Source organism: Sphaeramia orbicularis, chromosome 8 (genome assembly GCF_902148855.1).
Source record: "Sphaeramia orbicularis chromosome 8, fSphaOr1.1, whole genome shotgun sequence".
In the NCBI taxonomy this organism is placed as follows: Eukaryota; Metazoa; Chordata; class Actinopteri; order Kurtiformes; family Apogonidae; genus Sphaeramia; species Sphaeramia orbicularis.
The window spans coordinates 7126962-7248857 of NC_043964.1; the positions used below are offsets into that span (position 1 = coordinate 7126962).

Genomic DNA, 121896 nt, shown 5'->3' on the forward strand with positions numbered 1-121896 from the left:
TTTGTTAGCTTAACTCTGCTATCTTAACTCTGCTAGCTTAATTCTGTTAGCTTCACTCTGCCAGTTTAGCTCTGTTAGCTTAACTCTGCTAGCTTAGTTCTGTTATCTTAGCTCTGTTAGCTTTGCTCTGTTAGCTTTGCTCTGATAGCTTAGTTCTGTTGTCTCAGCTCTGCTAGCTTAGCTCTGCTAGCTTAGCTCTGTTAGCTTAACTCCCCTGGCTTAGTTCTGTTAGCTTAGCTCTGTTAGCTTGGGTCTGATAGCTAAGCTCAGTTAAAACCTTTACTCACTTAGATGAGTTTAGTCTGAACCGTGGATCAACAAACGGCACCTTAGGAAAGATAAGAGCGTCCCACAATAACTTTATTCCTTCATCAGCCTTAGAATCCAACTCACCTGTGTTGCGACATCATGAGGTCATAGGTCATAAATGTGAGCTGGAGTCAAAGTCGGCGGCTCCGCCCACACAGAGATAAAACACACCAACAGGAAAACACCGAGTACACGCCTGTGTCTGTAATAAATACTGTAGAACGGAAGAAAAACGTACGATAAACTCCACCTGAGGACCACCTAACATATATTCAAAGTACAAATACCTGTGAACTAGTATTTGTTCGTCCTTTTCATCCTCATCTTTTATCCAGTTTTTGTATTTGTTCATTTGTTTGGTCCTCAGGCTAAAATGCCGTCCAACAAATCGGTGTCAGACGCTCCCATCACTCAGTTCATCAACTGTCGCATCCTCAGAGACCACCATCTGCAGAGGTAAGACCACCAGGGTCCGGTCTGAAGGACCAGGTCCAGGTCTGGGACTGGGTCTGGGTCGAGGTCCTGGTTCATGCAGTGTTGTGTTTGCGTTCACAGGGAAGATCTGTGGGTTCGTGAAGGACGGATTTTAGATCCAGAGAAGCTGTTTTTTGATGAGAAGGGATACGCAGATGAACGAGTGGACTGTGAAGGCAGCATCATCGCCCCCGGGTTTATAGACGTCCAGATCAATGGTACCCACAACAAGTACTAATACTGCAGTACTGGACCCCCACAACAAGTACTAATACTGCAGTTTCTGGACCCCCACAACAAGTACTAATACTGCAGTTTCTGGACCCCCACAACAAGTACTAATACTGCAGTTTCTGGACCCCCACAACAAGTACTAATACTGCAGTACTGGACCCCCACAACATAACCAGTACTAGTACTGCAGTACTGGACCCCCACAACACAAGTACTAATACTACAGTACTGGACCCCCAGAACATAACCAGTACTAATACTGCACTACTGGACCCCCAGAACACATCCAGTACTAATACTAATACTGCAGTACTGGACCCCCCCAGTGACTCCCTACTCCCTCTAGTGGTCAGATTAATCCTGTCAGTGGAAATACATTTACTTCTTATCTTTATAATCCAGTCCATCGACATGTTCAGCAGAACTTCACAGAACTTTAAACACTACGATGTGAATTTTGGCTCATTTTTCTGTATAATTAACCGCAGAAATAGAACATGTTGATCCTTTAATAAACGCGGTTTCCTTCAGGTGGGTATGGGATCGACTTCTCTCAACCGTCTAATGACGTCAGCAGTGGAATCTCACTGGTGGCTCAGAAGATTCTGGAACACGGCGTGACGTCCTTCTGTCCGACGCTGGTCACCTCCCCCCCGTCCGTCTATCACAAGGTCACATGACTCCGCCCACTTTACAGTCCGCCTATGACATTTAAAGGGAATATTCATGACTAACACAGCCTCATCATCCTTAAAATAGATTAGATTAAAGTAGAATTAGATTAGATTAGATTAGATTAAAGTAGAATTAGATTAGATTAGATTCAAGTAGAACTTGATTAGATTAGATTAAAGTAGAATTAGATTAGATTAGACCAGATTAGAAAAGAATAAATTAGATTAAAGTAGAACTGAATTAGATTAAACTACATTGAAGTAGAATTAGATTAGATTGAAGTAGAATTAGATTAGATTAAATTACATTAAAGTAAAATTAGATTAGACTAGATTAGATCAGAGCAGAATAGAGTAGACTAAAGTAAGAACAGATTAGATTAGACTAGATTAGATTAGATTACAATAGAATTTGGTTAGATTAAAGTAGAATTATATTAGATTAGATTAAAGTAGAATTAGATTATATTAAATTACATAAAAGTAGAATTAGACTAGACTAGATCAGAGCAGATTAGAGTAGACTAAAGTAAGAATAGATTAGATTAGGTTAGATTAGATTAAAGTAGAATTAGATTAAAGTAAAATTAGATTAGATTAAAGTAGAATTAGATCAGATTAGAATAGAATTAGATTAGACTAAAGTAGAATTACATTAGATTAGATTAAAGTAGAATTAGATTAGATTAGAATAGATTAGACTTTATTGATGGGGACATTCACTGGTCAAAGCAGTAACAGGGTAAAGTGCAGTAAATGTGCATCTATTATGGGATGGATGTACAATAGTCTGTTTATTGTCAAAATAGTAAAACTGACATGTGCACAGACTGTTAAAGTTCAAACACCTCATGTCTTCTGTTCATATGTGTGATGTAGAACTTCCTGTGTGCTTCAGGTTCTGCCTCAGGTCAAAGTTCACGGCGGAGGTCGTCATGGAGCTGGAGTTCTGGGTAAGACGCAGTTTTCAGAACAGACCGAACCGTCAGTGTTTTAGTTCAACCTGTGCCCAGTGTCTTTCCGTCTCCGTCCACAGGTTTCCATCTGGAGGGTCCGTTCATCAGTCTGGAGAAGAAAGGAGCTCATCCTGAACAGTATCTGCGAACCTTCAGCTCCGGAGGAAAGGACGACCTGATGGAGACCTACGGCGGCCTGGACAACGTCGCCATGGTAACGCTGGCTCCGGAGCTGCCTAACAGCCAATCAGCAGTGAGAGAGCTGTGCCAGAGAGGCATCACTGTGTCACTAGGTGGGTCTGGGTTCTCATCAACGGAACCAGCATTTGGGTATGAATATAACAGAGAAAAACTAGAACTACTGTACCTCTGAATAGAAATAATGCTACTCTCAAAAACAAATAACAGGTTAAAAACTACATTGAATGGAATAAATTTGCAGAGAACTGGATTTATGTTCCCCGTTAATGGACTTTTTCATTGAGTAGATAAATAAACGGTGGTTCTTGTTCAGGTCACTCAGTGGCGAATCTGTCGCAGGCAGAGGAGGCGGTCCAAGCCGGAGCGTCCTTCATCACCCACCTGTTCAACGCCATGCTTCCTGTGAGTCCCGTCACTGTAACATCCATATTAAGGTCTGATCTGAGTCCAGGTCCAGACACTGTTGTGTTTGTGTCCCAGTTCCACCACCGGGACCCGGGCATCGTGGGTCTGCTGACCAGCGACCAGATCCCCCCGGGTCGGATGGTGTACTACGGCATGATCGCTGACGGCATCCACACCAACCCCGCCGCCCTGCGCATCGCCCATAGAGCACACCCTTCAGGTCAGTGTGGACCCTTCAGGTCAGTGTGGGCCTCCATGAAGGACCTCCAGGTCCATGTCTCCACTGTGGATCATCTCTTGTTCTTTAACGCCTGGACCTGAGGAGACCAGATGATGGCGCAAAGTCATGGTCATGGTCAGGCCCCCCAGTATATTACCGACTTGTTGTGGCCCTACTCCTCAGGATGCACCCTTAGGTCTTCAGGCCAGAACTTCCTGAAGGTCCCACAGACTCATTTTAAAGCCCTTGTAGACCTGTCCTTTCAGGCTGTAGCCCCCCCCCCCCCCTCCAGACTGTGGACTGACCTGCCCCTGTCCCTGGACTCTTTTTAAAAAAAAACAGCTCAAGACATTTTTATTTTGGAAAGCTTTTGGTTGATGGATTTATCCTTTTTATTTATTTTATGAAATTATTCTTATGTTATTTTATTGCGCTCATTGTATTTTACAGTACTTTGTGATTTTTATCTGTGAAAAGCGCTTTATAACCTTCTGAGACCCAAGAAACATCAGCAAAGTACTAGTTTTTTTTTGTTTTTTTATTTAATAAGTGCCTATATTGGAAACATCATGATGCAACAGTTTTTTCAGATGCAGTTTTTAAAATTTTTATAGAATGTCCTTTGTGGTGGACAGTTTTCTTTTCTTTTTTTTTTGGTATGATGTTGTGAAACTCTTGTCCACAAATGTGGACAGAAAACCCATAGCTGGGTCTGAGGAGGATAAATAAACTTTACTTACTTACTTTAGAGGAATGTTGTCCCGTTCTGGTCTGGTCCAATCCTGGGTCTGATCCATCATCACAGTCTTTGTCCAAACAAAAATAGTAAATGTCCAATTATCTCCAACTCTGACCATACAGTTCCTGTTTTTTTTAGTCCAACAAACACATGTTGGTTCCAGAGATGAACATGTGACCAATATCAGTGGGTCCATGAGCCTGTTTCCATTGGACATCTGAGAATATTCAAGTCTAAACTGTCCAAACTGATCCAAAACACAAACATGTGTGTCCATGTGTCTTTTCCAGTCCAGTCCTTGTCCATTGTCCAAACCTAAACTCTTTGTCTAGTCTAGTGCCAGATCACCATGGCAACAGATTGTTTGGTGTCCGTCCTTAAAATGAGTCCAGGGTGCTCCAACCATCAAACATTAGTTCCACCTGATACATGTTATGACCTGAAGAACAAAAAAAACACCCAGGACTGATCCCATGACCCTCCTGGCAAGACTCCAACCCCCCCCCCCCACTCCCCCCAAACACTGCAATAGGGAATCAGACATTGTGCTGTTACCCATAATGCACTGCTCTGTGGTTTTGTGTGTTGTCAGGGTTGGTGCTGGTGACGGATGCCATCACGGCCATGGGCCTGCCTCCAGGTCGACACACTCTGGGACAACAGGTGGTGGAGATCCAGGGCCTTCACGCCTACGTGGCAGGTCTGAGTTCATTCAGGATCAGAACCGTCATGATTGGACCAAATATGGAAAAGATTAAACAAAGAAGGAAGTTTTAGCTCCACTTTAATCCTGAAACCTCATGGACAAGAAGATATTATATAAGATATTATAGATGACAGTAAAGAAACACATTTGGCAAACTTTGTCTGTGTTGGTTCTTATTGGCCCAGGTCGCCAGTCTTCTTTGTAGTTCTTCTCGATTCAAACTGAGAAAAACTACCAAGAAACATTTGTCAAACTTCATTGATTTGACAAAGTCTAATTCTGTCCATTATGTAAAATAAGAAATTGAGTCACACAGATTAACAAATATGTTCACAAAAAACCTTCATATGTTTATTATGTAAAGTTACTGTACATGTTTAAGCAGTAAAACCAGTAACATTTCCACAATAAGAATGTTGTCATTTAGTGCATTTATCCACAGAAGATTACAGCTGATCGAAAATACGATATATATATATATATATATATATATAGATAGATAGATATATAGATATAGATATAGATATATGTGTGTGTGTGTGTGAACAAGTTAATGAGTTTGTATTAATTTTAATGACATTATGACAATATTTTAATTAAAGTTGGTTAAATCCAACTGTATCCAATGGTTTATTAAAATTTCAGATTAAGTCATTCTATCATCCCTGTAAGGAAATCCAGTAACTGTATTTTACCCAAAATGCACACAGCACCTAGCATTATAATTAGCATTAGCATTAAAAGTCAACTAAAGGGTAAAGGTTAATTTGCTTCATTGTCCATGTAAGGAAGTTACCCATAATGCACACAGCAGCTAGCATTATTAACATTATCAATTAGCATTGGCATTAAAGGTCAACTAAAGGTTAATTCGCTTTATTGTCCATATAAGGAAATTATCCATAATGCACACAGCACCTAGCATTACAATTAGTATTATCAATTACCATTTGCATTAAAGGTCAACTAAAGGGTAAATGTTAATTTGCTTTATTGTCCATATAAGGAAATGACCTATAATGCACACAGCACCTAGCATTATTAGCATTATTAATTAGCATTAAAGGTAAATTAAAGATTAATGGTTAATTCACTTTATTGTCCATATAAGGGAATTCAGTCTCTGTATTTTACCCATAATACGCACAACACCTAGCATTATCAATTAGCATTAGCATTAAAGGTAAATTAAGGGTTAAAGGTTAATTCGCTTTATTGTCCATATAAGGAAGTTACCCATAATCCACACAGCACCTAGCATTATAATTAGCATTATCAATTAGCATTAGCATTAAAGGTAAGTTAAAGGTTAAACGTTAATTCGCTTTATTGTCCATATAAGGAAATTCTGTCTCTGTATTTCACCCACAATACACACAGCACCTAGCATTAGCATTAGCACATTGGTAGAAGTGAGCTGCTGTTGAAGGCACTCGGGAACCGTCCGTCCCTCTTCAGTCCTTAGTTTTCGGTGGGTTCTGGTCTGGACTGGTGGACTCGGCGTCCGTTCGAACCCGTCATGTGTCTTTACTGACGAACGACATGTGTTTGAATCCAAAATGAGCTGATGTTTTTTTGGTTTTAGGGACGACGACGCTCTGCGGCAGCATCGCCACCATGGACATGTGTGTGAGACACTTCAAACAGGCATCAGGTGATAGTTTACGCATGAACATCTACACATACTTACGCCAGGGCTGGCAAACATACGGCCCGTGGCCCAGAACCAGCCGCCAAAGGGTCCAACTCAGGCCAATGGGATGAATTATGCTGAAGACGTGAACTGTCAAAGTCCAGAACTGGACCAAAATTCTACTTGTTAATAAATGTTCTGTGTGTGTGGAACCACTGTGATCTGTATGGTACAATGAACGAGGCATAATTTTAAGAACAAAATTTACCAAAATAATGAACAAACTGAACAATAAAGAAAAATAATAAATAAAATTTACTACAGAATTTACTAAAATAATGAACAAACTTTATCAAACTTTATCAATGAAATCAACAAATCAAGTCAACAAAAGAAAATCAACGAAATGAACCAAATTTACCAAAACAAACTGAACAATAAATAAATGAAATTGTTAATAATGAACTGAGACGTGATATTGTTAAAATCACACTGATTTTTCTTGATAAAGTTCAGTTTATTCACATTTTTTGTGACAAGATAGTTTACGAATGTAAACATTTTCATGTAATTTTACTTTTTAAAAAAAATAATAAAACAGACAAAAGTTTGTCATTATTTATGGGTTATTCTGTTGTTATTTGACTGGTTCTGATCCACTTTAGATCATTTGGTCTGAATGTGGAACCTGAACTGAACTGACTTTGGCTCTGTTCACATAGCAGGTCTTAATGCACAGTTCAGATTTTTTTGGTGAAATCAGATTTCTTTGTGTTGGTTCATATTCTACATTAAATGTGACTTCTATCAGTGTTGAGTCGGAACTGAATGTGACCCTGAAGTGACCCACATGCACTAAAGAGGTCCTGATGAAATACTCCTGTACCTCCTCCTGGGACACAGAACTGTGATGTTTGTCGCATTTCAGTGACGTAAAGGTCGGATAAATGCGACCTGGCCATTCAGACTGAAGTCACATTCGAAAATATCAGATCTGTATCAGATTTAGGACCACATATGAAAGTGGTCCGGGTCAGATTTAGGACCACATATGAAAGTGGTCGGGGTCAGATTTAGGACCACATATGAAAGTGGTCCGGGTCGGATGTAGGACCACATATGAAAGTGGTCTGGTTCGGATTTAGGACCACATATGAAAGGGGTCCGGGTCAGATTTAGGACCACATATGAAGTGGTCCGGGTCAGATTTAGGACTACATATGAAAGGGGTCCGGGTCAGGTCAAATGTAGGACCACATATGAAAGTGGTCTGGGTCAGATTAGTGCTGTTCAGATCAGATCCAGGTCACATATGGGTCTTATTTACCTTCAGTCTGATGGTGACCTTTGACCTCTGCTCGTATCTGTCCTGTTGGTGTAAACAGTTGTACTTTTGTCGCTTGTGTTTTAATTCCACGGTCATTCTCTTCTGTTTGGTCCTCCTCCGTCCACAGGCTGTAGTGTAGAAGAAGCCCTGGAAGGCGCCTCACTGCATCCGGCTCAACTCCTGGGAATCAGCCACAAGAAGGGAAACCTGGACTATGGATCAGACGCAGGTCGGTGGTCTACAGGGGACTCAGACCCTCAGGATGGACTGGACCTTCTGTTACACACTGACCCCATTTACATCCACATCAATACTCTGATCAGAATATTACTGATCATAAAAATCTGTATTTGATTATATTGATAAAGGGGTCCCTCAGGGCACCGTCGTAGACCCCATCATTTATCTGTTTCCATTCATGTATTTTCAGATGTAGGTCTACAGATGGACCCTGATGACACTGACCCCATTTACATAAATAGTCTGATCAGCATCTGATTATTATTGATCATGTAAACAGTCTAATCTGTTTGATCAGATAACAGCAGTAATCTAATTACAATCAGATTAACACACCTGGATTTGTCCCAGTCCTTCCATGTCTTCATGCATGTAAACAGGTTCATCTGGTTTATTTAGTTCAGTTACATCTGAACATGTGGAAAAACTATTAAATCGTAAAAAAAACAGAAGTGGCGTAGACGACAAGAACAGGAAGTTGGATTCTACGTAAACGCATGACGTCTGAATATACCAGTCGTCAGATGTTTGTGGTCATATAAACAGACTCACTGACTCCTGTCACACATTTACAGACCTGGTGCTGCTCGATGATGCTCTCAACGTCAAGGCCACCTACATATCTGGAGAAGAGGTTTGGAGAAGAGGAGCATAGAAGAGGAAGAGGAGAAGGAGGAGCAGGCATGGCGTTCCCTCAGTGCCTTCAGTAGAACCTGTTCTGGTGAATGTTTTAATTCATCAGACCGTCATCAAAGTGTCTGTTCAGTTCTTCCTCATCCTGGTTCAACACTTTATCAGGATGAATTAATGTTAAATGTATGAAGAACATGAATCGTTCTGATGTTGGACCTTTTCATGAAGCACCAGCAGATCATTAATGACCTGGAAAACAACACCAACAGTCACACTGACACTGTCGACATCTGATCACTGTTTCCATGACGACTGGATGAATGAAGAGTTCAACACGTAAAGATCGAAGTCAGTGAAGTTCAGGTTCTACGTTCACACCAAGATGATCTAAAGTGGATCAGAACCAGGAAAATAACAGAATATCCAATAAATAATGAAAAATTCAAACTTTTGTCTGTGTTTTAGTTTGATGAAGTAAAATTATATCATAAAAATGTTTATATGTACAAAAAACTGTTCTTAAAAAGATGTGAATAACATGAAAAAACTGAAAAATAAGTACAATATTAACAATATTCTGCTGTAACGTGTGCATTATGGATCAGATCTACAAAGGAACAAAACATTTCATAACAGAATATTGGTAAAATTCTACTGAATTTTCTTTACACTTTTCAGGTTCTTATTTGTTCAGGTTATTCACATTTTAATGTTAAAGGATAGTTTATAAATGTAATTATTTTCATAATGTAACAATATTTTTTGTTTGGAGTTGTCATTATTTCTCAGCATAATGTAATTTTTTTTTTTCACATTAAAGTAAGAAGAACATTTGGAGTCATTATTATTTATAGGTTATGTTTTATTTTACATCAGTTGGGCTGAATGTGGAACCTGAACTAAATTCAGTTCAACACCCGTAACTGTTACACTGGAAAAAATCTAACTGACCAAGTGTATTTGTCTCATTTCTAGTCCAAATATCTCATCACACTTAAAATCAGACAGAATCACCTAAAGAGGAACTTTTCAGTGAGGTGTAAGCACTGACTTATAGACAATAGATGTGGAAAATCTGATTTCAACAAATCTGACCAAGATCATTTTCACTTGTGCCATTGGCAGATTTTTTTGCTTGAATTAAGCAAAAAAAAATCTTGAATTAAGACAAAAAAAAAGTCTGGAATTAAGCAATAAATCTTGAATTAAGGAAAAAAAAGTCTTGAATTAAGCAAAAAAAAAAAAAAAAAAAAATTGTCATAATAACCAGCTCGTTAACCCGTGTGGACCCACAGCTTCTACATGTGGTCGTTTTTCTGCTGTTGCGTATTCGTACATGCAGTACCACATTTGTCCAGCAGGTGCCGCCAAAGTATTCTGGATATAGCAACGTGATTATAAGACTATTGTATTAAAAATGACTAATATCTGACAAAATATTGGTCCGATCAACTGATTGTTTTCACTAGTCTTTTATAATGTAGATAACAACAACAACGATAATAATAATAATAATAATAATAATAATAATAATAATAATAATAATAAGAAGAAGAAGAAGAAGAAGAAGAAGAAGAAGAAGAAGAAGAAGAAGAAGAAGAAGAAAAGGGGAAAAACAACTAACTTGATCGGAAATGTAGTGTCTGTTGTTTGGTTATTGTATTGAAAATGACTAATATCTGACAAAATATTGATCCGATCAACTTACTGTTTTCACTAGTCTTTTATAATGCAGATAATAATGATAACAACAACAACAACAACAACAATAATAGTAATAATAATAATAATAATAATAATAATAATAATAATATTAGTAATAATAATAGTAATAATAGTAATGGGGGAAACAACTAACTTGACCGGAAATGTAGTGTCTGTTGTTTTGTTAAATTCTCTTTATTATTATTATTATGATGATGATGATGATGATGATGATTATTATCAATAATAATACTAATTATAAACAACTAACTTTCTCCTAAATGTAGTAATATTGTTTATTTCACAGACCACCATTATATTATTTGTATTTGTTTGTTAAATTCAGATCGGCTTTCTTCGGCTTTCTCCGTATTGTCTCTGGTTTTGACTGTTTTGTGGGTGAACCCTGGTTCTGGTTCCATCATCCATCCTCCTCTGAACCACATCCAGCGGGTCCAGGTCCAGATGTCTAACCCGGTCCAGTCCAGACCTGAACGGGTTAACGGCTTTTACTTTGGATGCGGAGACCGGAAGAGTGCGGTGAACGGTGCGCGTGGACGGCGTCGCGAGCCGGTGGTGACTGTGCACATCGGAGCTCCAACCGGAGGATGCATGGAGGTCTGCGTCCGCCTGCAGGACTCCTCAGACCCGGTCCGTCCACCAGTCCGGTCCGGTCCGGTCCGCGGCCCGGTGAGTCCCGAGCTTCCGTCCTGATGCGGGTTCTTTGTCCTCCAGGGTGTCAGTCAGATCCACTGCAGGTGATCCGGGTCACCTGAAGTCCACGAGAACTTCAGGACAAGGACGCATCTGCAGTGACACACACCTGCACGAGCACCAGACATGCGCATCACGTGCACATGTTCAGAGGATCAGGTGTTTGATGGAGCTCAGCTGATGAACGGATGTGAAGGGGTTCGATGGGGGGTGGACGGGACGGGACCCAGGTCCGGGATCCGGGATCTGGGATCTGGGTGAAGATCTCAGACCTAGTGTTGGTTCAGAATCTGGATCTGACGATGATCAGGAAGGTCAAGGACAAAAGAGAGGAGGAGGAGGATGAAGGTCTGAGGCACAGAGATGAGCACCGAGAGGGTCCTGGTCCAGAGGGTCCTGGTCCAGAGTCTAAGGCCCTGGTCAAGAGTCTTGGGCCCTGGTCCAGAGTTTAAGGTCCTGGTCCATAGTTTCAGGTCCTGGTTTAGTCTAAGATTATTTAGATTTTAGTTGTTTTTGTGTTTTTTAATTGTAATTTGATGCATTTTTTTTTTACTTCACCATATTTATTTATTTGTTTAATTTTTAATTGTATTTTGTAGTTTTCATTTGTTTAATTCTTTTTAGTTTTTTCTTAACTGTCTTGATAATAATAAAAATAACATAGGGAAAAAACAACTAACTTTACAGGAAATCTACTGTGTTTTGTTAAATTCAGGTTTTAATTGTACTTTTGTTTTTTTGTGTTTGTTTTTTTTTGTCATTTTCATTCTGATTTAATTCTGTTTTTCTTCTTAAGTGCATTTTAGTGAATATCAGGTGTGTGTTTTGTGTATTTTAGTGTATATTTTTGCATGTTCTTTGTGCGTCTCTGTGTCTAATATCTCCAGTTTTCTATGTGGACGTAAAGTCTTAAAACCGTCTCCGTCCTTGTGGACCCTCATCAGACCTGTAGATACCATGTGGTCTCACCTGTGGTCCTTCCTGGATCTGACGGTCCACATGGTCCATATGGTGGTCTACAGTCCCAGTCAGGGATCTAATAAACCAGGTTCATCATGTATCTGGTCCAAGCTGATCCAGTCCAAAGTGGTTTTAACAGTGACAGAACCATGACCTGGACTGGACCTCAAATGTTCTGAAGGTTCTCCTACAACAACGGAACCACAACTCAAACATCAACAGTCCAATCAGAACTGTTTGTATTTGATAAGGTGAACCAGAACCAGAAACTGGACCAGAACCTGAATCCAACCACTGAGTCAGTAGGCGTCACCTCTATCTCCTCGTCCTGCAGGGACCTTCCTCCTGAGCCAGAGGCATCATGGGAAGTTCCAGCTCCTCTCTCGTTGAGGAGGCCGAGGGCGACGCCCCCGCCACCCGAGGCTCCGCCCTCCCCCCCTCCCCCATCATGGGATGTTTGAGGAGCAGCCAGAGCACCTTCATCCCCCGGCAGCTCCCCCGACCCGGCAGGCACCGAGAGCGCAGGTAGGACGGACCCCAGAAACTGGACCGGTGGACTGCCAGACCACTAGACCACACTAGACCAGACCACCAGATACCTGGACCACCAGACCACACTAGACCAAACTGCCAGCCCACCAGACTGCTACACCACCAGTCCGCTAGACCACCAGCCCAGACCGCCAGACCACCAGACTAGACCACAAGACCATCAGACCACCAAACCACTGGTCTACGAATCTACTTGTCCACTGATCTGCTGTTCCACTGGTACACTAGTCTAACACTACTGGTCCACCACTCAACTGGTCTGCTGGTCCACTGTTCTACTGGTTTACTGGTTCACTGGTCCTCTGGTCCACTAGTCCACTAGTCCTCTGATCCACCAGAGGTCTTGGTCCTTGGTTCCATGAGTCCTTCATGTCTATGTTTCTGCTGAAGCTCAAAGTGGATCCAGAATCAGGTCCATTACAGGTTCTGGTTTTGGTGTCCTCTAGTGGAGGATCTGCAGACTCAGGTCCTCCAGGTTCTTGACCTCAGTCCTAGTGTCAGATTAGTGTTAACAGGTTCAAATACGTCCATAATGGTCTTCAAAACCTGACTTAAACTTGACTTGAACCTGCTGAACAGTTTGTCGTTACTTAAAGACACTTTTGTTTGTTTTTCAAACTGACTTGTTGATTTGTGCTCCTTCCATCTTAAATGTGAGTGGTGCAGTCTGCTGCTCATGAATATTTGATGGTGGTGGGTTCAAAGTAAACCTCAGCCTTCAGCGTCCGACTCACAGCTTCTCATTAATTATTCGTATATTTGTGTCTAATATCGTTCGAATGGTCGTCTGTGAGGCCGCATCGACCCGGTCCCCGTCGGAGTCCGGTTTCTCTCTGACAGGAAGTGTAGCGCTTCTGGGGAAATCCCTGATGACTGGACGGTGGACAGAGGTCTGGACACATGAGCGTCCACAGGGAGTCCAGATGTGGACTATAGAGGGACGGAGACCAGAACCCAGACAAAGAACAAACAATGAAAGAACAATGAAAGTCAGTTCATCAGCAGATTAAAGAGCAAAACCAAAGATTATATAGAAAGAAATACTAGAATATACGAAAAGATGAGTCTATACCACAGATAGAAGTTATACATACAATATATAAAGGATATATACGAGGAAATACAGGATATACACTGCCGGTCAAAAGTTTTAGAACACCTCAATTTTTCCAGTTTTGTATTGAAATTCAAGCAGTTCAAGTCCAATGAGCAGCTTGAAATGGTGCAAAGGTAAGCGGTGAACTGCCAGAGGTAAAAAAAAAAAAAAAAAAGTAAGGTTAAACAAAACTGAAAAATAGTGTACATTTCAGAATTATACAAAAAGGCAAACAAGAAATGGGTTAACAACTTAAAGCAATTCTGCAGCAATGGAGGTTGATCAAGCCTCGAAAGTTGGTGCTACCAATTCCTCCAGGTGTCCCAACGTTTCTGAATTCCTTCAACCCCCTGTGTCTGCAGAAAAGGAGTGTTGGAACACACTTTGGTACCATACCGTTGGAGCATTATTTGAACAGTATTGGACTGCAGAGAGTAGTGTGTTACTATAAAAATGGAAAAGAGGAAAAGGCAATTAACAATAGAAGAGAGACAGACCATCAGAACACTGAAAAATGTAGGTCTGTCCTACAGAGAAATGTCCGAGAAAGTCCAGGTGTCAGTAAGTCCAGTTTCCTTCACCATCCAAAGGCACTCAGAAACTGGGGGAAATGCTGACAGGAAGAGGTCTGGAAGAGCTGAAGACACAACAGAATCAGAAGACAAGTTTATGACAGTCAACAGCTGGAGTGAGAGGAGACTGACAGGACAACGGCTGAAAGCACAGAGAAGATAGTGGTCGTAGTAAACAAGTCTCAGTTTCAGCTGTGAAGAGAAGACTTCCAGTTGCAGGTTTGATCAGTCCGTAACACCTTCTTCCAGTTTTCAGTAGTCCACTGGTGGTGTTTCATGGCCCAGGCAAGCCTCTTTTCCTTATTCTGAAGTCTCAGCAATGGTTTTCTTGCTGCATCTCGACCCATCAAACCTGCAACCATTACTTTTGATGTATTTTTATTTAACCAGCCAAGGGAGCTTGTCATGGTCATGGAAATTCGCCATTGACATAACATGATAGCTGATATTTACACTTATACAGACTAGCACCTCCCATTTCTGTCTCAGCCTCCTCCTCCTCCTCCCCCCCATGACACTGACTGACTGGTTCTGTTTTTCTGTCTTGTCCGAAAGCTTGTTTCCATCTGTCCAACTTCCAGTGGACGTGTCCATATGTGATCAATAATAAACAGTGGTCCACAGCTGACTGATTGGATGTGGTCGAGTACGAGCATCGTAACAGATTTATAAAACCTGAAGTGTGTGATTCTCTGCTGCATTATCACCACGGATGAAATTACAACAGCTGAGCTCTGCATCCCAGCAGCACCTGCACACCGGCCCGGCGCCGCTGCAGGGGCTCGTCCACAACAGCCTGCAAGGGAACTTTTGGGCCTGATGCCAAACTCCTGAGAATGCAGCTGAAAATGTGGGACATCTTCCTCCCATTTGTCCCACATGTCCCTGATGTCCTACATGTCCCTGATGTCCCATTTGTCTTACATGTCCTACATGTCCTATATACCCCACCTTTCCTACATGTCCCATTCCTCCCACGTCCTTGATGTCCTATATGTCCCATATGTCCCTGATGTTCCGGTGCTTAATCTGGACACCACAGCACAGATACTGGACCAACAGGACCGTGGATCCGAGTTGAACTCCGCTGCTTTTGTTCTACATTTGATACAAACGGCTGAAGAACAGTCTCCATGTATCGTTTCCATACTCATGCATTTTAATGCCCCGCCCCCGGTCCCCACAGAAACACACCACAGCTCCAGCAGATCTACATCAGGACTTATCCCTCATCTGCGTCTTTTTCTTCTTTGCCCTCTCTGGGGATTTAGTCGCAGAAGGCCTTATGTTCAGCTAAAATATTTATGATATCCCTGCATTACTCTGTTATTTCACACATCATGCAAACATCAGAGAAAATACACAGAACTTAAAGTGAACCTGTGCTGGTCAAGTTTACAGCTTTATTTAGACTTTATGTTTTACTTTTACTTAATAAGTAACAGAGGCACAAATTCAGTAAAAAAAAATACCACAAATGGACCACATTGGACCTGTTATGTGAAATACAGATGGTCAGAACCTGTGGGAGCAGCCACTGGCTATAAGTGACAAACCATCATTGACTCCAGGTGATCAGTACCAATAAACCAGTATCAGTACCAGCAACCAGTATCAGTACCAGTAAACCAGTATCAGTACCAGTAAACCAGTACCAATAAACCAGTATCAGGCAGAACCACTAGGATTATATGAAATCTATGAAACAGAACCCAGTGAACCCAGTGAACATTGACTGAAGGTTCCCTTAAGGATCTGAACCCATAAAGACCCAAACATCCACCTTTAACTGTTTAACACCAGCTGATCCACGAATCCTATCAGTACATGACGGAACAACCATGGATTTACAGAAAACCATCAAAACATATTCAACAGGATCTGAATATATTTAACACAAACTCAACAGATTCAGTGTCTTTACAGTGAAATAAACTGTAGAAAAGGGTCGACTGCCCCTCATTAGACTCCTGTTTATTTGGTCTGTTTTTAGTGAAGGGGGCCCGATCAGACCCATTAGGTGATGGTACTGATGAAACATAAACCAGAAGCAGAGGAAGTCCACTCTGAGCTGCAGTCCGTTTTGGGTCCTCTGTTTCAGGACGTCTCTGTTTGATCTTGTGTGTGCTCTTCTTCCAGTTTCTCATCGGGTTCGGTTCCGTTACCGCGGACCCAGTGGGCCTGCGGCTGCTGTACGTTCCTGAATGCAGCCGGCGCCCCCCGCTGCTCCATCTGCGAAGCCCCCCGGCGCCGCTCCGAGCCTCGCTGGCTGCCCCTGGGGGCCGGCTGGTCCTGCCCCCGCTGTACCCTGTCCAACCCCGCAGACAGCCGCTCCTGCTCCCTTTGCGGCTCCACCCGGACCTTGGACCAGACCCAGGACCCACCCGAGGACTGGCCCCGCCCCCGACGCTCCGGCAGCTGCCTCGGACCCCTGCGGCCCACCTCAGCCCCGTCGGCGGAGGGCGGAGGCCCGACGTGGGACTGTCTGAGGTGCACCCTGCAGAACACGCCCACCTCCATGTCCTGCTCCGCCTGCGGGGGGCCCCGGAAACTGTCCCTACCCCAGATCCCGGCCGAGGCCCTGCTCATGCCCGACGTGTGCGCCCAGTCGGGGCAACGCCCACCTGAGGCCGCCGGTGGGGGGGCGCTGTCCCTATCCATATCCACCCGGGGAGAGAGTTCACCGGTGGAGGCGTCGTATCTACACGAAGGTTCATTAAACATCTTCATCCACTGACACCACACAGGTTTAAACGGTTTTAGTCAGATTATTATACAGTTTGATTTTGGTCTGAATTCAGCAGTTGTTCATTTTTTCATGATTGTTTATAGGGATGCACTGATACCACTCTTTTCCAGACCAAGTACAAGTACTTACATGTGGGTACTTGCCGATACCGAGTACCGATACTTGTACTTAATAACCCCATTCCAGTTCTTAGTGCCTTTTGTAAATGTGCTTTATTGTCGTTGTCATTAGTCTGACTGGAACAAAGTGCTGCTTGTAGCTAGTGCTATATAATTAGGATTTAATGATTAGCATTACCAGGTGGCTTTGCTATAGGCTAGTTTAACAATGAATGTTAAGAAAATTCAGAAGCTTTCCAGGATCGGCTAGCGCGAGGGAATGATTAAGGTGCTGCTCTGAATTAACCATACTGGACAAATACCACGAAGAAGAGGAAAGTTTTATGAGAAGAAGAAGAAAGTAAGTAATAATAAACGTGTAGACGACAGAGGTAACACTAATGTGATACTAATGTTGATGTTGATGAGGGTAGTTTTCAGAAATCTGTGAGTACTTTTTACTTTTACGAGTACGAGCACAAGTACACATGCTGAGTATCGGACCCGTTACCTGATACTGGTATCGGTATTAGTGCATCCCTTATTGTTTGGATTCTGATCGATCCACTAAAACCATCCCATAATAATCAGTGTTAAATTCCTACACTAACACCCATCTACCAAGTGAGCACAAAATTACACTGAAACATTTAACATTTGACCGAGAACCAAAAATAATAATAGTATCAACCAATGTTGGTGTTAATCACTGACAGATGACAGGAGGAAAAAATAAACAAATAATAATATAATCTATATATTGAATATTGAGAAAGAAACAAACACAAACATGTCATGTTTTCCTCATATTTTTCATTAATGATTTAATTTTTGTTCATTTTATTCATTTCTTTGTTTATTCTCTTCATTACTTTCTTAATTTTTGCTCATTTGATGATTATTTCCCCCAATTTTTTTCACTATTTGATTGATTTTTGTTTATTTTGTTCATTATTTTATTCATATTTGTTAATTTTCTTGATTGTTCTCTTCATTTTGTTCATCTTCTGCATTATTTTCTGAATTTTTGCCCATTTTAATTACTTCCTGTTTTATTATTATTATTATTGTTGTTGTTGTTGTTGAATTCATTTCAGATCATTAGACCAGCACAAAAAATAATAATAATATGATCCAGTGTTGGTGTTAATCACTGACAGATGACAGGAGGGAAAAAAAAAAAAAACTAATTCAACTTATATGTAGAATATTGGGGGTAAAAAATATTTTTCATGTTTTTTTTTTGCATCAAAAATAACTTGTTTCGCTTATAAACATGACATTTAAAGGGTTGAAAATATGATGCTTTTTGAGTATTTGGAATTTTTGTTTTTGGCTCAAGTTGATGAAATATAATTCTAAAAACAAACTAAAGTTGAAAACTGTCTAAACTCTTCTAATGTTCGAACCCTCTGTGTTCGTTCTTCGCTGTAGGAGATTGAAGAACCTGAATTATACCTGAGGGCTCATGTTCTCTATTTCCGTCCGTCCTCATTAACAGTTTGACCTCGTCTTCTCTCAGATTCGCCGCCTTCAGGACATCATAACCCAGTTCCCTGCAGCCGTAGGGAAGTCCCGCCCCCTGACGTCTGCCTCGGCCAATCCCTGAGTCCATCGCCTTCGACGCTCGCCATCTCACAGATCTCCGTTCAACCGGAACTCCTGCCCGGAAGACGACTGAGCGTCCTGAAGGAGGAGATGTCCCCCCTGTCCCCGGCGTCGGACGCCCCCGCCCCATTTCCACCTGCGGTCCAGGTCACCAGGGGCAACGAGTGGGCGTGTCCCGCCTGCACTTTAATCAACACGGTCAAAGCCAAACACTGCCTGGCGTGCCACACCCCCCAGCGTCACGGCGCCCGGATGAAGACGGGCGACACCACCAAAAGGAAGGAAAGCATGTTAGTGGAAGCGCTGAGGAGGAATGACGAGGGGGAGGCGCGGGAGATGTGGGAGAACATCATCAGCTTCTGCAGAGAGGTGAGGAGGGAACGGCTGAAACATGAGGGGTACGACACAGGAAAGAACAGCTGAAACATGAGGGATAGGACACGGAACAGCTGAAACATGAGGGATAGGACACGGAACAGAACAGCTGAAACATGAGGGATAGGACACAGAACAGCTGAAACATGAGGGATAGGACACGGAACAGCTGAAACATGAGGGATAGGACACGGAACAGCTGAAACATGAGGGATAGGACACGGAACAGAACAGCTGAAACATGAGGGATAGGACACGGAACAGAACAGCTGAAACATGAGGGATAGGACACGGAACAGAACAGCTGAAACATGAGGGATAGGACACAGAACAGCTGAAACATGAGGGATAGGACACAGAACAGCTGAAACATGAGGGATAGGACATGGAACAGCTGAAACATGAGGGATAGGACACAGAACAGCTGAAACATGAGGGATAGGACATGGAACAGAACAGCTGAAACATGAGGGATAGGACATGGAACAGAACAGCTGAAACATGACAGATACATATCCATGACGTGTCCCAGTACTTTTGTCCATATAGTTCATAAACATCTGTGTTTCCTGTGTGGGTTCTGCAGTCTGCCATTCTCAGCTCATGGTCGTTTTTGTTATTTGCCCCTCCCCTCCCCCAGAACGCCGTGACGTTCGTGGACGACAGTTTCCCTCCCGGTCCGAAGTCTGTGGGGTTCCCCGTGGGCGACGGCGTCCAGAACCGGGTCAAGAAGTGGCTTCGGCCTCAGGAAATCAACTGCAGCAACTTCAGGGACCGAGGCGTCAAGTGGTCGGTGTTCCGCACTCCTCGGCCGTCGGACATCCTGCAAGGGCTTCTGGGAAACTGTTGGTGAGGTGGATGGAAATGGACAGGGTTTTCTGTTTACGGAAGGATTTAGAGCCAGAGCAGACAACAGGAATGTGACCTTTACCCTCTGTGTGTGACTTTTACCCTCTGAATATGACCTTTACCCTGTGTGTGACCTTTACCCTCTGTGTGTGTGACCTTTACCCTCTGTGTGTGACCTTTGCCCTCTGTGTGTGACCTTTACCCTCTGTGTGTGTGACCTTTACCCTCTGTGTGTGACCTTTGCCCTCTGTGTGTGACCTTTACCCTCTGTGTGTGTGACCTTTACCCTCTGTGTGTGTGACCTTTGCCCTCTGTGTGTGACCTTTACCCTCTGTGTGTGTGACCTTTACCCTCTGTGTGTGTGACCTTTACCCTCTGTGTGTGACCTTTGCCCTCTGTGTGTGACTTTTACCCTCTGTGTGTGACTTTTACCCTCTGAATATGACCTTTACCCTGTGTGTGACCTTTACCCTCTGTGTGTGTGACCTTTACCCTCTGTGTGTGACCTTTGCCCTCTGTGTGTGACCTTTGCCCTCTGTGTGTGACCTTTACCCTCTGTGTGTGTGACCTTTACCCTCTGTGTGTGACCTTTGCCCTCTGTGTGTGACTTTTACCCTCTGTGTGTGACTTTACCCTCTGAATATGACCTTTACCCTGTGTGTGACCTTTACCCTCTGTGTGTGTGACCTTTACCCTCTGTGTGTGTGACCTTTACCCTCTGTGTGTGACCTTTGCCCTCTGTGTGTGACCTTTACCCTCTGCGTGTGACTTTTACCCTCTGAATATGACCTTTACCCTCTGTGTGTGACCTTTGCCCTCTGTGTGTGACCTTTACCCTCTGTGTGTGACCTTTGCCCTCTGTGTGTGACCTTTGCCCTCTGCGTGTGACTTTTACCCTCTGAATATGACCTTTACCCTCTGTGTGTGACCTTTGCCCTCTGTGTGTGACCTTTACCCTCTGTGTGTGACCTTTGCCCTCTGTGTGTGACCTTTGCCCTGAGTGTGGGCTGCAGGTTCCTCAGCGCCTTGGCAGTTCTGGCTGAACGTCCGGAGCTGGTGGAGAAGGTGATGGTGACCCGGTCTCTGTGCGCTGAAGGAGCCTATCAGGTCCGTCTGTGCAAAGACGGGTCGTGGACCACGGTTCTGGTGGACGACATGCTGCCGTGTGATGAGAACAGCCACCTGCTCTTCTCTCAGGTCCAACACTCCTCCGCCTCCCGTTGGTTCATTAACACCTAAAGGGTCCACTCAAACACCGCTTTGTCTCCTGGTTTCTTGTGGTTCTTCAGGCCCAGCGGAAACAGCTGTGGGTGGCACTGATAGAAAAGGCGCTGGCGAAGCTCCACGGCTCCTACTTCGCTCTGCAGGCGGGCCGGGCCATCGAGGGCCTGTCCACGCTCACCGGCGCCCCCTGTCAGTCCCTGGCCCTGCAGGTCAGCACCACCAACCCCAAAGAAGAACCCATTGACACCGACCTCATCTGGGCCAAGATGCTGAGCTCCAAAGAGGCTGGGTGAGACTAGGGAGGAGAATCAGACCACACCGGGGTGGGGCGGGGCCAGGCTGGGGGCGGGGGTGGGGCCAGACTCATTAACACCTCTTCCTCCTGTTGTGTAGGTTCCTGATGGGGGCTTCCTGTGGAGGCGGGAACATGAAGGTGGATGATGCCGAGTACGAGTCACTGGGATTACGCCCACGCCACGCCTACTCCGTCCTGGATGTACGAGACGTGGATGGACACAGGTGAGCAGTGGGCAGAGCTTAACAGACAGGAAACAAATAGACGGACACAGGTGATCGTATTCTTAAAGGTTCCTCCAGAGTTCGTACAGTTTTCTTTCTGTGAATGTGATTAATTAAATAAATTCAGACGTATCCTTGTATCTTTGATTTCTTTTTAGGTTACTGCAGCTGAGGAACCCGTGGGGTCGGTTTTCGTGGACTGGACCCTGGTCTGATGACTGGTCCGATTGGCCTCCACACCTGAAAAGGGAGCTGAGCGCCCAGCGAGGAGAGGACGGACTCTTCTGGATGGACTTCTGGGACTTCATCAGGTAACGACAGCCACAAACTGTCTCTATGGCAACACTTTGTCATCTTGTTACAACTTGTCTACTTTTTCATCTCATGACTTTACTTTTTTTTATCTTGTTTCAACTTTTCTACCTTTCCATCTTGTGACTTCTTTTTTTCCATTTTGTTGTGACTTTTCTACTTTTTCACCTTGTTGCAACTTTTCTATTTTTCTATCTCGTGACTTTTCATTTTATTCATCTTGTTGCAACTTCTACTTTTTCATTTTTCAGCTTTTCAGTTTTTTCATTTTGTTGCAACTTTTCTACTTTTTCCATCTTGTGAGTTTTTTTTCCCCCATTTTCTTCCAGCTTTTCCATTTTTTTAGCTTGTGATTTTTCCACTATTTTCTTCGTGTTGTAAGTTTCCCAATTTTCATCTCTTGTTTTTTTTTTTTGTATAATTTTCAACTTTTTGCGACTTTCCAATCACTTTTTTGTTGCAACTTTTCCATCTTTTTCATAATGTCACGACTTTTCCATTGTTTTCATTTGCTCAAAGACGACAGTAAAACTAAACACATTTTCTAATAATAAAGTGTCAAACCCACTTTATGACATAAACTGACAATGGAGCGGTGTTAAATGTGAAACCTGACGGTTGTTGGTTCCGGCAGGTTCTTCGACTCCGTGGACATCTGTAAGATCCACTCGGACTGGCAGGAGGTCCGGGTCCCAGGGGTTTTCCCTCGGGGCTCTGATGTCCCGGTGTCGGTCGTGTCCATCACGGTCCTGGAGCGCACGGCGGTGGAGCTGGCCTTGTTCCAGCGCGGCAGCAGGTACGTGGGCGCCGGCCAGTGAGTACCGGAGAACGGACCCCGGTCCTGACGCTGTGTCCTGGTCCTCAGGCGCTGGGACGCCGCCGACAGCCACCTGCTGGACCTGTGCGTCCTGGTGTTCCGGGTCGCCTACGACAGCAGCGGGACCCTGAGTCTGGGTCGGCTGCTGGCCCACAGCCGCCGCTCAGTCCGCAGGTTCGTGGGCTGCGACGTGATGCTGGAACCGGGAGAGTACGCCGTCCTCTGCTGCGCCTTCAACCACTGGACCAGCGGCGGAACTGAGGACCTGGGTAAGGAAGACCAGTACCCAGATCCACCGATTAACCTGAAGGAAGGACCATGGTTTACTCATGTAGAGGAAAACCGGACCGAGATCCTGGACCCAAAAGTCCAGGATCTGAAAAGTCCTTAAAGTTGAATATAGGGATGTCCGATATTGGCTTTTTTGCCAAAAACCGATATGCCGATATTGTCCAACGCTTAATTTCAGATTCCAATATCTACCGATATCGCTGCCGATATATGTGGGATATTAAACTAATTTTAGGTAACATCCGATATCTCCTGTCGTGGAATTAACACATCATGCCTAATTTTATTGTGATGCCCCACTGGATGCATTCTCAAATCCAACAAGGCTTTTAAAATGTAAACACTGACTGTGCAAAGAATACATACTTCAACTTAAGTTGTGGAAAAAATGCCATATTTATTTATTTTCTCTCCCTCCCTCCATGAGTCTATTACAGTGTGGCAACTCTACTGTGCAGTTTTGAAAACTGCACATTTCTTTCAGCTTCAAACAATGCTTCATTTATGCGTCGGTAAATGCCGGTGAAATCAAGGCATTATTTTATCGGTTTTAATGATAGGCAAAAAAAATGATACCAATATTCACCGATATTACATTTTTATGCCAATATCGGGCCGATAATATCGGTGGGCCGATATTTTCAGACATCCCTAGTTGAATAGTTTAGAACCGAACCTGAACCTGTTTAAGTTCAACTCTGATCAGAACCAAAAAACTGACAACAACAAACATTATTAACGTGTCTTTAACGTGTCAGTAGCTGAACTGAAATATTAGAACGACTTTTTGTTCGGTTCATTTGATAAAACTTTAACACTTCTTTTGTCTTATTGCGCATTTTTCCATCATTTTTATCTTGTTTCGACTTTACTTTCTTTGCCTTTTTGTTGCATATTTTCATTCATTTTCATCTTTTATGCCACTTTTGTTGCAACTTTTTCCATTTTTCACCTTGTAATGACTTTTCTGTCTGTTTTGTGTGACTTATTCTGTCATTCTCACCTTTTTTGTGACTTTTCTGTCATCTTCATTGTGTTGCAACTTTATCCTTTTTTTCATCATGTTGCGACTTTTTCCATTTTTTTTCATCATGTTGCAACTTTTTCCATCATTTTCTTTTTATGTGACTTTTTTCTCATTCTCACCTTTTGCAATGTTGCAATCAGTGTCTTCTTGTTGCAGCTTTTTCTGCATTTTCATCTTGTTGCGACTTTTCTGTCATTTTTTGTTTTATTGCGGCATTTTTGTGTCATTCTCATCTTTTTGTAACTTTTCTGTCATTTTCTTCTTGTTTGCGACTTTTCTGTCTTCATGTTGTTACATATTTTACGTTTTGTTAAATTCAGTTCCATCTTGTTTTGTTTGTTTTTCATGTTCTATGAACCTGACAGTGTGAACATTTCTAAGAACAATCATCTGTAAAGTACAAATCCCTGAAAACCCGAATAACGTCAGTATTGAAGTATTTGTTCTGCGTAACATCCAGATTCTCGTTCGGTTCATTCTTTTCACTCCCTGTCTCCATTTTTTGGTTCGTCGTCTTCAGCGAGCGCCACCCGGTCTGAGGTACCTGGGTACATGTTAGCAGTCTACAGCTCCAGACTGCTGATGGTGGAGCAGGTTCAGGCGTCCAACGCCACCATCGCCGACGCCATCATCCAGCTGACGGAGACCAAAGGCGAAAGGCACGAGGTAACGCCGCCGCCGTCAGTTGGCCCCGCCCCCTCCGACCCGCCATGACCCATCCTCACTAACCTGCTGGTCTACTTCAGGGCCGCGAGGGCATGACCTGCTACTACCTGACCCATGGGTGGGCGGGGCTTATCGTCATGGTGGAGAACAGACACCCCAGACACCACCTGCACGTGTCATGTGACTGCAGCGACAGTTTCAACGTGGTGTCGACGCGGAACGGCCTGAAAACCATCGACAGCATCCCCCCGCTGCACAGGTCTCACACAGTCACAAACACCTTCCAAGGCGATTCATGACATTTTCACCGAACTATGGCTCAGTAATCGCTTTTCAATCGGACATCTGTGCAAAACATTACCGATGTTTACTAAATGTCAAAAAAAGTTGTCGTTGAATGTCGTGGTTAATAAACTAAGAGCGTCAGAGTTTGTAAATGTTTGAGTAACGTAGCGTCTAGCATTAGCCATTACCATATATGGTCGAAAACCAAGAGGCTGAAGAGGCTCCGTCCACTTCTGTTAAACAGTCTGTAGTTGCTTTTTCATTGGACATATGCACAAAACTTTACCGATATTTATTAAATGTCATATAAACAGAAGTGCGTAATGTTGGTTTTTCCATTAAATCACAAATGCGATGATTTGTTTATTTATTATCATGAAATGACATGAGAAGTCATTCCATAAAACATGGCAATGAACATAAATATCGTGAGATATAGTCATTTATTCTTCTATATTCCCCTCTATCTCCTACTAAATTCTAAACTGATGTGGTTTCCTGGTGTGTCCACACATACACACACACGTTTGGGTTCAACTCTTCTTCTCTTGTTGTAATGTCTGTCAACTTCCATTTTTTTATTCATGTGACTCTAGTTGCGTAAAAAGGTTTTTGCGTTGCAGTTTTACATGATATACCAATTTAGCTACGCATCAAAAACCATCTCTTGCCAGCACAAAAACTTTTAATCGAAAAATGAGAATTTTGGTATAATTGTCTTTTTTCCATTTGGTAAATTTTTAAGCATAAGTTACATTCACGTGATTTTAGGATCAATGGAAAAGGGATTAACGTTTCATCTGTTTAAATCCATCCTGATGCATAATAATAATACAACTGACCTCAGACAAATTAACTCTTTCATGTACGAACTATGAGAACCTTAACCTGAATGTTTTTATTTGAAATATTTTTATGAACCTATTTTTCATGTAGTTCCATAAACGTCCACTAGTCTGAACACCTCGAGTTTAAAAATGAATTTAACGAACCAATGTCAGAACATTTGAACATATTCTAATAATAGTTGTTTTGTTTTTTTGTGTGTGAGTGTTTTTGGTCATTCTGGCCGTTTCTGACTGTTCCACCATTTTCATCTTGTTGTGAATTTTTTGTGTTTTCATCGTGTTTCAACTTTTCTTTAGTTTTTGTGTAACTTCTTTCACTCATTGTCACATTTTTGCAACTTTTCCACCATCTTTCTTCTTATTGTGACTTCCTTTTTTTTCCATCTTGTTGCGACTCTTCCAATGTTTTTCTGTGACTTTTTTGGGTCATTCTCACCTTTTTTGTGACTTCGCACCATTTTCATCTTGTTACAACTTTTCTGTCATATGTTTTTGTGATTTATTTTCTGTCGTTCTCACTTTTTTGCAACTTTTTTCCTTTTTTTTGCATTTTCATCATCATCTTTCGACTTTTCTGTAGTTTTTGTGTAACTTTATTCACTCATCGTCAAATTTTTGCAACTTTTCCGCCATTTTCCACTTATTGTGACTTTTACACCCCCCACCCCCCCATCTTGTTGTGACTTTTTTGTCATTTTTCTGTGACTTTTTATTGTACATTATCACCTTTTAGCAACTTTTTCATCATTTTCATCTTGTTGCAACTTTTTTTGCATTTTCATCATGTTATGACTTTTCTTTTTTTAAATTTCTTTTTTTAATTTCTTTTTTTTTGTCAATGTGACTTGAACTTTTTTTGGGGTCATTCTCACCTTTTTTTGCGACTTTTCCACCATCTTCCTCTTATTGTGACTTTTCCTTTTTTTTCCCCCATCTTTTTGAGACTTCTGAAATTTTTCTGTGACTTTTTTTTTTATCATTCATTATCACCTTTTAGCAACTTTTCCATAATTTTCATCGTGTTGTGACTTTTCTGTTATTTTTGTGCAACTTTTTTCAGTCATTCTCACCTCTCTTTGACTTTTCCATCTTGTTCATCTTGTTATAACTTTTCTGTTTATTTCCATCCTATTTGCGACTTTCCTGTATTTGTTTTATCATAACTTGTTGACGTTTTTGTTTTAGTGTAACTTGTTGACGTTTTTGTTTTATTATAACTTCTTGATGTCGTTTTTCTTTCATTATAAGTTGTTGACATCATTTTTGTTTTCTTGTAACGTTTGGATGTTGTTCTCGTGGTGGACTTGGATCAGACCCGGGTCCAGTGAGGGTCCGTTCTCCTTGTCTCAGGCAGGTGCTGGTGGTTTTGTCGCAGTTGGAGGGAAACGCCGGCTTCTCCATCACCCACCGCCTGGCACACAGGAAGGCGGCGCAGGCGGCGCTGGGGAACTGGAGCCCGTCCAAGACCACGCATAGCCCCGCCCTCAACCCACAGACCGCCGGCCTACACCGGCCCCGCCCCCTGTGACCCCCGGCCCCACCTGGGGAGGAGTCACCTGACCCCGAGGAGGGTGGGACCAGCTGAAGGTCTCCGACGTTTCATTAAACACATGCACTTTATATTCTAGGGCGGAGTCAAAGGGGTGGAGGATTGTGGGTAGGAGAGGCCACGTTCAGTCCCGGAAAATAATAACATAATAACCTGAAAATAATGACAACTCCATGTGTTTCTGTGAAAATGTGAATAACCTGAACAAATATGAACCAGAATCTGTATAATTTTATTAATATTCTGCCTCAGTTTATTATTTATACATGTTTATTATAATATACAGATACAGTGGATCTAAAATACATAAAACATTTAAGAACAGACTGAATATTGGTACATTAATGCTACGTTCAAGGCCGGTTTTAGAGCCTGTAAATCACGACTTCAAACCATGATTCACGACTTTGTAGCGTTTCAGGCAAGTCACGCCAAACTGCCTGAGCGCAAGGAATTGTGGGAGTTAGATGTAAACAAATCGACATAGCGGACCGTACATCATGTTATGTTCATTTATAGTCATTTCTATCCTAGAGGTGTTTGTTTTTGGATTATTTGAAGGAAACAGGAGTAAAAACGGCGCATAAGGGAAGAGAAGCTGTTCTACCTTTAATGTTATTTGTATATTTGGATTGGTAGTTGGTTTTAATTTATTTAATTTATTATTTATTAGTTATTTAATTTATAGGGCGGCTGTGGCTCAGTTGGTAGAGCGGGTCGTCCAATGACCAAAGGGTCGGCAGTTCGAGTCCTGGCGCCGACTGTCCACATGTTGAAGTGGCCTTGGGCAAGACACTGAACCCTAAATTGCTCCCAGCAGGGCCAGGCAGCGCCCTGCATGGCATTTTGTAATTGTAAAGCGCTTTGGGCACCATGAAGGTGTAGAAAATGCACTATATAAGTTCAGTCCATTTACCATTCTTGTACTAACAAGAGAGCAGTTGCGGATAAATAATGTTAGAGTAATACCTTGTTTTAATAAATTGCAGCTGTGGATACAGATGTAGTTTAACTCCACCAGAGTGTGAATGTGTGAATGAATGAATAATGGATCCATACTGTAAAGTGCTTTGAGTGCCTAGAAAAGAGCAATAGAAATCTAATCCATCATCATTATTATTATTATTATTATTATTATTATTATAAACACTGCATCCATGGGGAGACTCCATAGTTGTTTGATGGGTTACGTGAAGTCAGAGCGCGGAACTGGGAGAACATGGATCTAGTACGAGTTCAGGGGTTTGACTGACGTTCCAGTGGAGAACGTTGGAAAAACAGGAGTTACAGGTGCACTGGAATGCAGCGTTAGTCTGATTTATACAAAGAAAGTTCATGTCGTCATATCTAATCCTACTGAAAGTAGGTGTTTTGGGGGATTTTTTAAAAAAAGTCTTTATATTTGTTTTTCAGATTTTATGAACATGAAAAATAGAAAGAGTGATGAATGACAAAACAAAGAAAAACAAAAAGAAAATCCACCTTAAACTAACAATGAGCACTGCCGTGAATTCAAAAAGTGAAATAAGAGAGAAAATAAATAAATAAATGGATGAATGAATAAATACATACATACATAAATGAATGAATGAACGAATGAATGAATTGAAAAATGAATGAATGGAAAAGTGAATGAATGAATAAATAAATGAATAAATAAAAAGGAATGAGTGAATAATTGAATGAATGAATTAATAAATAAATACATGAATAAATGAAAAAAATGAATGAATGAAAAAATGAAAAAAAAATGAATGAACAAATAAATGAAAACATGAATGAATAAAAAAATGGAGAAAAAAAAAGAATGAAAAATAAATAAAAATAAAAGGTGGGAAGAAAACAACAAATACGTAAATGTACAAAATAAACATCACTTTGACAGATAAATGAGTGGCACTTATGAAACACATGAAAAGACAATCAGCCAGTATTTTTTGTGTTGTTTTTTTTTTTTCTTTTTCTTTTGTGTGTGTTTTTTATGGAATAAATCTCCAAACAGCTGTAATTGTGTGTTCTTAGTGCAGGTTTAGATCAGGTGTATTTGTGTGTCGCCCTCTGCTGGTCAGTGGTAGAAGGACAGACATCAGCTGAAACATGGACATGGAGCTGATGCAAAATGACTATTATTCTTTTCCGGATCAATATGTGAAATACCTCAGGTTTTCATAGGTACAGTGTTATATTATCATATTCTGAACATCAGAGCCTTTATTTCCTGTATTTTAGTTAATATTGATCAGTTCATGATGAAAATGTCTTAGAGTTTACGTTTTTCCAGTATTCTGTATTTTCAGGTTGTTCACATTTTATTGTTAAAGGATAGCTTGTAAATATAAAAAGTTTCATCGCGTAATTTCACTTTTTTCACATTAAATCAAGGAGAAAACAGAGTTGTCATTAGTTTTTGGTTTTTATGCTATTACACTGTTTCCCATGAAGTTGGAATAAAATGTTTTTCCTTCTTCCTATGAAATGATAGATATTGATCATGTGATTTATTGATTTTAAAGTGTAACTGGACTCAGTGTGTGATTATTAACCCTTAAAGACCCAAAGGTACACCTTTAACCCTTAAAGACCCAAAGGTACACCTTTAACCCTTAAGGACCCAAACGTCTGCCTTTAACCTAAACCATCTACTGATCTAAACTGTTTAATACCTGTTGATCCATTAATCATTTCAATACATGTCAATAATTGGTGTAAAATACAGTTTTATCTCAATTATTCATAGAATAAAATGTACAAAAACTTGTAAAATGAGAATAAAATAAGCAAAATACTTGAAAAATAAGGGAAAAAATGAACCAAAAAAACCTTCCTTTAATGAACATCTACATGATCAGTGAATTAAATATAGAAGAATACAGGATTTACATTAAAAAATGTAAAATACAGAGGATAATATTAAAATAAAAAGAGATAAATATAGAAAAAAAAAAAAAAACTCTTTTGGGAAGTGCTCTAAAAGTATCTCTGGGTCTTTATGGGTTAAAAAGGTCAAAGGTCATTAAATAAAGAGTCTGTGATTAAAAACCACTTTATTCCAACTTTATTAGCAACGGTGTGTTTTTACTTTGGATCACATGGTTCTGTTCATGGAACCTGGACTTCAATGACATCATCACAGTGGACGTCCGGGGCTGGTTTGGGTCCACGGTCGTACGTTGGCCACGCCCCCGTCTTAGACTTTAGCACTTTATGAACCTCAAACGATGCTGCATTAACGAGCTGCTTCATTTTAAATTGTCCAGGACTCTTTCCTGCACACATTGAATCCAACAAGAACATCGGATCTATGCAAACGTTTGGAACCCGTGGATTCAACACCAACGCCGACACGGAATGGTTCATCAGATTCACCTGAAAGAGCCTGAACTTTCACTTCATCCAGAGTCTGGACGGAAAAAAAACATTGAAGGTCCAGGATGTGTCCGAACCACGAAGGGTTTTCATCTGATTTACTTTAATTCAATAAATGATTTCAAAGTTTATGTCTCTAACTGCTTATTTATTTATAAGTATTAGTACCACAGTGTAGAAATACTGTAATGTATAAAGTAAAAGTACACAAATACTGCATCAGAATACACAAATATAAATAGTCTTTATCACTTTAATTATTGATCCATTTAACATTAATAATATATGAATCTGTCAAAAGTAACTTCCTAAAGGTACACGTTTAATATACATGTTTTTAAACTTATTTCATTATTATTATAAACATGTAAATACTTGCATTCCATCGGCTCAGATTCAGTTCCTACATTCTTTAAATAAAATGAAGTTATTACGATGTTCATTTTATTAGATATGATTTATTGTAAAACCAATTTTTTCTATTAAACAGGTTCTTGACGACACATATAGATGCTGGTTTTATTATTTGCATTTGTTTATTTTTTTTTGTTGTAAATTAGTGTAAATCTGGTGTTTGATGTGGTTTTTGCAGGTGTGTGTCTCTTTAAATGAGTCCGTTTGGCGGTGGGCGGGACTTCCAGGTCTGAACCCAAACATCTGTTGCTGCACATGCTCACAAAGTAATTTTACAGGCATTTGTTGTTGATGAAACTTAAAGTTAGCATCCCCGGGATGTTTGACAATGGTTTGGTTTCTCTTTATTTTTGATGTTTTGGTTAATTTTCAGGTTCATTGGATGTTTCCTCGTGGATGGGCAGACTGTCTTTGATAATCAGCTGATTTAATGAATCATCGTCTGTTTATCGACTTATGACAGAAGAACGTCTGTTCATGTTTAAGTATTTGTATCATTGCACATTTTATTACAAATCACTGAGTCTGTTTACACTGACGATAAAACTACCATCAGTATGTGATGTCTGGAGTTCTCAGATTATTATTGATCATGTAAACAGGATCATCTACAGCAGTAATCTGATTACAGTCAATCAGATGAACACACCTGGGTTTGTCCCAATCCTCCATGTCTTCATACATGTTTACAGCTTCATCTGAATATGTGGAAAAACTATTAAATCATAAAAAAAACAGAACATAGACGACAAGAACAGAAGTGGGATTCTATGTCACTATGTACGAAAGAAATAAACCCAATAATGAACTGGATTCATTCAGATTTATTGTTTTTTTCACAGATGCTCTGTTGTTTTCAGCTGTTTTTGTGCAGATGTTTTTTATTTTCTGCAAACGGAGTCAAACTGATGGATCCAACAGCTGTTAGAATGAGAGAAAAGAAACGTTCATGTGTTTATTTCCTGTTTATCATCATCAGGATGTGATGGATGATTCAAAAATGTTCATTAAAAACTGTTTCCAGTGACTCGGCGTCATAATTGAACTTCACAGAAGACACCGTTTTCTCACCAGTTTCACTGGATCGGTTCCTATTATTTCTTCCTGAAATTGTAGCTTTTTTTTTTTTTTTTAACCAAACTGATGTTATTTTCAGGTGTAAAACACAGATGTTCAACATGTGATGTAGATTCCAGGGTTTTTCCTACTTTTCTAAGGTGTTGAAATGAGTAAAAGTGGACAAAATTATGAAAAATAAATACAACAATTCACTAAATGAACAAAACAAATAAGAAAGTTACCAAAAAATAGCATAAATAATCAAGGAAATTAACAAAAGTGAACAAAATTAATCAAGAAAAACAATAATGAACGAAGGATTAAGAAAAATGAGCACAAAGCAAAAGACATTTATGGAAATTATTCATTCATTTTCTGAACCCGCTTTATCCTCACTAGGGTCACGGGGGTCGCTTGGAGCCTATCCCAGCTACATAGGGGCGAAGGCGGGGTACACCCTGGACAAGTCGCCAGTTCATCACAGGGCTGAACATATAGAGACAAACAACACTCTCACATTCACACCTATGGACAATTTAGATTAACCAATTAACCTATCAGTGCATGTCTTTGGATTGTGGGAGGAAGCCGGAGTACCCGGAAAGAACCCACGCAGACACGGGGAGAACATGCAAACTCCACACAGAAAGGTCCCACCCCCCGTCGACTGGTGTTGGAATCGAACCCAGGACCTTCTTGCTGTGAGGCACAAGTGCTAACCACTGCACCACCGTGTCACCCTTATGGAAATTAATTTAAAAAAAAAAACAACAAAAAAAAAACATTATGGAAATTAATTTTTAAAAAAAAGAGCCAAACAACCAATAAAATTAGAAAAAATTAAAATAATCAAGAAAATGAATAAAACTGAAAAAGAAAATCTGGAAAATAGACAAATATTTAAATTTGCTCCTTTTCAGTTGATGTTAAATTCTTCACCTCTTCATGATCAGTAAATGAAATAAATACGTTATAATCTGAAATAATCTTCATCGTTTTGTCTTTAAACGTTGTAGGAAACATCGAAGTATAATTTTCTAAATAAAATTTTAAAACTCCCTGAGATTCTGTTGATTCAAGTTAATTCAAACACTTTCAGAAATAAAACAAATGCAAAACTGGAAAATCCTGTGGTCCTTCAAGTGTTCGTGGTCTTTGAAGGTTCAGTGGGGAAGGGGGGGGGGGGGGGGGGGGGGGGGGTGTCAATTCACCCCAGGAAGGTGGAGATGAAGACGCTGGTGTCCAGGTTGAGGGTGGCGTGCCACCATCGGTCTGGAAAATACAGGATCTGGAAAACGAAAACCACATCCACCTTTTTTTCATTATTTTGTCTTAGTTAATTTTGTTTTGTATTTTCTCTTTTTTTAATTTCACTTTAGTACACTTTTTGCCTTTTTTTTCCCCACATTCTTTCTTATTTTCTAGGTTTTTTTCTCGTCTGTTCAGTTCATGACCTCGTTGATGCGTTTGTGGATGAACTCATGGTTAAATGTCGGTGTTGCCGTACCTCTCCAGGTCGGATGGTGCACTCCAGCGGCGCCTCCTCCAGGGGCAGGTAGGGGTAGGTGTTCATCACCCAGGACAGGGTAGTGTGGTTGGGGTGGAAGTGAGGCTCTTTGTGCGGTGGGTAGAGGAACCAGCGCTGTGGACCAGAGAAACCACACCACTGTCAACACAGGTTCAGCTACGGGTCCTCAGGTTTTTACACGTTTAGAGTTTTTATGTTCAGATTTTTTTTTTTAAACTTGCATGTTTATAAGCTTGTGTTGCCTTTGAGGGTGAATTTAACATCTGTCCAGTTACTGCAGATGAAAAATAAGCATTAGTTTAACTCTGGTGCATTTACAGCTATGAGAATTAAAGTAAAATGTCCCTTTAAATAAACCAATAAAACAGAATTAAACAGAATTAAACAGAATAAAACAGAATTAAACAGAATAAAACTGAATTAAACTGAATAAAACAGAATTAAACTGAATAAAACTGAATAAAACAGAATTAAACTGAATAAAACTGAATAAAACTGAATTAAACTGAATAAAACTGAATTAAACAGAATAAAACTGAATTAAACAGAATAAAACTGAATTAAACAGAATTAAAGAGAATAAAACTGAATAAAACTGAACTAAACTGAATAAAACTGAACTAAACTGAATAAAACAGAATTAAACTGAATAAAACAGAATTAAACTGAATAAAACATGTTCAGATTCTGTCATGTCCCATGTTGAGACCCTCTGACAGATGTTAAAGTGAATAATCACAAACAGGATAATTAGTCCAATATTCACTGTCATTATCCGTGTGAACAGGTTAGGACAGATGGGGTTCAAATCTAGTCAAGGGGGGGTCAAACATATGGCCCGGGGGCCAAAACCAGATGCCAAAGGGTCCAATCTGGGCCCTGGGAGGGATTTATGAAATGAACAAATTAAACTGAAGACATTAAAGATCAACGATGTTAAAATCATTTTAATTCTAGTTCTACAAAACACACCAATGTGATCAGAACCTACAAATGAAGTCAACTCCAAATGTTATTAGACCCCGCCCACCCCAGAGGGCAGGGGTATAAGAGATGAAAACATTTTCATTATGTAATTTTACTTTTTTTTTTTTTAAACACTAAAACATCTCTATGTATTGATTTGACATTATTTATAGTTTATTCTGTTCTTATTTTCCTGGTTCTGATCCACTTTAGATCCTATTGGTCTGAATGTGGAACCTGAACTAACATGAGTTTAACACACCTGATCTACAGTATATTCATAAGTTTCAATCCAATCCATTTTTATACATAAAGCACAAATTTAAACAAACACAAATGTTTCTAAAGTACTGTACAGTAAAATAAATGCAATAAAAACATAATAAAAAGATAAAATCCCAAATTTTCACTGAAAGATATTGTAAAGTTTTTCTATTCAATTTGGTAGCCCTTTATAGATTACTTTAATATAAAGTAAGTAGGCAGACCCCCCCCCCCCCCCCCCCTTTTTTTTTGTTTAATGTGTGTGTGTGTGTGTGTGTGTGTGTGTGTACATGTGAGTGCAGGTGTAGTGTTCTTGTTCTGACATCACATATATTGGAAACTGTATATGATGACTTTTTTTATATTGTCATTGTTCTAATTTCACTAAAAAGAGTAAAAAAAAAAAAAAAAAAAAGATAAAATCCTAGTTAAAAATACAATGAAATATAATAAATAAATAGACGGTCCACCCCAGATAAAATATCCATGCACATAAAATCAACATCCTAGTTTCAGTTTATATTACATATTATTATATGTTATATTAGTTTATCTTATACCAAATGTACGTAAACGTAGTCAGTGATTTAAATGAAGACACATCAGTTCCATCAATGAATCATTTCTTCTGCTGAAATAATAATAATCTGTCATTGGTTGGGGTAAGGGATTAATCCTTCAGTCGTTTCGTGATTGTTTGCGTCTTAAATTTTGCGTTTTCATGTCAGAGTCATTGAAACGCCATCGTCTTCTGGTCTGTGGGCGTAGACGTGACATGTTCGACCCACCTTCCTGCCATAGATGACCTCTGAGTATCCGGGTCCGTGCCAGTGAAACGGAACTCCAGTACCAGGACCTGAGGACGTAAACAACAACAACAACGCACCGAATAAGCCAATGAGGAGACGGAAGGTCACATGACATCACACCGCGATCAGGACGACAACAGCACACTGACTTCTGAGGGAGAGTCCATGATTTTAATATTTAATTCACGGTTCAGACAGAAGGACCCACGCACCACCGACATATTTAGGCATGACAGCGTGTTACGAATAACAAAAATGAACAAAATGATTAAAAACGTGATGAAAAAAATGTAACAAAAAAATCAAAGAAAGAACAAAAATAAAATTGACAAAAGTGAAGAAAATAATCAAGAAAATGAGCAAAAATGAAAAAAAAAAAAAATGACGAAAATGAGCAAAAATGAAGAAACCAATCAAGAAAATGAGCAAAAAGGAAGACATTAATCAAGAAAATAGCAAAAATGAAGAAAATAATCAAGAAAATGACCAAAAATTAAGGAAATAATCAAAAAATGAGCAAAAATTTAAAAAAAAGAAAATGAGCAAAAATGAAGAAACTAATCAAGAAAATGAGCAAAAAGGAAGAAAATAATCAAGAAAATGAGCAAAAATGAAAAAAGAATCAAGAAAATGAACAAAAATGAAGAAAATAATCAAAAAATGAGCAAAAATTAAAAAAAAAAATCAAGAAAATGAGCAAAAATGAGGAAAATAATCAAAAAATGAGCAATTTTTAAAAAAAAAAAAAAAATCAAGAAAATGAGCAAAAATGGATAAAATAATCAAAAAATGAGCAAAAATTAAAAAAAAAAAAAAAAAAAATCAAGAAAATGGGCAAAAATGAAGAAAATAATCAAGAAAATGAGCAAAAATGAAGAAACTAATCAAGAAAATGAGCAAAAATGAAAAAAAAAAAAAATCAAGAAAATGAGCAAAGATGAAGAAATTTCAAAGATAATACTCAAATGATTCATTCAGAATTAGAGGAAATAAATCTTTTTTTTTTCCAGCGTTGACGCACAATGAAAAGACGTTTTTGAAAACCCTGATGGTTGACCTTTGACCTCTGACCTGCGATGCCGAAGCTGTAGGCGCCGCTGGTCTGAGGCAGGATGTATGGCGGCGGCTCGTACTGGTCGAACAGCCCCTCCCACTCCGTGAAGTTATTGTCTCCGAAGAAGTAAAGAGTGTCTAGAAAACACGGAGACCGGATTAAAGCACGGATCAGGACTGAACCCACAGGACGCCACAGAGGCTCCACCCACCGTTTCCAAGGGCGTCGACGGACTGAGGACGCAGGAAAACGTCCACGTACGTTCGGAAAGAGACGTCGACTGAAACAGAAGAAATGAGACGGTTTAGAGGCATTCAGGTTCATTCAGACCGAAACAAACGAAAACAGTCAAAGAAGAACAGATGAACCCAGAAAGAAGAACAAATACTGGGTTTTCTGTTTGGTTTAGTGTAAAAAAAAAAAAAAAAAAGTCAAATTACATGTAAATATTTACATTTACAAACTAACCTTAAACAAAAACATGTGAATAATCTGAACAAATTTGAACAGCCAGAAAAATAAGAGGAATTTTAATAATATTCAGCCTCAGTTTATCATTTATACATGTTCATTCTAACGTCCAGATCACATCTACAAATACACAGAACATTTAATAACAGACAGAATATTGGTCCAATTAAACTGATTTATGTTCAGATAGTTCAGGTTATTTATATGAGACACAAGGATATGGAAACGTTTCATAATCTAATTTAACTCTTTTACTACTTAAACCAAAGATACAGTAGTCATTATTTATAGGTTATTAAATGACTACACTGTCACCCATGAAGTTGTAATTAAATATTTTAGGCTCAAAGGTGATTAAATAGAAGAAACAGGAATGTGTCTGAACTCTAAATTATTCCAATTTTACAAACATCTGTGTATTGTCACTGATGAGTCAGCCGTATGTTCCACGACCTGGTAAAAATAATCAAGAAAAGGAGCAAAATGTAGAAAATAAATCAAGAAAAGGAGCATAAATGGAAAAAAAAAAAAAAAAATCAAGAAAAGGAGCAAAAACCAAGAAAATAATCAAGAAAATGAACAAAAACGAAAAAAATAATCAAGAAAATGAGCAATGTCAATGGTCACGTGACGCCGTTGAACGCTCACCTTTCTTGTAGGAGTGTGTGTTGGCGGTGCTGAGTCTGACGGTCCGGTCGCCGTAGTCCTGAAGTAAACTGGACCTGGAACAGGACGACCGGAACCGCTGGAAGAACAGAACAGGAACCATCAAACAAACAAAAGAACAGGAACCATCAAATAATAAATGAAAGATTAACCAGAACAAATGAACAAAATAATCAAGAAAATCAACAAAAATGAACAAAATAATTAAGAAAATCAACAAAAATGAACGAAACAATCAAGAAAATCAACAAAAGTTAACAAAATAACCAAGAAATTCAACAAAACTTAGTGAAATAATCAAGAAAATCAACACAAATTAACAAAATATTCAAGAAAATCAACAAAAATTAACAAAATATTCAAGAAATTCAACGAAAATTAACAAAATAATCAAGAAAATCAACACAAATTAACTGACATATTCAAGAAAATCAACACAAATTAACAAAATAATCAAGAAAATCAACAAAAATGAACAAAATAATCAAGAAAAATTAACAAAAATAATCACCAGTCAACAGAAATTAACAAAATCATCAAGAAAAAAAGCAAAAGTGAACAAACTAGAAAGAAATGAAAATGAGCAAAGACACTTAATAAAATATTGAACTGAGCAGATGAAACCACCTCATAAACAAACTGATGTTCATCCAGAATCGTACCTCTGATCTCTAAAACTCTTACAGGTGAGTCTGTGGACGGATCGATGTGGAATATGTGGAATAAACCTCTGAACTGAATCTCCGCTGAAATCTGGCTCCATCATGTCACTGATGTAAACTCAGAAATGCCCATTTCTTCTAAACTGCTGCTCTTCAGATCCATTTATTTTCTTTTATGTGTCTGTTGAATTTCTTTTGTTCTACTCCATAAATGTCATTGTCTGTTCTGTATCCAATGGATCAGTCATTAAGGAATATGACATGATTTTTTCATCAAGTATATAAACAATATTTAGCTTTTATTCTTACAGATCATATTGAAAGAGAAATTGAGGTTCTCAGGAAAATCGCCGCTTATCAATCAATCGTTAATCAATCGATAAGGTCAACCAACTAATGATTAACGGATTAATCGATAATTTGCATCCCTACTTCTGTTCCAAATAAAAACAACTTTTCCTATTGTTTAGACATTTTTCCTGCTCTGTTGCTGTAAAAAAAAAAATTCAATAAAAAATAACTTTGAAAAAAAAAAAGCTTCAAACTAATAAAAATAAGTCAGTCATAACATTAAATATGACGAACCTTGCACAACACTTCAAACACATCCGTTGCGTAAATTATTTGCGTCACATAGCCAAACACGAGGGATGGTTTCCAAACTTTATAATTTTATTTCTGATCCATGTGTTCAGCTGCCTGTAGAAAGTGTATGGGAAAGGGATGTTTCCTCTGAAGGAGAGGAAGACATTCGCTGGGAAACAGTGTGGAAGAACTTGCACGACACATCCAAAAACCCTGACCATCAGTTAATACATTTCAAGTTTATACATAGGATGTATTTAACTCCCAGGAAACATCACGCTATGAAAATTATTCCATCTCCTATGTGTGACTTATGTACGCTAGATACTGTAGGATCATTTATACATATGTACTGGGAATGTCCTGAAGTGTATGATTTTTGGAAGCAAATTTCTGTTACTTTGAGTGACATGCTAAAGATTAATATCCCTTTATCACCATTTTTACTTCTGCTTAATGATGACTCTACCTTACAACTTTCTCTTCAGCAAAAGCGTATATTATGGGCTGCTCTCACTGCAGCCAAGAAAATGCTGGCATTGAGATGGCAACCACCTCATACTTTATCACAGCAACAATGGATAAATTATTTTCCAGATATAGTTATGATGGAGAGGTCAGTGGCCCGGATGCATGCAGCCAGTCGAAAAACGCTGAGTATGTGGGATGGTGTTTATTTTTTGGTTAAAGGAAGAGTGCAATCATAACTGTCTATGACTTCCCCGATCCCTATTCTGTTTATATCTGTAAATTATACTCTTTCATCGCTATACATGTATTTGTCTTTATTTATCTTTATTAGTTGGTTTTTGTATTCTGAGATCCAGACTGGGTTGGTATGGGGGTCGCCACTGGTTCTGTGGGGGGGGGTTGTTATACTTTGTGTGTCACAGAATCTTGTATTATAAAATGTGAATTTCTTTTTCTTTTGTATTGTACTTCTGTGATGCACAATGAAAACAAATAAAAAATTGATCAAAAAAAAAAAAAAAAAAATATGACGAACCTTGTGCTTTGAATGGTATGAAAACACACAGTAATGAGCGAAAAAAAAAAAAAAAAAAACAGATACGTGAGATAATTAATAAAGAATCAAACAAACAATTACTAAAACAAGTAAAAATGAATAAAATAATAAAGAGAACAGGTGTTACCGTGTTGTTGGTCAGTCCTCTGAGGATCACCGGGCGCTGAAACGCAAACCTGCCGGCGTTAAACATTCAGGCTTGAATTCAATACATCTGATCAGTGATAATAATACCATCAGATCTAATCAATACGTCCAAACCTTTCCATGAAGAGCTGATACGACAGCGAGGAACCATCCAACACGTCGATGTTACAGTGACCTTCATCACGTATCCTGACCTCTGACCCCGACGACCTGTGACATCAGGAAAGACCTTTGACCCCTTTATCGGATAAATATAAAGAAACAGAATGAACGACGAAGGCGAGCATTCATTTCATCCCTGGTCTGATGTTTATTTCACCAAATTAAAAAAAAAAAGTTTTATTTATGCATTATTTTGGTTTACTTTATTTTTTTATTTATTTATTTTTTTTATCATGCCATGGTTTTTTGTGGTTGTGGAAGTTGATTAGTGTGAATTAAGAACATGATCAAGCAAATTAATAAAATTAAATTTCAAAAAATTGACAAAAATTAAAGAATAATCAAGAAAATGACCAAGAGTGAATAAAATGATCAAAAATGTGAACAAAAATGAACAAAACAGTTTAAAAAAAATGAGTGAAAATGAACAAAACAATTAATAAAATGAGTGAAAATGGACAAAACAGTTAATAAAATGAGGGAAAATGGACAAAATAATTAATAAAATGAGTAAAAATGAACAAAACAATGAATGAGTGAAAATGAACAAAACAATGAATAAACTGAGTGAAAATGAACAAAACAGTTAATAAAATGAGTGAAAATGAACAAAATGGTTAATAAAATTAGTGAAAATGAACAAAACTGTTAATAAAATGAGTGAAAATGAACAAAATGGTTAATAAAATTAGTGAAAATGAACAAAACTGTTAATAAAATGAGGGAAAATGGACAAAATAATTAATAAAATGAGTAAAAATGAACAAAACAATGAATAAAATGAATAAAAATGAACAAAACAATGAATAAAATGAGTGAAAATGAACAAAACAATGAATAAACTGAGTGAAAATGAACAAAACAGTTAATAAAATTAGTGAAAATGAACAAAACTGTTAATAAAATGAGTGAAAATGGACACAACCGTTAATAAAATGAGCAAAAATGACCAAAACGATCAAGAACATGAACAAAAATATACAAAATAATTAAGAAAATGAAAAGAAATTTGAAAAATACTTAAAGTAAAAGGCAGCAAAGTGATTAAGAATATAAAGATACTGTTGTGAATTTTACAGACCTTTTTTTTTTATCCATTTACAGTTGGATCAAGTCTTCACTTCATATTAACTCATGTCACCATTAAGTATAAACCATGACAAGAAAATAAATCAGTTATTTTAATCAGGTGAAACAAACTAAGTAATAAAACTCTAAATAATTAATAACAGACATTTACATAAACGTCTGTTATTTTATTAAAAATATGAGGAAGTTAAATCCAACCTGTTTTAAATGTGATGAACCCTCTCATCCTGCAGGGGGCGATAAGTTCATTTTTATTCACTAATATTGTCACTTTTCCTATGTTTCGTTTAAGTTAAATCTTAAACCAGTTTTATCCGCTTTAATAATTGTCACCTGCGGTTTTTATGTTGTTTTCAGTGACTTAAATGAACGGTATTTTACTGGAATTTGATGGAATGTTCGGTTGGAAAGAAGAGGAGGATGAAGCCACGAAAACAATACGAGTTTTAACTCAACGTAATTAATTTCAAAGCCTGAAAATGTGCCGTTCAAACAGGTTTTACAATAAAGTCCGTGTTTTATTGACTCGTGTTGATACTCACCAGCCTCCGTCATCGAACACGAGCTCCTCTGAGTTTAACACAGCGACACATAAAATAATAAACTGAGCACAAGTTTGAAATAGATACTTAGAATATTCCATTTAAAATGTTCCAGCGACGACTTAAATCCAACCAGACTGTGGAGAAAATACGGACTTCTTCAGCGAAATAATCAAAAAGCCAAAGTAACGTGCCACTTCCTGGTTAAGAGCCAATCAGCGGCCACCACATGAACGTAGGACGTAAGATATGTTCATGTACCATGGGAAAAACGTAAACTGAACGAAAGACTATGTCTAAAACAGGGGTGTCAAACTCATTTTAGTTCTGGGGCCACATGCAGCCTAATATGATCTGAAGTGGGCTGGACCAGTAAAATAATATAAATAATAGGATAAAAACTAATAAATAATGTCAACTCCAAAGTTTTCTCTATGTTTTTGAGTGAAAAAGCAAAAATCCTTCATGAAAATGTTTACGTATATGTACTGTACTTGAACATAACATGGACAAATATGAACAACCTGAAAAGTTCTTAAGAAAAAAAATTGCAATTTTAACAATATTACGCCTTAGTTTATCATTCATACATGTGCATCACAACTTACAGATCACAGTGGATCTACAAACACACAAAACATTGAATAACAGGCACAGTATTGTTAAAATTCCACATGCTTAAGACATTTTTTGTTCAGGTTATTCACAATTTTTTACAAAAGGCTAGTCTGTAAATGTAAACATTTGTGTAATTTTACTGTTTTACACTACAACAAAGAACAAAAATAGCGGTTTTCATTATTTAAAGGCTGTTATGTTAGTATTTTACTGGTCTGACCCACTTTAGATGGAATTGATTTTAACATCCTTGATTGTTAATATCTTCAGTGTAATTTTTGCATTTCACAAATTCATCCCATGGGCCAGACTGGGGCCGGTTTTGGCCCCCAGGCTGCATGTTTGACACCTGTGGTCTAAACCATGCAACTACTATGTGTTCTGGCATAAATTATCTTTTGTTAAAATGAGTAAAATATAATGAATCAGATATTTTCACCAAATAATAAAGACTGAAACTCTGGCTTCTTTCTTTTTTAAATCTGAGTTTAAAAACATTTCTGCTTCAAAAACGCCTGCTTTTGAAAATGTGTCACAGTGCGTTCAAAGTACACAGGTAACGTAAAGATACTGAGTTGTTATTAAAAGATGTTTTAAACAGCAATGGGTTTAATTAATCTGCAGTTTGCCATTTTAACAATACTATATTAATATTTTTGTATAATATTAAATAATTATTTACATATTTTAAATTTAAAGTTCATGAATGTATCACTGCAGTTTTTTGATGCTATATTAAATCATGGGTTAAGCTATGTTTTTGGGGTTTTGGTTTTTTTTAAGTTTAATAAGTTTCTCACAATTGAAACAAAAAATCTAATTAAATAATAAACAAATGCAATGCAAACTTTATTATTATACTATTATAACTTTATTATTCTTCTAATTCTTCTTTATTAAAGAAAAAGCAAAAGCATGGATGAAATCTGATAAAATCAGAACACACAAACATCAGCAGACGTTTGAAAAGACAGATAAAATAAATGATAAACTACGAAAGTGCAGGGGCTCAGTGCAAATCACTCACAGGCAGCAAATTCCATTATAACCAATGCCTGAAAACAGATTAATAAAGAAGTAACAGTTGATCTATAGGCAAACCTCGGCATCTCTCAATCATACCTTCAAGTTCTGACACTTTTCAAATCAATTTTCACAAGTGCACATGGATTTAACTCCTGGAGCGGAAAAAACACAACATTTCAGCTGTTTAACTTATTTTAAAGCCAATTTCCAGTCTAAATTTTTATGTTTGACAGACTCAACTTTCCAAATTACCTTTTGTTTCACTTGTTTTTCTGTAAAACTCATTGTTTGTTCTTTGGAATGCAGTTTATTACAAACACTCCTCCTATTTATGGACAAACTCATTCTGATTCAACATAATAAATGATAAATAACATTATTCCTCAGGTTCAGGAGTAAAAGAAATATACATTTACAATCTATTTCAGTTTTTACAGCAGACTAAGATTTAAGGAAACATCTGGAAAAAAACAATAAATTATGATTGATCAACTTGATTTAGTCTATAATGTTAATTTAATATTATTTTTAATTATTAATAGTATTTGTATTAAATATAAAGATGATTCACACTATTTTAAGTCTGTTTAAAACATCACTCAGACATGACGCTGTCCTATTCATACTGACACAAAAACCAAATTATTGACCAATCCGACAGAAATCCCGTGGTCTAGTGGAGGTTACAAGAGGCTATAGAGACCCTGAAGTCCACGAACGAGTCATATGTGTTTTGTTTTTATACGTCATTGACCTTCTGAGACCAAGACCGCCTTCTGTGATTAACAGTTCAATCATTAATTCCACCCATATTTTTTAAAAAGTCAAGAAAAATGGAGTTTGTCATCTTTCCAGGGTACCACAGGGGTCGTATCTGGGCCCACTGAGGTTCTGTAGTGAACATGTTAAAGCATTACAATCAATTCATTAGAATTTCTTCATTTGAGTCAATAATTAACTGTAACTTGCTCACGAAAGGTTGGAGGTAGATTAAAAAATATATATTTGGAAGTGTAAAAAAATCAACTTTGAAAATCTGAAAATCAATCTTTGAAAATCACAGAAAAACACGACTATTTCACTGCATTTTTTTTTTTTTTTAAATTTCTAGAAAATCAACCAAACAAACTATAATCAGATGATGATTGATTTCTTATGCAGAAGGTTAGAAACTAAATGAACTCATTCCCATCATGAGCCACAGAAGGTGGTCTAGGTCTGTGGGGGTTCAGGGGGTTGTCTTTTGGGACTCTAGGAGCTCCATAGACGTCGATAACTCGCATCAAATTTACAGCTGAAACAATTAATCGACTTGAAGTGATCCAAAAAAAATCATTCACCCACAATTCTCCTGAATCAAAGCTTTGTTTCCTTCATTTCTCTGCTGTTAAACATTGGTTCCACCGTTGTGTTTCACACGGACGCTTATTGTGATGCACAAAGAAGCTTCAATTCAGGAAAACTGCAATAGAATTTTTCCATTCAATCAGTTCGAGTCGATTAATCGAATCATGAATTTTTGCATTCGCTTCAAGCACCTAATCGATTAATCATTTTAGCTCTAATCCAAATCCTCCATTTTGGTCCTAGTTGTTGCTCTTACTTTAACGTTATCTCTCTGATCCTGAAGACACTTCCTGTCGGTCAGTGTGAACAGGACAAAGGTCGGCTGGTGACTTTGACCTTTGACCTGTCTGTCTGTGCATCTAAACCACTTCCACCTCTTCATTCCAGCGCAAACGCTGAGAAGACGAGCAGTGGGAGGGACGTCAGCAGAGGGAGGGACAGCACCGTTGGATGGGCCATTTTTGTAGACCAGGGGGCCTCCGGAATCGCCCTGCGGTACCGGTACAGCAGGTCCGTTAAACCCACCACATCATGACATCTTCCAGTATCTTTGAATACAGTTTATAAAGTGGACATGGTACAAATACTTCATCACGATACTTCAGGTCATCTGTCTGTACTTAACTGAAGTATTTATTTTCTTTAAAACTGCGTATGACTTTCATCACCAATTTTTCATCAAATCTATAAAAACCCGAGTCGTGGCCTAAGTTTCACGAATCTGTAAGTCTTTCTGTTGCACTGTAGGAGGCGGAGCTCCGCACAGCCGCATTAGGGCTGCAGCGTCAACAAACACAGACACGGCTTCATTTCCTCTTACTACTGCAGCTGTGTGGAGCTCCGCCTCCCACAATGCACATTGCGACAAATTTCCAAAAATGCCCAAGTGACGTACTGGCTCTGGTTGTAAACACATGGTTAGTTTATGATGGAGTACACAACAAAACTGTTCACCAAGAGGGAAGAGATTCAGGTGAGTAATGACAGACAGACTAACAGATCCGTGATACTGAGGATATGACTGAGGTTTAACAGATCTGAGGAAAAACTAGAAAAGCACTCAGAGAGCGCAGACCTCCAACAAGGCAGATCACCCCCAACCCCACCCCCCATCACCACCAAAATGTAGTCATTTTATTCCTGGTGCCAGTATCAACATTTCCTGAAAATTTCATCCAAATCCCTCCATAACTTTTTGAGTTATCTTGCTGACAGTGAAACAAACAGACAGACAGACAGACAAACAAATAAACAAACAGGCAGACAAAAGACAAACAAACAGACAGACAGACAGACAAACAAATAAACAAACAGGCAGACAAAAGACAAACAAACAGACAGACAGACAGACAAACCCCAATGAAAACAAAACCTCCATCGTTCCTTGGCAGAGGTGATAATTAGTGATGGAAGTCATACGCAGCTTTAACAACAAGATGAAAATTAAATAGAAGACACAACAAAATGAAAACACGGAAAAGTCACAGCAAGATGACATCGCACCGATACATATGTGTATATTTACATTGTCTTTCTTTTTTTAATAAATTCTGAATGTGTATGGACAATGGAAGTCTCATAACTTTTATAATATTTATGTATTCATACAGTGGAGGCTTTAAAACAAACCATTTTAGGCTTTCTGCCTCTAACTGCACCTTAACTGTTTTATTATGACTTTGATCAATGTTATGTATGTGCAAAATAAATCAATAAATCAATAAGATGGAAAGAATGTATTAGTCACAACAAGACAAACAATGTAAAAATCAAAAGATAGAAACAACAGAACAGGCTTTAAATGAAGTCTGTAGATTCTGAGTGTTATTAACAGAATGGACACAGACATTGTACGAACAGTAACGGATTTAATTCATCCGTAAATTCCCATTTTAATGATATCATATTAATATTATACTATAATATTCAGTCCCCACAGAAAAACGCAATTATATGATGACATAATTCAAAGCATAATCAAGCAAATAGTGCACATTATGCAGGTAATAATAACATGTTTCTGTGCAAAATACATGAAATTATGCTGGGTTCGCATGATTTCATAATCCCCTGCATTTTTCAGCATAAAGTTTAAAAATATCGCATCGTAACTTGACACGGGGAGTGATGTAATATGAGATGCACGACATCATCGGCTCGTGCATCCACAGAAGGTAAACGAACCACGAACCTCCAAAAAAATCCTACAAGATAATGAAAAATGCAACTCATTTACCAACGAAAATATCTGCAAAAGACAGATCAGACCAGTCCCCCATGTCCAACAGGAAAGACTTCTGTAGCTGGGATTATTATGGGATGGTGTTAGACATGTTTCATTTAGTAGTAGCCTCATTAGAACAGGGGGCAAGGTTATAATAGTTTTGGATTTTTCATTATAGTTTAGTTTTATTTAGTTTTGACTTTTTTTTTCTCTAATTGAGTTAGTTTTAATTTGTTTTTAGAGCAGGTTTGATAGTTTCTGTTAGTTTTCATTTTTTCCTAAATGCTTAGTTTTAGTTTAGTTTTAGTATTAATTTTAGTTTTGTCGTGTCTTTTCTCTTCTTTGCCGTCGTATTCAAATAAATCCCAGACAGGACTCTGCTGTTTTCTCCCCACTTTAGTCTCCATGTTTCCAGGTAGAGTGGGGACCAGAAGACGACTGGAAACCACAAGTGACGACAAGTGATGGACCGTGAAGTACCGCATGGTGCTGCTAGCTAAAATTACTAGAGCAAAAATAAATCGCTTTCATATTAATCCGACATTGAAAAAGACGAAAACTAAGGGAATTTCATCCATAATTTTTATATGTTTTAATTAGTTTTGTAAGCACACAATACAGTTTCAGTTAGTTATAGTTTTTTTCTTTCAATTATAGATTTGACTTATTTCAGTTAACGAAAATGTTTTTACAATTCTAGTTTTCGTCGTCTCGTTAGTTTTCGTTAACGACAATAACCTTAACGGGGGGTGGGACAAGATTCTGTTTTTTTTTTTTTTTCTTTCATGGAAACACATCTTTTTCCAGTTCTCAGATATTTTCACAACTTCGCACATTTTTTGCAAATTCCTGTAATTTCACCGCATAAATAAACATAAAAACCCACATATTCTGTCACATAATCAATGATTTTTGCCTGTATTTTTCTGGAGGGACTGAAAATTAAGTAAATATTGACATATTTTACACTGAACTGTGATCACACAATTAAATCAAAGTTTATGAATGAATCAATGCAGCTTAAGGATGAAATATTAAGTCATGAGTTTATTTTAAAAAGTTTATTAAGTTTCTCACGGTGAAAACAAAAAACTCATATGAACAATAACGAGATGCAAACTTTATTATGACCTTTCTGTGTTTTAATTTGTTCTTCATTTTACCACAGGTGAGGTGTTTAAAACTCTAAATATTCAAGAAAAAGCAAAAGCATGGATTAAATAAAATATGATCAAATCACAACACAGTAATATCAGCCGATATTTTTAAAACATTAAATGAATAAACCTTCACTTGATACAAACGTGTGCAGTGCAGTACATTGACAAACCCTTCCACAAACACCACATTTGTGCTAATATCATGAGCTGCTCGTCCTTCATGTGAACCACCTTCAGTAGGAAAACCACCAAAGTGCAGGAGCTCAGTGCAAATCACCCACAGGCAGCAAATTCTATTAGAACAAACAACTGGAAACGGATTAAGAAAGAGGTAATAGTTGATTTATAGGCAAACTTCAGCGTCTTTAAGTCATTGGTTCACACACTTTTTCAGATCAGTTCTCATAAGTGCACATGGATTTAACTCCTGGAGCTGAAAAAAACACAACATTTCAGCTGTTCAACTTATTTTATATTTTTGATGTTTGATTGATTCTACTTTCCAAATTATCTTTTGTTTAACTTCTTCTTCTGTGAAACTCATTATATTTATGTTAAATACACATTTTTTCAATTTTAAGTCTGTTTAGAACATAGGTGTAAAACATGCGGCCCAGGGGCCAAATCCGGCCCATGGGATGAATTGGTGACATGCAAAAATTACAATGAAGATATTATCAATCAGTGGTGTAAAAACCATTTAAATTCAGGTTCCACACACAGACTAATTAAATCTCAATTGGGTCAGACCAGTGAAACATTATCATAATAACCAATAAATAATGACAACTGCAGATTTGATCTTTGTTTTAGTGTAAAAAGTAAAATTACTCAAAAATGTTCATATTAACAAACAAAAAATGTGAATAACCTGAACAAATACAAACAACTTGAAATGTCTTTAGAGAAGTAAATGTAATTTTACCAATATTCTTCCTGTTACTAATGCTGCGTTCCAGGCCGTTTTTGAGCCCGTAAGTCACGACTTCAAACCACAACTCACAACTTTGTAACGTTCCAGGCAAGTCACGCCACACTGCTTAAGTGCAAGGAACTGTGGGAGCTAGATGTAAACAAACCAGCATGGCGGACTGTACATTGTATTCATTTACAGTCATTTCTATCACTAAAGGTGTTTGTTCTTTGCTTATTTGAGGGAAACAGAGGAGGAAAAATGGCGCATAAGGCAAGAGAAGCTGTTCTACCTTTTATGTTCTGTTATTTGTATATCTGGATTAGTATTTGGTTTTAATTTATTCTTGCACTCATTGGACTGAAAACTTGCTAACGCTAGAGTCGCTGCTGATTATACAGAACATTTGCAGATAAATAATGTCAGAGCAATACCTTGTTTTAATAAACAATCTGCATAAACTCTGCATCCATTGGGGGGCGCCATTGCTACGTGACGTCAGAACTCGGAACTGGGAGAACACGGATCTAGTACGAGTTCACGGGTGGGAAGTCACAGATTTGACTGACATTCCAGTGCATTTCCACCAGTAGAAGGTTGGAAAAACATGAGTTACGGGTTGCCTGGAACGCAGCAGAAATGTTTTATGTATTAGTAATTGTAATGTAAGTTGTAATGCACATGTGTAAATGATAAAGTGAAGCAGAATATTGTTAAAATTGCCCTTGTTTTTCTGAAGATATTTCAAGTTGTTAATGTTTCTCAGATTTTTAAGGAAACATTGGGGATGTAAACATTATCATAATGTAATTTTACTTTTTTCACTGTTATTATTTTACTGGTACAGCCCACTTGAGATCATATTGGGGTGAATGCGGCCCCTGAACTAAAATGAGTTTTACATCCATGGTTTAGAACATCACTCAGACATGACCATGTCCTGTTCATATTGACACAAAAACCAAATTATTGACCATCTGAAAGAAATCCTGTGGTCTAGTGGAGGTTACCTGAGGCTACGGAGACCCTGAAGTCCACCAGCAAGTCACATGTGTTTTGTTTTTATACAACATTGACCTTCAGAGACCAAGACCACCTTCTGTGATTAACAGTTCAATCATTATTCCACCCATATTCTTTAAAACATCAAGAAAAGTGGAGTTTGTCATCTTTCCGGGGTACCACAGGGGTCTTACCTGGGCCCACTGAGGTTCTGTAGAGAACATGTTAAAGCGTTAGCATTGATTCATTAGAATTTCGTCATTTGAGTCAATAATTAGCTGTAACTTGCTCATGAAAGGTTGAAGGTAGATTAAAAAAACATTTGGAAGTGTAAAAAATTAACTTTGAAAATCTGAATCACAGCAAAAACACAACTATTTCACTGCTTTTTTTTTTTTTTTTTCATTTCTGGAAAATCAATTAACCAAACAAACCATAATCAGATGATGATTGATTTGTTATGCAGAAGGTTAGAAACTAAATGAACTCATTCCCATCATGAGCCACAGAAGGTGGTCTAGGTCTGTGGGGGGTCAGTGGGTTGTCTTTTGGAACTCTAGGAGCTCCATAGACATCGATAACTCACATCCAAACCCTCTGTTTTGGTCCTAGTTGTTTCTTACTTTCACGTGTTCTGTCTGATCCTGAAGACACTTCCTGTCGGTCAGTGTGAACAGGACAAAGGTCAGCTGATGACCACTGGTCTACTTTGACCTTTGGCCTGTCTGTCTGTGCGTCTGAACCACTTCCACCTCCTCATTCCAGCGCAAACGCTGAGAAGATGAACAGTGGGAGGGACATCAGCAGAGGGAAGGACACCGCCGTCAGATGGGGAGCTCCACTTCCTGTTCCGTTGTTGCTGCACCCGTCGCTGTTCGGGACGCAGACGAAGCCCGGTTGGTTGGAGGTGATTTGGCTCTTGATCCAGGACTCGTATTTAGACACTCGAGCGTAGACTCCTGGGAAATTGGGCAGGGCGCAGCCTATTCCAAAACTCACCACTCCGCCCAGGACCCACTTAGTGCTGTTTTTGTAGACCAGGGGGCCTCCGGAGTCTCCCTGTGGTACCAGTACAGCAGATCCATTAAACCCACCACATCATGACATGTTCCATCATCTTTGAATACACACTGAGTGGCCAATAAAGAAGTCACCACCTGGATTTAACTACACAAATAGGGCGAAGCCTCCTATTGGATAATTAGTGCACAGGTGATTATCTTTAAGATAGCAACAAGTTATTGAACGCCAGCTGATGAAAGGAGCCCAGACCTGAACCCCAGAACCCAGACCTGAACCCCAGAGCCCAGACCTGAACCCCAGAGCCCAGACCTGAACCCCAGAGCCCAGACCTGAACCCCAGAGTCCAGACCTGAACCACACAACCCAGACCTGAACCCCAGAGCCCAGACCTGAACCCCAAAGCCCAGACCTGAACCCCAAAGCCCAGACCTGAACCCCAGAGCCCAGACCTGAACCCCAGAGCCCAGACCTGAACCCCAGAGTCCAGACCTGAATCATAGAGCCCAGACCTGAACCCCAGAGCCCAGACCTGAACCCCAGAGTCCAGACCTGAACCATAGAGCCCAGACCTGAACCACAGAGTCCAGACCTGAACCCCAAAGCCCAGACCTGAACCACAGAGTCCAGACCTGAACCACAGAGTCCAGACTTGAACCCCAGAGTCCAGACCTGAACCACAGAGTCCAGACTTGAACCACAGAGCCCAGACCTGAACCCCAGAGCCCAGACCTGAACCCAAAAGCCCAGACCTGAACCCAAAAGCCCAGACTTGAACCACAGAGCCCAGACTTGAACCACAGAGCCCAGACCTGAACCCCAGAGTCCAGACCTGAACCACAGAGCCCAAACCTGAACCACAGAGTCAAGACCTGAACCCCAAAGCCCAGACCTGAACCCCAAAGCCCAGACCTGAACCCCAGAGTCCAGACCTGAACCCCAGAGCCCAGACCTGAACTACAGAGCCCAGACTGGAACCCCAGAGCCCAGACCTGAACCCCATTGTGCATCTTTGGGCTGTGCTGGTTCAGGTTTTGCTCAGTGCTCACACTCTTCCATCATCGGTACAAGATCTGGGTGAAAAATTAATCCGACACTGGATGGAAATAAATCTTGTGACATTGCAGAAACTTATCAAACAATACCGCAGCAAATGTGTGATGTCATCAAAGCTAAAGGCGGTCCAACAAAATATTAGAATGTGTGACCTTTTCTGGGGGGATGACTTTTTTTTCTGGCCAGGCGGTGTAATTTATAATGTGGATTTGTGGTGGGAAATTACATGGTATAAATACTTCATCACGGTACTGAAGTATTTGTTTTCCTTAACAAGATGAAATTTAAACTGGAAAAGCTCTCAGAGAGCGCAGACCTCCACCAAGGCTGATCAGTCGTCGCCCCCTGAGCCCAATCACCACCAAAATTTAATCATTTCTTCCTTGTGCCAGTGTCAATATTTCCTGAAAATTTCATCAAAATCCTTCCATAATTTTTTGAGTTATCTTGCTAACAGACAAACAAACAGACAAACAAACAAACAAACAGACAAACAAACAAACAAACAAACAGACAAACAAACAAACAAACAGACAAACCCTGATGACAACATAATCTCCGTCATAATGTAATAAAAGTCACAACAAAATGGAAGCAACATATTAATTATTAGTAAGTAATATTAGTAAATATTAAAAGTCAAAACAAGATGGAAATGAAGTGAAAGTCACAAGAAGATGGAAAAAGTGTAAAAGTCACAAGATAGAAACAACGCAGAAGTCACGAGATAGAAACGATGCAAAAGTCACAAGACAGAAACAATGCAAAAGTCACAACAGAGAAACGACACAAGTCACAAGATAGAAACAACATATAAGACAGAACAAGGTGGAAATGATGTAAAGGTCACAACAACACAGGTGACATTAGGTGAGAGTTGACATAGTGAGTCTGCAGATTCCACTCCCTACTGCATTCTTTAGGTGCGTGTTGTTGACTATGGGATGTTTATTCAACACCTCTGACACACAGTTGATTCAGGAGATAAAGCCCTGTTGTGACTTTTTTTGGACCTTTTATTTCCTCGAGCCATGGACCTGTGAAGTGTGGGTAGATGTTTTCCACATGGACTCACCTGACAGGAGTCCTTCCCACCCTCTCTCAGACCGGCACACAACATGTTGTCTGTGATGCTGATGGAATTAGCTTGGTAGTCGGCGCTGCACTGAGTGTTGGACACGATGGGGACGCTGACCTCCTGAAGCCTCTCAGGGAACGGAAGGGACACTGCCGAAGGGAAGGACAGAGGTTGAACCGGCAGCAGCTCACACACATGTTCCATTATGTCATGCATGTTTTCAGGTGGCTGTTGTGTAACATATTATCATTTACAACCATAGTTAAACATCTGCGCCCAACCCCAATCCACCCCTTAGCCCCTCCCTCTTGGCCTTTGCACTTGGCGCTACCCTTTGAAACGGAGTTGCAAAGGGAACGGGTTGAAACCACATGAAATGGTCCAACCCTTCCAGACCTGTTCCGTCATCATCTGTCATCGATGTCACTATAAACCAGGCGTCTCCCCAGGGAACAAATGTGGCCCACCAAAGGTTCCAATCCAGCCCATGGGATGAATTTGAAAAGTGCAAAAATTCCACAGTCAAGGCTGTGGAACTCATTTTAGTTCAGGTTCCACATACAGACCAATATGATCTACAGCATAATAACGTATGAAAAATAATGACTATATTTTCTTCTCAGTTTGAAGTGAAAAAAATTATTTTACACTATGCCTACAAATAATGACAACTTCAAATGTTTGTCTTTGTTTTAGTCCAAAAAATAACGTTAAATTATGAAAATATTTACATTTACAACCTATCCAGTGACAATAAAATGTGAATAACCTGAACAAATATGAACAACCTGAAATGTCTAAAGAAAATTCAGCACAATTTGAACAATTTTCTGCCTGTTACTAAGTGTTTAGTGTCTTTGTAGATCTGATCCATAATGAACATGTAGAAATGATAAGTTGAGGCAGAATATTGTTAAAAATGCAATTATTTTTCTTAAAAAATTTCATTTTTTTTCAGGTTATTTACATTTTTTTTTGTTTAGATAGTTTATAAAAGTAAGGACTTTCATAATTAAATGGGGTTGTTTAGCACTAAAATCAAAAATTTGGAGTTTTCATTATTTATAGGTTATTCTGTTATTATTTTACTGGTCCAGCCCACTGGAGATCAAATCAGGCTGAATGTGGCCCCTGAAAGGAAATGAGTTTGAGAGCCCTGCTATAAACACATGCAACAACTTTGTTTCCGAAAACAATTCCCCATGCCGTCAGCAGCTGGAACCGTCTCTGTTCCATGGGCTTTGGACATCTGTTTACGTCTATCAACTATAAACCATAGAAATGCGATCTATAACACATTGAAACGGCATTAAACGGACGATCAAATGATTAAGTTGTTTACGAGGAAAATACATACATTTGTGTGTTTCTTTCATCACTTGGTGCAATTGAAAAAATTTCAACGGTTTCTGAAACCTGAGACATTTTATTGAATCATTACAATAATTTCACTCATGTCTGTACTAGAAGCTGAAGAAGAAGGCATTTTCGCAGAATTATAACATGCAGTAAATTATAAATGATTGCTAGATTTGGAAAGGTCTGGAAAAGAAAAGTGTTGGGGAAAAGAATAGGTCTCTGGAAAAATGGACTCAGCATATTTTTTAACCTTTTAGAACATTTTCCAACATTTAGGCAAGGTAAATGTGTTTGAACAGCAGCATTCATACACAAGGCAGTTCAAAGTGCTTTACAAAGGCACAGAAACACATGAAATTACATTAAAATTTGCTGTTGCCGTGTAAAAAGACTATTACCAGGAAATGGCTTTTAAAGGAGAGGCCATCTTCAAATGGATGGATAGAAATCACAATGGATATTTATAAAATAGGAAAAGATAACAGCATTTGTTCATCACAAATTGGAGAAATTCGCTTCATACTGGGAAAACTGGGTCAACTATGTCACACCCTGTAGGCCTGATTTGGTTTTCATAAATCTGTGATTGTGTGGAAAAGATCACTCGCTACTTGTACTTTTTTTGTTCTCTTTTTTTCTTCTTTTATTTGGACATCAAACAAAAATGTTACTCTGGCATTTGGAGCAGACATCGGATGAATGATATATGTACATATGACATACCGAATGTGAATGTCTGATGCTGAATGTCAGTAAAAAATAAATTATAAAAAATACAATAAAGTTACATTAAAATCATAGAAGAGAATAAAACATTAAACTAAGGGAAGGTGCAGAAAAGATGCCCCACTCCAGCAGAAACCACCACCCCTGGGGTTACCTGCCTTCACTACTTGCGCCCCCGGGGACTCGAAGAATCCCAGAAGCTCAACCGTTTTTTTAACAGCGACTTAACCCTACTGTCCCGGGTCTGAAAAACCTTTAGGCCTGATCCGGTTGTTCCCTTGCACTAACTGTGAAACCTTGGCAACGACCTGAACTGCCTGGAGCACCTTTAAACCTGGGATAGCACACACTTTAAACCTGAGTGGCGGGTTCACTCTGGCAGAGTTAGTCAAAATAAGAACTAGAAAAGCACTCGGAGAGCGCAGACCTCCACCAAGGCAGATTAGCACCCCCCCCCCCCCCCAATCACCACCAAAATGTAATCATTTGTTCCTTGTGCCAGTATCAACATTACCTGAAAATTTAATCAAAATCCATCCATAACTTTTTGAGCTATCTTGCTGACAGACAAAAAAACAAACAGATGAACCCCGATGACAACATAACCTTCGCCATTCTTTGGTGGAGGTAATAAAAGTCACAACAAAATGGAAGCAACATATTAATCATAAGACAAAAATGATGTAAAACTCAAAACAAGACAGAAGTGAAGTAAAAGCCACAAGAAGATGAAAAAAGTATCAAAGTCACAACACAGAAACGATGGAAAAGTCACAAGACAGAAACGAGTTATCTTGCTAAAAGACAGACAAACCCAGATGAAAACATAACCTCCTTGGTCCTTGGTGGAGGTAAAAAGAAGTCCAGGTGGACCCTTTTAGGCTCAGGGTTTAAAGGGTTAACCCAGTTGCCAGTCCTTCCTGGTGTCGGTGTTATTAAAGGTGCTGTCATTGGTGGTATTTGATATAAATACCAATGTTGAATCCTGTTTTCATTGCAGGTTTTGGTTTCCTTGTGGGTTTGTGAAACATGTTTGACAGTAGCTCTGATTTCAGCTCCTCTTTCCAAGAACCTAAGTCGACTTTCATCATTCTTCTGCGCAAATGACTGTGAATTACAGCAGAACGCATTCATAAGTCAACTGTCGTATCAACTGCAGTATTGGTGAGATCAGATCAATGCGATGATTCACGACTGAAACCTGGGGCCACTCCCTAACTCATCAATCAGATCAAGGTCAGATGGTGTCTTTCAAGGCATTTGTTGTTTTCAAAGGTGACACAGTTGTAATTGTTTCAGCCACTGGAATATTCTGGCTGTGGAACCACGTACAGTAGTGTCGTCAGAACTGACTGATCCGGTTTGGGATCAGTCAGGCATGAACCCTGACTCACATGAACCGACACAAACACAACCTTGAACCAGTGACCATGACAAAGGAACCAGCAGAACCTGTTTGAGTCCTACGCTTCCTAAAACCTAGTAAAAACAGACCCAACCCCAGTGTGATGCTCATGTGTCAGCTGATAACTGTAGATTTGGTATGTTTCTGATCGTTCTACAGATTACGCTCCTCTTCCATCAACAGCTGATTTACAAAGCAACATGTTCATCCTCTGCAGCGTTTCTCGTGCCTGAATGTACACTTCATCACACAGACTTCAGCAGGAGATTGGAAGGATGATCTTCGCCTTCAGAAAAGAGCTTTTACCCTTTATTGGGCAAGCGACTATTTTTGGTCATTTCCGCATACATTCCACGACAGTCACATGTAAATAACTGGTGTAAAATGCAGGTTATCATCTTTACATGGCCATCAGATATGACCCATGTGGACATTCCGTATGTCATCTGTTGACTGTAGAGCCTGAGTAACGTCTAGTCCCAACCAGCCGTGATGTCCCACAAGGATCTGCCCTTGGCCCACTCCTCTTCATCCTTTACCTCAGTGTTTTTCAACTTTGGGGTTGGGACCCCACATGGGGTCGCCTGGAATTCAAATGGGGTCACCTGAAATTTCTAGTAGCTGATTAAAAAAAAAAAAAAAAAAAGTACTAAAAAAAATATATGGTGAAGTTGATAGAGACAATCCCAATACATAAAAGACATGACAAACTCTGAAGCTGAAACTGAAGCACCGTGGTACTATTTATCTGTCAAATTTTCACTGTGGTCGATTTCAGATGCTGCAGCTCTTTCATAATTCATAGTTTCAGTTCAATGTTGGTGCAGTATTAATTGTCAGCCTTGTAAATCCAAGCTGGAATGACTGTACATATCCTGACCAAGGAAAATCAAACTCTCCCTTTGTGCAGTAATCTACACCTGGATTTACTGCCTCCATCCACAATAATACACATTTAATAGACTAAATGTTCTCTAAAATTAACCTGGATTTGAAACAGAGGAGAGAAAACTATTACATGATCAAAAACAAATTGATTTTAGCAAAACAAACGTCTCAGTTTTGAATGTCTGGGGCCAAAAAATTGTGATGTTAAAATGGGGTCAGGAGTAAAAAAGGTTGGAAACCACTGCTTTACCTGCTGCCACTGGGGCGTGTTATCAGCCGTCATGGCATCTCCTTTGGTTGTTACGCTAATGAAACACACTTGTACCCGAGGGCTCACCCCAGCCCCTCCTCTACCTCACCATCATCTTCATCTTCATCCATACCCCTACCTCCACTCACCATCCTTACGTGTTAAAACCAAAGTCATCTCCTCCTCCAACCTCTGTAACCCTAACCTCAGTGTAAGACTGAATCCTCACCTGACATTTGAAAACCACATCAAACATCTGTTTAAAACTAAACATGATTAATAATGATATAATTAATTATATTAAATAATTGATTTTTACAACTGATAACCGATAACTTCATGCTTCTCATAACAGATACCAATAAACACCAATAGTTCTCATTCTTTCAGTTGTTTTCTTCTTCTGTCCTGTCAGTGTTAAACTCTGTTCATAGTCTGATAAATTCGTCTCCAGAACCTAAAGCCTCTGTCTGCTTCAAATGGACAATAGACCAAGGGTTTCAGTTCTATTTATGTCACAGAATGAATTTGGTGATGATCGACCGCAGTTTTCATACATTTTGGACCAAAACAGACAAAAGAGCCACTGGATCTTCCTCTGGGTCTTACTGGTGTACCAGAGTAAGGAACTGAAAACCCTTTGACTGACAAACAATGGACTTATCCACACCTTCTTCTTCTTCTTCTTCTGGGTTTTTATGGCGGTTACCAAGACAACAACATGCACTTTGTACTGGTGAAATGCAGCAAATCTAAGCAATTTAGATGTATTATTATGGGCTGTAATTATCAATGAAAACTTTAATGATCGGAATTATCTGAATGACGTCCTTTCTTTCAATGGTGTTGCTGGGTTGCTGTTGTGGCGTTCCAGGTAATGTTTTGCCATGTCGTTTATGTTTCCAGTTCCGACTGCATAGTTGCTCAGTGGGATTATATATCAATAATTGGTAGAACCCATTGTTATATAATTGTGTTAGGGATTCTGTGCAAACAGAACTGGAAACATAGATCACCCCATGGCAAAACATGAGCTCAACTCCACAATAGCAATCTGGCAACACCACAACAAGTTGGCATTGACCACATCCTGCATGAGAAATGGAGACGGACAAAAGAAACAGAAGCAAAAGGAGGCTTTCTGGATTTTTAAACTCCAAGCCACTATACCCAGGTAGTGATTTGTTGGGGGGGATGGGGAGGATCAACCCCCTCTGTTTTTTACATGGGGGGGGGGGGTAGGGTTAGGGTTAGGGTTAGGGTTAGGGGGGGCAACCAACCAATGTAAATACCATCAGGTTGTGACAGTTTTCTTCCACCCATAACCTACATTACTGACACTAGCGTTCACCTGAACCCAACTGTCAGCAGCTGGGGTGCCAATAATGGGGGGTAAACATGACAAATTCATGGGGCCCAGTATTTGTGGGGGGCCCACAGAGCAGTGGAGGGGGCCCTGTGGATATAGAATTTGTGAAAAATCCAAGTTGTGTAGGAATCATGTAAGATCCACTGTATAAAGAGGTGTAGCTTTTGAGAGGCAAGCTTTGAAAGCATGGTAAGTTTTGTTTACACGGTATTGTAAGTGACGTCGTTTATGGACCGCACCCCCACGTACACCTCCCTCGGCCTGACAGATTGAGAAGATAGACAATTTCTGTGGGGTTTGCACTGATTATGCTTTCATGGGGCCCATAACTGGTAGCAGCGCCCCTGGTCGACAGTCTCAGAATTTGCGAAAGTCCCCATCCACTGATCAGCCTTGGCAGAGGTCTGTGCTGTCTTTTCTAGAACAGCACTAAAGCCGTAAAGAGGGGGGGGTGTCATAAATTCATGGGGCCCAGCATTTGTGGGGGGTGCCATAGAGCAGTGGAGGGGGTCCAGTGGATACAGGTTAGAGGGTGTGAAAATTTCAGGTAAGATCCGTTGCATAAGCGAGGAAACAAGCAAGGAATAGAACCAGGAGTTGGATGAGGAAAGTAAAGTTTCACTTTTGTTTCATGCCAGCGTTAGTTACATTAGTTATAGACCGCACCCCCATGTATATAACTGCTGCCCCCCCACTCCAAAAAAAAAAAAAAAAAAAAAAACATCTCCCCCTCTGTTTTTTTGACCGATCGCACCCTGACTACACCCCCTGGCCTAAACGAAGAGTCGTATTTTTCTGTATTCTTGTAAAGAACTGTTTATTTTTTGGTTTTAAAGACTTTACATCATTTTTACTCCATATAAACAGGGATGTGTGATTTTGCTCTGTTCTTTATTTATCTTTGTCATGTATGTATTTGTATTTATTTCTATAGGTGAGTTTCTGTACCTGCAGGCCCCTCCCTTATGCCCAGTTGGCAGGTTCCTATTGGTCAGGACCAACTTTAAAAGAACCAACAGTTTTCCAGACTTCTGTTTTGTTCGACTTCCTGATGAAGATTGAAGCCGAAACATGTTGAAGTGTTTTTTTAAGGTCTATATATGACTGTGCCATGAGAATAAAGGCATGATGGGAGTGCCTTGAAGTTTTCTTCCTGTTTGACTACTTTATGAATACCTTTTTTCAAAGAGTACCTTGAACAAACTCAGTTTTTAGGTCCTAGAAACATTCCTTTCCATGATTTTTTGATACATATAGATTTTATCCAGCAGGGGTCTCAAAGTCATTTTCTTTCAGGGGCCACATTCAGCCTGATTTGATCCCAAGTAGGCTGGACCAGTAAAATAATAACTTAATAACCTATAAATAATGACATGTCCAAATTTTTGTCTTTGTTTTAGTGCAAAAAACCACACCATTAAATTATAAAAATACTTACTTTTATAAACTATGTGAATAACCTGAAAAAACTGAAATTTCTAAAGAAAATCAGTGCAATTTTAACAATATTCTGCCTGAACTTATCATTTCTACATATTCATTCTAGATCAGATCTACAAAGACACTAAACACTGAGGAACAGGCAGAAAATTGTTAAAATTGTGCTTAATTTTCTTTAGACATTTCAGGTTGTTCATATTTGTTCAGGTTGTTCACATTATATTGTTACAGGATAGATTGTAAATGGAAATATTTACCTCTGCCAAGGAGGTAATGGTTTTGTCGGCGTTGGTTTGTTTGTCTGTCTGTTTGTCTGTTTGTCTGTCTGTTTGTTTGTGTCCAGGATAACTCAAAAAGTTATGGACGGATTCGGATGAAGATTTCAGGAAATGTTGATACTGGCACAAGGAACAAATGATTAAATTTTGGTGGTGATTGGGGTGTGGGGGTGCCATGGGGGCCCACTGATCGGCCTTGGCGGAGGTCTGAGCTCTACAAGTGCTGTTCTAGAAAAGACAGCGCAGACCTCCGCCAAAGCCAATCAGTGGGCCCCCGTGGTCCCCCCACCCCCCCGATCACCACCAAAATTTAATCATTTCGTCCTTGTGCCAGTATTAACATTTCCTGAAATTTTCATCCAAATCCGGGGCACTGATCTGCCTTGGCGGAGGTCTGCGATCTCCGAGTGCTTCTAGTTTCATAATTTAATGTTATTTTTTGCTCTAAAACAAAGACAAAAATTTGAAGTTGTAAATTCAAGATTTTTTGCTTAATTCAAGATTTTTTGCTAAATTTGAGATTTTTTTTTTTGGCTTAATTGAAGATTTTTTCCTTAATTCAAGCAAAAAATTTTTTTTGCTTAATTCAATTCAAGACTGTGGAATTTTTGCACTTGGCAAAAACATCCGAGGGGCCAGACTGGAACCTTTGGCGGGCCGCATTTGTCCCCTGGGCCACATGTTTGAGACCCCTGTTATAGAGTATTCTGATTCTATTACTGAGGTGTGTTTAATGCAGGGTTTTACTTTGTATGAGATGAAAACAAAGGAAGATAAACAACAACAAGCAATAAATCAATGTAAGATGAAACAGATATGATTCCTGAAGGTCAAAGGTCAAACAGACCAAAGTGACCACAGGAGACTGTTGGACCCTGCGTGGACCTAAACCCATCCTGAATCGTCTCTCACCTCCGCTGTTGATGTCTCCCCAACCCGTGATCCAGACGTCGGTCCCGCCGGCGAAGGTGCTGCCGGACGCCGCCAGGCACACAGGGCGGATGTAGTTGGTGAAGTCGACCGCTGAGGACAGCCGCAGGAGGGACATGTCATTTTCGCTTGTGTCACTGTTGTAGTCTGGGTGGTTGATGATCTGGGTGACCGTCCGGGACACCTCGTTGGGGTTGGTGCTCTGCTGGGTGTCTCGGCCGATGTAGACCACCAGGCTGGTGGTACTGGAACTGAACACACCAGGGGGAACGGGATCGGATCAGAACTTTAGAACCTCAGGACAGAACGTCCTCCCACAGGATGTTCATGTTCATGCAGAGTCAAATCGGGCGAGTCCAGACAGACCATAATACCAGCACTGCGTGGGTCATGTGACCACACGGACACTCACCTGGGGAGGCAGTGGGCGGCGGTCAGGACCCACTGGCTGTTTATGAGCGAACCGCCACAGAAGTGGGTTCCAGACCTGGTCAGACTGACCTGCCATGGCCACGCCCCCGGAGTGGCATCCTCACCGCCCACGATCTTTGAGGTCTTAGTGTTAAGAGGAGCAAGGCCGCAAACTGGAAGGAAAATAAAGTCAAATAAAGTCAGATCAAGTCAGATAAAGTCAGATAAAGTCATCACCACCAGGTCAGAAACAAAAAAAATACACACACCAGTATCATCAGAGGGAAAAGTTAAAGGTAGATGAACACATTTTTCAAATTACAATGACATATTTTTTTATTAAAATAAGAAATTTTAGGTTAAAGATGAGATATGTTCATGTTAAAAATAAATATTCTACCGTTAAACTCAGATATTTTCACATTAACTAAATATTTTCATGTTAAAATCTGATGTTTGCACATTAAAGCAACATATTCTTATGTTAAAATAAGATATTTTCACAAAAAACTAAACTTTATGTTAAAATATGATATTTTCACAATAAAACTAAACTCTCTTATGTTAAAATACAATATATTCACAATAAAACTAAACTCTTATGTTAAAATACGATATTTTCTCAATAAAACTAAACTTTCCTCTGTTGAAATATTTTCACAACAAAACTAAACTCCCTTATGTTAAAATATGATATTTTCACAATAAAACTAAACTCTCTTATGTTAAAATACAATATTTTCACAATAACACTAAACTTTCTTCTGTTAAAATACTTTCACAATAAAACAAAATTTTCTTTTGTTAAAATAAAATATTTTCTCAATAAAATTGCATTTTCTTCTATTAAAGTATGATGTTTTCATAATAAAATTAAACTGCCTTCAGTTAAAATTAAATATTTTCTCAATAAATCCAAACTTTCTTGGGTTAAAATGTGATATTTTTACATTAAAATGTTGTTTCAATGTGAATCTTTATTGAAAACGTTTAAACTAAACTCACCGTCCAACTGGGCGTCACCTCCTGAAACAGAATGAAGCACAAACTTTATTATTTCCAATAAACTGAGTTTAAAAAATGTCTGAAACTTTACAGGTGAGTGAATAAAATATGGAACTGTGACAGATGAAACATGTTGAGTCTAAATAAAGGTTCCTTAGTTCTTTATCTGATGAGGTCATTGTCATTTTGTGGGTTTTGATAAACATTAGAGTTAATAATTACTTTGTCTTTGTGAATGTGGTTTTTCAAAAGCGTCAAACCCTTGACATTAATCATATGTTGTGACAGAAACTGATCCGACTGGTTTGTGTTCACTTTAACCCTTTCATGACCTCATTGGATTCTCATAACAATAATAATAATAATAATAATTTAAAAAATTCATAGTGGGCCTTCATTTATTAATTTTTTTCCAGTGGCCCTAATCTTCCATAGATTTTAATGTCAGTCAACGAGTCATTTTTTGAACTAAATAAAAACTACTCATGTAATAAAATCAATGTTTCTGATAATGTTTAACGTGTCCAAGAGTCTGATATAAAACTCTGACACATTTATCCAACATGTCTTAAACCCTAAAATAATTAAAATCATGTGGTTGTTTTGAACAGAGCTGAGGTCGTTTAAGATGTTTATACAGAAAAAAGCAGAAAAAATACTGATATATGATGGTTTTGTATATTTTTATGAAAAACATTTGTAAAAACAAAACAAAAAAGACGTAAAAGACCCTAGAGGACAGAAGCGTTGTAAAAAAAAAAAAAAGCTTAAAAACAGATTTTTGGACACGTCAAAGCTTATCAGTAATTTGTTTATTTCATTGTATTAGTATTTATTTTTTTTATGAAATTAAAAATGTGAAATCTATGGAAGACGATTAGGGCCACTGAGGAAAAAAAAATAGTAAATTAAGGTTCAATATAAATCTTTTTATTATTATTCTCAGAAAAAAGTAAGAATTCTGACTTTTTTGCATTAATAATAATAAAATATATATAGGACCTAATTTTTTTTTTTCCCAATGGTCCTAATCCTCTTCCATAGATTTCAATGTAAGTCAATGAGTCATTTTTTGAACTAAATAAAAACTACTCATGTAATAAAATCAGTGTTTTTGATAATGTTTAACGTGTCCAAGAGTCTGATATAAAACTCTGACACATTCATCCAGCATGTTTTAAATCCTAAAATAATTAAAATCATGTGGTCGTTTTGAGCAGAGCTGAGGTCATTTAAGATGTTTATACAGAAAAAAGCAGAAAAACTACTGATATATGATGGTTTTATATATTTTTATGAAAAACATTTGTAAAAAACAAAACAAAACAAAAAAAGACATAAAAGACCCAAGAGGACAGAAGCATTGTAACAAAGAAAAAACAGCTTATAAACATATTTTTGGACAAGTCAAAGATTATCAGTAACTTGTTTATTTCATTGCATTAGTATTTTTTTTATGTGAAATTTAAAATGTGAAATCTACGGAAGAAGATTAGGGCCACTGAGGGAAAAAAAAAAAATTAAGGTCCAATATATATCTTTTTATTTTTTTTCTCAGAAAAAAATTTAGAATTCTGACTTTTTTGCAATAATAATAATAATAATAATAATAATAATAATAATAATAATAATAATAATAAAATATATATAGGACCTTTTTTTTTTCCCAGTGGCCCTAATCTTCTTCCATAGCTTTTAATGTCAGTCAACGAGTCATTTTTTGAACTAAATAAAAACTACTCATGTAATAAAATCAGTGTTTCTGATAATGTTTAACGTGTCCAAGACTTTGATGTAAAACTCTGACACATTCATCCAGCATGTTTTAAACCCTAAAATAATTAAAATCATTTGGTTGTTTTGAGCAGAACTGAGGTCGTTTAAGATGTTTATACAGAAAAAAGCAGAAAAAATACTGATATATGATGGTTTTGTATATTTTTATGAAAAACATTTGTAAAAACAAAACAAAACAAAAAAGACATAAAAGACCCTAGAGGACAGAAGCATTGTAACAAAAAAAAGCTTATAGACAGATTTTTAGACACGTCAAAGATTATCAGTAATTTGTTTATTTCATTGCATTATTTATTTATTTATTTATTTATTTTTTATGAAATTAAAAATGTGAAATCTATGGAAGACGATTAGGGCCACTGAGGGAAAAAATGGTTAATAAAGGTTCAATATATATTTTTTTTATTATTATTCTCAGAAAAAAGTCAGAATTCTGACTTTTTTGCAATAATAATAATAATAAAATATATATAGGACCTAATTTTTTTTTTCCAATGGCCCTAATCTTCTTCCATAGATTTTAATGTCAGTCAATGAGTCATTTTTTGAAATAAATAAAAATTACTCATGTAATAAAATCAGTGTTTTTGATAATGTTTAACGTGTCCAAGACTCTGATATAAAACTCTGACACATTCATCCAACATGTCTTAAACCCTAAAATAATTAAAATCATGTGGTTGTTTTGAGCAGAGCTGAGGTCGTGTAAGATGTTTATACAGAAAAAAGCAGAAAAAATACTGATATATGATGGTTTTGTATATTTTTATGAAAAACATTTGTAAAAACAAAACAAAACAAAAAAGACATAAAAGACCCTAGAGGACAGAAACGTTGTAAAAAAAAAAAAAAAAAAAAAAAAAAAAAAAAAAACCTTAAAAACAGATTTTTGGACACGTCAAAGCTTATCAGTAATTTGTTTATTTCATTGTATTAGTATTTATTTTTTTAATGAAATTAAAAATGTGAAATCTATGGAAGACGATTAGGGCCACTGAGGAAAAAAAAATAGTAAATTAAGGTTCAATATATATCTTTTTATTATTATTCTCGGAAAAAAGTAAGAATTCTGACTTTTTTGCAATAATAATAATAAAATATATATAGGACCTAATTTTTTTTCCCCCAATGATCCTAATCCTCTTCCATAGATTTCAATGTAAGTCAATGAGTCATTTTTTGAACTAAATAAAAACTACTCATGTAATAAAATCAGGGTTTTTGATAATGTTTAACGTGTCCAAGAGTCTGATATAAAACTCTGACACATTTATCCAACATGTTTTAAATCCTAAAATAATTAAAATCATGTGGTCTTTTTGAGCAAAGCTGAAGTCGTTTAAGATGTTTATACAGAAAAAAGCAGAAAAACTACTGATATATGATGGTTTTATATATTTTTATGAAAAACATTTGTAAAAAAAAACAACAACAACAAAAAAAAAGACATAAAAGACCCTTGAGGACAGAAGCATTGTTACGAAAAAAAAAAAGCTTATAAACAGATTTTTGGACATGTCAAAGATTATCAGTAATTTGTTTATTTCATTGCATTAGTATTTTTTTTTTTGTGAAAACTACAGAAGAAGATGAGGGCCACTGAGGGGGAAAAAAAAAAAAAAATTAAGGTCCAATATATATCTTTTTATTTTTATTCTCAGAAAAAAAAATTAGAATTCTGACTTTTTTGCAATAATAATAATAATAATAATAATAATAATAATAATAAAATATATATAGGACCTTTTTTTTTTTTTTCCAGTGGCCCTAATCTTCTTCCATAGTTTTTAATGTCAGTCAACGAGTCATTTTTTGAACTAAATAAAAACTACTCATATAATAAAATCAGTGTTTTTGATCATGTTTAACGTGTCCAAGAGTCTGATATAAAACTCTGACACATTTATCCAACATGTTTTAAACCCTAAAATAATTAAAATCATGTGGTTGTTTTGAGCAGAGCTGAGGTTGTTTAAGGTGTTTATGCAGAAAAAAGCAGAAAAAGTACAGACAGATGTGTAAATAAATGTGTTTGAACATTAAGCGTCACATGTTTGTGAACTGTTGAAATAATTATTTTTTAAATTAGATGTTTTTGATCTACGGGTTTTTCAGGACATTAAACGGTTCATATCCAGAAAACAGAACAAACTGGTGGAGTTGGATTTTACCTGATGATGTTTCCACAGGAGGGTTTATTTGACCAGGAAACATTTATGAGAGCCGCCTGATATCACATTACCTGCCGTTAAGGTTGAACTCTATAAAAAATACCTCATGTCTGACCTGGTTTGAACAAGACGACGGTGATAAAAAGACACATCAGACGCTGACATGGAAAGGATTAAAACAGATGAATGTTGAATATGAACATTTATAAGATCCATAAAAAACAGCATGAGATGTGAAGACATGATGAAACAGTTCAGTGGAGATTAAATAAATACAAAGACTGAACTAAATACTTTATCACTGTACTGTAAAAAACACACAAGACAAAAAAAGAAGTTGAAAAGAGGGGAAAAGAAGTGGACAATGATGAAAATAGAACAAAAAAGAAAGAAAAATACAACAGAAATGACACAGAGAGGAAAAAAATATGAATAAAAAACATTTCAGTTAAAAAAATCATGTGAAAGACAAGATGAATAAGATATAAAAAAAAAGTTAAAAAAAAAAAAAGTAAAATAAATAAATTACGTGAAATAACGTTAATCACACAAGATGAAAATATTGTAAAAAAAACAGAAAAAAACATAAGTGACACAAAAAGACATAAAAGACAAAAATAATATCAGGGATAAAAAGAAACAACGGAATGAAAATGGCATTTAAAAAAAAATATGTAAAAGACAAAAACTAAGACAATTACTTAAAAAAAAATTATATAAGACTGAACAAGAAAAGTCTAAACATGATGTTGAAAAGAGAAAAAAAAAGTGGACTATGATGAAAATAGAACAAAAAAGAAAGAAAAACACAACAGAAATGACACAAAGAGGAAAAAAACAAAAATGATATATAAAAAACGAGAATGATACAATGAGGGGAAAAAAATGTTTTTATATATATACAGTGTGTGTGTGTGTGTGTGTGTGTGTGTGTGTGTAAAAACAAAAATCAAAAAAATATATGTAAAAATAAATAAATACGTAAAAATAAAAAATAAATAAATGTAAAAATCTGTGTAACAAAATAACAATAATGTGAAGGATAACGTCCAAAAAATTTAAAAGACGCAAGAAAAAATATGATATAAGAGATGTTTAAAATGACTGAACATTTGGTCATTTTGTCTTTTAAGTCATTTTTCAGTTTAATCCTTTTCTTTTGTTTTACCTTTTATGTTGTTTTTCTCCTTTTATGACATTTTCATCCTGTTGAATCATTATTGATTTTGTTTTCAAGATTTTTGTCTTGTCATTTACGTTCTTTTGGTGTTTTGTTTTATTTTATTTTATTTTATGTTATACCTTTTATCTTTCAGTTTGAATCTTTAACTGTTTACTGCCTTCATTTGAACATGTGTAATATTTTCTGAACCAGCTTCAGAGTTGAATCAGCCAGTATTTTTATTTTGAATCATTTTACTGTTAATTTTTAATTACTTTCAGTTTAAGATTTTTTTTTTTTTTAATGTTTGTGATTCTGTGATAGTAAAGGTGAATATTTCCTTTTTTCTCTCCTCAGTGACAGTAAATTAATGTGTTTAATGACTTTGACCAAACACTTTTTTCATTTTCAGACTTTTTCGTAAATATATCGACAGACGAATTGACGTTGAAAGTCACCGTTAGGTTCAGCCACCATTAGCTTCAGCCACTGTTAGCTTCAGCCACTGTTAGCTTCAGCCACTGTTAGCTTCAGCCACTGTTAGCTTCAGCCACCATTAGCTTCGGCCACCGTTAGCTTCAGCCACCGTTAGCTTCAGCCACCGTTAGCTTCGGCCCAAATTTAATGCAAAATAGATGAAAGGATACAATGTGACGAACACAACAGGATGAAAACTACTAAAAAGAAGTCAAACATACAACACAGAACAAGATTTTAAACATGAAATAACATAAAGGACAAAAAAAGGCCTGAAAAAACAAATGGAAAGTTGGAAAAATTATGTAAATCCCACAATGAGACGGAAACGATGTGAAAGATGCAACAAGATGAAGACAATATAAAAGAAACTATAGTACATAAAAGAAGTAAAGATGAAGAGCATGTAAAGAAAACAAAGTATAAATGTCAAAAACTATAGAAATTATTGAAAAAGTTGAAAACAACTTAACTCTTTAAAACCATTTGTATCATCTGTGCTACGTCAGGTTCACAGATCTTTATCTTAAAAAAACAAGTGCCTTAAGTTTGAAATTATTTAGAAATATTGAATTGAGATGGTAGCTATGTTTTAGTTGTTGTTGATTTTTTTTATTTTTTATTATTATGGTGTGAATCCTCGATCAGGTGAAAAGGACAGGCAAAAAAATTCGCTTGTGCTTCTAGCCTAACACTTTTTGGTTCTTATGTTTATTACGATTGATGCACTAAAAACAATGATTGATGTAAAACCAAAATAAATTCATTCATTCATAATCAATCAGATCAATACTTTCCTCATAAACCTGCTGAAATTTTGTTGCCATTCAAGGGAAAAAAAAGGCTGTAAAAAGATTTATTTGAAAAAAGAAAACTACCTAAGCTGTTCTATATTTTCAAAACGTTAGTGGTAAAATCTATTTTTCTATCTAAAGTTAACATTGTTGTGAGGAAAAAACACCCGATATATTAAATGTGATGCAAAAAATATAACATAAACAAAATTATATGGAGACATTTTTTGTTTGGATTATGTTAAAAAGGCGAATAAATATTTCAATTTTTTTTTTTTTAAATTTACTTTGTGGCGAGTTTTAATGGGTCAAGGTTTACAGAATTAAAAGACATAAATCAGACAAGATGGAAACAATAAAAAAAAAAGAAAATAATTTAAGAAGAAGCACACAATGCAAAATATGAAAATAAGAACCACTTGGAAACATACGACAGTTTATTGGCGCCATATAAAATAAATCAGAATCAGTTTTTTTGGCCAAGTTTGTGAACACGTACAAGGAATTTGGCTTCGGTTTTTCTTTGCTCATGATGTATGATTTCAACATAAACACAAACACATTTAAACATACACGTAATAAATAAACAAACATTAAACTAGAAACAAGGACAAGAATGGGTTAAAAATAGTTCAGATAAATATGAATAAATGAGTGGATTTGTCCAGAGAACCGGTCTATTAAAATATATGTTTATGTATATATTATTTACAGTGGATTTTTACTATATATAAGTATATTGTATATATTATATGTACAGAGTTCCAATCTGAGTTTTATACAGTGAGTAGAAGTGTACAGGGATCTGGTCTATTAAAATATATGTTTATGTATATATTATTATATATATTATAGTGCAAATGAAATTCTCATAATATTACAATTTTATTCTCGTAGTTACAAGTGTTTTTATTTTTCCGATGTGGCGCTGATACACCATCTTAGATACAAAACTCAAAAAAATGAAAATCAAACCAATATAAAAGTCGATAAAACTGACAGTAAATATAAACTTTACTTTTTAAAAACCTTCTCGTTCGTTAATGTTGCTGGTTTTCATCCTGTTGTTTCCAATTAGTTTAATCATTTTAATTAATGTGACTTAAGGTTCAGTTTTCTTGTACTTTTACTACTTTTACTACAGTATTTGTACTTCAACTGGAGGAGAATACATGTGAACTTTAATACTTTTTTTTACCACAAAAACATAAACGTTAAAGGACATGAGACACAGTCCAAACCTGAACCCAAAGGTTTCTAGAGTCCATGTAGACCAGGTTTAGAGTAAACCCGGGTAATCTTCTACTACTTAATGAACATTAATGGGACTTTTACCTGTGATGATGATGAAGGCGATGACAGAGAGTCCCCAGAGCGCCGTCTTCAGCCCCATGTTGACTCTGTGTGAGCTGAAGGTGTGTCTGCTGTGGAGCCACTCCAACACTCTTTATGCTCTCGTCAGGTTCAATCCCACACCTCATACGCCCTCCTCTATAAACACATGCAAATACGACCGCAGGACTGGAGAGCCCTGGAGCAGCTGTTGCATAACCCACCAATATGACCCAGGACAAGCCTCCAACAAAACAGATGTGTGTGTGTGTGTGTGTGTGTGTGTGTGTGTGTGTGTGTGTGTGTGTGTGTGTGTGTGTGTGTCGGTGGGTGGGTGGGTGTGTGTGTACAGTATATGTATACTGGACCACAAACTGGACCACATACTGGACCATGTACTGGACCACACACTGGTCCAGTATGTGGTCCACCTGAATAACCATCTATATAAGTTAATAAAGGTTTATTTTGTTCATTTTCTAAACTGTATAATTTCAAGTGTTGCTTAAATTTCTTCATATTCGGATCCTGAATGTAAACAGAACCAATGTCCCTGTACGTCAGCGTCTGTTCTATGTGGATCAGAACCAAATGAATGTGTTCTATGTCAGGTTCTGTTCTATGGTCCAGTCCTGGTTCTGTTCTATGGTCCAGTCCTGGTTCTGTTCTATGGTCCAGTGCTGTGATCTGGATGCACATCAGTCTAACCATAGAAGTGGGCGGAGCTTCCACTGGAGCAGAGTCCAGTTCAGTCCAACTTTAATCAGTTCCATTTTCGCTTGGATAATAATGAACCATAAACTGATTAATCAACCCTCTGACCAGATCCTGATCCTTCAGATCCTGAAACCTTCACCCTGGTAAACCTGCCAGTAGAATATGAAAATGTTGGTGATAAATATGATCATAAACAGGTGTGTGAGGGCAAACTTCACATGTCCAGTAAAACCTGGATCTGGATGACGTCAAACCCTCCGACTGTAAATACACCACAGTCTAACGTAGACTCTCTACTGTAGGCCCTCTACTGTAGACCCTCTACCGTAGACCCTCTACTGTAGACCCTCTACTGTAGACCCTCTACCATAGACCCTCTACCATAGACCATCTAACGTAGACCCTCCACGGTCTACCATAGACCCTCAACCATAGACCCTCAACCATAGACCCTCTACCGTAGACCCTCTACCGTAGACCCTCTACCGTAGACCCTCTACCGTAGACCCTCTACTGTAGACCCTCTACTGTAGACCCTCTACCATAGACCCTCTACCATAGACCATCTAACGTAGACCCTCCACGGTCTACCATAGACCCTCAACCATAGACCCTCAACCATAGACCCTCTACCGTAGACCCTCTACCGTAGACCCTCTACAGCAGACCCTCTACCGTAGACCCTCTACCGTAGACCCTCTACAGCAGACCCTCTACCGTAGACCCTCTACAGCAGACCCTCGACCGTAGACCCTCTACCGTAGACCCTCTACAGCAGACCCTCTACCGTAGACCCTCTACCGTAGACCCTCTGTGATCTCCTGTGGTTTCATCACAGACTGTTTCCTTGATCCAGAACACAACACTGGGTTTCCACATCAGTCTGAGTAGCCGGGCCCTGGAGGATCAGGATAATCCACATGTTGTGGATCATAGGTTCAGACATAAACACTCTGGTCTGTTGGATGGTTAAAGCTGTAATACCACTGACGGACACTAGAGGCTGCTCCATAAACCTCTGCCTCCCACAGACTGACACTGAACTTCAAAATATCTGCTCTAATGTCACCTATGAATTAACACCAAAAAGTTGTAAAATTGCAACATAAAAAAACTGTAAGTGACAATACAATGCAAAGTTGTTTATTTGAAAAGATTTTTGTGTTAACGATTAAACAAATATAGCTGTAGATTTTACTGGAAGAGTACGTTAACAAAACCAGATTTGTATGTAGAAATGATGTATTTCTATTGTTTTTAGAAAATAAAACTGTAAATTGAAAAACAATGTGGTGCCGTTTAAATAGCAAGACCATAATGTTGAAATAACAGCCTATTTGCTTTTTTTTTTTCAATAAAAAAGTTATTTAAAAAAAAAAGTAAATATTTACAATGTAACATTTTAAACTTGTAAATTAATGGGTTGGTAATGTTCTGAATACAAATTACAATAAAAAAAAAAAAAAAAAAAAACTGAATTTATTTTACTAGTGTCTTCCTTTTTAAATATTTTTTCAGTGTAGTGTCTCATTTGTTAGAACCTCTAAAAGTCTTGGTTTGATTGGACATGTTTGTCTTTTAAGTCCATTTTTGATCAGATCACTGTATTTTATGTAACTGTTATCTGACCATTTTTTAGATGTGGAATCCATCCTATGGGGTATAAATTGGAGTCATACGTTCTCCAGCTCATTAATTCAAATGGTTCTTTCGTCCCATGTTCTGCTGACACTTGGAACCACAGTGTCAGTGATTTTGTCAAGTTTTTATTTGGAATCACAGCTTTTTTATTTATTTATTTATTTTTATTTTTTATTGCTTCTACTCTTTGTAAAAAAAAAAGGGTAAAAGACTCCATTTTGATAAATCTGATTTTAATTTACAGATTAAAGGGTCATAATTAGATGTTTTGATTCATTCTAGATCTTTGGCTATCTAATGACATCAGAGTCCCAGTTTATTTTGAAAGTGTCTCTGATGGTCACTTATACTTCCTTATCTGTCATATTGCAGGGGTGTCAAACTCATGTTAGTTCAGGGGCCGCATTAAGCCAAATTTGATCTGCAGAGGGCTGGACCAGTAAAATAATAACATAATAATATATAAATAATGTCAACTCCAAACTTTCCTCTATGTTTTAAAGCAAAAAATGTACAATTATGCGATCAGAATGTTTACATCTATCAACTAGAAGCACTCGGAGAGCGCAGACCTCCGCCAAGGCTGATCAGTGGCCCCCCCCCGTGGGCCCCCCCACCCCCGATCACCACCAAAATTCAATCATTTCTTCCTTATCCCATTTCCAACAAACCCTGAAAATTTCATCCAAATCTGTTCATAACTTTTTGAGTTATGTTGCACACTAACGGACAGACAGACAGACAAACAAACAAACAAACAAACAAACAAACCCTGGCAAAATCATAACCTCCTTGGCAGAGGTAACTATCCTTTAAAATAATGTGAATATCATAAACAAACTCAAATTTCTTAAGAAAACTAAGTGCAATTTTAACGATATCATGTCTCAGTTAATCATTTACACATGTAAATTACAACTTACGGATCACAGTGGATCAACAAATACACAAAATATTGAATAACAGGCAGAATATGGGAAAACTTGCACTTCAGACATTTCAAAATGTTTATATTTGTTCAGGTTATTCATGTTTTTGTGAAATGGTACTTTGTTTTAGTGGAAATACAGTAAAATGACATGAAAATTTCTACATTTACAAAGACAAAAATTTGGAGTTGTGAGTATTTATTGGTTATTCTGATAGTATTTTACTGATCCGACCAGCTTGAGATTAAATGTGGAACCTGAACTAAAATGATTAATATCATCATGTAATTTCTGCATTTCACAAATTCCTAGGGGCCAGACTGGACCCTTTGGTGGGCCAGATTTGGCCCCTGGGCCGCATGTTTGACACCTGTGTCATATTGTGTGAGAGTGTGCGGCTCAACATATAAAACAACTGTAAATACTATAGTCCACTTACAAAAACCAGCCATACGTATTATTAATAAGGCCGGTTACTATGAACATACTAATGCATTGTTTATGAAATCCCATATTATGAAATTTAATGATTTGGTTTAGTATGAACTAATACAAATAATGTATAAAGCCAAATTAAAGTTACTCCCCGTCTGTGTACAAAGGTTCTTCTCAACACACGAGTCGAAATATGATTTGCGAGATGTTTGTAAATTTGTTGTACAAAAAGCTAAAAAAGAGACTAAAAGCAGATGTATATGTGTTGTTGGAGTTGAACTATGGAATGAGGCCAGCATGGATTTAAGAATGTGTAGCCCATCTTTGATATTTAAAAAAAATGGTACGCAAGGCAGTTTTTGAAGGATACAATTGTTAAGCTCTAATAAGTAATAGGTAAATAATTTATTTTTGATTCTACATTAAATTACCATTAATTTGGTGGGTTAAGTTTTCTATTTTTCTGGTTTATTTTCACCTTTTTATGTTTTTGCTTTTTTGTTTGGTTGTATGCATTGTTGTTGTTGTTGTTGTTGTTTTTCTATACTGAATGCTGGGCAGCTGAATTTGTTCTGTAGGACAGGCATTAATAGAAGCATTCTGCCGCTGCCTGTGCCTTTCCAGTCATTAACCTGTTGGTAATGTTTGTAATGTTTGTAGTGCTCTTGTTGACACTTGTTGTATTATTATGTGATGACTGAATAAAGAATTTCATCATCATCATCATAGTTTTGCTTTGGAATGTAGTTGAATGTTTGTGCGTCAGATTTTTAACAGAGCAGAAACAAACGAACCAATTTGGAAATGATTAACGCAGTAAACACTAAACACACCTGCTTTAACAAACAGGGGCTGATACTAGTCTGTGAACAGGATGATGGAAGCTGCCTTTGGTTCTTTCATTGGTGTTTGTCTGTAATCATCAGATTCACTGAACTGCGTTAGTTTCAGTGGGAATACGACAAAGGCCAAAGTGTCTATGGAAATGTTGTTTTAACAGGACGGGTCTTAAACACACAACACACTGCAGACACTCACAACCATCTGACCTGTTTATATAGAAAAGGTGGAAGGAGATACTGTCTGGTTACATTTATTAGAAAAAACACCAGAACTCCTGCACAGTAAATGGACTTTCTTCTGTGACTCTGTTTAACCTTTTCAGATATGTTTTGTTGTTGTTTTGTTTGTTTGTTTGTTTTTACAGAATTTTTTGGTATTTTTTTTAATGTCTTCATTCAATTTGTCTTTTATGTGGTTTTTTTCTATTTTTCATGACATCTTGTTGGATCTTTATATTTTTATTTTATTTTACAATTTTTTCTTTACTTGATTTGTGTCATTGTTATTGTCATTTATGTTCATTTGCTGTTTATTTATTTATTTATTTTTACTTTTTATGTGAGACTCCAAGATGTGACATGAAAAATATAGTTTCAATATAAGTCAGTGACTCATTTTTTGAACGAATAAAAACTACTAATGCAATAAAATCAGCGTTATTGGTCACCTTTGACTCTGTTTAACCTTTTTATTGTTTTTTGTTTTTTGTTTTTTTTTTACTTTTTTTTGGGGTCTTTTTTTATGTCTTCATTTAATTTGTCTTTTATGTTATTTTTCTATTTTTTATGACATCTTGTTGGATCATGACCTTTTTATTTTTTATTTTTTTTCCATTTTTTCTTTGTGTGATTTGTGTCATTATTATTTTCATTTATGTTAATCTGCTGTTTTTTTTGTTTGTTTGTTTTTGTTTTTGTTTTTACGTTTTTATGTGACTTTACAAGATGTGACATTAAACTTGTGTTTTCAATGTAAGTCAGTGAGTCATATTTTGAACAAATAAAAACAACTAAGGCAGTGAAATCCGTGTTATTCATCTTTGTGACATGTTCAAGACAGAGCTGAAATGGTGTAAAAAAAAAAAAAAAAAAAAAAAAAAATCTATGCAGAAAAAAAAAAGCCATATGATGTATTTATAGCAGTATGTTGTGCATGTATTGTCTTTGGCTCTAGGGCTGTAAATTAAAGGAAACATGAGGATTATAAAAATAAGTTAGGAGGCAACAGAAGGGTAATTTATTCTATTAAATATATTTTGGTGACATCTCCTGGAGACCTTAAGTACGACACTGAACAATGAGCAGAAAAAAGAAATAAATGTATATGATTGGAAAAATGTGGAATTTGGTGGAATAAAATGTTTCAGTCATTAAAAATATCTGTTTTAAACTTGAACATTATGATTATATTAGATTTATTGGTTCTTTCAATCTTTTCTGTTTTTTGTATTCATCTTTTCTTCTATCTGCTCTTTTTTTGTTGTTGTTTTTTTGTCTTTTATAGTGTTTCCAGTTGCTTTCCCGTGTTTTGTGATGCTTTGTTGTGTTCTTTCCAGTATTTTCTGTCCGTTTCTCCGTTTATTCTAGAAGACAGTAGAAACTTTGGCTGGTGACGTCATGCCCAGCGCTCAGCCTGTGATTGGTCCGAGACAGCGAAGGCTCGAGAAGCAACCGGAAGCTCACGAGGAGAAAATAAAAGCCGGAGACAGACGAAGATGAGGCAGACAGCGAGAAGAGAACCGAACCGAGACGAACTCAGCCGAACCGAGCCGAGCGGAGAACAACATAGCCGAACCGAAGAAAACCGAGCCGGAGTGAGTTTAACGTAGCCGAACCGAGAGGAGCCGAACAGAACCGAACCTCTTCATCCTCAGTTTTTCCACCTGTAAGTACAGACTTCTGCTTCTTCTTCTACAAAACTGGCCTTTAATTCATTTTCATGTTTAAACTTCAGTAGAAAAGTGTCATTATGTGAATGTAGGTTTAATATGATGGAGTTGAGTTTAGAACAGCAGCTCACTCTGTTCTTTTACTGTTTAACAGTCGATACATTAATACAGTTTATATTCAGACTAAAAATATCTGACATTTAACTGTTGTTTTATGGGATTTGTATTATTAGAATTAAATTCATACACTGTTTTCTATAATATATAATATTTTGTGGTTTTTCGTAGACTGATTAATTTACTCATTTAAAACCATATTTTTAGTTTTTAGAAATAACTATCAAATCTTATAAATATTGTGTTCATTCAAACACATTCTTTTGTAAATGGAGTTAATTTCTCCTGTTAAACTAAAGTCGAGGCGTTTCATTGTGGTTTGAATCTCCTTTTCATTATTCTGTCCTGTTTATTCCAGGACTCAAATAAAAAAACATAAACACATGATGGCTGCGTCCAAAGGTGCAGCGATTGGCATCGACCTGGGCACCACCTACTCCTGTGTGGGCGTGTTCCAGCACGGGAAGGTGGAAATCATTGCCAACGACCAGGGCAACAGGACCACCCCCAGCTATGTGGCGTTCACCGACACCGAGAGGCTCATCGGAGACGCCGCCAAGAACCAGGTGGCTCTGAACCCCAGCAACACCGTGTTCGACGCCAAGCGGCTGATCGGGCGAAGGTTTGACGAGCCGGTGGTGCAGGCGGACATGAAGCACTGGCCCTTCAGGGTGGTGGGAGACGGAGGGAAGCCCAAAATCCAAGTGGAGTACAAAGGGGAGGACAAAACCTTCTACCCTGAGGAGATCTCCTCCATGGTCCTGGTGAAGATGAAGGAGACCGCTGAGGCTTTTCTGGGCCAAACGGTGTCCAACGCTGTCATCACAGTCCCCGCCTACTTTAATGACTCTCAGCGACAGGCCACCAAAGACGCCGGCGTCATCGCCGGACTGAACGTCCTGAGGATCATCAACGAGCCGACGGCGGCCGCCATCGCCTACGGTCTGGACAAAGGCAAGTCAGGAGAACGTAACGTCCTGATCTTTGACCTGGGAGGAGGCACCTTCGACGTGTCCATCCTGACTATCGAAGACGGCATCTTTGAGGTCAAATCCACGGCTGGAGACACTCACCTGGGCGGAGAAGACTTTGACAACCGTCTGGTCAACCACTTTGTGGAGGAGTTCAAGAGGAAACACAAGAAGGACATCAGCCAGAACAAGAGAGCCCTGAGGAGGCTGCGCACAGCGTGTGAGAGGGCCAAGAGGACGCTGTCCTCCAGCTCCCAGGCCAGCATCGAGATCGACTCCCTATTCGAGGGCGTCGACTTCTACACCTCCATCACCAGGGCTCGCTTCGAAGAGCTGTGCGCCAACCTGTTCAGGGGAACGCTGGAGCCGGTAGAGAAAGCCCTGAGGGATGCCAAAATGGATAAGTCACAGATCCACGACATCGTCCTGGTGGGAGGCTCCACCCGAATCCCCAAAATCCAGAAACTCCTGCAGGAGTTCTTCAACGGTAGGGAGCTAAACAAGAGCATCAACCCAGATGAGGCGGTGGCTTATGGCGCTGCCGTCCAGGCCGCCATTCTGTCAGGTGACACATCGGGTAAAGTCAAGGACCTGCTGCTGCTGGACGTGGCGCCTCTGTCCCTGGGTATCGAGACGGCCGGAGGAGTCATGACGTCCCTGATCAAACGCAACACCACCATCCCCACCAAACAAACCCAGACCTTCACCACATACTCGGACAACCAACCTGGGGTCCTCATCCAGGTCTACGAAGGGGAACGAGCCATGACCAAGGACAACAACCTGCTGGGCAAGTTCGAGCTGACGGGAATCCCACCTGCACCGCGAGGCGTCCCGCAGATCGAGGTCACCTTCGACATCGACGCCAACGGCATTTTGAATGTGTCGGCCGTGGACAAAAGCACCGGCAAAGAGAACAAGATCACCATCAGCAACGATAAGGGTCGACTGAGCAAAGAGGAGATCGACAGGATGGTGCAGGACGCCGAGAAGTACAAAGCCGAGGACGACGATCAGAGGGACAGAATCGCCGCCAAGAACTCGCTGGAGTCGTACGCCTTCAACATGAAGAGCAGCCTGCAGGATGAGAACCTGAAGGACAGAATCAGCCAGGAGGACAGGAAGAAGCTGACGGAGAAGTGTGACGAGACCATCGCCTGGTTGGAGAACAACCAACTGGCCGATAAAGACGAGTACCGACACAAGCAGAAAGAGCTGGAGGGGGCGTGTCAGCCCATCATCAGTCAGCTGTATGGGGGCGGAGCTTCTGCGCGCAGCTGTGGACAGGAGGCCCGAGGAGGATTCCAGGAACCCACCATCGAGGAGGTGGACTGAAGAGGACACTGAAGGACTCACTGGACTCTTTTCATACCTGTTGACTTCACTGTGATCAGTTGAACTTTAGTTCATTCATCATGTATAAAATGTAAAAATGCAAATGTTCCTATTTTCTACTTGTGTCTTATTTTTCATGGTTGTTTCACTTAGTTACTTACAATTTAACGTTTCTGAATTTGTTAAAATGAAAATGACCTGATAGTTAAGTCAAATAAAGATTAATAAAATGAAGATGAAAAGATTCTGTTGTTTTTATTTCTACTTTATCATTTAATTATTAAATCAGATATTAAGAGGTTTTCAGGAGTAAATGATCAAACAGAAAGTTCTCCAACTTCTGTTAAGTTATTTGAATCCCAGTTTATTGGGATTAAAGTAATATTAATGTAAGTTTGATTTTCCTTCCAGATCAGTGAATTAAATATAAGAAAATACATGATTTACACTGAAACATGTCAAATACAGACGATAATCTTAGAATGAATGGGGATAATTCAATTAAATATAGCAAAAAATCACAACAAAAATAGTCGTAGGTTTTAAAGGGTTTAAAAGATGTAAATATGTTCATATATTTTTCTGAACAATATTGAATATTAGTTTAATTTCTGATGTTTCATTGTTATTCATCAAAGTCTGGAGTTAAATAAGTCAAATAATGAAAATGAGAAACTAATTGGATATTTTTCAGCTTTAATCATTAAATAAATTCATACAAATATTTATAAATAAATATCTTCATAAAACATGGTGTTACTGGCAACTGAGGGTCAAAGGTTGTGTTCAGTTTTTGCCGCTGTGGTTCAGAGGCAGAGCACCGTCAGGGTTGAAGGTTGACCGCCGTCGTCCCGTCAACGTCCGGACGGCGCCTCTGCAGATCAAACCGAACCAGTAGAGCTGGAGGGGCCACAGCAGGGCGGCCCCCAGGTTACACTGCCAGGGGGCCACGAGGGGCACTGAGGTCAGGGGGATGGAGGAGAACCTGCAGGATAGACCCAGGGACGAGGAAACCCACAGTTAGAAAACAGACACAAGGAAAAAAACAAAACAAGTTTAAACCAGAAAGAATAAATACATAAAATGAGAAAAATGGAGCAAAAACTGGAAGTGAAACAAGTAGAACCATGAACATATGACTCTAAATGTTTCTTCCATGTTCTCTGCTTGCCCTTCTGCTGTTTTCAGGTTGAATTAGTCAAAGGAAATGGTAACCATGGCGATGATCACCTGCTGTAGGCGAAGTACAGGTACGGAAACAACAGGACTCTACAGCAGAAGAAGGTGAACATCAGGAGCACACCATTGACTTTGTGGAGAACCGAGTTCTGCTTCTGGTACTGGAAACACACAAAGGAAGAACCAGGACCATCAAACCCAACACAGACTAAGACCTGGGCAAGGCCAGGCAGATTTATTTGTATAGCACAATTCATACACAGGGCAGTTCACAGTACTTTACAAAAATGGAAAAGAGAAAGGTTAAAAACACAATTACAATCAAAACATGATCAATAAAACATAAATAATAATCAATTAAAAGAAAGTAAAAGGTCAGAGGTCAGACAGAACCCTTTTGGTTGTTCTATGCACAGTTGAACAGTTGTTTTCAGCCTGGACTTAAACATTGTCACAGTAGAGGTCTGTCTCACGTCATCAGGAAGACTGTTCCAGAGTTTAGCTGCATAGAACTGAAATGCAGCTTCATCGTGTTCAGTCCTGACTCTGGGCACCAGCAGAAGAACAGTCCATGAGGTTCTCAGGGTCCGAGATGGTTCATATGGGACCAACATGTCCCAGATGTACTTTGGTGCTAGACCATGGACAGACTTCTAGACCAGCAGAGCTGTTTTAAAGTCTATTCTCTGAGCCACAGGAAACCAGTGCACAGATCTGAGCACAGGACTAATATGGTTGTAGTTCCTGGTTCTAGTCAGAACCCGAGCAGCAGCGTTCTGGATGTTCTGCAGCTGTCTTACAGCTGGTTTAGAGTCCAGTCAGAAGGCCGTTACAGTAGTCTAACCTGGTCCAGATGAATGCATGGATAACTCTGTCTAAGTCTGGTTTATACAGTAAACCTTTGATTCTGGCAATGTTTTTGAGATGGTGTGATGGCTCAAACGGTCAAGGCACATTCAAAAAGGAGCTTGGACCCAGGTGATATAGCAAAAATACATATTTCTTTTTATTTTCTCCAGCGAGTCAAAAACACAACCTTCACCATCAACCTACAGACACTAAATGGACCAAATATATACAAAAGTGCACTGTGCACGTGACTGGGAATAAACCATTACCACAGGGGGAACAAACAATATAGACACTAACAATACAGTTTCTTTTTACCTTTAAAAAACACCACAAACTCACAAAATACACTATTTACAAATATTAATACAAACCAAATACCCAAAATAACACTATACAAACCACATATATACATATTTACATTTAACCAACACCAAACACCCCTCCTTTAACCTCCCGTGTATGCTCACCCCCCAGGAACCTTTAAATAGTGCCCTAGCCCACCAGGGATTCTTTTGGCTGGACACCCTGCTGGAAATGGAAGCCTACATACAGTAAGTTAGCATCTGAAAACCCATTTCCCACAATATTCTAAAAATAACGCTGGTACGTTGAACTTTATGCAATATCACAGCCGCTATATACATTTGACAATTAATATACGCCGTCTTTGTGATTTGCACCGGAGCGGTGAAGAGGACAGCAGCGTAAACGGCTCGCCATCCCCTCGCTGGACCCACTCCGACACCGCATTACCATACAAATAATATTCAATAAAGATCTCAGTTTAAAACATAATGTGTGTATATTTCTGTGATACGCGTTTTAACCTTCACTGCCACAGTCATTCAGTACACCAACTATAATCAATAACGGACGTAATGGTGACCCATCGTTACAGATGGTAAAAGGCTGATGATGTAATTGATTTAATGTGGCTGTTAAAGTTTAGGTCTGAGTCCATTATTACCCCTAGATTTCTAACCTGATTTTTAGCTTTTGGAGTAACAGATTCCAGATGACTGCTGACACTTTCTCTGGGTTTTTGTGGGCCAAAGACAATGACTTCAGTCTGGTCTGAGTTTAGTTGAAGACAGTTGTTTCGCATCCACACAGTGATCTGTTGGAGGGTTAGGGTTAGGGTTAGACTGATCTGTTGGAGGCAGTCACAGAGTGAGTCCACAGGCCCATGTTCACCTGCTGTCAGACAGATGTAAATCTGAGTGTCATCTGCATAGTTAGTTAGACATGTTATTACTGCGTATTAACTGGCCCAGGGGCAACATGTAAAGACTGAACAAGAGGGGTCCCAGGATGGACCCCTGGGGGACCCCCCAGGTCACTGCCGTTTAGTAAGACCTGAACCACTAAAACATCATCTGATATCGGTGACCCACTAATATGATCAATAGTTAACTGGGGTAAAGTCTGAAGGTCTGACCTGGTGGATCAATGAAGTTCCGGTCCTGGGTGAAGGTGTTACCTGGTGGATCACTAAGGTTCTGGTAATGGGTCTAGGTCTGACCTGGGGGATCAATGAGGTTCTGGTCCTGGGTGAAGGTCTTACCTGGGAGATCATTGGGTTCTAGTCCTGGTTGAAGGTCTTTCCTATGGGATCATTGAGATTCTGGTTCTAGGTGAGGGTCTTACCTGGATCAGGACTTTCCCCAGGCAGACGAAGGGCGTGCTGAGCTCGGCCAGGAACAGGACCCCCTGGAAGTAGTCTCCTTTACCTTGGCGCCAAAACTACAAAACAATGACATCATGTGACAACTCAAAAACACAACACCGCTAACGTTAAGAGGCAGCCTGTTGCCGTGGTTACCAGGGAGGCGGGGCAGCAGAAGGCCACCATGAAGATGTGATGCATAACCATGAGGGCCTCTCGGCGCAGGTATCCAGGTACGGCGGCGCCCATGGACCGGACCCGACCGTCCTCGTGACCTTTGACCTGCAGCTTGTGCCAGTAACATAGAAACATGGCGTAGATGTCGTAGGCGAAGTATGGAGTCGCAAAGAGGATGTAGGCATCAGCCAACCAGTGTCTGAGGAGGAGGAAGAAGAGGAGGAGAGGAGGAGGAAGAGGAGATGGAGGAGGAGGAAGAGGACGAGAGGAGGAGGAGGGGGAGGAGGCAGAGGAGGAGGGGGAGGAGGAGGAGACAGAGGAGGAGGAGAGGAAAAGGAGGAGAGGAAGAGGAGGAGACAGCGGAGGAGGAGAGGAAAAGGAGGAGGAAGAGGAGATGGAGGAGGAGGAAGAGGAAGAGAGGAGGAGGAGGGGGAGGAGGCAGAGGAGGAGACGGAGGAGGAGACAGAGGAGGAGGAGAGGAAAAGGAGGAGAGGAGGAGGAAGAGGAAGAGGAGGAGGAGAGGAAAAGGAGGAGAGGAGGAGGAAGAGGAGGAGGAGAGGAAAAGGAGGAGGAAGAGGAGGAGACAGAGGAGGAGGAGAGGAAAAGGAGGAGGAAGAGGAGGAGACAGCGGAGGAGGAGAGGAAAAGGAGGAGGAAGAGGAGGAGGAAGAAGAGGAGGAAGAGGAGACGTAGGAGGAGGAGGAGGGGAAGGACACATAGGAGGAAGAGGAGGAGGAGGAGAAGAGGAGACAGAGGAGGAAGAAGAGGAGATGGAGGAGGAGGAGGAAGAGGAGAGGAGGAGGAAGAGATTATGAATCGATACAATGAGAAGAGGCGACATCAAAATGCTTTGTGTCTTTTGTTTGTCCTTTTGTATCTTTGATGTTTGGTTTTGATGTTTTCTATTTATTTTCTTTTTGTTGTTTTCCTTTTGTTTGATTATTTTTGTTTTTTTCTTTGTTGTTTTTATTTTGTCATTTTTTGTTTTGTTGTTTGTTTTCCTTTTTCTTTCAGTTTGTTGTTTTCTTTTATTTGATTTTTGCCGTTTTTTCTTTGTCGTTTTCATTTTGTCGGTTTTTGTTTGTTTTTCTTCTAATTGTTTTGTTTGCTTTTTATTGTGTTACTTTTGTTGTTTTCCTTTCAGTTGTTTTGTTTGTTTTGTATTGTGTTACTTTTGTTGTTTACATCCTTCATTAGTTTTATTTTTTATATCAGTTCTTGTTTAGTTTTATTTTATTTCTCATTTCTTTTTGTTTTACTCGTTTATTTCATAAATTCTTATTCTTGTTTGTTTATAAATCACTGTTTCCACGGTGACGTTCCTTCTCTTTGAACCTGAATAAAACCTGTTTCCTGTTGTCGTCGTCTGTCATTTGATAAACAAATGAGCGTCATTAACTCCTCGTCCACACTTTGACTGGGAAATGAAGAAACCTGATTCAGCTCCCATGATGCTCAGCGGCAGTGGTGGATTAGCGCCCGAACCGGCTTTAGACGTTAATGAGATTAGAGACGAGCAGTTGAACACATTCACAAACACGCACATTATTATTTATTATATGTTCGCATTTATTTATGATGGATTCAACAAAAACAAAAGGACATTTGTATTCGTTTATGTTTTAATTGATCATTTTAAGTCAATTTTCTGTCTATTTTTAAAAGCTGTTTCTAAATTCAACATTAAATTCAGATTTGGAGTCAAAAATAAGAACATGTTAAATAATGATATATTTTACCTCCGTATCAGGCACCTTCTGGGATGAGTTTGAACCGTTTTATTCTGAATTTCATCCATTAAATGAGACCAGATTTGTTTTTACATGTATTTAAATTAAAACTGGTTCAGATTTATTTAAGATTTTTAGTAGAAAAGTGTGATTTTGTTCCATGTCTGACATCCATCCATCCATCCGTCCGTCTATCCATCCGTCCGTCCATCCATCCATCCATCCATCCATCCATCCGTCCGTCCAGCTGCCTGTCTGTCCATCCATCCATCCGCCTGTCCATCCATCCGTCCATCCATCATCTGTCCATCCATTCATCCATCCATCCGTCCATCTGTCCGTCCAGACCAGAGACATGAAGGAGGAGCAGCGTCTGATTGGTGGGGAAGAGGAGCAAAGTGGGAGGAGTCAGCGCTCACCTGTCCTCGATGATGTCTCTGCAGGAAGAGGTGATGATGTAACCGGCAGACGACGCCATGATGGCCTGGACAGACGACACCAGCCTGAGGAAAAAAAGAGACAAACAAACAAAAAAAAGAAACAAAAAGACAGACAAACAAACAAACAGAGAAAATAAATAAGAAACTGAGGAAACAGGAACTAAACTGAGAAAATAATAAATTGACAAATAACATGAGTTAAACAACCAATGTGAACTGAAATCAGAAGACATCCATCCATCCATCCATCCATCTTTTTTTCTATTATTGGATTTTTTATTGTGTATTGTTTACTATTATTTTTTCTTCCATATGTTTGGTATTATGTCTGTGTCTGAAAAACTAAACTAACTAGTTTTGCAGTTGCATGAACTTTGACCCCTGAACATAATCAATTCATCCTTGATTAAATATTTGCACCTAATGTGAAACTGAGTCAGACTAAACTGTTAATTAGAGAAATGATTCATGAGAACTGGTAATGACATCATATTAACTGTTCATTAGTCATAAATAACTGTTAATTAATACACAGTTAAAAGGTAATAAATGCATTATTATACATTAATAATAACCGTGGGTACATTAGACCTAATGCACTTATTCACTTAACTGTTAATTAAGTCCTTATTATGTTTGAACTAACGAGTGTTAAAGTCAAAACAGGAAGTAAACACTGAATGTTGACATGGACAGGTCATGTGATCAGGTGCGTTGCTGTGATTGGTTCAGAGCTGGTTTCTGGCCTTGTGTTTCCGATGGCGTGCTGGTTCTTACCGTGTGGAGGCAATGGCGGCGTCTCCTTGGCTCCACCCCATCAGGCGTCTGAGCGTCCATTTGGACAGAAGGTACAGTCCAGGGAAGAACACGGCACCAGCAGTTACCAGGGCGACGCTCATGGCCTCAGTCTGTGATTCCTCTGGATGCCGGGGATGAATGGAAAGGCTTTAAGGAGAGGATCAGGTGGGCGGGGCCTGGGCCACCTGTCAGGGGGGCGTGGTCAGTGTAGAGCCTCAGTCATTTACATAGAGATCAACAGATGGAGGCAGAGCTTCACCCAGAAACACTGGGATTCATTATTAGTATTATTATTATTAATAATATTATTGTTATCGTTATTAATATTATGATTGTTTTTGCTGTTATTATTATTATTAATGTTGATGCTTATTATTGTTATTGTTTTATTAATATTAATATTATTACCTGTTGATCCATTAATCCTATTCATCCGTCATTTTAATTTTCCTTTTTAAAAAAATTATTATATTATTTATTCATTTTATGGCTGTTCTCTTCATTTTAGATCATTTGACCAAACATGAAAAATAATAATGTATATGAACCAATGTTCGTGTTAATCACTGACATATGGCAAAAGGAAAAAATAAAAAAAATAAATAATACAATTTATATGTAGAATATTGAAAAAAAAATTCCATTAAAAATCTGGTTTGTTGCCATTACAAACATGTCATTCAAAGGGTTAAAATATGACAGTTACTGAGTGTTTGTTTTTTTGTTTATGGATCAAGTTGATGAAATAGAAAAACAATGTAAAAAAAAAGAAAAAAACGTTAAAGACTGTATAAAACCATAGTAAGTTTCCTGCTGTTACTATGTTATTATAGATGACTGAAGGAGCTGTGATACCAGACGGTTCATTAAAGTAGAGACGCTTTAAAACAAAGTAAAAATTTCAAAAGGATTTGACCGTTGACCTCCTGAACCTTCAGGATGATTTAAACACAAAGACGCAGAGCCGTTCGAATCCAGTGTCCATTTATTTACTTATTTGTCATTCACTACTTTAACTCTAAACAGTTTTTTAAGAAATTCAAGTATTTGTCGGGAGCACAAGTCAAAAAACAAACAAAACCTTTTGCTAAAACGAAGACAAAACATCATATTTAGAATAAACACATCAAGTTTCTTTTCATAGAAGAAAACAAGTCTAATCTCTAAAAGGTGAGATGCCGCCGCCGAGGCAGATCCAGAGCGATGCGGCGGCGAAGACCGAAGCGGCCAAAGAGTTTCAAATGGTTCTAACCTGAAGAAGAAGAAGAAGAAGAAGAAGGAGGAGAAGGAGGAGGAGAAGAACCTATGAACACAACGACAGAAATAAAAGAAAGAAAAACGAGGACAGGACGGAGGAGGAGGCCTTCAAAGGACCTGGACCAGGACCAAGACCAAGACCTGGACTGAGACCAGGACCTGGTTCTAGACCCTGACTGGGACCTGGACCAAGATCTGGATCTGGACCAAGAATGGGACCTTGACCAGGACCAGGTCCTGGACCACGTGGGTCTTATATGGACTGGTTTTGACGGGTCGTCGCTGAATCGACTCCATGTGATGAAAATAAACCTGTTTTTTCATTTGATGGTTTGAAACTGAAATACGACAAAAGCATCAACTGGGTCTGAAACCATCAAACACCTGCCAAGTCCAGTTCTGGGCTTGAATAAACCGGTCCTGCAGGGGTTCCATTTGGGTTACGATGGTCTTGAATCAGTGACAGATGTAACCGGTTCATGCGAACGAATACTTAACATCCATGAAACAAACCTGAACAGAAAGTGGCTCTGTGAACCCGGTTCTATGTGGATCCGGTTCTATGTGGTTCTGGTTCTGGATGTTACTGAGAACCTCCTCCTGACGCCTGCCTCGGTAAAACTCTAAGTAGATCACAACAAACAAAAATAAAACTCTAAGAATAAAGATCACTTCCTAAGATGAATTAAATAAAATTACCACAAAAAGTCGGTTTTCGTCATCGCTGACGTTGAACCATTGCACAGCATCAACCCAACGGTTTCCATGGAGAATAAATATACACATGCACATTTACAGTCAGCCTCAGCAACGGGTCCTGGAGGAGACGGCGGTTCTGGCGGGGGACGCCAAGGGGGGACAACGAGGGTCCTGGGGACGCGCCGCAGAACACCCCCCCCACACACACAGGACACGGGTTCTGGTCTGGGTTTGGACAGTCAACTACGACTCCCAGGATGCATTTCACTGACGGATGACCAAACACAGCATCTGAAGAAGTGTCCACCGCTCTGATTGGACGCTTCCACACGGCGACAGCAGCTGATTGGTCCAATAATTCAACACTGAACGGAAATTATTGGATCCAGGAGAGAAAATACGAGTCTTCCCCTCAAACCTTTGACTTTATTCATGTATTCAATAATATTTCTTAGGACATTTTTTTCCTCAAAATAATTAACAATATTATGACTTGATTCTCAAAGTGTTACAATTTTATTAATGTAATACTTTGACTTTTTTCTTCCAATACTGTAACTGTTGGTTTTTAGTAGTTTAACTACACTTTTATCATTATATGTCCTGTAAAAGTAACTTATAAATAATGTTGCAGAGTTTAAGAGTCAGTTTAATGCTGTAAATCTAGAAGAAAAAAATATATTTAATGACGTGAACTTAAACCCAGTATTTTAGTAAAAATACTTGAATAAAAATACTTAGTTACTGTCCAATTATGATAAAAAAAAAAAACAAAAAACAAAAAACAAAAAAACAGCTATTGGTTTATATAAAAAAAAGTGGTATAAAAATCTAAGGCATAACCTGAATGTTTACGAGTTATTTTAATGCTGTGGATGTAGACAGACCGATATTTGAGTAAAAATACTTCCACATACGGGAACAGAAAAGACAATATTTAAAACTATAGGAAAAGTTTCATTTTATGTCTTCGATTTGCAAAAGACAAAACTGGAAACAGGAAGAAGTTCTCGTCTGCAGAAAGTTTCACAACTGAAACGTGACGTTAAATCTGAAAACAGTGAAACAAACAGGTTTGTACCGATTGGAGCCGGATCTCCACCCAGACCAGGACCGACCTGGGACCAGGACCGACCTGGGACCAGGGACCAGGGACCAGGGACCCCTGAGCCTGAAACCGAACAGGAAGTAAAACCAACGACGACCGAAGAGGAAGAGCAGCATCCGACCAATCGCATTCCCTCTGTCCAAACCTCGCACCGAGTCGAGGGGAAAGGGAGGGGGAGGGGCTAGGTTTAGACCACGCCCTCAGCTTTTATTTTCCTTTTAGGGTTTGAGGTAACGACCAAAACCGTCACGAAGGGAGTCATATGGGGTTAGTTTGGTGTCAAAAATTTCATGTGTATCAGATCTGTGTTTATATTATGACCTGGTACCAACTCGACTTGACTCGGCCTTTTTTCATTTCCATTACGATAAAGGACCTGGAACCTGGTACCCGGTACTAGTTTTTTGGTATCTACTCCACCGAGGTTCGAAAACTGGGGAACAGACACTAAAACGTGATGTGTAAACACTGCAGACCACTGATTGGTCAGAGCTCTCTCTACATCAATGTGCAGCGATCCACCATTTTGAAAAAACAGATTCTGAAGTCGACAGCAAATCTATCGTAGTTTAATCCACATGATGACAGCCTGTAAAACGACACCGTGGTTGGTCCAGGAGGTTCAGACAGTTCTGTCCTTGGTGCCGATGAAAAAGTTCAGCGTGAGTTTGACAGAACGATCGAGTTTATCAGCAACTCTAAGCAGACGACAGGAAGTTACGCACCGCATTGCTAGGATGACCACGTACTGTAAAGTCAGTAGTATCCGGTCATGGAAACAGTCTGGAATAGGACCTGGTACCAGAGTCAGGCCGATTCCACATAGAGGAAACGCGGCATAATAATAATAATATGCACACATTTCTATTTTAAGCACATGAATATTTTGACACCAATCTAACCCCGTAGAGTCGCTAAAAATGACACCAGGTGCACACATACACCTCCAACAAACACGCAATAAATAAAGAGATGCAAAACACGCCACAACCGTATCATACGTGTGGATCCAAGTGGGTTTATTTAACCCAGATCTGTGGAACCCAGGTTAGTTCAGGTTCCACATTCAGCCCAAAATGACCCAAAGTGGATCAGAATCAGTTGAATAAGAACAGAGAAAAGAGTGAAAGTACATGATGATAAATGTTCACATACAAACGATCCTTTAAAGAACATGAACAACCTGGAATTTATTAAGAAAAATCAGTGGAATTGGACCAATATTCAGCCTCAGTTTATCATTTATACGTTCATTATAACAAACAGATCAGAGTGGATCTACAAATACATTCAACATTTAGTATATTTGAGAAATCTGAGAAAAATTAACACAAAAAATGACAAAAAAAAAACTCTCACAAATGTGAGCAAAATTTGTACAAAAACAAAAATTTGAGGAATATTAAAAAATTAAAAGTTAAAATTCCACTTTTTCTTAAGACATTTCAGGTTGTTCACATTTGTTATGAAAGGATAGTTTGTGGCTTTAAACATTTTCATGTAATTTCACTTTTTTTTTCTTTTAAAAACGAAAACCAAAACACCAAAAACTTCAACCCTATTATTTACTCGTTACTAAATGTTTTAAGTTGAGGCATAATGTTGTTAATATTGCACTTATTTTTCTTAAGAATTTTCAGGTTGTTCATAACTTTTTTAAGGAGAGTTTGTAGATGTAAATATTTTCTTCATGTAATTTGACTTTTTTTCATGAGAAAGTATTTTTAAAAAAAACTAGGATAAAATAATGCAATTTTAAAAGTAATTATGAAAGTACGGACAAAAATAACCAAAATATGAGTCAAGTAATAAGAAAAAGAAACTACTGAAGAAAATTAAGGAAATAATGAAGAAAATGAAACAAAATAATTAAAATACAATATCCTGTCTGTCATTAAATGTGTGTATTTGTAGATCCACTGTATCTGTATATTAGAATGAACATGTAGAAATGATAAACTGAGGGTAATATTGGTAAAATTACACCGATTTTTCTTAAGAAATTTCATGTTTCCCATTTTTTTGTGAAAGTAAAGTTTGTATAATATAAACATTTGCATGTAATTTCACTTTTTTTTACACTAAAACAAAGAGGAGATATGTGTATTTGCCATTATTTATAGTTTATTCTATTATTTTCCTGGTTCTGATCCATTTTAGATCACACTGGACTGAATGTGGAACCTGAACTAAAATCATTAACGTCCTCATTAGTCTCTTTTCCATTGACCCTTAAACTGTGTGAATTTAACGTGTTCGTACAATTTTGTCTAATGGAAAATTGACAATTTCACCAAAACTCTCATTTTTCAATGAAAAGTTTTTGCACTTACAAGACGTGGTTTATCGGGCGTAGTACAATTGGTATATGACCCAAAACTGTAATGGAAAGACCTTTGAGTCCAACTAGTCACATGACCAAAACAAACAGATGTTGATGGATGTTAGAACAAGAGAAGAAGAAGAGGTGAGCCCAAACATGTGTGTATGTGTGGACACACCAGGAAACCACATCAGTTTAGAATTTGGTAGGAGATAGAGGAGGAACGAGCATTCGATATTCAAAACAACACAGATTTCTGTTCATGTTTATGGAAGGACTGACACTGACATCTACCAGAAGAAACTAATCAGCACATTTGGGATTAAATGGAAAAACCAACATTACACACTTCTGTTTGGAACACATTTATATAAATATGGGGACAGTTTAGCTCAGAAGGACCATGGAAAAGAGACTAGTGTTATTTTTATCCCATAAACTGGACCAGACTCTCCCCCCCTGGCCTTATGTTTGACCCCCCTGATTTAAACCAGAGCTGCTGGAAAATCTGCAGTTTTGGCATCTATCTTTCTCTCTTTCTTTCTTCCGACTCAAACATCAAAGGTTCCTACAGTTTGTGATTCGTCCACATCAAAGCGACGCCGTGAGGAAAAGAAGCCGACGTCGGCGACGTGGTTCAAACCTGCTACATCTGTTAAATTGCATTATTATTATTATTAAGATTATTATCGCTGAAAAAAAACACAGTGAGTGACGCGTTCAAATGCAGTTAAAAAAAAAAAAAAAAAAACAGGAAACCTTGGCGATGTTTGGCGACCAATGAGGCGTGGGCTGATCCTGAACGTCCAGAGGTGTCGTTGGCGACTGAATGTGAAACTAAAGCGTATTGCACAGGCTGGAATGACTTCAACATCAACTAAGCAACAACCTATTCAACTATGAACCCAGGATTCCTTTAAGTCCAGACGACCAAACATCCAAACTAGTACCGAGGTCAGCTTTTCCTCCTGTTGCACTTCAGCAGCATTTTGTTTTTGTTGTTTTTTTTTTTGTTTTTTTTTAAATTCAGCACCGAAAACACTTTCAGCTTCAGCCGTTCTGGTCTTTAGAAGCTAGTTTTCAGATTTCTTTAAAAAGGGGGAAAAACAATGAGGTTTTCCACGTGGTTTTTAGGCGATCTCACCCATTAAAAAACAAACAAAAAGGAACCAAAACTAAAACAAAGACCCGAGATGTTCAGTATTTTCTGATGCCGTGGCCGATGAAATCCTGCCGTTGCGGCGTTCATCTCTCCTCCTTCCTGGAGACCTTGGACGAATGCCAAGCGGTGGACCTGAACCCAGACCAGAACCAGGGTTAGACCAGGAAACGCCTGGGCTTCCATCACACATGTGGTGAATCCTACTGCACCTGAAGGCCACACTGAGCCTCCTCATCCTCACCTGATGAAGGTCTTGAAGGCAGCACTCTGAGGGTTGATGCACAGTGGCACTCGTTTGCCCTGCTGGTGCTCCGTGATGAAGCGATGGATTAACTCTGTGACGGAAACACACACCTTAGTAAACGATAAACAATAAACATGGTAAAGGTGGTGGGATGGGAGAATGGAGCCAGAAGGGACCATATTTGGACAAAAAGGGTTGGAGCAAAGCTCAATGCTAAGTTCGGCTCCGTTCACAGCAGGTCTTAATGCACAGTTCAGATTTTTTTGGGGGGGGAATCTGATTTGTTTGTGTTGGTTCATATTCCACATTAAATGCGACTTCTATCAGTTGTGAGTCTGAACTGAATGTGACCCTGAAGTGACCCACATGCACTAAAGAGGTCCTGATGGAATATGTGACCACTTCCTGTTTACAGAAGGAAATATGGTTTATCCTCTGCTCCTCCTCCTGGGGTGAAGAACTGTGACGTTTGTCGCATTTCAATGACGTAAAGGTCGGATAAATGCGACCTGGACGTTCAGACTGAAGTCACATTGGAAAATATCAGATGAATGAACAAGTCCAAAACTGTTTCAGGTCAACATTAACTGTGTATCGACATTTTTCATGAAACTACGACAACAAAAGCACTTGAAAACAACGCCCTCGTAACTTCAAATTCACTAGTGGAAAGGATCATTTTCCCGACAGCACCTGAAGGCAGCATGTGAGTGCACGTGGGCGGTGGGGGCGGTACCTTTTCCCTGCCAAACCGACAGGAGGCTGTTCTCATAGCTGTGGCTGAACGGCCTCTCGGCCACGGGTTCGAAGTCCCGGGTGTAAACTCGTCCGCTGGGAACTGAGTAGCAGCACTGACACATGCAGGTGTGGTAGCGCAGACGGCCCTCGTCCAGGTACGGGTGGGACAGGGCGTCGCTGCCCGAGATCCGCTTAGCCTGAGGACAGGACTGCGGTTAGACCCGGGTACGAGGACAGGACGGACGTCAAGGAAAAGACACTCACCGGGTCGAAGACCAGCATCCGGCAGAGCAGGTGGACCGCCTCATGGGTGGCGCCGTCAGACAACATGTAGAGGACGGACAGCGATGGCTGAGGAGACAAAGGGCGGAGACACAGGACGGAGACACGGGGTGGAGACAGAGCACTTTAATTTGACCTTGTTCATATGTTGTATTTCCTTGTAAATACATATAAATAAATATATATAAAAAAATAAATAAATATCCTTCATTTGTTGTAAATCGTTAGTCCCTTTTCTTCTAAGTAAAGCTGTAAAATTCTCATGCATCACTGGGTCTCAGGAGGACACATGTTCAGCAGAGTTTTATAAACAGTATTTTGTTTGCACTTCAAGAATCTGCTGCTGAACTGATTTTCCTTTTTCCTGTAACAGTGACAATAAACATTCTATTCTATTCTATTCTATTCTATTCTATTCTATTCTATTCTATTCTATTCTATTCTATTCTATTCTTTTAACCACAACATTAACAGACTGTGCTGGTCCATGAAATGTGGTGTTTTTAGAAGGTGTTTGGATTAATCTCAAGTGTTTATTGGCTTAACTGGTTGTTTCTGGCCTGGGTGTGGGCGGGGTCAGTTCCTACAGCCCTGGGTGTGGGAGGGGTCAGTTCCTACAGACCTGGGTGTGGGCGGGGTCACGTACCGGTTTGTGCGGCCCCCTCAGGATGTGGGCTCTGGCACCCTCACAGGCTGAGGACAGAGCTGACAGAGGAGGAGTTCCCAGCAGGTCAGTGATCAGATCCAACTGAGGAGACAGAACACAGAGCCTTAACCGTGGACCTATTAGACCTGGTTCAGAGGCTTTAATGAGCCTTTGGTTGGCTCCGCCCCCTGAGGAGGTTCCGCAGACTCACCTGTTGGATCGGGCTCTGGGCCTGGAAGAGGATCCGCCGTCCCAGCAGCTCGGCGAAGATGCAGCCCACGGACCAGACGTCGATGGCCGAGTTGTAGTGTCTGCACCCCATCAGCACCTCGGGGGCACGGTAGTACTGTGTCACCACCTCCTGAGTCATGTGACGAGACGGGTCAGGCTCCTCCACCCGAGCCAACCCGAAATCACAGATCTGAGGAAACAGACGGAGGATATGAACGTCAGTCGTGGAAGAGTAACGTTAACGGTGTAGAAGAACAGGTACAGGAGAACCTGGAAGGACGGGACAACTGCACACTGGGGTATGGGTTTGGGGGCAGGGTGGTTTATAGGTAATTTTCGGGTGGTTTTAGGGGTGATATTTGGGTGGTTTTTAGGTGGTTTTAGGGTGGTTTATGGGTGATATTTGGGGTGGTTTTTAGGTGGTTTTAGGGTGGTTTATGGGTGATATTTGGGTGGTTTTTAGGTGGTTTTAGGGTGGTTTATGGGTGATATTTGGGGTGGTTTTTAGGTGGTTTTAGGGTGGTTTATGGGTGATATTTGGGGTGGTTTTTAGGTGGTTTTAGGGTGGTTTATGGGTGATATTTGGGGTGGTTTTTAGGTGGTTTTAGGGTGGTTTATGGGTGATATTTGGGATGGTTTATAGGTTGTTTTAGGGTGGTTTATGGGTGGTTTTTGGTTGGTTTATGGATGATATTTGGGGTAGTTTTAGGGTGGTTTTTGGGGGACTTTGGGGGGATTAATGGGTGGTTTTTGGAGATTTATAAAAGGAGTAAATTGTAAAGTGAGTTGGGTCGTGAAGTTTATTAAACAGGTACTGTGAGGTTCTACTGTGTGTTTGTTTTGGAGTCGGACCTTCAGCAGACAGTTGCTGTTGACCAGCAGGTTTCCAGGTTTGATGTCTCTGTGCAGAATCCCAGCAGAATGAAGATACTTCAAACCTGAGGGAAAAAAAGGACACATCAAACCTGTGCTCCTCCACCTCCTGAACTCAGACTGTGAACAGTAGAACCCTGAACATGGACGTTCCACCCACACATGTTCATGAAGCCACAGGAGCTGCCTCCTGCTCGCCCTCAGACAGAACTACACACACTGTTTTCACAGTCATATCTGATTCATGTGCGTCAGAGAAAACCACTCCCACTGATCCAGGACCGGACCGGACCAGGCTCACCTCGGAGGATCTGATAGAGGAAGACCTTGATGTGGTCGGTGGTGAGAGGCTGAGGAGACACGATGACTTTGTGGAGGTCGCTCTGCATCAGCTCTGTGATCACGTATCTGCAGGGGGGGTCACGGTCAAGAACAAAACAACCTCCAACTCAGATAAACAGGCTCCGCCCACATATACACAGGAATAAAACGAACTCCGCCCACATCCACACACAGATAAACGAGCTCCACACGCAGATATGCAGATATATACACACACATATATATATATATATATATATATATATATATATATACACATATATATATATATATATATATATATACACACATATATATATATATATATATATATATATATATATACACACACACATATATATATACACATATATATATATATATATATATATATATATATATATATATATATATATATATATATATATATATACATATATATATATATATATATATTATAAATAAAACCATGACTGTGTGAATATAGTGGGTAAAGTGCAGACAGGATTATAGGTTATCATTATTATGTTATTATTATTATTTAACTGGTTCTGATCCACTTTAGGTCATCTTTGTCTGAATGTGTTACCTGAACTGAACTGATTTTGACATTATTTATTGTTAATATCTTCAGTGTCATAAGTTCATCCGTTGATAATCAGTTTCAGCTCTGAACACTTTTCCATCTCTTTGGCTTTTACTCTGCTCAAATGCTGGAACTAAAATAGCACCTGATGTTTCTGCTGTTGCATAATAATAACAAAAAAAGGCTGCATCAAATCCAACTGAGTGTTAAAGCCTCCAGCACCTGTTTATGAGTTAAACTTACAAAACCATTACTGTATCTGAGGTCAGCGGGCACCCTGACACAGACAGGGGTCCGGGGATCGGCCTGTTCTAGACCATCTAGACCCCCATCCACAGTGAAGACCTGGAACCAGCTTCTATATTAAGTGATTAAAGGAGGACACAACGGGGACGGTTAATGAAACTGGGACAGAGGACAAGAGGAAACATCACACATACGACACATGACCCAGTGGATACATTTCTTCAAAGCAGTCGATCTGTGGAGGCTGAAGGATGTCCAGAGCAGACAGCACCTGCAAAAGCACAGAACCGGGTCAGAACCACAGGAAAACAGGTCAGAACCACAGGAAAACGGGTCAGGACCACAGGAAAATGGGTCAATACCACTGGAAAACAGACCTGCCCATGTTAACCAGCCCTGCTCAGTCAACCAGCCACGCCCATGTTAACTAGCCCCACCCCTAGAAACCCATGTTAACGAACTCCGCCCCCGTAAACAAACTCCGTCTGTCAAGAAACCCCTCCCCGTCAATGACCCCCCACCCATGTTAACCAGCCCCGCCTCCATTAACGAACCCCGCCCACATTAATCACCCTGCCCCATCAACAAACCCCGCCTCCATTAACCAACCACACCCACATTAACCAACCCCTCATTGTTAACAAACCCCGCTTCGTTAGCTTTGCCCGTGTTAACCAACCCCGCCTCCATTAACAAACCCCGCCCCCTTTGACGGTTCCTTACGTTGTCGTGTTTGAAGAAGCACAGCATCCTCAGCTCTCTGAAAACCCGTTTACAGGAGACCAGGTTCTGGAAGACATTGGGCATCTTTTTCAACGCCACCTTACGGCCGTCGCGTGGGTCTGTCACTGACCTGCGACGAAAACAGACGCTTATAAAAGGGAGTTTAAGACAATGGAATATAAATTCAAACCAGAACAGAATGTCGTAAACTCAGCGCCGTTGAACCACGTTATCAGGAAACAACAGTGGAACTGGGGGTTTTTTGTTAGTAGGTAAGTAAGTAAATTTTATTTATAGAGCACTTTTCACAGACAGAGTCACAAAGTGCTTTATCAATTCAAATCAGAATCAAATTAAGTTTACAGAGACCCAACAGAATCCTTCAGGAGCAAACACTTGTGATTGGTGACAGTGGCGAGGAAAAACTTCCCTTTAACGGGCAGAAACCTCGAGCAGACCCAGACTCCTGAAGGATGGCTGTCTGCCTTGACCAGTTGGGGTTAAAGAGAGAGAGAGAGAGAGTAAAGGAGGAGAAAAGAGAGAGTGATAGAGATATAGAGAGACTGGGGGGGGGGGATGACACATGGAGTACGTTATGATGAATACATAGAGTGTAATCAGTCTGTGGTGGTCCTGGGTCAGGTGGGAGACTAAAAAGCCTTTTTGAACAGAAGGGTTTTGAGGTGTTTCTTAAAGCTCTCTACAGAGTCCATGGACCGTAGGTGCAGAGGCAGGTCATTCCATAGACGTGGTGCCACAGCTTTAAAAGACCTGTCACCGCGTGTGCTAAAACAGGTGCGTGGAACCATCAGCAGGTGCTGTCCTGAAGACCTCAAGCTACGAGTCGAGCTGTAGGGCTGGATCAGGGAAGCAATGTATGCAGGGGCCTGGCCATGTAGGGCCTGGAAAGTTAGCACAAGAATTTTGAAATGAAGACGATATAGAACAGGGAGCCAGTGGAGAGATTTAAGGATGGGAGTGATGTGGGTTCTCCTGTTTGTGCGGGTCAGGAGCCTGGCAGCAGAGTTCTGGACAAACTGTAGACGGGCCAGTTGATAATGTTGATAATTGTTGATAATTTCTCTCCAACTTTTATTAAACTTGAACGGAGCAACTGCAATACAATGAATCCAGGACTCCGATTCTGTTTGTACAGATGAATGGAGATGGTTCTAATGATGAAATAAAAAAAACTGTGGTTCCGTCCAATAACTGCAGTATGTATTGATAATGAACCAAATGGTCATAAACCCAGTGAAACTTCTGAAAACACTTCAGTTACTGACATTAAAGTTTGGAAATTCAAACTCCAGTCAATCCACTGGTTTGTGACTAAAAACCATCCCGTCTTGGATTGGCTGTTGAAGTATAATGGGAGGGATTATCTGACCAATCACAGACCGCCTTCGTCCAAACAATCAAAGTGTGGATCGATTTGTCGTATTATATGAACAATTAAAAGGACCAATAGCACGTGGACTCCATTAATGAGTTTTTATTGTTTCTATTGGGCTCAGATTAAACCTCATTACTTTTTATGACACTGACTTAATTGTGTCGATGTGACTGAGGATTGAAAATATTTATAATCTGGAACAGTTTCATTCCCAGTGTCAATACTTATGGAGTAAATTTTATCATGTCATTAGTCTCTTTTCCACTGACCCTCAAATTGTGTGAATATAACTTGTGCATAAAAATTTGCCAAATGGAAAAAAGAACAATTTCGCCTAATCTCTCATTTTTTGATGAAAAGTTTTTGCGCTTACAAGAAGTGGTTTATCAGGCGTAGCACTATTGGTATATGACCCAAAACTGTAATGGAAAGACCTTTGAGTCCAACTACATTCACATGACCAAAACAAACAGACGTTGATGGATGTCAGAACAAGAGAAGAAGAAGAGTTGAACCCAAACGTGTGTGTATGTGTGGACACACCAGGAAACCACATCAGTTTAGAATTTAGAAGGAGGCAGAGGGGGAACCAGCATTCTAGATTCAAAACACAGATTTCTGTTCATGTTTATGGAATGACTTCTACTGACATCTACCAGAAGAAAGAAACTAATCAGCACATTTGGGATTGAATGGGAAAACCAACATTACACACTTCTGCTTGGAACACATTTAGGAAATATGGGGACAGTTTTGTGCAAATGTCCAACGGAAAAGAGACTACAAACACAACATCTTCCACAGGTATATTACACTCTAAGGCGGGGGTGTTAAACATACAGCCCATGGGCCAAAACCGGGCCTCCAAAGGGTCCAATCAATCAATCAATCAATCAAATTTTATTTATATAGCGCCAAATCATAACAAAAGTTAGCTCATGATACTTTACATATTGAATTGGTCGAAGCCAGACTCTAAGCCAATTTACAGAAACCCAACAGAATCCTCCAGGAGCAAACACTTGTGACAGTGGCGGGGAAAAGCTTCCTTTTGACAGGCAGAAACCTGCAGCAGACCCTGACTCCTGGAGGATGGACAACTGGGGGAGAGGGGGAGACACATGGATGCAGTTGATGCACAGATAGCTGAACTAGAACTGTCAAAAGTAGATCAGCTGGTGTTAGTATAATTACTAGAAACCAGAACAGAGGTCCATGACTGTTAATACTACGACTACAAATACAAGTACTAACAGTGGATATACTACTACTACAAATACAAGTACTAACAGTGGATAAACTACTATTACAACAGTTAGTACAAATAATAGAAACTGCTACCACCTATGGAACTATATATTAAACACTATCATAACTATATGGATAAGTGAGTGATGACAATGAAGGCAAAGTTACACAGATGAAATTAAATGTCCAGGGTGTTGTTGAGTCTGAAGTTATTTTAAAGTTAATATTTGTATTTGTCAGATCCACATATCTGTTATTAATTGTTGCATATTTGTAGATCCACTGTATCTGTACATTAGAATGAACATGTATAAATGACAAACAGGCTGAATATTGGTCAAATTACACAGTTTTTTCTGAAGAAATTTTAATAAAAATTACTAAAACTAAGGAAATAGAATAGAAAATATTACAAAAGTGTGATAAGAATAAAGTAGAATAGAAGTAAAAAAAGACAAAATTTGGACAGACACAATATTAACAGTATGCAAATCTATGAAAACACATAGAAGTAGAGTATATAGACAAGGCTATAAACAAATATCGAATTATTATTGGATTATTAATGGAGAAAAGCTGACTGCCCATAGTTCCACTGGTGTGTTCTGGTATTTGTTGTGTATTTTTCCTGATCCTCTATAAACCAGCCCATTAAACCTGCTCCGGGCCCAGGTCCGGGTCCGGGTCCAGGTCCACCTACCACACCACTCCGAACGCCCCGTATCCGATGGGCCGGTCGGGCTCCATCTCCGCGGGGCTCGGCACCTCGCTGGCCGGGTTGCTGTAGGGCTGAGGCACCGCCGCTCCTCCGCCGGCGCTTCCTCCCAGGGCCGTGGGGTGTCGAGGCGTCCCGGCCGGGGCCGTGGGTCCGGTCAGGCACGGGGTGGCGCTGAGGCCCGTGGACGGGGCTCCGCACGATGAGTTCACACAGAAATACTTATGGCCCAGGTCGGAGCCCGGAAACAGGTCACCGCAAACCGTCTGCCGACCCGCGCCGTGAAAGGCCATCCTCCGGCCCCCGAACCGAACCACGCACTGTCCGCTACGAGCTGCCGCTGCTGCCCGGCTAGGCGCGGAGGGAAGCCGGCTCCGCTCTCAGCATGGCCCGGGACCCGGCTGGAAGACCGGACGGGAGGCAGAACCAGGCGGACCCGGGTGACGGAGCGGAGGCTCTAGAACCCGTGCATCAGAGCCGGTGGCGGATGTGGCCTGGCGAACCACCGACACGGAACCGACCGGCCCGGTTGCCTTTGTTGGTAGCTTTAACCTGGTTAGTGCTGCTCGGTTAACCGACTCACGGACTCGACCCGTTTTAACTAAATCCCGTCGGTGCGTTGGCCTGAGTCGGACCGAACAGACTCATGGGTGTTTTTGTGGGTCTGTGGTTCCGAACATCCACTTCGCTCCGATGCTAACCAGCTGTTCGGCTAATCGGTTAACCCGCTGCTGTCTCTGACCCACATACACCATCGGCCGGTGCAGTGACCTACATACTTAAGAGAGAAGCCCGTTCTGCTTTCACCGAACCCCCGAGCAGCGCAGGCCCCGGTTCGGTGATACGGACACCGGCCCGGCCCGGGAACACCGACCAAAAGGCTTCGGAAAGGCACCGTTTGCGGCTCGTCTCCGGGATTGTTAGCCTGTTAGCTCCTCAGTTAGCCTCGGCTGCTAACTGGGCATCAGGGCTTCGAACCCGCACATCTGAGGTCCACACAGGTGGACTAAAGCCGGTCCAGGTCGGACAGCCCCCCGACGGGTTCCTCACGGTAGGTGCTCCGATAGTTCCAGGGGGGTTGGGGCCGTTTTGTGCAGCGGCGACCGGGGCTAACGGGTTAGCCTGTACGGTAGGAGGAGCTGGTAAAGCCGGGTGGGGGAGGGTTAATGGATCCGCTCCGCTGTAAACAATGCTAACGCTGGCTTAGCTCTGGACCGACCACCACACACACACACACACACACACACACACACACACACACACACACACACACACACACACACACACACACACACACACACACACACACACACACACCAGTGGATAGATCCTTCTCATAATCATCCAGTTATTATTAATTCTGTTCAAATCACTTCATGTCTGTTATATAACAATAAACCTCTGAGTTCTGTCAGTGTCATTTTTATTGGTTTTTTTTTTTTGGTCCTTTTTTTGGTTCATACTTGAAATCTTTGAAAATACTTGAATTTTAGTTGAAGGGCTCAGCCAAGGAAAGGTTCACATCTGGTTAAAAAAAATAATTACAATAATCTACACCCAACTTATATTTTTGGGTAGGAAATTACTTATATTTTCAGGAAAATGTATTTTGAAATGAGAAAAAAATTGTAGAAAAAAAAAAATGTGAGTAGTTTTGTGAGTGTGAATGTTTGTAAAGTGACCCACTTTAGTGCTGTCATTCTGGGTTTATTTTATAACCTCTATAAATAAACTACATTTATTCCAAATACATTGATATTTGACTTTTATGTTATTTGTCATATTCTAAACACACAGTGATTAAAATTTATAAATGCATATATCTGTGCAAAATACATGTGAATATAATGTTCATGTTATTTGTATATTGTAAATAAATGTAGTAAATAAATGTGTGTGAAGTGGAACTCCACTCAGCTGCAGTATCAGAGGCACTGACTGGAAACTTCACACTGGACTTCACTGTGGGTTCTGTTCGTCTCCATTCTTCCTTCAGACTTTGATGACTTTCATCTGAACAGAGGACTTTGGACTTTCCACAGTCAGTGCTGGTTTGTTGTGCCATGTCATCTGCTGGTGTTGGTCCACTGTGTTTTCTGAAGTCCACAGTCAACACACCCGTCTACCAGGACATTTTAGAACCCTTCCTGCTTCCTTCTGCTGACCAGCTTTATGCAGATGCTGATATCATGTTCCAGCAGGACTTGCCGCCTTCCCACACTGTCAAAGGTACCCAAAGCTGGTTTAATGACCATGGTGTTACTGTGACTGATGGACCAGAAAACTTACCTGACCTGAAACCCAAAGAGCACAGGTGTCAAACACGCGACCTAGGGGCCAAATCCGGCCCGCCAAAGGGTCCAGTCTGGCTCTTGGGATGAAGTTGTGAAATGCAAAAATTACACTAAAATATGAACAATCATTTTAGTTGAGGTTCCACATTCAGACCAATTCAATCTCAAGTGGGCAGGACCAGTAAAATACTATCATAATAATCTATAAATACTCACAACTCCAAGTTTCTTTCTTTGTAAATATTTTCATGTATTTACATTAAAACGAAGTATAATTTCACAAAAAATGTGAATAACCTGAACAAATATGAACAACTTGAAATGTTTTATGAGAAGTACAATTTTAACAATATTCTGTCTGATATTAAATATTTTGTGTATTTGTAGACCCACTGTGATCTGTAAGTTATAATGAACACATGAAAATGATAAACTGAAGCATAATATTGTTAAAATTACACTTATTTTTTGAGTTTGGTCATGTTATTCACATTGTTTGAAAGGATAGTTTATAGATGTAAACATTGTCATTGTTTAATTTTACTTATTCTAATACATAGAGAAAATTTTGGAGTTGACATTATTTATATATTATGTTATTATTTTACTGGTTTGGCCCACTTCGGATCAAATTTAGCTGAATGTGGCCCCTGAACTAACATGAGTTTGACACCCCTGCCATAAGATAATCTGTGGAGGATTGTCCAGAGGAAGATCAGAGACAGCAGATCCACTAATGCAGATGAGCTGAAGGATGCTATCAAACCAACCTGGGCTTCCATTCCACCTGAGCAGTGCCACAGGCTGATCACTTCCATGACACCACACACTGACGCAGTAATTCTTGTAAAAGTAGAACCAACCAAGGATTGAGTTCATTCAAATGATCAGACTTTACAGAAGACTGACATTTCCGTTTAAAATATCCTTTAAAAAAAAAAAAATTATGTAATATTCTAATTTTCTGAGACACTTAATTTTGGGTTTTCATTGTAAGACATAAACTTCAACATTTCAAGAAATAAAGCTTGACATACTTCACTCTATGTCTAATGAGTAGATATAATATATGGGTTATTCAAAAAGAATGAACCGATTTCAATATTTTAATAAAGAAAACCATTAGAAAACTCCAGCCAAGTCACTAGTATTCTACCCACAGTCATCTTTTATTTCCTGTCTTCCAAGTGTTCAATGTGTCCACCACCTGCAGCACGGACAACATCAATTGGATAAGAGGATTCCTCCCAGACATGAATCACTATACCACCATCCACTGAGTTGATCGCTGTTGTTATTCGATGTTTAAGGTCATCAATGTTCGTGTGTACCAGTGGAACATAAACTTAGAAAAACTCCTCTTTCAAATGGTCACTGACTCATTCCATGATGATGCGTCATGAAATCGGTTCATTCTTTTTCAATAACCCTGTATATGGGTTTGACTTTCTGAAATGAGTGACAAAATTATATCGAACTTTTTCATGATACTCTAATTTTTTGAATGGACCTGTAGACTGATGCCTCCACGACCCGGGCCCAGATATGAGGAAAAAAATGGATGGATGGATGGATTTTCCCCAGAGGCAGAAACACCCACAAAGACAATTTCAGCTCAAACCACACATGCATTTAACCGCCTTTTAATACAGTAGTAATAACGAGGCGCTATGCACTATGCATCAAGTACAATCAATATGCACAGCCACAGAAAATGTGTCACCAAGGTAGCTACAAATTACATGGCAATTAACCTTTTCAAGAATTACAAATCAGCATCCAGAGTTAAGAACAAAGATCATATGAAGCAGAGAAGTTATGCACATTCAATGTTCATGGAGAATATACACAAACAACTAGGAGTTTGCCTTTATCAGCTCTAGAAAAGTTTATGTACACAGTGGAGCATCTAAAAATAGCTGATCCACCACAGGAGACCCTGAAAAAGGCAAACCGCACACCGGTTTGTAATAAATTAAAGAGAGAAGTCGTCGTACTCTAGAAGTTCATGTTCCTCCTTATAAACAAACACAGATATCGTGGAATAGAAAGGATGGAAAACAGCTTTACAAAATCATGACGAGGCTGTGCAAGTCCGTTAAAAAACAAAACCATGATGCGATGGCAAACGGAAACGGCTAAAAATACACGATGGTCGTCCCATGTGGACGGAGGGACGGACGGAGGCTTTGTCCACAGTCGTCCCTGGTTCAGACTCGTCCTGGTGCATGTACAGTATGTTACATGTACAGAGGAGGAGGAGGAAGAGGTGGAGGAGGAAGAAGAGAAGGAGGAAGAGGACTAAGGGGAGGAGGAAGAAGAAGAGGAGGAGGAGAAAGAAGAGAAGGAGGGAGAGGAAGAGGACTAAGAGGAGGAAGAAGAAGAGGAGGAGGAAGAGAAGGAGGATGAAGAGGGAGACGGAAGAGGAAGAAGAGGAGGAGGAGCTGGGCCTCAACAAATGAAGAGAGGCAGCAATGGACGACGCCGGAGAGGAACGACGACTCCACCCACGCAGATGTATGTCACTGAGGACTCATGTGGACGTCACCAAGGAGTCATCTGGACATCACCCAGACATCACAGAGGAGTCACCTGGACGTCACCGAGGAGTCATCTGGACATCACCAAGGAGTCATCTGGACGTCACTGAGGAGTCATCTGGACGTCACTGAGGAGTCATCTGGACATCACCAAGGAGTCATCTGGACGTCACTGAGGAGTCATCTGGACGTCACTGAGGAGTCATCTGGAGGAAAAGCTTCACGTCAACAACAACGGACACGCTCAGAGTCAGGATTTAACGTCCAGTCAGTGAAAACAGTCGTCCACGTGAAAATGGAAGGATCAGTGGAACTGCAGTTGTGTGAGTCCAAGTCCAACCAGGGACTGAAATATAAGAACCAGCGGTGACAGATTTGACCTGGACTCAGATGCAGGTTCATTCTGGTCATAGATGGAACCAGGTGAAGTTCAGATGAACTCACCACTATCCTCTGAACAACAACTACCATCAGCTCCTGCTCAGGTCACATGTTCCTTCCATCTGCTGTGGAACCTTTGGTCTTTTATGTTTGTGATCACGGTTCCAGTTCTGTGCTCTGTCTCTCACCTGGTCTCACCAGGACCACAGCCCCCCCCCCCCCGATCCTCCTGTGATACTGTTGTATTAAAGGACCTTAACCCTCTCCTCCGTTCACTGACTGGTTCATGGATCTTCTACTGAACCTTGAGAGTCACTGTTAACCCTTTAGGGTACAGGTGTCAAACATGCGGCCCGGGGCCCAAAACCGGACCACAAAAGAGTCCAATCTGACCCAGGGGATGAATTTATGAAACGCCAAAATTACACTGAAGATATTAACAATGAATGATGTTGAACTCATGTTAGTTCAGGTCCCACATTCAGACCAATATGTTCTAAAGTGGATCAGAAGAACAGAATAAACTATAAATAATGACATATACAGACTTTTCTCTTTGTTTTAGTAACATGGAAATGTTAATATTTACAAACTATCCTTTAATAAAAATGTGAATAAACTGAAATGTACAATTTTAACATTGTTTTGATGTTTCTCAAATTTTTGAACATGTCTTATTATTATTATTTGTGTTGATTTTTTGGGGGTTATTTTTTGTTTATTTCAGCTTTGCAATCATATATAGATTATTATATTATGATTTGACTGGCCCACATGACTGAAATGAAAAATATGAATAACTTGAACAAATATGAACGTGAACTGTCTTCATATAAATCAGTGTGATTATATTAATATTCTGTCTGTTATTAAATGTTGTGTGTATTTGTAGATCCACTCTATCTGTACGTTAGAATGAACATGTAGAAATGATAAACTGAGGCAGAAAATTGGTCCAATTGGTTGTTAACAATATTTCCATTTTTTTAAAGGATAGTTTGTGGAAGTAAAAATTTTCATAATGTGATGTTTTAGTTTTGTTTTTCGCTCTAGAAACATAGATAAAAGTCTGTATTTGTCATTATTTATGGGTTACTGTGTTCTTATTTGACTGGTTCTAATCCACTTTACATCATATTGGTGTGAATGTGGAACCTGAACTAACCGTGGTGTACACTGTGACGTCAGCAGGATGTTGGAGGTGTGTGTTGGAGGTGTGTTCATGGATCTTCAGTGTTTGTGTATTTTTGTTGTTTTCAGGTAAACATTACTTCATTAGTCTGTATCTTTGTTCTCACTCACCAGCTCTGGTTCTAGCCCTTCCTCTTCTCACCGGCTCCGGTTCTGGTCCTTCCTCTTCTCACCAGCTCCGGTTCTGGTCCTTCCTCTTCTCACCGGCTCCGGTTCTGGTCCTTCCTCTTCTCACCAGCTCCGGTTCTGGTCCTTCCTCTTCTCACCGGCTCTGGTTCTGGTCCTTCCTCTTCTCTCTTTTCCTTTTCCTCCATCACCTCTGCCTCTATCCACCCTGTTCCCCGCCTCTGGCCCCTCTCACCCCTGGCCCGGCCCCTCCCACTACCGCTCGCCCCCTCTGGACCCTCTGGCGTGCTAGCTGTGGGGCTGTGGGGCGATACTGGAGCAGTCAGTTACCAGCAGTCCCACCGTGCTGGCGCTGGACACTGTGACAGCCACGCTGGTGGTGCCCACGGGGACCGTGCTCGTGGGGTCGGGCCCGGGGTCGCCTTGGTTGGCGTGGGTGCCCATGTGACCCTGGAGCTGCGTGGCCGTCTTACACTGGACCCCACACAGCTGACAGAGCAGCACGCCACCGGCGCCCGTCCCACCGAAGCCCCCCCGTGCCCCGCCGCTCTCCTTCCACTCCTGCCCGTGGTGCTTCTGGGCATGGACTCGCAGGTAGGTGAGGGTGGTGAAACCTGGAACAACAAGAAGAACCACACACCAACATTTAAGAGACAAGAACAACAGAACCAGTGTCCCTGTACAACAGCGCTGGTTCTATGTGGATCAGAACCAGTTGAATGTGTTCTATGTCAGGTTCTGTTCTATGTTCCAGTCCTGTGGTCTGGATGTACATCTATCTAACTATAGAAGTGGGCAGGACTTTCACTGGAGGAGAACTGAACTAAGGCTCTGAGCACACTGAAGGTAAATGTGACCTGGATCTGATCTGTTAAAGACAGTCTGAACAGCACTAATCTGACCCAGACCACTTTCATATGTGGTCCTAAATCTGATCTGTATCTGATATTTTCCAATGTGACTTCAGTCTGAATGTCCAGGTCGCATTTATCCAACCTTCATGTCACTGAAATGCGACAAACGTCCCAGTTGTTCATCCCAGGAGGAGGAGCAGAGGAAAACCATATTTCCTTCTGTAAACACAATGTGTGTCTGCGAGGTCACGCATTCCATCAGGACCTCTTTAGTGCATGTGGGTCACTTCAGGGTCACATTCAGTTTAAACTCAAAACTGATAGAAGTCGCATTTAATGTGGAATATGAATGAGCACACACACACACAAAAAATCCGAATTATGTATTAAGACCTGCTGTGAACGGAGCCTTAGTCAATCACAGTCCATATATGACTTCTATCAGTGATCAATAATGACTATATTGGTATCTGGAACCATTTACATGTTCTAAACCATCAACATATGGACCAGTAGAAGGAAAGGAACAGTTAGAATCAGGGCCGGACTGAGACTCATTTTCAGCCCTGGAGATTCATACCTCAGACCGGCCCACTTTAGATCACGACCAATTATTATTAAAATCATGAAATTATAACTTTACATGTTGGGTCTACACACTGTTCTGCAAAGCCTTGGAATTCAGTGTATTTTCTAAAATATTTCCAATTCAGCGCAAGTAAAGGTTGCTTCACAATGTGGATTTATTTCAAAAGTGAGTGCACATCGACATCTCCAACATTATTCCTCACAACACAACAATAACATAATCTATATTTTTGTTCTTATAAGTGTTAACATTTTTCAAACCTTTAAAATGTTTGAAATGAAATAAAAGAATATATAAAATATTAAATAAAAAAATAATACAAAAAATAAAGCCTGCTGCAACTTCTAATAGCTGTATCATTTTTGTATCCTCTGCAACAAAAGATTTCCATAACAACTTACTTGCGGTTTGTTCCATCTTTGCTATTGAAAACTTTTGGTATAGTGATATTAGCGGTTTGACGAGGATGATAAGAAAAAAATGTATGTATATCCTGTGACTGAGGGCGAGCAAAGCAATCAAAGCTAACAACAGACTCATCTTCATCTGTCTCATTTGTGCCTAGTGGTTCAGGGTTGTGCTGCTGAGCTGCTCCTCTGTCATCAGTAGACTCTGCTCTCCCTTTCACACTTCCTCCAGTTTCCCTAGACTCGCCTGCACCTGTATCACAATAAAAAATAATATCTACAGACATTTTGACTTACTGAACCAATTAAGATATTTACATTGGCAAAATATGCTGGCTTATTTAATATTACTTTATGCTATTGCCTTTCAATTGTAGGCTTTGTGTATTTACTGTCTCACTTTTAATAATAAAAAATAAAATAGGTCAGGACTATGGTTTGGGTATACAAAGTGGTTTTAGTAGAACTAATGCTTGTTCACACAGCCTGTTCCAACAGCTCACCTTTTCCTTCCATCCTGACAGGAACAATCCCCTCATCACTACTGGCTCCTGGCTCTGCTTCTGACACTAAATCACATTTTAAAAATGCTCATAATTCTCAGCACAAATCTTCTATTTTGCAAAGCCTTGGTGTCAGTTTCATTCATGTAGTGCTGAATCCTGGAGCATCTCAGAGCCCCTTTCATATTGAACAGGCCTACACCATACTCTTCATTGGAGCCTATTTATTCATAATCTTCCCTCTCTGAGCAGTCCTACCTGCCCACTCTGGACTTGTGGGCTCATGGCTGGTGTCTGGTGCTGGATCTGCTTTCTGACTCTGAGGAGCTACAAGACAAAGTTTCCCAGTTATGTGGCGTCGCATCATACTGTTATTTAAATTGCATAACGTTATGTTCCACACCACAATGCCATACAATTCATTGACTCGATAATTAACTAACTTGAAAGGTGGTTTACCCGGTTCATCGTCCTCATTAGTTGTTTCCAACTGGGAGGTTGTTTTTGTGAAAAAGTTGCAGATTTTGGCACATTTGGCTGCGTTTGCTTCCAGAGCTTTCCTCTTTTTAATTCTTGCCTTCTCTGCACCACCCTTGCTCTTTTTATTATCCATGTTTCAAACAGCAAACACAGCTGACCATCCACAGCCTACGGAGCACAGGTCGTATATGCTCCACAGCTACAGTATAGAGTTACTACAACATTCGAAAAGGAGCGGGACGAAGTTTAATTTATAATCTCCCGCCCCCTTATCCCATCCTTCAACCTACCCTAAATTCCTATGTTTCCAAATTTCTATGTTTCGAGGCAAATCTGTCAAGGTTCTGTGACTGGACGGGGGCGTCACCCGCTGTGACTTACTGCGATTGCAGAGGTGGCAGGCATGATGCTGTGATTGGTTGTGGACCCTCATGTGATCTGTGATGTAAGCTGCCGACAGGAGCTTCCCGCAGATGTGACACGGAACCTTCTCCTCATGTCTGATCAGGTGGGCGCGTAGACGGTCGCGGGTGGCGAACGCTGATGTGCACGTCTGCGGAGAATGCAAAGCAAGTCACCAAAGGAGATCCAAGTGAAGGAAGTTGTCTGTTTAAATCCAGTCAAAGTCATTTTATATGAACAGGAAGAGCATAAATGTGGACACAGAGGTTTTTCTAATTGACTGAATTAGGTTCTACTTTCAGATGCTTTTAAGGAACATTCAATTCAGTTAATTTCAAACATACAACAAAACAAACAAAATAACCCAACTGTAGTACCAAGAACATGAAAACTTACACATGAAAACAAAATATGACTTTATTTGCATATTTGTAAAGGAGTGGGAGGAAGTGTAACTTATAGTGTTTGTAGCTTTTAATTCAATGGTGTTGTTGTTTACATATGTTTTAAGTTTAATGTTTCATGAATGGTTTTGGAACAGAGTTTTATTGTGTTTTATGTACAGTTTGAATGTGGATGTATGGATGAAATATCTGTTCTCTGTAACTTCTGCTGCTGTTGTCTTGGCCACGATATGCTCAACAAGTTTTTGTCCTGGTTAAATAAAGGTTAATAAATAATAATAAATAAATGAAGAAATAATGAATAACACACCCTGTGCTTGAAAAGAACACTCCCCATCCTTATCATCAAATCTGTTGTTGTTCCAAACTCGACATTTTTTATTCTTGTCTTATTGAGTCGGTTTAACTCCTTTCTTTTATTTGTTGGTTTGGTTTATTCAACATCAAAAATAAAAATAGGACCAAGGCTCCTGTAGTCCAACGGCATATTTAAAGACATTAATTAATATTCATTTGATCAGTCAAGGTCAAAGGTCATGGCACCAAATGAAAGCCCATATATGACTTCATATCTATTGCCAATAGTAATTATATCAATATATTCAACCGTTTAGAAGTTATACTTTGAAATGTGTCCCATGACAAACCAATGGAGATTTGGAACATTTAAAAAAATCCATACAAAGTTAAAAAAAACAATATTTCTCAATTCTTTGAACAAACTTGGTAGACCTGACCCCAAAGATGTTCCACAACAAATATCAAGTCATTCTGACTGACAGTTTCAGAAAAGATTCTTGAAAACTTGTTTACGGTCGACAGACAGACAACAGCTGATCCAATCGTCCAATTGTGGGCCGTTGGACTAAAATCAGACTCCAGGGTTTTATAAAGGTGTGCAGCAGAACTGCAGGAGTGAACTTGAATGACCTTATATACCTGCATAAGGTCAGACCTCTGTGTGACCCCGGTCGGTCCTGAATGACCCCGGCCACTCTCTATGGGCAGAGTTCACACTGCTTCAGTCTGGTCACAGATACGCCTTAACCACATAACAAACCAACCGGCACCACAACTCTTTTGTTCCTGCTGCCTTCAGGCTACTGGACAGTGAGTAGTGTGTGATTTGTGTTTTTGTATCTCTCATTTGTTTTTGATGTGTGTAACTGTTGGCTGTTCAATCATTTGCCCCTTGTTGATAATAAAGTACTTTGAACTTTGAAGCTAAGGACTAAAGTCTGCTACAAACTCCAGCAGAACAGAGAATGTTCTTCTCCATAGTCATTTTGTACTCAAAGCTTGTTCGACACACCGTCCGGGCAGAACTTTCTTCTTGTGTGGTGTACGAGAACTACTGTGTGATTGGTCAGGTATTCAAAGTGGGTGTGGTTAGTGAATAAAAGCGGAGGCCCGCCCCAACTTTTTTAATGAACTATGACATGTCTTTAGCTAGAACCAACTTTGAATGAGGAAAATCAGGTCTGCCTTGAAAAACAGACCATGGGGTAAAATAAAGGTTCAATCCAAAATAAAACCAGACTTATCGTGTCCCCTGATGGGACATTATGAGGCTGAAGAGACGAGGATGTTACCGTGCACTTGAACGGTCTCTCTGTGGAGTGGACCTGTCGGACATGGCTGTTGAGGTGATCTGGTCTGAAACCCAAACACAGACAAACCCAGTCACACCAACATACACCTGTAACCTGGACGCAGTCAGACCACAGACGGGTTCTGGTCCATCTGAGCCGCCAGGCGCTGGTTTGTACCTGGAGAAGGCCTTGGCGCAGTGCGGACAGACGTAGGGTTTCTCCACACCGCCCTGGTGCGAGCGGACGTGGTAGCTCATGCGATCTTTCCTCTTGAAGCGCTGCTGGCAGATGGGGCAGGAGTACGGCTTCTCGTCCGAGTGGGACAGCCGGTGGCGGTTGAGGTGGTACACGTCCCTGAAGGCCTTTCCACAGGCCTCGCAGGCGTGGTTCTTCCTCACCTGGTTGGCGATGGGGGTGGGGGCGGGGTTCTGCAGGGCGACAGGTTCACTGACTTTAGCGTCTTTTTCACGTTCAGTCGCAAACTTGTGGCTGCTGCGTATTTTGCAGTTCAACACAATTAGGAAAAGACAAAGAAATTATGCAGAATTCCCTCTTACTTAAGTGTTATTATTTGCAAATGTTCTCATAAAATCATCTGCAGCTCTGCCTCAAAGTTCCTCAAATATGATGACTGAATATTCATAAAATAAAGATCAAAGTGTGAAAGCAGCGGTAAAGAGGTAAACTAAAGCTGTAAGCGGCTATGACGGGGCCATCTCACCCAACTTTCCCTCAACCCCAGACTTTCGCTCAAAAAACTTCATCATAGGGGGCAGGACTTATCAGATTCCCCAGAATTCTTGGGGGTGGTTGAAAATCACATTTGAAAAAGACATAGAAGTTACCCAGAATCCCCTCTTCCAGTGAACCCACCTGCTCCATGGACCCCACCACCACCACAGCTGCTTGGATAGGTTGAGGTGGCGCTGCCATGGTTACGGTTGCTGGGGCGATGGACACGGACACCGGCTGGCTGTCCTGGTTGCCGTGCTGCACCGGCTGGGGGAGGGTCTCCAGGGGGGCGGGGGCTGGAGGGGGGGGGTGGGGCCGGCTGGGGGGGCAGGGTGAGGTGGAGCAGGGACAGGGGGACGGTCTGCTTCTCCACCCGCGGACCCTTCCCTCCGTCCTCCTTCTCGCGGGCCGCCCGGTCCTTCATCTTGATGCCCGTGTGCACTGACTGGTGCCGCCGCAGGTTGTAGCTGTTCTTAAACTCTTTGTTACAGGTGGCGCAGATGTGGGCGGGTCGACTCGGTTTGGTGATCGGTTTCACTGTCAGACAGCGGAAACACAGGTAAGAGTAAATACAACGAACAATGGTCAGTCTGGGTCAGTACCGGTCCATCTGGTCCAGGTAAAGGGACAATACAACCAGTCTGGGTTAGTACCGGTGCTAAAACAGCCCATGAAAGAAGAAACATGTCTGTGACCATGTCTGACTGATGGAGCCGTGACTTCATACTGGATGGTGCTGCAACTAATGACTAATTTTCTAACAATTAATCTTTTGATGAATTTTTCGATTAGTAGTGTAGATTAGTTGACAATTTTTTTATTTTATTTTTTTTAAATCAAGTGTTTGTTATTTTGTTGTGTCCATTTAATTTTGAATACAACTCAAGGGCCAAAACATAAAATGCCACATTTATCATGACAAATGTAAACGATATAAATAACTTACATGTTACCAAACAAAAACATTACAAAGTAGGATGTTTTCCACGTAAGACCGGGGGAATGAATGAGGTACGCATGGATCCACAGACTGGGGGTGTGTGTGTGTGTGTGTGTGTGTGTGTGTGTGTGTGTGTGTGTGTGTGTGTGTGTGAAACTTAAGACGCTTATAAGACAAGAGTCTCTCTCTCTCTCTCTGAGGTACAATAGCAAAATGATGCGTCGACTAAAAAAATTGCCGTTGAGTAATTTTCATTGTTGATTACATCAACTAAGTCGACAAATCACAGCAGCACTAGTACTGGACAACACCTACTGGACAACAGGACAGAACCTAAGTTACCAACAGAACCATTAGCATTATACTGGATCTATGAAATAGACACTAATGAACATTGCCTCCATGAGGACTTTAATTCCATAGATCACATGGTTTTTTCCTTCTCTCCTGTGGAACCTCCCCCTTCCCTCCTCACCAGGTAGCGGCTCCTCGCTCAGTGCGGCGGTGTCGACGGTGGACGGCGGCGTCACGATGTGCTCGGCCGGGGGGCTCTGGGTGGGATCGGCCAGTTCCGGCAGCAGCTCCGACTGCAGAGGAGCCTCAGGCTGACTCTGAGTGGGCGGAGTCTGACGGAGGAAAAACACATGTTCATGTCAGAAACATATGAACCAGAATCATCTAGGTTCGACTCAGATGAAGACTACAGTTTATCAAACAGACACTTTTATATACCTGGGACACAAAGCAAAGGGCTGTGATTGGCCGCCACGACACTGATCAGGTTTATCAATAATTCTACTGATTATGGAAGTGAATCAGACCACGTTCACAGCAGGTCTTAATGCACAATTCAAAGTTTTTGGTGAAATTTGTGTTTTTTTGTGTGTTGGTTCATTTTCCACATTAAATGCGACTTCTATCAGTTTTGAGTCTGAACTGAATGTGACCCTGAAGTGACCCACATGCACTAAAGAGGTCCTGATGGAATACGAGACCACACAGACACACACTGTGTTTACAGAAGTAACACTCCTGGGATGCAGAATTATGACGTTTGTGGCATTTCAATGACGTAAAGGTCAGATAAATGCAACCTGGCCATTCAAACTGAAGTCACATTGGAAAATATCAGATCTGTATCAGATTTAGGACCACATATGAAAGTGGTCTGGGTCAGATTTAGAACCGCATATGAAAGTGGTCTGGGTCAGATTTAGAACCGCATATGAAAGTGGTCTGGGTCAGATTAGTGCTGTTCAAACTGTCTTTAACAGATTAGATACAGGTCACATATGGACACATAAATCGGAATTGGTCCACATTTACCTGCATCTGAACGAAGCCTTAGATTCACATACATGTCAGACAGGTACAGGTGTAAAGTAAAACATGATTAAGGTCAGAAGTGTGGACTCTAGAAAGAAGACCTTGACTGTGAGATAAAAAAAACATGTTAAAAGATGGAAAAAATTAAGTCAGATCATACGTTTGAGGCAATTACGACCTGACAAATTTAACAGCTGATCATGTAGATGTTCATTAAAACACAGACTAAATTCAAAGGTTATTTATATCGGAAACAGAGAAAAATGAAGAAAACGTGACTTTTGTAGTTAAATCTATCATTAACTGAACATAAACCAAGTGTCAACAACCATAAACACTGACTGGCAAAATAAAAAACACAAAACAAAGTTCACAGGAAAAATACCTTATTTTTAAAGAAATTGCACTAAAATGGTCAATTCTCAGACTTTAACTCTTTAAAAAGTATTATTGTAATGACTGCCAAATTAATTTTTCTCCAAATGTAGTTTTTCCTGAGTCATTCATGATCATTTATTATAATATTATCTTCTGTATTTTACATTTTTTTCAGTGTAAATCCCGTATTTTCTTGTATTTAATTCACTGATGATGTAGATATTCATTAAAGGTCAGAGTAAATTCAAAGGTTATTATATCAAAACACAGAAAATGTGAATTTTTTTAGTTGAATCACTCCGTAACTGAATATCAACCCAGCATCTTCATCCACTGTCACTGATTAAACTCGACTGATTTAATCTTGTTTCATCTTTTACATTTGATTTTGACTTCTTCTGTCTGTTTTTATTCTTATTTCACTGATCAAACTGAATTTTCTTATCAGATCAGATAACTAGCTCCTGTCTCTGATCCAGTCCTAGATACAAACGGCAGTTCTGCCTCAAAATTCCTCAGTCAAATATGACGAATAAATATCCATAAAACAAACATCAGCCTGGGAAAACAGCGGTAAAAAGGTAAATTAAAGCTGCAAGTGGCTACGATGGGGCCGTCATACCTTTAAGGCCCCGGTGTTTGGACCCAAATAATAAAAAACTACAATATGGGAAATGTATTAATGTTAAATGTATCCTGTAAAACACCAGTGTCAGTCTAAACCCCCTGGTATGACAGAGGTCCGTCTAATCGCCTACAGCACACAATCTGCACAGAGGGGTTTACATCAACTTGAACCATAAACAAAAATACCAACTACTCAATAGCTTTCATATTCTTAACCCTTTAAATGCCATGTCTGTAAAGGAAACAAACCATATTTTTTGATACAAAACAACACAAAATGTTTTTTCAATATCACATTAAAAAGTATAAATAACTAAGATCCCAATACTGTACCTTGTCAAACATCACAGATTACTCATCTAAACTGCGATTCTCTTTTCCATTGGACATATATGCAAAACATTACTGATAATTACTAAATGTAAATTAAAAAAAGGAAGTGCATAATGTCGGTTTTTCCATTAAATCACAAATGCGATGATTTGTTTATTTATTATCATGAGATGACACGAGAAGTCATTCCATAAACATGAACGTAAATATGGTGTTGATTTACAGATATATTAATTATTATTATATATTACCTCTCTATCTCGTACTAAATTATAAAATGATTGGGTTTCCTGGTGTGTCCACACATACCGACACGTTTGTTTTAAACTCTTCTTCTTCTCTTGCTGTAACGTCCGCCAACATTCTTTTTTTTATATTCATGTGACTAGTTGCAGAAAAAGGTCTTTCCATTGCAGTTTTGCGTGATATGCCAATTTTGCTACATTCGAAAAAAACCACCTCTTGCCAGCGCAAAAACTTTTAATCGAAAAACAAGAGTTTGGGCGAAATTGTCATTTTCCATTAGGTAAATTTTTATGTGTAAGTTATATTCACGCTATTTGAGGATCAATGGAAAAGCGACTAATAATTAATACTAACATTGGTTCATATTATTATTATTATTATTTTTGGTTCTAGGTCAAATGTTAAATGTGTCAGTGTGTATTTTGTACTCACTTGGTAGAAGGGTGTTAGTGTAGGAATTTAACACTGTTTATTATGGGATGGTTTTAGTGGATGGATCAAAATTTTAAAAATCAATAATTATGTAAAATAATGGGATGTTTTATAAAATGAAGTGTAAAGTGTGTATAATATGTTCACCTGGAAACCAGAGGGATAAAGGAGATGGTCAAATGTTCTGTGGTGTTAAAACCCATAATAAAACAAACCAGAAAATCTATAATAACATTTTTACCCTTGACTATTTGACAGGAACTCAATTTCACAAATATCCTTAAACAATACTATAAACTCAATACCATCTAAATATCTGAAATACTGATACTAACATTTGTAAACAGTTCCATAAAATAGAGTTCTTAAGCTAAAAAACGAGCTTATTTGAGAAATAATAAAAGAAACTTTAATTTATGACACTGAGATTCACTTTGACTTACAGAAGAGGAGTAGGGTCACTGGAAAAAAAAAAAGGTCCAATATATATTTTTTATGAGATTAAAGTCAGAATTCTGAGAAAAAAGTAATACTTTTTTCTCAGAATTCTGACTTTTTCTCTCAAAATTCTGACTTTGTCCCTCAGAATTCTGACTTTCATCTCACAATTCTGACTTTTTTCCTCAGAATTCTGACTTTCATCTCAGAATTCTGACTTTTTTCTTACAGTTATCAGGTTCTACTGTTATTATTTTCATGTAGGATTCATTTTTATAGGTTTTTATGATGTACATTGCTGGTCCTGAGTGCTGATTTTGTTTCAAGTACATACTATATGTTATGACAATAAAGTGAACCTTGAACCTTGAGAAATCTGACTTTTTTTTTCTCAGAATTCTGACTTTTTCCCCCTCAGAATTCTGACTTTAATCTCAGAATTCAGATTTTTTTTCTCATAATAAAAATATATTAGACCTTATTTTTTTCCAGTGGCCCTGCTCCTCTTGACTGGATTGACTGGATGAATTAAAAAAAAAAAAAAAAAAAAAAAAAGGAGGTAAACCCCAGAGGAAGCAGTGTGAGGAGGCCAAAGCCCTGACCCCATGGTGACCCCGCGGTGACCTCCCCCTCCCCCCTCACCTTAACCCCATGCACAAATGTCAGCCCCCCCCCCCCCCCGGTTCTCCCCCCGGTTCTCCCCCACAGCCCGCTCCAGCTCCCGGCTCGGCGGTAACACTCACCTGAAAGAGGAAATTGCTCCAGGAGGTGTCCATGACGGCGGCGGGGACCGGAGGGCAGAGGGGCGGGAGGAGGGCGAAGGAGCCGCCGCTGCCCAAACACCAGCCGAGGCCTGTACCGCAGCCCGGTTAATGAACGGAATTCCACTGACGAGCTTTAGCTGAAGCCGAGCCTGATCTGAGACACTAATGGTTGAATAAACATGTAGTGGTCAAACACAGGCACTGACAGATGCTGTTGGAAATGCGACAAAATGGTTGGTGTCATGCTTGTTTTAATGGTGCATTTTAATACAATTTGCTTATGTCTACTGTGATTAAATCTGGTGAGTTGCATGCAAAATAGATTATTTTATATATAAGATGAATAGGATGAGGTCGAAACGTGATCATCACAGTCAGCTAGTTAGTTCAGGAGTCATTTATTTTTGCCAAAGCTCTGAGAGGCCCAAACGTCAGGTCCAAGCCTCGGCGTCGCGTACCGCTCGTCCCCGAACTAGAGAGCTCCCGGTCGGCCGCGGTCCATGGCTCCGCCTCGGTGTTTCAATCGACAGGGTGACATCTTTCTCTTTTTTTCAGATCGTCTCCCTCTCTCTCCCTCTCCCTCTCGCCCTCCCCCTTCCTCTCGGTCTTTCTTCCTTTTCTTTTTTTATCTCTTCTTCACCCCCTCTGTCCCTCTCTGCTTTAAAGGGAAAGTATTTGGTGTTCCACCCGCCTCCTCCTCCTCACGGACCCCGTCTCGCCGTCCCTCTCGCCCCCGCCGCCGCCCGCCGCTGCTGCTGTTGCTGCCGCCACTTCTCGGTAGGCCGACAAATAATGAAATCCGACATTTAGGGAATCCGCTCAGCCGTTAAATCCTCCGTCCGACGTTGAGGTGGAGGGAAAATCCACCGGGGGCTCCGGGGGCCGGTGTGCGGATGCGGTGGCTCGGCCGCGTCGGTAAAATGGTGTCGGCTTTGGCTAAAACAAGGCTTTATCCGTCCGCATCTTAAAGGTAACGACGCGCGCAAGTGCAACAGCTGGATGGAACGGCCGGTGCCCGTGACGTCCGGTAACCAGACTCCCATCAAAACCGGCGCACTTTATGTTCTGATGTGACTCTCCCGGACATCCTCCGGGACCGGCCCGGGTCCAGCTCACACCGACCCGGGGCTCAGTTCAACACCCGGGGGGAACCGTGTGCACGTGCACCGAAAAACAGTATATGAAGGAATGTGGAATATTTATCTGGAAAGATCCGTTTTTACATTTATTTACTTATTCAGACTTAATCTTGTTCAGAATATTATATTTGTTCCAAGAGTTTTCATCTTTAGCTGAACCCCACTGAAATATTCCAACAAATTTAAACAATATTTATAAGAAAACCATGAGTATGGACACAGGATCTGTTTATCCTCAGCACATTTGGACTGGTATGTATATATATATATATATATATATATATATATATATATATATATATATATATATATGTATATATGTATGTATGTATGTATATAAAATTTCTCAAATAGGCTAATTTTTTCGTTTCAGAACTCTATTTTATGGAAATGTTTTTTGGTTTTTTTTTAAATGTCAGTATTAGAGGGAAGTTCCCTCTAGTATTCTAGTATTTATTTATTTACCTATTTACTTATCTACTTTATTTTATTTTTTCATCTTGAAAACTTCCACGCTTTGTTGCATTTTTTGATACTTTTCATGTATGTACAGAAGCCCTCATTGTTAACATTAAGCAACATTGTATGATTGTCGCGTACCAAGTGAAAACTCTAATAAAAACTTAAATTATAAAAAAATGTCAGTAT

At 39.5% G+C, this 121896-nt stretch overlaps 8 protein-coding genes and 1 long non-coding RNA gene across 14 annotated transcripts in view; 3 read left to right on the plus strand and 6 right to left on the minus strand.

Moving 5' to 3' along the window:
• amdhd2 (amidohydrolase domain containing 2) overlaps window positions 1–9203 on the plus strand; it is a 10903-nt gene extending 1700 nt beyond the window's left edge. For all 3 annotated transcript variants that reach the window (XM_030140824.1, XM_030140823.1, XM_030140822.1), the window contains exons 2-12: window positions 677–765; window positions 865–1001; window positions 1549–1688; window positions 2590–2644; window positions 2728–2940; window positions 3162–3250; window positions 3329–3473; window positions 4805–4912; window positions 6504–6572; window positions 8006–8107; window positions 8694–9203. In XM_030140824.1, coding sequence (XP_029996684.1) covers window positions 683–765; window positions 865–1001; window positions 1549–1688; window positions 2590–2644; window positions 2728–2940; window positions 3162–3250; window positions 3329–3473; window positions 4805–4912; window positions 6504–6572; window positions 8006–8107; window positions 8694–8773 — 1221 coding nt within the window. In that variant the 5' untranslated portion in view covers window positions 677–682 and the 3' untranslated portion in view covers window positions 8774–9203. The remainder of the gene's footprint in view (window positions 1–676; window positions 766–864; window positions 1002–1548; window positions 1689–2589; window positions 2645–2727; window positions 2941–3161; window positions 3251–3328; window positions 3474–4804; window positions 4913–6503; window positions 6573–8005; window positions 8108–8693) is intronic.
• Window positions 9204–10936: 1733 nt separating this feature from the next.
• LOC115423833 (calpain-15-like) lies at window positions 10937–27805 on the plus strand. The gene is made up of 14 exons (XM_030140889.1): window positions 10937–11145; window positions 12464–12654; window positions 16489–17060; window positions 18719–19173; window positions 19820–20028; window positions 21042–21225; window positions 21318–21541; window positions 21646–21771; window positions 21930–22082; window positions 22718–22879; window positions 22949–23182; window positions 24743–24884; window positions 24965–25143; window positions 27368–27805. Exons 2-14 carry the CDS (start codon window positions 12491–12493, stop codon window positions 27543–27545), a joined length of 2982 nt encoding a protein of 993 aa, XP_029996749.1. The 5' UTR covers window positions 10937–11145; window positions 12464–12490; the 3' UTR covers window positions 27546–27805.
• Window positions 27806–33194: 5389 nt separating this feature from the next.
• jmjd8 (jumonji domain containing 8) lies at window positions 33195–42675 on the minus strand. Its single transcript, XM_030140856.1, has 9 exons — window positions 42378–42675; window positions 40699–40794; window positions 40565–40613; window positions 38146–38242; window positions 37238–37306; window positions 37044–37163; window positions 35952–36019; window positions 33913–34047; window positions 33195–33693 (listed from the first exon to the last, which is right to left on the minus strand). Exons 1-9 carry the CDS (start codon window positions 42476–42478, stop codon window positions 33613–33615), a joined length of 816 nt encoding a protein of 271 aa, XP_029996716.1. The 5' UTR covers window positions 42479–42675; the 3' UTR covers window positions 33195–33612.
• An 8320-nt stretch (window positions 42676–50995) lies between these two features.
• LOC115423795 (serine protease 33-like) lies at window positions 50996–71745 on the minus strand. Of its 2 annotated transcripts, none has more exons than XM_030140846.1 (6): window positions 71619–71745; window positions 63883–63903; window positions 62879–63050; window positions 62449–62717; window positions 53819–53970; window positions 50996–51726 (listed from the first exon to the last, which is right to left on the minus strand). In XM_030140846.1, exons 1-6 carry the CDS (start codon window positions 71674–71676, stop codon window positions 51424–51426), a joined length of 975 nt encoding a protein of 324 aa, XP_029996706.1. In that variant the 5' UTR covers window positions 71677–71745; the 3' UTR covers window positions 50996–51423. The 2 variants fall into 2 exon arrangements, with proteins under 2 accessions (XP_029996706.1, XP_029996707.1); XM_030140847.1 differs by having other exon boundaries at window positions 63883–63907; window positions 71626–71706.
• Window positions 71746–77887: 6142 nt separating this feature from the next.
• LOC115423760 (heat shock 70 kDa protein 1-like) lies at window positions 77888–80599 on the plus strand. Its single transcript, XM_030140799.1, has 2 exons — window positions 77888–78064; window positions 78544–80599. The coding sequence occupies exon 2, from the start codon at window positions 78569–78571 to the stop codon at window positions 80489–80491; it is 1923 nt and encodes a 640-aa protein (XP_029996659.1). The 5' UTR covers window positions 77888–78064; window positions 78544–78568; the 3' UTR covers window positions 80492–80599.
• Window positions 80600–81092: 493 nt separating this feature from the next.
• Window positions 81093–87559, minus strand: LOC115423798 (ceramide synthase-like). 2 transcript variants are annotated; one of them, XM_030140851.1, is made up of 7 exons: window positions 87312–87559; window positions 86514–86597; window positions 84345–84564; window positions 84170–84265; window positions 84045–84086; window positions 81722–81831; window positions 81093–81476 (listed from the first exon to the last, which is right to left on the minus strand). In XM_030140851.1, the coding sequence occupies exons 1-7, from the start codon at window positions 87431–87433 to the stop codon at window positions 81278–81280; spliced, it is 873 nt and encodes a 290-aa protein (XP_029996711.1). In that variant the 5' UTR covers window positions 87434–87559; the 3' UTR covers window positions 81093–81277. The 2 variants fall into 2 exon arrangements, with proteins under 2 accessions (XP_029996711.1, XP_029996712.1); XM_030140852.1 differs by lacking the exon at window positions 84045–84086 and having other exon boundaries at window positions 87312–87510.
• A 745-nt stretch (window positions 87560–88304) lies between these two features.
• Window positions 88305–92292, minus strand: LOC115423836 (uncharacterized). Of its 2 annotated transcripts, none has more exons than XR_003936008.1 (2): window positions 90445–92292; window positions 88305–90406 (listed from the first exon to the last, which is right to left on the minus strand). It is a non-coding gene; the product is annotated as an uncharacterized LOC115423836 (long non-coding RNA). The 2 variants fall into 2 exon arrangements; XR_003936007.1 differs by having other exon boundaries at window positions 90438–92291.
• A 955-nt stretch (window positions 92293–93247) lies between these two features.
• On the minus strand, window positions 93248–103307 carry nlk1 (nemo-like kinase, type 1). Its single transcript, XM_030140814.1, has 11 exons — window positions 102116–103307; window positions 98772–98901; window positions 98264–98319; window positions 97197–97303; window positions 96875–96960; window positions 96003–96212; window positions 95792–95893; window positions 95128–95214; window positions 94862–95060; window positions 94123–94216; window positions 93248–94013 (listed from the first exon to the last, which is right to left on the minus strand). The coding sequence occupies exons 1-11, from the start codon at window positions 102421–102423 to the stop codon at window positions 93965–93967; spliced, it is 1428 nt and encodes a 475-aa protein (XP_029996674.1). The 5' UTR covers window positions 102424–103307; the 3' UTR covers window positions 93248–93964.
• A 5386-nt stretch (window positions 103308–108693) lies between these two features.
• LOC115423773 (myc-associated zinc finger protein) lies at window positions 108694–121245 on the minus strand. The gene is given in 9 exon segments (XM_075353489.1): window positions 108694–109276; window positions 111877–112048; window positions 113894–113957; window positions 114071–114321; window positions 114767–114934; window positions 114936–115162; window positions 116041–116191; window positions 120089–120271; window positions 120568–121245. Coding segments are annotated over 8 exon segments (1392 nt in total). The 5' UTR covers window positions 120122–120271; window positions 120568–121245; the 3' UTR covers window positions 108694–108950.
• Between the last annotated feature and the right edge of the window lie 651 nt (window positions 121246–121896).

What these genes read in the sequence shown, in the direction of transcription:
- LOC115423833 (XM_030140889.1), top strand. Translation starts at nt 12,491, where the DNA reads ATGGGAAGTTCCAGCTCCTCTCTCGTTGAGGAGGCCGAGGGCGACGCC. An exon ending in GGCGTCGTATCTACACGAAG is followed by an intron (nt 17,061 to 18,718) that starts GTTCATTAAACA and finishes GTCTTCTCTCAG; the next exon opens with ATTCGCCGCCTTCAGGACAT. An exon ending in CTGAGCTCCAAAGAGGCTGG is followed by an intron (nt 21,542 to 21,645) that starts GTGAGACTAGGG and finishes CCTGTTGTGTAG; the next exon opens with GTTCCTGATGGGGGCTTCCT.
- jmjd8 (XM_030140856.1), bottom strand. Translation starts at nt 42,478, where the DNA reads ATGGAATATTCTAAGTATCTATTTCAAACTTGTGCTCAGTTTATTATT. An exon ending in TATCAGCTCTTCATGGAAAG is followed by an intron (nt 40,614 to 40,698) that starts GTTTGGACGTAT and finishes TAACGCCGGCAG; the next exon opens with GTTTGCGTTTCAGCGCCCGG. An exon ending in AGGTCATCTATGGCAGGAAG is followed by an intron (nt 34,048 to 35,951) that starts GTGGGTCGAACA and finishes TCTGGTCCACAG; the next exon opens with CGCTGGTTCCTCTACCCACC.
- LOC115423795 (XM_030140846.1), bottom strand. Translation starts at nt 71,676, where the DNA reads ATGGGGCTGAAGACGGCGCTCTGGGGACTCTCTGTCATCGCCTTCATC. An exon ending in CGCCTTCATCATCATCACAG is followed by an intron (nt 63,904 to 71,618) that starts GTAAAAGTCCCA and finishes ATTCTGTTTCAG; the next exon opens with GAGGTGACGCCCAGTTGGAC. An exon ending in AGGTGACGCCCAGTTGGACG is followed by an intron (nt 63,051 to 63,882) that starts GTGAGTTTAGTT and finishes TTTTCCTTCCAG; the next exon opens with TTTGCGGCCTTGCTCCTCTT.
- LOC115423760 (XM_030140799.1), top strand. Translation starts at nt 78,569, where the DNA reads ATGATGGCTGCGTCCAAAGGTGCAGCGATTGGCATCGACCTGGGCACC.
- LOC115423798 (XM_030140851.1), bottom strand. Translation starts at nt 87,433, where the DNA reads ATGAGCGTCGCCCTGGTAACTGCTGGTGCCGTGTTCTTCCCTGGACTG. An exon ending in TGGGGAAAGTCCTGATCCAG is followed by an intron (nt 84,087 to 84,169) that starts GTAAGACCCTCA and finishes ATGATCTCCCAG; the next exon opens with GTAAGACCTTCACCCAGGAC. An exon ending in CTGTACTTCGCCTACAGCAG is followed by an intron (nt 81,477 to 81,721) that starts GTGATCATCGCC and finishes TCTATCCTGCAG; the next exon opens with GTTCTCCTCCATCCCCCTGA.
- nlk1 (XM_030140814.1), bottom strand. Translation starts at nt 102,423, where the DNA reads ATGGCCTTTCACGGCGCGGGTCGGCAGACGGTTTGCGGTGACCTGTTT. An exon ending in TGAGGGGGCCGCACAAACCG is followed by an intron (nt 95,215 to 95,791) that starts GTACGTGACCCC and finishes TTGTCTCCTCAG; the next exon opens with CCATCGCTGTCCGTCCTCTA. An exon ending in GCCTTCAAGACCTTCATCAG is followed by an intron (nt 94,014 to 94,122) that starts GTGAGGATGAGG and finishes GTCTGGGTTCAG; the next exon opens with GTCCACCGCTTGGCATTCGT.